Consider the following 144,179-nt stretch of genomic DNA (forward strand, 5'->3'; position numbering starts at 1 on the left):
GCCTGTGACCCTTTTCTTTTAATATACAGTCTTAATGATAAATTCGTATACTTGCTGACATATGTTTTAAATCAAAAACTCTTCATAGACTAAATTGGATATTTGCATGCTTTTAGTAATCTAGTACTTTGGAAAAGTTGCTTTCTTTCTGAAAAGGGACCTGACAACATTATCTCTTACATACTTTTAATATGAAAATACTTCATTATTTTGAATACAAATAATTGACAAGGTACACGTCCTTTGGGAACAACCTAGTTCAAGTGGCAAATCTGTTTTGTCAAACAATAGCCACCCTTCAGGAAAGAGCAAGCCATCTCTATGGTAATAGGACTAACAGTAGCCTATTGATCGAGTGGAAGAAGACATTATACAATGTCAGCTGGCTTGTTACAATTTCATTTGTCGTATGACCTGAACCTAGCCTTTAAAACCTTCCTTCTGTGAATATAAGCCCAAGAGCAGGACGCGGTTTTTGTGCAGCCATTACAGTGACGGCTTTTTTCCTGTCCCAGTGTACAGTAAATGTATTCCTTCACAGGTTGACTCCTTCACCAGAACTCATTCAGGAGACATTTCACTACTTTATTCATTTGCCGACCAAGTCATCATTCCATTTTGTTATTGAATATCGAAGGGTTTTGATCCAGGAGACAGCTGTATTCTTTCTTTCTCCCATCACTTAAGAGAACATTACTGTACATGTAGGATTAGTGCTGACTGGTGTGCAGGAAATTAATTCTTTTAACAGTTTTAGGTTTTTTTCAGGTAATTGTTCACATAGCATTCACTATATTTAGCTCTTGGGGTGGGTATAAAGACCTTCAGTACCTTTTAAACAAAGGTTGTATTTCAAAAGCAAATTTCTGTTTAAATATGTTGATGTAGAAAGCTCCATTTTTTCAGTAAACATGACTTAGATTGAAAGAACAATTTATTCGTTGTTTCCAATTACTTTGTAATTTTTGCTTTTCTTACATCTTTCTCTTGCTTTTAAAAGCCTTTAAGATGTCATTAACACTGCGTATTTTGTCAATCTTTCCTAACGGTTGGCAAGAGCTCTTTTATATTTGCATTGCCCTGATGTAGAAAGCATATGAGTAAAACAGCACATTGAAAGCTGTGTCACTGTAGTTTATTGAATTAAAAATAGTAAGATTGTGGCAGTTGTTTCTGCATGTATTTATTTATGTATTGTCCCCTTCAGGGGTATTTTAAAGCATGCACTATGTTAAGGGAGTTTAATCTAATATATTTCATTTATAGGAAATAGTATTCATTTTATTAATATGCACATCTGTGCATTTGACTGTGCTACAGTTAGTGATTTAGAGAAACTGGGATTTTCTCTTTTAAGGCCAATGAAGTAAATGATTTTTTAGTTTGCTAGTATAATATTTAAAATGTCATATTTGAAATTCACAAATCCTATTAATATAAAAATTTAAAAGTTATAGGTATGTAAATCACTAATAGGAACATCATTTAGCTTTCCTTAGTACTTGAATTTCAAAATTGTTTTCTAAGAAACCTCAAACTAGATCCTATATACTTAGTAAGGAAGGGGTACTGAAATCACTGTAATTAATATCAACATGCTTACATTGCATATGTTCTGGTAACACCGAAATAGAATGGAGTCTGTTGATAGTATCATATAAAAATTCTTTACTTGAGGGAAGATTTAAATTGCTTACGATCTCAGGTGAGGGCATGTCTTGTATCATGTATTTTGATAGTTACAGGGCAGGGAATATATTTTCAACAGGCTTGAGAGTCAGCATATCCTTTTCAAGCTAGTATGGACCAAATGGAACTATAGAAGAATTCATTGAACAATATTTGTTACACAGTCATATGAATCGAAAGTAAAATTCTTTTAGTTTTTTTTTCTTTTTTTTAATTAGTTTCTGCTTTATAACAAAGTGAATCTTTTAGTTTTTATAATCAAAATTCAGTGCTTATTTTAAAGAAAGTAAGACAAAGTTACTATTAAATAAACAGTTTTTCTAAAAGGCACTGTTTCAGGAAACTTGCATAAAAAAACTTTCTAACACCATTAACATTGTAAAGTAAGAAATCAGATCTCTTAATGTCAAGCAGTTTCCCTAGAATATATGAATATTAATTATAATTAAAGGTATCTTGAAACTATGCCTGCTTACTACAAAGAACTTACAGCCAATTTCAGTGATATTTAAATATCTCCTGGAAGACTGTTTTGTGCCAGTATTTTATTTATGCATATTTTATTTTTTATAAGTTGTGTATTCCTAAACATTATGCCGCTGCTAAAAATTAATTTTATTAAACTTTTGGAACAGGAACACTTGATTCTGAGCACTGTGTCTGCTATTCTTATAGCTTCAGCTAAGGTTCCATTCAATAAAAATCGAAAATTAAAATGCCATACCTTAGAGAACGTAGAATCTCCTGCTTAAGAGACATTTGGATTTTCCAGCTCAAAGAGTATTTTAGATTATTGCCATAGAGAATAATGTGAAGCTCTTCCTAATTTCAGAGGTAACTATGCATAAGTAACAAATAGTCACCAAGTTTTTGTAGTTGAAGAAGAATGGAAAGTACTGGAGTATTAATTTCTATTCAGGAGAATATCTGTCTTGATCCCTGGTTAATTGATCATATATTTCTCTCATACTTGTATTAAAATTGCATTGACTCAGACTGGCTAAGCATATTAAGAGCTTGGTTCATTTGCATTTTCTTATAAGTAGAGGGACATATTAGGCTCAAATAGCATTTCATTTTGAAGGGAAAAAAGCAGGGCAAAAACTCTTTTTTAAGACTGTAGAGTCTCTTCTGACAGCTAGTCAGAGTTAGAATTAGTTCAAGGAAATGTTAATAATGCATTGCCTGGCCTAATCCCTTTGATATCACCAGGTATCCTCCTGTTCATGGGTTAATTGCTTTAAAAGCGAAGGCAATATTCTGAGCGGTGGGCCGCTTCACCTTTTCACAGCTGTTACCATTGAGTGACAACTAAATCCCATGTGTAAGATGAGGAAGAGCTCAATCTCCAATTGGGAGAAAATTTATGTAAACCACAATCCCTTCAGAATGTGCGGAAGTCATAGACTTTCTTGATTTACTCTGCTTTTCCCAGAAAGCTCTATTGTTCACTTTCCTAAGTCCCATCAACCCTTTGTAGCAGAATATCACAGCGGCAGCAGATAGCTTGAAATATATAAATGCTATCATAGCTCTGATTAATAGCAGTGCTTATGAGTCAAGTCTGATAACAGTGCAGCTCTCCACTCAATTTCAGATACTGCTAATGGAATCTGTCTTCTCCAATTGTAATATGAGAAGGCCTAATTTGCCATGGAGCTTGGAGCTGTCACCAGTAGGGGATTGTGGGGTCAGATGGGAGCTGCCAGGTTTTTGCCCTGCAGCTTGTATCTCTCACTTTGAATAGAGCAGCCCCCTGCCTGCCAGTTAGCTGATAGGCCGCCGTGGGGTTTATGCCACTATATACAATAGGAAAGGGCTACATAGGCTGACTTTATAATTGTGAAGCTAGCTCATATTTCCACAGCTACTGTGCTGCATAATTTCTAATAAGTGGTTTTAACAAACGTCAGATTATGAAAAGTTTCCTCAATTACAGAAACTTATAAAACATTTAAATTGCTAAATCTGTTTCCTGCCGAGATTTTGCCACTGGAACTAGTCATCAGTCATTATGGCTATAATAATAAATGCATACATTTCTTAAAGTTACAAATAAAATTATAAGCCATAACTCATATAGATTTGCTGCTTTTCAAAGCCATAAAAAGTAGAGAACAGTCTTAATGAATTGAAATATTATGATATACTTCATAACTTTGCATAATAAGACTACTTTATATTAAATCTCTATTGTTTAGTAAGTTAGTGTTGCTGATGAAAGTAGTTTAATACCCTCATTCTGTTGATCTTAGTTATTTGGATCTTTTAAGTTTACTTCATATACCTTTGGTATATAACATTTTTAAAATTATGCAGCATTTTCTAAGTTTTCAGTTAAAAAGGACTTTGAGAATAATATGCTGGACTAAACTTTTAACCAATTTCAGTTTTGCTACCGAATACAAAATACACTGTCAGGATTGAGTAATAAGCTAATCTTGAGGCTGTGTGTGTGTGCTTTTTTCTTTTCTTTTTTAAATTAATTTATTTGTTTATTTTTGGCTGTGTTGGGTCTTTGTTGCTGTGCATGGGCTTTCTCTAGTTGAGGCGAGCGGGGGCTACTCTTCGTTGCGGTGCGCGGGCTTCTCACTGCGGTGGCTTCTCTTGTTGCAGAGCACGGGCTCTAGGCGCCCAGGCTTCAGTAGTTGTGGCTCGCGGGCTCTAGAGCACAGGCTCAGTAGTTGTGGTGCACGGGCTTAGTTGCTTCAGGGCCTGTGGGATCTTCCTGGATCAGGGCTCGAACCCGTGTCCCCTGCATTGCCAGGCGGATTCTTAACCACTCTGCCACCAGGGAAGCCTAAGGCCTTGTGTGTTTTTAAAAATTTCAAACAAAATTGATGAAAATCTGTAATTTGGGAGTTATTTTAAGCTAGACTGTACCTTAAGGTATTGCCTCCCATAGTGCAAGTCATTTGGCATACTATGGAAACTTGGTAAAATGTAAAGTAAATGATGGTGATTCCTATAAAGCTCAGTTCAGTGTTTTCCTTTTAGATATTTGGGTATAAGGTTGATGAGCTGTAATAAAGTGAATTGTTCTAAGCCTTGAATAGTTTCATCATTTATTGGTTAGTGAACAAATTTTAATTCTAATGGAAATTGTGTAATTACATTTTATTTATGGAAGCTGTTCATAATCTTGTTCCTTCCATTTCACTTGTGCCTTTTTCCTTTTCGAAGCCTTTTCCATTTTTTCCCCAAGTTTATTTAGTGGTTTTAAATCAGGAATAATACTTCGTATTTTTCCTTTCAGTGTACTGGTAGTTGATATTTACGTAGCTGAAAATTCAGGGTAGAACAGTTTTCTTCCTTTTGATAGAATCGCATGGAACAGGATAAACCTTTGTAGGATTTTACCTGGAGTGAAAGTAAATTTTTATAAAATATGGGAAAATGGGATTACTTGCAAATTTATTAAAGATGGAAATGTTTTACATTATTTTTTAGGTGCAGTGATGGTGGCTTCAGAGGTAGAACTTTAATATACCATGTCCTCAATTATTGATCTATGTTTATTAGGTCTAAACTTGAAAATGACAAGAAAAAATTTAGATTCTAGTTCTCTACAAATGCCCACTGACTATAATTTGCCCACCTGGAACATGTTAGATACTCAATACGTATTTGTTGAAAGGGTCTTGAGTGAACTGCCACTCAATGAGAAAGGTTCAGCTGAAACTGAAAACCTTTCTTGTCAGTAGCTTAGCTTCCCAGTTTGACCATCTCCAGGTACATTGAAGAGAGAAATATATGGGTGTTGATTTTGTGAATGGGAGCCAGAGATAACATTTGTATAATCTTCATGAACAAGACCCAGAAAGATAAGAACCTGGGAGGACAGGGGCAGTAGATTTGCCACTAATTGTACCCTGCTTTACCATATCTCTTCCCTGTAATCCACTGCATTTTTTTAAAGTCGTGAATATGAGTTGACACTAATAATAATTTATTTAACAGTAATGCTCAGATGCTGCATTGTGGCCTTCCTACTCGATTCTGCTTACTTCAAGTAGGAGTTTTCAGTGTTGAAGGAAAGTAGTGTACCCTCCATGTTGGGTTCTTTGCACACAAGTAACACTGAAGACAAATACATTCATGAATTTTATGAGGCACGTCAAATGTGTGTTCTGAAAGAATTTCAGGTTTCTGTTATTTGCCTTTTGATTGAGGGTTAGACAAACATGTGACTACACATGAAAATCAAATACTGTGTAGCGGAAAGAAAAATATACCTTATCATCAATAGCAAACCTGTGTCAATGGTGTAAATTGTAACCTCCTGATTTATCCATTGTGTCAACAGATGAATAGTATTCCATAAGTGAGAAAACTGCTGCACAATCAGTACCTTTCTTAGGAATCTCATGTAGGCCTTATAGAATTCTGAGCCTCACATTTGTTAGGATGCTCTTAAAAGCATCACATATTCCTTACCCTAGTGGAGAATTTCTGTCATTTGCATTTTCTGGGTGAAATTTTAAATACTTAACCACCTTTCCCATACTATCTGTCATACTCTTGGTATATCTTTTCTCAGTGACTGACCACTGTGATCTCCTGGAACGTGAACTACATGGTTTTAGTGTTAGCCCAAGTTAAAAATAATTAGGAAAATTAATTTTACTGCCAATATACTGCAAAATATATTTTCTATATAACATATTTGTAAGATATATTATTTATATAAAACATACTTCAATGACTTTTAGATTATTTATTTTGAATCATCCATATCATTACCTTACTCTGTTAGTGTGAAACCTTGAAAATTAAGCATGCCTCTCAAGTGTAAAAACTTGATTTTGATTGTTGGCATGTGGCTATCTTTTAAAATACAATGGTTGTTTTATTAAAATTTCACAGTAATGTTTGAAGTGTGTGTTCTTCATATAGCCTTGTAAGATGTTATCTTTCTGTAAGTCAGGTTAGATTCTAAGAATATTTATTTCACTTGAAGAAGTATCTCCCTTGATATCCTTCTGTGAGGCTTTATGAGCCTCTAGATTGGGAATAGAAAACAGTTTTTTCTCATATTATATATAATTTATCATGAGGTGTTCTTTAGTTCAAGTGGAAAACAGTTTAGATTATTTTGCAATTTATTAGTGAGTTCTGCTGAAAACAGTTCTCATTTTATTCACAACCTCACTTGAATTTCCCTTTTTTTTCCCTCCAGCTTCCTATTAGTGTGGTTGAAGTAGGTTCATCAATTTCAGTAGAAAAATGTACGTCTTTTAATTTTAATGAGCTAATTTTAAGATGTCACTTTAGCATATTAAGGGTAAATAAATTCAATAATTCCTTAGTTGCTTTTTAAAAAAATAATAATTACTTAAGCATATTTATTTAAAAGAATGAAATGAAAATTGAAAGTAGGCCTCCTTGACTGCTAAGTGAAAACACAATCGTGGTTTTGATTCAAAATAAATAATCTAAAAGTCATTGAAGTATGTTTTATATAAATAATATATCTTACAAATATGTTTTTTTCTTTGGGAAAAAAACCCTTCATACTTAGTCTACAGATAGATGACAATTGTTTTGTCTTATTTGGGAGGTACTTATATTTATACTCCATCTGTACATTTGACTTTATGGATGATACCAAACAGCTCGTTTGGTGGGCTCAGAATAACAATTTCATTTAAAACTCATGTTTAAATAACAATATCAGATTAGATATTCCTTCCATATATTTTTGAAAGAAATATTGCTTAGCCAGAAATTTGGACTACCAATTCATGTACCAGTATTTATGCATAGTGTTTCACTCTCCTTATATAATCTAACTCTGCCAAAAAATTACAAATATATGTTGTAGCCTTTTCAGGGGAAGAAAAATGTAGAGTGTGTGTTCTGGTTAGAATTATTGCCCAAGAGAGTTAGATTACAACTAACTTGTTTAATCACCCATTTTGGGGAACCCTTCATCGAGAAGGCTCATAATTGGTCCAACTCATAACAAAGGCCCCAGCAATCAAAACAGATGTTGGATTAATTAGAGGCTTTAAGAATTCAGTAGCCAACAAACACATGAAAGAATGCTCAACATCATTAATCATTAGAGAAATGCAGATCAAAACTACAATGAGATATCATCTCACACCGGTTAGAATGGCCATCATCAAAAAATCTACAAACAATAAATGCTGGAGAGGGTGTGTAGAAAAGGAAACCCTCTTGCGCTGTTGGTGGGAATGTAAATTGATACAGCTACTGTGGAGAACACTATGGAGGTTCCTTAAAAAACTAAAAACGGGCTTCCCTGGTGGCGCAGTGGTTGAGAGTCCGCCTGCCGATGCAGGGGACACGGGGTCGTGCCCCAGTCCGGGAGGATCCCACATGCCACGGAGCAGCTGGGCCCGTGAGCCATGGCCGCTGGGCCTGCGCATCCGGAGCCTGTGCTTCGCAACGGGAAAGGCCACAGCAGTGAGAGGCCAGCATATCGCAAAAAAAAAAAAAAGTAAAAAAACCCCCTAAAATCGGAACTACCATACGACCCAGCAATCCCATTACTGGACATATACCCTGAGAAAACCATAATTCAAAAAGAGTCATGTACCAAAATGTTCATTGCAGCTCTATTTACAATAGCCAGGACATGGAAGCAACCTAAGTGTCCATCAACAGATGAATGGATAAAGAAGATGTGGCACATATATACAATAGAATATTACTCAGCCATAAAAAGAAACGAAATTGAGTCATTTGTAGTGAGGTGGATGGACCTAGAGTCTGTCATACAAAGTGAAGTTAGTCAGAAAGAGAAAAACAAATACCGTATGCTAACAAATATATATGGAATCTAAAAAAAAAAAAAGGTCATGAAGAACCTAGGGGCAAGACGGGAATAAAGACACAGACCTACTAGAGAATGGACTTGATACGGGGAGGGGGAAGGGTAAGCTGGGACAAAGTGAGAGAATGGCATGGACATATATACACTACCAAACGTAAAATAGATAGCTAGTGGTAAGCAGCTGCATAACATAGGTAGATCAGCTCGGTGCTTTGTGACCACCTAGAGGTGTGGGATAGGGAGGGTGGGAGGGAGGGAGACGCAAGAGGGAAGAGATATGGGGACATATGTATATGTATAACTGATTCACTTTGTTATAAAGTAGAAACTAACACACCATTGTAAAGCAATTATGCTCTAATAAACACGTTTAAAAAAAAGGATTCAGTAGATTCATAGTATTCATAGAATTCATGCCATTTAAAAAAACTGATAAACAGATTTAAAACAGTGCTTGCTAAGTCATCTTTTCTTTTTAATTAATTTATTTATTACTTATTTGGCTGCATCGGGTCTTAGTTGCGGTATGCGGGATCTTTCATTGCAGCGTGCAGGCTCTTTGTTGTGGTGCACAGGCTTCAGAGCACGCAGCCTCAGTAGTTGTGGCACGTGGGCTCTCTAGTTGTGGCACATGGGCTCCAGAGCGCATGGGCTCAGTAGTTGCAGAGCATGCGCTTAGTTGCCCTGTTGCATGTGGGATCTTAGTTCCCTGACCAGGGATTGAACCTGTGTCCCCTGCATTGGAAGGTGGATTCTTAACCACTGGACCACCAGGGAAGTCCCGCTAAGTCATCTTATTTGCTTAAAAAGTTTAAGACCGGATTCACCTACAGACATATTTGTCAATGTGATTTTTGCAGCATCACTTAGATAAGTCTTCTGCACATTTAATGTCTTTTTCTATCTCAAATTTGCAGTGGCTTATTGATATGAAAGATTCATTGATATTTGGCTCAAAAAGACATAAAATGGAAACTTTGAGGTATTTCGTTTGAAATTTCACAAAAGTTTGAGAAACTGTAAGGGATCTTCTTTACACATCAGTGTGAAAGGCAATATGAGTAACTGTGAACCTTGTGTATTTTATTTTTCCCTTTGAAATATTTGTGTTACAGACAAGGAATAAATCAAGTAATATGAAAAAAACTTTAAAAGTAAATTATTATTTCTATACTGTTGCCAAAAGAATATTTAAGCACTTGAATTAAAGTACAGAATGATGAAATGATTATTCCCTAGTTTCTGAAAGATATATCCATATGGGCCTCACTTTATCTAAAAAAATCAACATAACAAAATCAAAATGAATCTTTTAGTTTTTTTCCCTTAATCGCATTTGTTACTAAAACATCACTTTTATAACAGTAAAGGACAGCAGTGATAAAGGACATGGTTCTTAAAAGAAACAAAATTTACTCCACTACCAAAACATCTTTTCTTTCAATTTTTTACAATTAAAAAAGAATAATTTCTAAGTAATGGCATAAGTTATTTTATAAAGCATTACTAGAGATGGTTGGACTTAGGTTGAGGTAATTAGAAACCATTGCTATTTGGATATTTGAAGAGCATTAAAAACTGAAGATAAAGTATATCTGAAATTAAATACATATATATAAACATTTAGTTTTAAAAAAATCATATAGCTTTTTCTAGGGATACACAAATACACATATGTAAAGTGCAATATACTTTTACCTTTTAAAAAGTGCTAATATGCTGATATGGCTATCTAGTGGTATCAGTAATCCAAAAATAATTCTCTTGGCTTTGTAATACTTTAGAGAGTTTTAAGTTCCTCACATCTGATTTCCTTACTATGTTTTGATTAGGTTACAGTTAAAATATTCTATTCCTCAGAAATACAGAAAAATCTACCTATTCAGTACCCATTTAATATGTTTAATTTAATGAGAACCTGGAGATGGAGCAACTACCCTAGTCTTGGTGAAAGTACTTTTGGGAAAACTTGGAAAGGTGATGCCCGTATTGAGTTGTAAACAATGAGTGGCAGTGGCCAAGTGAAGGCAGAACCATGTTCCAGATACAGGGAACCTCCTGTGCAGAGAAACCCAGAGGTGGAGGAGAAAGAGCCTGTGAGCACAGGGACTTAACAAGTCACTCAGTGTCGAAATGGGTTATGTCAGAAATGAAGCTACAGGTGGACTGAGACCAGATCACGAAAATCCTTGTCTGTTGTCATGGGGAGCTTGGAAGATGCTTGATAGTCCAAGAGGAATCCTTAAAGGGTTGGAGGCAAAAAAGTTCAAGATCAGATATGCTTGAGGTCTCTCACTCTGGTGGCGGTGGTGGGCCTAGCACTGGAAGCAGGCAGCACGCAAAGCTGCAGTATTGGTGTGCACCTGAGGTGTGGATTCAGATGAGCTGAACTAGGGCAGTGGGGATGTGGGTGGAGAGAAGAGCGTGAGTTTTTTAAATGTTGATGAAGCACAGTTGGCAGGATGCGATATGTTTGGCAGGGAGAAGGGGAGAGGAGCTCTGATGATGACTCCTAGGTCTCTTAACTTAGATAACGAAATGAGGAAGATACTGAAATTTACTAAGATAGAGGACACGGGAGCAGGAATTATTTCAGGGAGGAGGATGAGAAATCAGTTTTGTGTGTACGGACACTGAGGTTCTCTGGAATATCCAGAGTTGGCGTGGCTTTGTGGTGAGGGTGCAACAGTAAGTTGGGGATAAGGTAAGTTCAAAACTAAGGGAGAGGCATTTCTGGAGACATTTGGTTTCTTTAGTTTGTAGCTGGCAGGTGAAATCAAGATGGTGAATAGAGTCACCCAGGCAGAGCAGAGTGAGAACAATGTCCTGAGAAAGAAATCTTGGGAAACACTGGCTTTAAAGGAGTTAAATGCAAGAAGAGGAGCCATTTGGAGAAAACACATAAGGAAGATCCAGAGCCATAGAAGGAAAACCAGAGGATGTGAGGTCCAGATGTCAACTCAATGAGTGTGGCTGTGGGAGTGACCCAGTGCAGCAGAGGGGTCCCCAGAGCCTATCGTATTTGGCAGTTAGGTGGTCATTGGGGACCCCAGTGAGAACAATTTCAATAGAGAACTAGGGTGAGAACAGAGGGTGGAGGCTGCAGATGTGGACAGTGTGAAGCCAATCCTGAGCCTCGCCATGACCCTGAAACTTGCCTTCAGGAAAGCATCCTCGACATCAGCTTGCTCTTTAGTCATTTATCTCCATCTCAATAAGGTGAAATGAAGCATGTGCAGATAATGTGTATACCATGAACAATATAATGAGACTGCCAACCTACAGAGTCAGTGAATGAACTGGAGACCTCCGAAGTCCTCAGAGCCTCCTCATCTTCACCATTGCTGACATTTGACTGGTTAGCCAGTCACAGGCTCAGCTTGCTGTGTACTCACATGGGGTGTCATCTCCTTGTTAGCCTGCGTGTGATGTGGCACTGGGCCACACACCTGTCTTCCTACATTGGGCTCACCCTGCAGACTTATTAATGTATGATGGACTGCTTGTCTTTTGAGAGAAATGCTTAATTTTAATGAATATCCTATGATTTTGAGAACAGCTTTATTAAACTCTTCCCTCACAGGCTCCTTTCAACAGTAGAGTCCAGTCTTGCTTTACAGGCCTGTTCCATCCTTCAACAATTTGCCGTCCCCTTTCCCAGCCCACTTCCCACTCCCTGCCTGACTTGAGCTTTCAGCTCCCTCATTTCCTCGACACCCCTACACTTGTCTTCCATTTAATTGAGACCTAGATCCCTTTGCTCATCTTTTTGATCCCTCCATCAGCCCCCTGCTGGCTCTGCTTCCGTCCCCATCCAATGTAGACTCTGTGGTTCATACTTTAACACCTTTCCCTTTTGTCCTTCTGCTTACCTAGTAAAGCCCCTAACCCCAGCTCTGTCCAGCCTGCCCAGGCCCAGCTCAGGCTGCTGCAGACCTTTCCACAGCCATGCGGACTGAGGCTATACTGCCCCATATCCACAGCCCCTGCGGTCTCCAGCCTTAGCTGAGCGTTTATTATTACGTGTTATTTGCTACCTACAAGTCCTTGTTATGTAACCCTCCTCAGCTCGTGGAGTTTTCTCACAAAAGATGTTTCAAATTATCTCTACTTTTCTTAATCCATTAATTTGTACATGTTACATGGTCAGTAAATGTTGGTTGATTCTGAATCTTAGTATGAAGCAAACTTTTAAAGGCAGTGTGTTCAAACGTGTGTGTTTGAAGGGACATTCACAGTTTGATTTATAAAAGGCTGTTGGAATCAAAGAAATTCTCACAGGCTTAGCCTATATACATTATTTTATGGAAAACATAAATAGTAAAATGACGAGGCCTCCAAAATGTTTTAGTATATTCTCTTTATGGGTGCACACGTAACTTTCTGCTCTTAAGCATACTGCCGTCTCTTCTGTGTCCCACAAAGCTCTGACAACGTAAGCATTTATTTTCAGAATTTCCTCACACAGTTTTTCTTGAAGACTTAATAGAAATAATAAACAGGGAAGGCAGGTTGTTTTAGTCAGGATTCTTGGTTGCGAGCAATTGACTCTGGCTGTGTTTAGCAGAAAAGAAACATATTGAAAGGAAGTTGGGAAGAATGCTACAACTCAATAGTAAAAAGACAACACAATTTTTTAAATGGGCAGAAGATCTGAATAGACATTTCTCCAGGGAAGATGTACAGACGGCCAATAAGTGCTTGAAAAATTGCGCAACATCATTAGCCATTAGGGAAATGCAAATCAAAATCTCAATGCGACGGACTGCCCTGGTGGCACAGTGGTTAAGACTCTGTGCTCCCAATGCAGGGGGCCGGGGTTCGATCCCTAGTCAAGGAACTAGATCCCACATGCCTGCTGCAACTAAGAGGTCGCATGCCTCAACTAAGGAACTGGAGAGCTGCAACTAAGGAGCCTGGCTGCCATGACTAAGGAGCCTGCCTGCCGCAACTAAGACCCAGTGCAACCAAATAAATAAATGTTTTTTTTTTAATGCTTTTAAAAAACAATCTCGGGGAGATACCTCTTCACACCCACTAGGATGGCTAGAAGCAAAAAATCAGATAAAAGGTGTTCACTAGGTTGTAGAAAAATCAGAACCCTCATCCATTGCTAGTGGGAATGTAAAATTATGTAGTGACTTTGGAAAACAGTCTAGCAGTTCCTCAAATTATTAAATGGGTTGCCATAGGCTCCAGCAATTCCACTCCTAGTTACATACCCTAGAGAAATGAAAGCATATGTCCACACAAAAACTTGTACACAAATGTTTATAGGCACAGTATTCATAGTAGGCAAAAGGTGGAAACAATCCAAATGTCCATCAACAGAAGAATGAATAAGCAAAATGTGGTATATGTATACAGTGGAATATTAATTCAGCCATAAAAAGAAGTGAGATACTGATACTACAAGTTGGATGAACCTCGAACACATTGTGCTAAGTGAAAGAAGCCGGTCACAAAAGTCCACATATTCTGTGATTCCATTTATAAGAAAGCCCAGAAGAGGGAAATTCACAGACAGAAAGTAGATTAGTGGTTGCTTAAACCTGGCAGTGAGATTGCAGGTGGGGATAAGGGGGAGATAGTTAAAGGAGAGAGAGTTTCTTTCTGAGGTGATGAAAATGTTATAAAATTGACTGTAGTGATGGTTGCATCTATCTGTAAATATACTAAAAATCTTTAATTGTACACTTTAAATGGGTGAATGTACAGTATATGAATTATGTCTCAATAAAGCTTTTTATAAAAGGAAACATTCAAATCTAGCATTGGAAAAAAAAGAGAGAGAAGGAAGTTGCAGAGCTTGCAGAATTTCTGGGAGGGCTGGATTACCAGGCTCTGAGCCTAGGCAGGTATATGCTAGTGAAACCACCACTGCTGCCATCTCTGGGCCCCAGACACCCCAGCTTACACCACCAACACTGACCTGGATTCTGAGCACTGCCCTTCAAAGTGCTGCCATCGTTGTCTGTGAAAATGGTGCACAAATCCCACCAGCCATGTCTGATTCTGTCTCCATCCCTGCTTCTTGGCCTCACGATTTTCCAATTCAAAGAATGGAGCAGGTGATTCTGACAGACAGAGCCCAGGTCATATACCCATGCTCTAGCTGCAAGGGAGATTGGAAAAGTATCTCGTATTTTCAGTGTGTATAATAGGAGGGGCCGTGCCTCATAAACTCGCATCCCTCAAGCATAGGAGAGGATTTTAGATGTTAAGCAGCAAAACCAAAAGAAAAGAAAAGGTCCACTACCCTTTTGTCTTCAATTTATATTAGGACTACAACCCAAATTCCTACAGACTGAGTTGATTTCTAAGCAAGCTCATTTGATATGCTAAAAAGATCAAGATTATAGGTTTGATTTCCATTACTGGTTTTATGATCAGTTACCTTCTCTTCTATAACCTTACTCAGCAGTCTCACAAATTATTTCTCTGATACCAAGAAAAATCTAATGAAAGAGTATATGGATTATTTGTTGTAAAACCATCCTGACCTTGGCAGGGGGGTGGTGTGGGACAGAAATCAGGTGGGGAAAATTCAGATTATAAAGACCTTGCTGTTGTAGGATAAGTCTTCAATAAAATGCTAATGTACATAACTATCTGTAATAGTCTAAGGTGACTGGATAAATTTTATCACTGAAGTTGATAATTTTACCTTTACTCTTCAATTTCTAAAACCTTATGAAATATTTGAAAAGGCAGTTAACATAGTTCATAATTCCAATAATTAATGTCAACAATTCAAACACTAGGATGTCTTCCTGAGCATAATAATGTGTTAAAAATCATTGTAGATTAGTGAGTCATGAGTTTTCTTCCTGAGGATTTGTACATATCAGTTCTCTTTAATTAACTGTTTGGTGGTTTTAAACTTTAATGAATTGCCCTTTCAAAAAAGAAAAAACATGGTTAAAATCAATCTTGACAGGTGTTGTGTACAATTCAAGTTGGTAGTATGTTGTGTTGATAAAACATAGACATAAACACGATTCTAATAATGGACAAAACTTCTGTTCTTCACTCAAGGAGGTGCATAGTTAACCAAGTAAAAGTACAATGTATCATTAGTCTGGAATAAATTACTTGACATTAAAACTAAGATAACCATCTTTTACCCCATAATGTCATGGTCCTAAATAGCTAGACTAACAATTTCAATCCTGGTTCTGCCACTTAATTACCTACCATAGGGCTTGGAAAAATTACTTGGCCTCCCTGAGCCTCAGTTTCTTCATTTGAAAAAAGGAGACAAATCACATCTACTCATAGGCTTATTGTGCAAATTAAATGAATTAATATAAAGAAGGCACTTAGAGCAATACCTGAAACACAGTTAGCAAGAAACTCAATAAATGTTAGCAAATTATCTTGGAAATTTGCTGATCTTTTTTTGTGTGTGTGGTACGCGGGCCTCTCACTGTGGTGGCCTCTCCCGCTGTGGAGCACAGGCTCCGGATGCACAGGCTCAGCGGCCATGGCTCACGGGCCCAGCCGCTCCGCGGCATGTGGGATCCTCCCGGACCGGGGCACGAACCCGTGTCCCCTGCATCGGCAGGCGGACTCTCAACCACTGCGCCACCAGCCTGATTTGATTTTTTAACTTCTTATTTTGACGTAATTTCAGATTTATAAAAAAGTGGCAAGAAGAGCCCAACTCTGTCTACCCTTTACCCACGTTCCCCAGATGTTAGCATTTTACCACATTTGCTTTATCCTTGACTCAGTGGGTATGTATGTATTGTTTTGTTTTGTTTTTTAACCATTTAAGAATAAGCTGCAGTCATAGTATCCTTTTACCCTTAAATACTTCAAGATATGTTCCTTAAAAACATTTTCTTGTATATCCACAGTGGAGGTCTCAAGAAATTATCAGTGATACAACACTGTTACCTAACCTTCAGACTTGATTCAATTTTTCCAATTTTCTCAGATAGTGTGCTTATAGTACAAGAAAATCCTAGATCATGTCTTTTATTCTATTGTGTTATCCTCTTTAATCTGAAACGGTTCCTCATGATGTTTTTTTTGTTTTTTGTCAAGACCTTGTGTGTCCTTCAGTTTGAGTTTGTCTTTCCTCTTGCTTAAATTCAGGTAATGCATTTTTGGCAGGAATGCCATAGAAATGATGCTGTATTCTTTTTATTGCAATAGATAAGGAAGCATATGATGTTTGTTTGTCCCATTACTGGGCTGTTAACTTTGATCATGTGGTTAAGATTGTTTCTGTCCAGTTTGCCACTGGAAAGTTACCATTTCTCCCTTTGTAATTAATCTATTTACAGGATGATACCTTTAGACTATGTACATATTTATGTTACTGCAACCTCTTACCCACTATTTTGGTATCCACTGATTATTGTTATGACAGTTGCCAAATGGTGATTTTAATTCCATCATTTCTTCTACAGTTATTAGTTATTAGTTGACTTTCCATGGACTTTCTCTTCTCACCCAATTTTTGTATCACTATAGATTCATAGATTCTTATTTATTCATTGGGTTACAGTCTATTACTATAATTATCTTGATGATCAAGTTATCCCCAGTTTGGCCATGAGAACCCTGTAAGCTGGCTCCTATGTCCTTTTGTCATGTCTCTGTTTGAGCACTTCCTTTCTTTTTCTTTCTTTTTTTCTTCTTTTTTTTGCGGTATGCTGGCCTCTCACTGTTGTGGCCTCTCCCGTTGCGGAGCACAGGCTCCGGACGCGCAGGCTCAGCGGCCATGGCTCATGGGCCTAGCTGCTCCGTGGCGTGCGGGATCTTCCTGGACCAGGGCACGAACCCATGTCCCCTGCATCGGCAGGCGGGCTCTCAACCACTGCGCCACCAGGGAAGCCCGAGCACTTCATTTCTTTTAAATAGAGGAAGGAATCTTGTATCTTATGCTGACTGTCCAGAGTCATATTGAGAGCTGAAACTTAGTTCCTTTAAAATGTTACTAATACTTGAAGATTAATTCATTCTCTCATTTGCTAAGTTTCCTTTCTGTGCTTGGGGCTAGATGCTTCCAATCTAAGTGAAGTTTAGCTCCAGTTCATATTTCAAAAACAATGTCAAAATAATTGTTACAGACAATTAAATGCTATCGATATGCAGAGATGGGCTAGAGACCAGGGAATTTAAGAGAAAATTGAGAAAAGAGCAGAGTTTTAATAAAGGAGCAGCGAGGATATTCAGTTCAGCACTACGGCATGAGCAGAGGTGCAGAGCTAGGAATAGTCCTGTCTTATTAGGGAATTTTGAGGAGCTTGACTAGTTGGTGGGAGATCATGTTGGTAATTAGTGGCTAGGGGTGTCTGGTTTATTGGGAGCCTGGATTCCAGGCTAACTCATTTCTTATTTATCCTATAGGGATGAAGAGTATTCACAAAGAGTATGTTTCAGAAAGTTTAATCTGATGTTATATTGCAGACGGGTTGGAAAAACATAAGACAAGTTAGGAAACTATTAAAATAATTGAGTCTAAGGCAATAGGGAATCGAAAGGAATCTGGGAAGGAATTTGGAAGAAATAACTTTAGGGTACTGAATCAGGATAACTGGGAGAATGGGTTACTCTGCAAGAAATAGGAAACTGATGATTTTTATAAGAGAAAGAAAACAGAAAAATTGTAAAGAGAAACTCAAAGAAAAACAGGTTTGGTGATACTGAAATTCTTTAGCTTTTTTTTTTTCTATTAAGATTGATTAAAAGCCATGCAATTACTCCATAATTTTTATACAAAGCAATACATCTAAAAAGTAATGCCCTGGGACCATGTAATATCATAATTATTAGACACAGAGATGCTTGCTGAATAATGCTTGTAAGCAATAGATTTTCAGTAATAGCTTTAATTTTCATAGCTTTAGATTTATAGTGAAATAGGAAGTTGTTTTGGTTTGATATGCCACATTACCAGTCTCAAATCTTATCTCTGAATTGAGATCCAGTTTCCTTGATTGATTTGAAATGTGGGGCTCTTGTTGGCATTTGGGGGCGAGGAATTTGTTTCCAAGTGTAGCATTTGATTCTTCTGGGTTTCTAAAATTCACATTCCCATCCTTCTCTTTAAAAGATATATCATTTTTAACTTTGACTTTGTGTAAAGAAGAAATCATCAGAAACTAAGAATCTAGCTTACAAGATCTTAAAAGCACCAAATATTGTGACCAAGACATATTTTGCCAAATGTTGGGAGATAAATGTAGAAGTACCTGGATCCAAACATTCCACAATAAGTGAATGTTCCTGAACAGATATTCTGCCATTTCATTAATTTTTACAGTTAAACACATTTCAGTCTTTACCAGTCGTTATCATTCTTCTTCTTAGATATAGCAAGAAAAATGACACAGGTTTGTTATCTCTCTAGCTACTGTCTCTTCAGGCTTTCTGAACTGGCTTGAATCCTAAAGGTTACATCTGAGAACTAAACCTCATCCAATCCATAGGATACCAAGCAGGTTTGTTCATTTGTTTGTTAATAGGTTAATATATGGACTTCATAACTAAAATCTGTTGAAAGGAATTATTACATGAAGTAATGTATTAACCATCTAATGTGTTGGGATAGTGCTGGGCGACTGTCATAATTGCTGCTGCTACAGTTCACAAAAAGGAAAATAAAGTTGGTTCTTTTTGTTGGGAAAGAAGATTTCATGTTATCTGTATTTGCAGGCTTTCTGGCTCATATGCTGGAGGAATCCTTGCTGCGGGGGTGTTTTCATTTTCTCGTCTAACATGGCAGTGGTCCATTGCAGCAGAGGTTTTTAGCTTAAACAATCTGTTTGTGGGGCTGCTTATGGCTCTTACTGTACATTTTGAGGAGGCAACAACTGCACAAGAAAGATCAAAGGTAACCTATTTTGATCAAAGTGAAATCACTTTTTGTTTTAATTTTTAGACAGATGCTCTATTTCTTTTTAACTTTGGTTTAGATATTGTTTATCTATTCTGATTACTGTCAAGGTAATCTAGGCATGTTGAGAGAGAAAATATTCTCAATTCTTTTCCTATGAATGATGAGAGCCTCTATAAAACATAAAATTTTTTTTTTTCTTTCAGAGTTCAGAAGTTTTTTGAAGAATGAGGGTATTCTGAAATCCCTTTTGAGTCCTATGGGAAAGATAGACTTGTTGGTTAATCCACCATCGTGTGTGTGTGTGTGTGTGTGTGTGTGTGTGTGTGTGTGTGTGTGTGTGTGATCTTAAGATGCCAAGTCCTAGGTTGACTACCTTAAATTATTTACCATTATGCCACATTGACTTATTCTCTAATTGCAAAAAAGATCAAATTTGCATTTTTTTTTTAACTAAAAGGAGAGGATCAACTATAAAATGAAGTAGTCCCAAAGAGATTACAGTGACTTCTAAGGCCAACACTATCATCAAAATAATTTGAAATGTGGAGGAACCCTGTCTTCTAAGGGCTTACCATCTATACATTGAAGAGTGCCAGATCATCTTAGTATATGCGCAGCCTGTGTCATTAAAGATTATAGAAACAAAAGAATATAAAAGTTTATCTGTGGCTTCCATAAACAAACCTGTGGTGCTATTAGAGTTTATTTATTTATTTATTTATTTTTGTGGTATGTGGGCCTCTCACTGTTGTGGCCTCTCCCGTTGCGGAGCACAGGCTCCGGACGCGCAGGCTCAGCGGCCATGGCTCACGGGCCCATCTGTTCGGCGGCATGTGGGATCTTCCCGGACTGGGGCATGAACCCATGTCCTCTGCATTGGCAGGCGGACTCTCAACCACTGCGCCACCAGGGAAGCCCCTAGAGTTTATTTTTTACTTAAAATAAACTTTTTTCTGATTATGAAAATAACACATGTTCAAAAATAGCAGAAAGACCACCCATAGAGAACCAGGTTTCTAAATAAAAGTGTTATATTCAATTTATTTAATTCAGCAGGAGAAAAAGTAAAACAATTGTTGAACTTCAGTTCTAGATTTCACTTGAATGAGAATTACACAATATTCTGTTACTGTTAGGACATGTCATCATATAGGACTTTGTAAAACTTAGTTTGAAGACAGTAATTTAAGGTCACTCTGCAATGATTTGATGAGAATGAAAAATAATAAAAAATAATGGTGATAAATATTAGTGCATGTTAAAGCATGACTGTTTGCATCTAAGATGTTGATTTTAACCAGACTTATCGTACAAATGCTTAGCTTTAATATAAAGAATAGCTTTTTACTATTGTGCTGTTTTTGGTGAATTTTTAACTTGGATTTTTTTCTTTTATTTATTTTCAGATAGCTAAAATCGGTGCTTTCTGCTGTGGCCTTAGCTTATGTAATCAGCACACAGTAGTAGTCTATGTTTTGTGCATAATACCATGGATTCTCTTTCGACTTTTAAAAGAGAAGGTAAGTTTTTGGGGTTTTTTTTTTTTGCGGTACGCGGGCCTCTCACTGCTGTGGCCTCTCCCGTTGCGGAGCACAGGCTCTGGATGCTCAGGCTCAGCAGCCATGGCTCACGGGCCCAGCTGCTCTGCGGCATGTGGGATCTTCCCGGACCGGGGCACGAACCCGTGTCCCCTGCATTGGCAGGTGGACTCTCAACCACTGCGCCACCAGGGAAGCCCCGAAGGTAAGTTTTTGAGTAAAAATGAAAATTCATAATATTTTATTTATGCCCACTATGACATTTATGGAATCAGAAAACATGGGGCTTGCTTTATTTATTTATTTATTTCATATAAAGCTTGATAGGAATATCATTGAATCTATAGATGGCATTGGGTAGTTTGAACTTTTTTTTTTTTTTTTTTTTTTTTTTTTTTTTTTTTGCGGTACGCGGGCCTCTCACTGTTGTGGCCTCTCCCGTTGCGGAGCGCAGGCTCCGGACGCACAGGCTCAGCAGCCATGGCTCACGGGCCCAGCCACTCCGCGGCATGTGGGATCCTCCCAGACCGGGGCACGAACCCGTGTCCCCTGCATCGGCAGGCGGACTCCCAAACACTGCGCCACCAGGGAAGCCCTGAACATTTTAACAATATTAATTATTTTAATCCATGAACATGATATATCTTTTCATTTATTTGTGTCTTCTTCAATTTCTTCATCAATGTCTTATAGTTTTCAGTACACAGGTATTTCACCTCCTTGGTTAAATGTATTCCTAAGCATTTTATGTTTTTTGATGTTATTGTAAATGAGATAGTTTATTTTTTTCCAGACAGTTCATTGTTATTATATAGAAACACAACTAATTTTTGTGTGTTGATTTTGTATCCTGCAACTTTCCTGAATTTGTTTATTAGTTCTAACAAATTTTTGATGGAATCTTTAGGATTTTCTATATAAGATCATGTCATCTGCAAACAGAGACAATTTTATTTCTTCTTCTTTTTTTTTTTTTTTTTCTTTTGGCCCTTCTGAGCTGCATGTGGGATCTTAGTTCTCCCACCAGGGATCGAACCCCTGCCACCTGCAGTGGAAGTGTGGATTCCTAACCACTGGACTGCCAGGGAATTCCCACTTCTTCCTTTCTAATTTGGATTCCTTTTACTTCTTTTTCTTGCCTGATTACTCTGAGTAGGACTTCCAGTACTATGTTGAACATGAGTGGTGAGACTGGTGAGTGGGCACCCTTGTCTTGTTCCTGATCTTAGAGGAGAAGCTTTCAGTATGTCACCACTGAGTATGTTGTTAGCTGTGAGCTTGTCATATATGGCTTTTATTACGTTAATGTATGACCCACATCCATTAAATCAGAATTATTTTAGATTGGGATCAGCCACCGGCTCGGCTCTGCAGATGGGCAGAACTGCTGGCTGAGATCTCTGCTCTGGCACTGCTGCAAGCAGGAACGTGGTCTGCCAAGATGGGAGACTGGTTGCTGGAAGCCCTGCTCCCCTTCTCTGTCTCTATCTGATCCCCAGTGGTTGAGCCCTGAAGATCCCCCCAGTGGTCCCTGCGAGGTGAGAACTGAGTGAGCCTCCTGGGAAGCATCCTGCAATGCTGAGGGAGCTGGATATCCACCTTGGGCTCTCTTTTCCCACTGGAAAAACTGTAGTCCTAGGGGAGTCCTCTTGGTGCAGTGCTGTGCTGGCCTAGGGGAGGGGTGACATGGTCAGAGTGCCCCCTGACACTTCGAAAGTGGTCCTTCTCAGTCTCTGTGGTCCAGGAATATGCTTTAGCCTCAACCCCAGTTTCTGGGATTTTCACAGTGGGGCCATGTCTATGGATAGTTGCTGATGGTGTTTTGTGAGAAGAACTGAAGTTGGGAATGATTTATGTTGCCATCTTGATGGTGTCACTCTTAGCCAGTCTTCTGATACCACAGGAGGTGCATTTAGATATCAGAGAGGTACATTCTCTGGCATGAACTTAAAAAGCAAATCTTTTGTGTTAGTTCTTTGAAGGGAGAGCCGTATTCTTATATAAAACATGCAAGACTCATAGTTGATAAGTTAGGAGCCTGGTCTGAGAGCCTGTTTACTCTGTTCTTAGATCAGCTACTGATGAATGACGAAATTTGGGAAAGTATGACTCTTCAAAGGACCTTTTATTTTCATTATTTAAAGAGCAGAGGCTAGAAAATAAGATCTACCAGTGAAGTGACAGGGAGTTGGATCTCACTGGTCGGGTGATCTAAGGCAGAGCTGGAAGTCCTGAGTCAGTTGGCTGCAACCCTGACTGCTCACTTAAATTATCTGGGAAGCTTTAAGAAAGTAAGGAAGAGAGAGTGTGCATGTGTGTGTGGCTGTGTGTATCTGTGTGTGATCCCACCACCCTAAAATAATTCTGATTTAATTGATTTGGGGTAAGGCCCAGATATTAATATTTTTTAAAAGTTCCCCAGGTGATTCGAGTATACGTGCAGCTGGGACTCAGAACCTCTCTCCTGTACTCTCTGAAATAGTTCTCATGTGATTGTTTCCCTGTTTATTTCCCATACAAAAGGAAAATTCTGCAGCAACTGCATCTTGCCATTCTAAACTGAAGCTTATAATATGCAGAAACTACCAAAATCTAAACATTTACTTTCTTTAAAGGTACTTTTAAGAATAGCAAAGGCATATTTTTCAATTAGTTATTTCTTACAATTTTTTCGTCCCATCATTTTTATGAATCTCATTACCACTTTAGAAATGTCAAACAAAATTAGTACTATAATAAAAACACTCCATTTTCAATTAAGAATGTTTATGTGAAAATGCTGATGTAAGTCAACTGCTTTTCTACTTCTGGTGAATGCAAACTTTGGTACTCATATTCACTGTCACCTATGAATTTTCCTTTTCTGTAAAGGAAAAATGGGCAATTTCCAATCACAATATTTGTAAGAGACCCTTTTCCCAGTTACTAAAGCAACCACTATTTGAATCTTTCTAGTATACCAGAATTCTTCTGGACTTAATCTTTATAAAAATTTGGCAGTGTTGTCCTTTGTTTTAGAAATGTGAAGATGAGAAATATATTCTCCTTGAGGCAAGACTGTTGCATACAACAAGAAATTTCCTTCCTTCCTATGTAAATTGAGAAAAGAGAACATTTGGATGAACTGGGATGTTACTTAAAAGCTAGCTTCATTTGTGCCAAGTATTTCCATGAAATGTCCAAAACACTTGTAGAAAGAACATATTGTCAATGTACAATCATAATAAAGTATATAGTTGAAGTCTGCTCCTGATGATGGGAATGAAGTGAATCAGTATTAGAACAATATTTTGGGCATTTTCAAAAACGGCCAGACACCGTAATCACTTCCAAGTGGGTTATCTCAGCTGTGCAATGCTGCATGTCATGACATGGTTTTAAATGTAAAAGATGCAATAAACGTGATACTCATGAGTCTTTGCTGATATTATTTGCTTCACTCAGATTTCACCTGCCTTGCAAAGGAATTCAGACTGATGCAATTTTCTAGTAATCCACAGTAATCAGAAAGTTTAACATCGTATTCTGTGGTGACTTAATATAAATTGAGAGATCAACTCTGAGTAAACATATTTGATGTTTTCCTTGATGTGTTCTTGAAGTTCCAGGATGAATCTGACTAAAATAAACGTTATTATACATGTGACACCGTGTGCTCTGACGCAGGAACTCTCCCCAGGCTCTTTGTTGAAGTTGGGTCTGTACCTCTCTGCTGGTTTGCTGCCTTATATCTACCTTCCTATCTCATCCTACCTCCATCGAGCCCGTTGGACCTGGGGAGACCAGACAACATTGCTAGGATTTTTGACACATTTTCTCAGGGAAGAATATGGAACATTCAGTCTGGTAAATTTATATTTCAAGCCCTTTTAAGGAAATAAGTGGCAAAACTTCAGTGTTCTGCCTGGACCTTGAGTGGAAAAAAAAAAAATCAGTGTTTGTATCAATGACAGTACCTGGAATTTTCATTTGTTATTTGTATACAGACTCGCCCCTTGGAATGTAGCCTTTCACATATGTTAGAAAAAAAAAAATGAATCACTTAATCTGACATCATCCTGTTGTATATCCTGAATGTGTTTTTCAGGATAACAAGCAGTAAAAAGACTGCTGCCAGCAGTTGAAGCATTTCAGTCTTGTTAGCATTGGGTATCACTTTGGGCTCTTGGTCTGTGATTAAAAATATTTGGAAATGATTAAAGGGAAAAAAATCTCAAAAACTTTAATATACCTTAATGAGTATATTTGTTTCTTTTTTAAAACATGTTTGATGAACAGTGTTCATGTTAGTATTCATTGGGGGATCTAAATATGTAAATGCTTCATAAAATATGATCTCACTCAATGGAAACTGTATGTTCTAAAGAATTTCAAAAGGCCTTTCTTTCCCTAAGACATAAATTAGGGGAAAACACTAAATGTGGTTGTAGATAATGGCTATCTGAAAAGTGAAAGGATAAATAGATGGGTTTTTATTTTAAGAAAGACAGTTGTATCTGATTTTTCTTTCATGGTTTGCACTTTCTGTGTCTTAAGAAGGCAAATCTCAGAAGACTACAATATTATATGATACCATTTATACAAAATTCTAAACCATGCAAAAACTAAACAGTCTATTGCTGAAGGATACATAAGAAGTAGTACAACTATATAGTAAAACTGTATATATATATATATATATATACATATATATATATATATATATATATATATATATATATATATATATATATATATATATATACATACACACACAGTTACCACTGGGGGATAAGAAAGCCTCTTTGAGAGCTTTGTGAGATACCTTATGGTATTCGTGCAGTTCTGTTTCTTCAATGAGTGGTGAGTCTATAGATTTTTTTAAATTCTTTATTCCCTAAATATATATTATATATGTTTTTTGTATGTAGGAGGTATTTCATAATAAAGTCATTTAATAAAAGGATAATTATTATTTTTTGACTTAGAAAGTTTGATACTTTAAATTTATACTCTGGTTTACTTACATTGGTTATTCCATTGAAATATTGCTTGAGGGCCATTCCAGATTTGAAATGTGTATAATTCACACATAATTGTGAAATTACAGGCAGGCGATAATGAGCTTTAACCAAAGTGCCCAAAAAAAGAGCTTAAAGAGACTTTGTAATGAAAGTGTAAAATCTGTTAGTTCATTAATGTGTTAATCATTCCTGCTGGAAGAGTTTAACTGATTTTTAGCCAATTATTGTCTCTGAAATTATTCCTAAGGGATATCTGTGTTTAGTTTTCACTGACTTCTCCTAAAAAATCCAATAAGGCTCTGAAGTAAACACTTTGAATGAAGAGACAAGTTGCATTGTATATTTAAACATGTATCTTTTAAATCAGGGTAATTAAAACACAATAGTCTACCAAAGCTTCAGTTTAATGCTTATGCAAATAAACTTTTTTATGTTTAGGCCAAATCTGAAATAGGATCCAGTATGTCTGAAATATTGCTGTGAGTATGAAATATCTTAAACTATTTTTAAATGAATTCTTTATTAGTTCCTTTAAACGATTTTAGGGATTTCTGAGTTTATCTCTTTGTGAGCAGTACGTCAGAGATGTAGTTTTCACCTCTGTGGTTAACTGTTTTTGTGTATAATGACAAATATTCCAGCATTTCCTTCAATAAGATAAAGCTTAAAATGAGCAATAAATAAAACAGTAAATAAGACTATTAGAAGACTAAATAGAATATATAAAATGAAAATGTTTCAGCTTTCAGTTGTATACAAAATTACCCAACGTATTGTTGCTTTAGAAACAACTTTTTCTTCGTTTATATCTTCTTTCTTTTGGAGACATTTTAGAACATTGTATTTAGCACAATTTGAACAATTATTTTCTTGTTATTTTGGTTTGAGCTATATTCATTTAATTCTTCAAACATTAATTTATTTAATGTTTTTTAAGACTTCCTTTAACCTGTCCGTAAGCTCTATTTTTGACTTGCATATTTTTAAACATCCAGCCTTATTAGAACCAGCTTAAGCAAATATATTTTCATCTATATTATCTATTAATGAGTTCTTTGAAAAATGGGTTAATATTTGCTTTAAAACCTATACAAAGCTGGGATAAAGTGAGAGAGTAAGGCTGACATATATACACTACCAAATGTAAAATAGATAGCTAGTGGGAAGCAGCTGCATAGCACAGGGAGATCAGCTCGGTGCTTTGTGACCACCTAGAGGGGTGGGATAGGGAGAGTGGGAGGGAGACACAAGAGGGAGGGGACATGGGGATATATGTATACGTATAGTTGATTCACTTTGTCATACAACAGAAACTAACACAACATTGTAAAGCAATTATACTCCAATAAAGATGTTAAAAAAAAACTATACAGATTAAGGCAACTTGAAAAATATACATACCAGTTCTGTAATACTCTTACAATATTTTCAATATAAAATTAGGGATGAATAGGTTTCTCTAAAGTGATCTCCTAACTATTAATATGGAATTCACAGGACTACTTGAAAACTATTTTAAAAATATGGGGAAAATATTTCAAATCTATATGTGAGGTAGTTCACAGGTTCTCACAATTTCTGTCTTGTTCATTTGCTAGCTTGCTTGCTTCCTTCCATACTTCCTTCTTTTCTTTTTAAGTTACTTTCTTTTTACTCTAAGAAATGATACATAATTATTACAGAAAATTTAGCAAATACAGTTAAGCAAACCAAGAAATTAAAATTACTATAATTCCAACACGCAGAGATAACCATTGTTCTTAATCCATTAACATTTTTGTCTATATCCTTCCAATATTTTTAATATTTTTGCTTGTTTTTGAAAATGTAATCATAATGTATACTCTGTTTTGTTAGCCTGCTGTTTTTCATTTAATACTGTATCTTGAAAATATTTCCCTGCCACCAATTATTCTTATATAACCTTTTGAGGTTCTTACAATTGACTTTAAATATTTCTTTTTATGTCTGACAGAGACTTTTGTGGCTCCTTTTTCTTTTCTTTTGGGAAGAAGGTAGCAAGAAGCTCAAGTTCCCCTTTTAAAGATAAAGACAACTTTATCAGTGTCTCTGGGCTTCTCCTTCTGCTTTTCTCCATGCCAGGACTCCCTACCTGCTCTTTTCTACCTACCTTCCAAAGTTGTTATCACATTCAGGATCACTAGTATATTTTGTCTTAACAATCCCACATGAACTCCAGAGAAGCCTCAAGACTAGTCCTAGACCATACATCTAACTTTCATTAGTTGCACATAAAAGTCATTTATTGGGGAACTTAAAGGCCTCCTTTACATTGAAATAATAGCAGTTAGGTCATATACTAAGAAAAAAAGACTTGACAAGAGTGATGACCACTCACACCGACACTATTTGCTCAAACGAAATCATAATACGGTATGGGGGCATAATCCTAGCACTCTCTGAATGAGTGAGAGAATTTCTAGTATTTAATTGTTTCAGGTGGACAAGAGTATTGAGAAAGGCAACTCATAATTAACTTACTAGAAAATCCTTCAACATGATGGAACCTAATCATCTACTCTTTTCCAGTCAAGCAAATTACATTCTTTCTCCATGCATATCTTTAAATTGCAATCCTGTTGAATTGCATTCTGGAAATTATTGAATGTAACCCTAGGCAGTGACCATGTTTTAGAGCTTACATTTAAGCAACAGATCTCCAAGAATAAATTTTGAGACTGACTTCATTCCTTTTGAAGAATGGTTTGAAATGGGCCTCATGCTGGAATCAATTTTTCAAGTGTATTTGAAAATGAGTAAGGATATCTTCTCATAGTAGATAAGTTTCCATTAGTAAAATAGACATTGTGTGGTTTCCATAATTATGGCATCACATTTTCTCCAGTAAAATTGCCAGTAGGGAGAAGAAAGTTCTTTGAGATAGTATATAGTCATTTCTTTTTTAAAAATTGGAGACTGCTAGAGCTATTTGAGAACTCAGATAACACTTAGAAAATGCTTATTAGTTAATGAAAGAATTTAGATTAATTGTAGGGGAAAGATACATTTCTTAGAGATTGCTTAAACATTTTTTGAACCAAATAGTATAGAAAACAAGGAAGCCTTTTACGGAAGAAGATAACCTAGAAAAGGATGGTTAGAGATCACTTCTCTTTCTTTTTTTCTTCATGATTGGATCTCCAGAAAATTATTTGAATTGTTTTATTTTCAGTTTCACATGACTTCTTATCAAACTAATCTAGGATACAAATTGCTTTATAATATCAGTATAGTATACCAATATCAAAAATACCGAATAATTATTTGTTCTTATCTCAGGTCAAATTGTATAAGTTGTTAACCAAATGTTACAACTGGAAAATATCTTAGACTGTTTAACTCTTTCTTGTGGTACTTTTTTTCCCAAATTTAAAAGAATACAAAATAATTTTAAAATCTGACTCAAAGCCTTAAAATTATTCAGTGCATAATCAGATATAGTCTATAAAGAAAGCTTTATTTGGAACTAACAAATTTGTTTTTTTGCCAACAATAAATTAGATTGTCTTTTACAGTTCTCAGGTGACAAATATGAGGACCCAACTCTCACTCAACATTCAAGCCCTTGCAGTTTGGGCAAATATATGTTTAGTAAGAAAGTGAGTAAAGTAATTCCTTTTTCCATTATTTTTCCCATGTTCATTAATTGAATTAATATATTCAATGTCATTATAGAACATTGCCAGTAGTATTTTATATTCCAAATAAATGACTCTAACCAGTTCTATTAAGGCAAATATGTATTGCTTTTTTGCTAGGTATTTTTTCTAATTATAAATTAATGACTTTGAAACATTGAACAGTATATTATAATCTAACTAGGTGGGCCATCTGATATCTTAAACTTCTGGTTTGATCTCTTACTATCCCATAGCCAATTATTGTTGCTTTGCAAAAGAGGCAAACAATTATTTGAACTCCCCTGAAGAAAAAAGTAACCTCCAATGATAAAAGGAAACCTAAAAAAATATAGCACTATTAACCTCCATTAATTTCTTGTTCATTTACTTTCTAGCCTGTTGAATGTATTTTATGTAAATATATATTTGTATATACATTTATAGTTTTATTTCCTTAACATTATATTTTGAGCTTTTTCCCATACCATAAGAGATACTTAGAATCATTTAAATTTCTGTATAATATTCCATACTATAACCTAGGACAATTAATTTAAATGTTCTCCTATTTGAGGGTCTTAGATTGCTTCCACATTTTCCACTATTATAAGTAATACCAAAGCATTGTTGTGGATTAATTCTTATCCACATTTCTGGTTCCTGCTTAAAAATTTATGCCCACACGTCAAATTACTGGGTCAATGAATGTGAATATTTTCTTTAAGGCTCTTGATATATATTATCAAATTAACTTTTCTTGAACATTGTACTAACATATATTCTCATACAACTGCATTCTCACCAGCACTGAGATTTGTCATTTTAAAGTCTTTATTATTTTGATGAATGAAATTACTCTTTTGTTTTGCTATGTTTAATTACATCTTAAATTTAACAAGATTAGTAATTTATATTTCTTCTGCAGATTTTAACTTCATATCTTTTGCTGCATAGTTCCAAATTATGCTGTCGACAATATGTAGTGCAGTGTATGGTTTATTACTATGCTTTGGTTATCTATTCCAACTCATATTTTTAAACCTAAGATCTTTCTTTTTTCCTACTTAAAAATGGAAAGTTTTTTAGTTCCAAATATTGTTTTCATAGTTTAAAACTATGTAATATTACTATTGATATTCATGTCACATAAATAATTTGGGACATATTTTAATTTTTTTTATAGGGACAGACAGAACTCATCATTAGTATGGCTTTTTACTGGAATGTTTTGCCTTTATTCATTGTTCTTTGCTTGGAGGGCAAATTTAGATGTTTCAAAACCACTTTTCATGGGTGTGGTAAGTTTTACTTAGATATATCCTTTGACCAGAAAGTTAGTGAAGAATGTACAAATTTGTCTTTCATGAATCTTGTAGAAGAGCAAGTTATCTCAGAAATAGTTAAAATTGTATATACATTATTATAAATCAAAATTTAAATTACTGAACCAGTAAGGGTAATAAGCCTTCTTTTTTTTGGGGGGGAAGGGGGCGGGAAGCATTGTTTAGTTAACACAATAGTTAAATAGAAAAATAAATGTAAGGTAGATTTCAGTGAGTCATTTTGTATGTGTACTTGCAGATATAGGTATAACTGCATTTCTCCTGGGATTTTCTTTTAAAAATAGCAAAGAAATATGGGTTGTAATTAGGGGCTCTACCAACACATTCCCTTATTTCTTACCTCACCAGTCCAAGCCTGTGCAAAAGAGCAAGTATGTTTCTGTTTTTCCTTGACTACCATATCTGAGATTAGAGTATTTCTTCTCCTTACAGAAGAAACTATATAAATGTAGATAGCTCTTTTTTGAACAGCTGAAACAGTTTGTGTGTGTGTGTGTGTGTGTGTGTGTGTGTGTGTGTGTGTTCAAGAGGCCTGATGAATAATACCTTACTTGAGCACCTGAGTTCTGAATCAGTTGAGAACACGATAAACCAGTACATTGGGTGGGAGAATCACCTTTGTTACCCATAATGCTGAGATTGGAGAATGTGGTTAATATCTGTGGGGAAGGGAGTCTCCTCATCCTGCATCCCTGAATGGGCTAGTCACAGGCAGTGCTGCACAGGGCAGGCCTCTCCCCTCCCCAGCTCACCTCACCCCAGAGTCTGCCCCTGGACAAGTACTTCCTGTGGGCGGCTCACATCCAAGAGGAAAGAGGAGGGCTATGCAGGCCCAGTCCCAGCTCCCAAACTCCCCAGTCAGCCCAGTCCCTGCAATCCTTCAGGAAGAAATAAGTGAGGGTAGAGAGAAGCCAGGAGTGTTACACTAGTGGAGCTTCTCTACATGGAAGGAAATATCAGGAGTTAAACAAAAGCATTTCTCTACCTCTTCTGCTTTGCATGTTAGAATAAAGAGTTCAAGATGAAGTTTGTAGTATAGAAAAGAATGTGTGGATCCAAAAAGGGAGATCCACACGTCAAACAGGGAAGGAGGAATGCTTGAAAATTGAAAAGTAAAGTGACGTGGAGTTAGGTTGGAGAAGTCAGTTAAGAATACCTAAATGACACAGGCATAAGCAACTAGATACATGCAATATATTTTTAAAATATATAAATACCTGATTGATTGCATGAACCAGTCAACTGGACACACTGTTTGCATGCCTCTTTCACAGGTGGAACGATTCTGGATGCAGAGCAATGCAGTGGTGGCTGTCCTCGCTGGCATCGGTTTGGCTGCACTTGTTTCTGAGAGTAACCGAGTACTGAACACCAATGGGCTTCAGTGTCTGGAATGGCTTTCAGCAGCTCTTTTTGTAATTTACCAAATATATTCTAATTATAGGTAACACATGGTTATTTTTATGAAAAGTAGCATTCAAGCCAGAGGCATTTGGATATTTAGATTCTAGGGGTTTGTCTTATTTTTACCTTCCACTAGTTTTCAAAATGAGACAGCTTGGTCTGAATGCAGTGGTTCTTAAACTTTTGAACAAGAATCTCAGCATGAGTGATGTGTAGTTTCAGGCCATTGCAAACAAGGTTTTGGGTGGTACATGTAAACACTCTGTATATTTTCCACTAAGGAATCCTAGAGATACTTTGTAGAATCTGGAGTGTACGTAAAATTCCATGATCTAAAATACCACTTAATAGGGAGGGGATATGGGAACATATGTATATGTATAACTGATTAAATTTGTTAAATAAAAAAAATAAATAAAATACCACTTAGATGGAGACTAAAGACATTTGGGGTTTTTTTGTATGCCCTAAAATAATTCACTTTATGCTTCAAAGATTTCATCTTTTGAGTAATCCTTGGCCCTTATCTAGTACTCTGTGTAGTAGTGTATATTAAGTATTTTAAATAATCAAAGTTCTAGAAGTTTCTTAACCCTTATGCATTATTAGTATTATATATGTTTTTCAAAATCTGCTTAATAACCATTATAATGAAAACTTCAGTCTAACATAAAAGATGTAAAGTTTAGATGATAGTTCATTTATTTGCAGCAGTATTGAGTAAACATTACAGAAGTGGAAGAGTCCATTGGAGTTTAGTTACACTGAGATTTGATTGGTGCTTTAAAAGGTTACATTCCCGCTTTCAACGTAACTTGAAAAACGGATGTTCTTTATAATACTGAGGAAGAGCCGGTGTTAGGAAGGCTGTGTCACCAGGAGGCCTTGTGGGAAGGGGATGCAGGTCCCAGATACAACTCCAAGCTCAAAAAGGGTTTGCCGAGCCCATAGTGTGTTTCCCACCCTTTTTTTAAAAAAGAAAACCTTAACTATTTATTTGTTTGTTTGGCTGCACTGGGTCTTCGTTGCTGTGCACAGGCTTTCTCTAGTTATGGCGAGCGGGGGCTCCTCTTCGTTGCGGTGCGGGGGCTTCTCATTGCGGTGCCTTCTCTTGTTGAGGAGCACCGGCTCTAGGCATGCAGGGTCAGTAGCTGTGGCTCACGGGCTCTAGAGTGCGGGGTCAGTAGCTGTGGCTCGTGGGCTCTAGGTGCGCAGGCTTCAGTAGTTGTGGCATGTGGGCTCAGTAGTTGTGGCTCGTGGGCTCTAGAGCACAGGCTCTGTAGTTGTGGCACACGGGCTTAGTTGCTCTGCAGCACGTGGGATCTTCCCGGAGCAGGGCTCGAACCCGTGTCCCCTGCATTAGCAGGCAGATTCTTAACCACTGTGCCACCAGGGAAGTTCCACTCACCCTTTTTTATCCCAGTCTTCTCGTGGCTCAGGCCTTCAGGGCAATTCCAGTTCCACACCAGGGATGCCTGCACAGACTGGGTGGTTTGGTTTTGTTTTGGTTCTTTTTTTACCCCAGGTGAATGGAATAGACAGCAACCTTCCTGGGTGGCAAAATGTGAGGCATCGCCCTGCAATGTAGGGAATCACAGTAGAAAATGGTTGCATCAGTTACAAAGGCAAGGATAATATTTTGTTCCTGGAAGTATTCATTTGCTTTGTGATGCTAACCCAGTGAATCAACTTTAGGCTGTGTTTTTCAGTACCATTACATGTAATGGACCTGATAATAACAGGAAGGACATTGCTTCTTCTGTTTTTCGATGCTTTTCCTTTCTTGTATTCTTTTTCTTTTTTCATGGAAAGCTCTCAGAATTCATGCCAGTTTTTTCTTTGAAGTTAGGAAGTCCACTTCATCATTGAAAAGAGTTGTACTGCTGTTGTTGGCAATGGCAAATAATGCCTGGAGAGAAGTCAACATCTCAACAAATTATTCCTTCCCTTCTTTCTCATTGGTCTCATTCTCTAGTGATTTCTCAGTCTAGAAGGGAGAGAGGAACACAGGGAGTCTTTGGTCCAGGGAAGTGGTGGAAAGGATCAACCTCTATGTGCAAGAGAGTCAGACAAACGTGCAAATTTATGCCAGAAACTGGCAGATTTCCTTTTGCATTTCTGAAAATTCCTTTGAGCTAAATGGAATTAACATGAAATTACCTTAAACTCCAAGTGGAATCAGAAACCTTACTTCTTTTTAGTGAAATTGGATATGCTTTTAGGAAAAAAAGTACTTATTATTGACCACTAACTGATTCCCTTTTTTATGGAAATGATAATGAATTCCAGAAGTAAAGCAGTATGCTGATTTTTCTCAATTGCACAATTAGTTCCTTTTTTTTTTCCCAGTTAATAGTGTTCCCTTTTCAAATATATGCATCCTCTTAGAAGATATGTTAGAATATTTTAAAGCACTAAATGTAGATTGTGTGATGGGAAAGGAATGGAGCAGGAAATAAGCCCAGTCTTATTAAAACTAAAACAATGTGTTGCTATTTTAATATTTTGTAATCCTTTTATTTAGCATTTGTGACCAAAGGACCAACTATGTGATCGATAAGTTTGCAAAGAATCTTCTAGCCTCTATGCCTCATGATGCAATTATCTTACTCAGAGGAGATCTGCCAGGGAATTCTCTCCGTTACATGCATTATTGTGAGGGACTGAGGCCAGATATTTCATTAGTGGATCAGGAAGTAAGTATATGAAAGATACGCTTAGAATATAGTAGTAGCGATCATTTTAAAACATGTGTTTTTTAAAGAACTATTTTTTTTAAACATTGAGTGGGTACAGTTTCTATGATCACTTTTAGGTAAAATATATATCACATTCTTTTCTTTATTTTAACTAATATGAAAAGTCATGAGTTGCTTCTTTCCTTTTTAAACTGAATGTTCTTAGAATGAATGTGTTTCATATTAGATTCAAACAGCATCCTAGGTCTCTAGTTCACGTGACAGACCATGACAATGTTGTGTTGTAAATTTATTTTTAAATTGTTCTTTTACATCCAGCCAACTCAACCATTCAAATTAACACTTCCCAGTGATCCAGGGATTAAAATAAATAAGGCTGGCTATAAAATAAGTCATACTGCAGGTTGGTATACATTTCATGCAAAATAGAAATTATTAACCACGATTCTGCTATAGAATTTATTTGTAAATTTTGTTGATCTTATGACAAAAGTATTTTTGGAGAGGACTTGTGAAAATTTCAAGGTCTGTTAAAACAATCTTCTTGAACTGAAAAACATATGTAAACTATAGGATTTATTGTTTAAGCCATAAATAGTTAAAGGGAACAAATCTTTCTCTGGTGTTTTTAGAACAGTTCTCAGGAAAAGAGAAATCCTTAACCTTGAAAAAATACATTTAGTTTGAGCAAACTATTAGGCACAATACTTACTTAATAAATTTCATTCAATTAATGAAAAATTAAAATTTTTTGAGAACACTATAAACGGATTTGCAAATATAGGGAAATTTGAAAATTACACATATTTTTAGAAGGAGTTTGCATTTATATCATGTACACAAATGATTAATTTGATCTTCAGTCTAGCATCTGACCAAAGCTAGATCATTTGTTGAAAATATGGTATCTTACTATGATTTTAAATACTATTTGGGATGACAGCTACTATGATTGAGAAGCTTGGATTTCAAAGTTAATTAGACCCAAATTCAAGTCCTCATCCTCTCACTTCCTGGATGTGTGACTTCGGTCTATTGATTTTTCCTCTCAGAGCTTCTGTTTCCTTATCTATAAGTGGAAATGATCATTAGATAAGTAAGTTAGGATGCTTCTGAATGTAAGGAACAAAATCCCTGTCTAAGAGTAGCGTAAACTATGGAGTTTTTAATCTCACAAAACAAGTAGTCTGGAGAGAGGAGGTTTTAGGATTGATAATACAAGCAGTTCCATGATGACAGTGTTCTGGGGCAGCTTTTCTGCAGGTCTCTTGAACTGATGGATGCCTGGTTCCAAACATCACATGCAAAGTGCTTCTTCTGGGGTCTCTCTCTTTCTCTCTCTCTCTCTGTATTGGGAGTAACATGTACCCTAGATGCCCCCAGCAGACCTCTCCTTGAGCCCCACTAACCAGTATTGGGTCACATGACCACTCCTAAACTACTCACTAGCAAAGGAGAATGACTAGAACTACCTGATTAAAACCAGGATTGTGTTAGTTGGAAAGGATTGGCTGTTGAGTGGGCAATCAACAGTATCTGATATAATTTAATTATTCTCACATAATAAGGATATTATGAGAATTAAATTAGAAAGAGTAAGGCCATAGCACACAGTGGGTATTTAATTAATGTTACTATACCCAAGAACTGAAACTATTGGGTAATAAACTCTAATTCAATAAGTATTTTTTGAGTATTTACAATGTACACTTAGATTAAAATTAATTTGTCACTTCTAGTTAAATGACTTGTATAGACAAGTAAAACATAAGCATAATTGCTCAAACGATGATATCCAAACTTAATGAAGCTTTGAAGGTGTAAATAGGAGTCTTTTCTTTAAAAAAAAAAAAAGAAATCTGTACATATAAAAGTATAGAATGAAGTATATATTAAGTATAGAATTAAAAAAATTTTGATACTAATGATTTATTTTAATCAAAAGAATATGTAATTAATTTGGAGCTACTAATAAATTAAGATAATTTAGCCAAAGGGTTTTTAATTTTGAGGCCTAGGTTATCATATAATTGAGCTTCTCAAGGGCAGGGATTATATCTTCTTCATTATAGGTGAGCAATACTTGTTTTTTGAATGAATGAATGAAAGAACAGAGTAATGACACGTCTCTGTATTTTGCCTAGGTTTTCTAGTCTGGCCATCAGAAGGACATTTCAGGTCCAGCAAACATAGTTTGGGAAGTATTCTGTGCCAGGCAATGTGATAGGCGCAGAGGCAGTGAGACGAAAACAGCCCCTAAGGACATTTCAGGTCCAGCAAACATAGTTTGGGAAGTATTCTGTGCCAGGCAATGTGATAGGCGCAGAGGCAGTGAGACGAAAACAGCCCCTTTCATGTAGGAGCTTGCAGTCTAGTGAGGAATAGGCTAAGAGCTATAACTGAGGTAGGTACAAAGTGCTGTAGGAGCATGGGACCTGGGGGAGGCATCTGAGAGGCAGTGGTGTTTAAGCTGGTTCCGAAAGCTCCGTACACTCTCTAGGCATGAGAGCGGGAGGTCATTCTGGGTAGTCTGGCACATGCATGGAGGTAAGTGAAACTAGGTGCTGCTTTTATTGATGGCTGATAGTTATAATTTAAGGCATGAAACCTAAGGTCTAAGGCATTAGAAGAAGAGTCAGTGCCACATACCTCAGTTGCATTTGTATGTACTTTTCAATTATGTTTATATTTAATGAGTACCTCCACATTTTAGAACCTTTTCATTGTCCTTGATAAACTTGACTCTTTTTAAAGAAACATATTAAAAGCATGATATCATATTTTATCTTTCTGGCAGATGATGACTTATGAGTGGTATTTACCCAAGATGGCAAAGCATTTACCAGGCGTCAAATTTCCTGGGAACCGGTGGAATCCTGTGGAAGGAGTATTACCTAGTGGAATGGTCACATTTAATCTTTATCATTTTCTTGAAGTAAATAAACTGTAAGCACTCTTTTCATATAATAGCTTTTCTAAAATCTTAAGCTTTTCTAAAATTGTTTATGTAGCAGCTGTGCTTCATCCAAAAGACCAATTTTCTACACCTATTTCCCTGTCACCGGTGAGATTATCTCTGTAATTAAATTGAATATCTGTGCATAAATGAGGCCAGGCAGAAATAAATGTTATTGTTCTGGGTAAAAGAAAAATAAAGACAGATTAGCAAGAATAGCAAATAAGATCTTAGTACAATTCAGAGAAATTGGAGATGTGCCTGCCTACTTGAAATCATTGCAGGTAGATCGCAAGCAATTATAGTTTCCCCCTGATCAACACCATGGCCCCCTTTTAAGTTTAATGCAAATGTTTTCCAGGAATAATCACTATATAAAAATAGCTTAAGGATTTTTTTCTAAAGGATAAGGCATTTTTATAAATAAGAAAAACACCTACAGTTATGCTGGCTGAGATAACATGAGAATTGTGAATTCTATACTTGAGAACATAAAATTATTCATAGTTAAGGTCAAGAATAAATTACTCCTTCAGTGGTAGAGTGTTGAACATTTTTCCTGTCCATGAAATGCTTGGGATTGTCCAGAGCGTGAAGAAGAAAACTTATTTCATAATTTCTATTCTCTTATAAAGGAGACTTCAGAAATTCTTTGTAAAAGTTAAACTATCCCTTACCAAGAACCTAATGATGTGGTATTTTTGGTGTTCAGAGCCTGAAGTTTACTCTGGCTCATGAAGTAATATGAAGGTGATAGGTATAAATGTGCTGCGAGAATAATTGTTCTATTGTGGAATAAAATGTTAACAATTAACATCTCCAAATCAGCATTTTTTGGTGAATTTTATTTAATTCAACCTTATAAACATTAATTGAACCTACTATATACCAGTTTGTATTAGGCAATAAAGTGAGACAGTTCCAGATTTAAGTAAGACTACAATCTAGTTGTATCTATACACAGATACGAATACAATTGGCCATAATATGATGGCATAAGCTCTATACAAAGCCTTGTAAAGTGTGAGACACAGTAAATGTTCAATGTGTGTTTACTAAATAGATGATTTAATTCACAGTATAAGCCAAGTGTTCTGGGAGCACAGATGAGGAAGCAATTAATTCTGCCCAGGGGCATTCATGCAGTATTTATTTAATAAATATTGGGTATTCAAAAGGTCCCAAGACCTATACTAGCTGCAGATGCATGGATGTGATCCCTGCTGTTGCAGTCTTTCAGAGAGGTGTCAAGTGGTACCTTAAACATGAAACAGATAAGTTATAATATCAGCTGGCAAGCATGATAATAGTGGTATGGATAAAATGTTGGAGACTTAAAGGCTAAGTAAGAATTTGCCAAGTGGGTAGGAACAATTAGGATACAGAACACATCCATGACCCCAGAAACTCCCTTTCACTGTCCTGTGTCATCATACTGTCCCCGAAGCCCTAACCCTCACAACCACTGATCTATTCTCTGTTCCTATAGTTTTAACTTTTCCAGAATGTCATATAAATGGACTCATAAAGTATGTGACTTTTTGACATCAGCATATTTCACTTAGCATAATGCCTTGGAGATCCATACAAGTTATTGTTGTATATCAATAGTTTATTCCTTTTTGTTACTGAGTAGTATTCCATTGTATGGATGTACTACAGTTTATCCATCCACCTGTTGAAGGATATTTGGGTTGTTTCCAGTTTGGGGCATTTGTGAATAGAGCTGCTATAAACATTCATGTACATGTTTGTGTGTAAATATGTTTTCATACCTAGGAGTGGGATTACTGGATTGTTTGTTTTTTTTACTATTGAGTTGTGAGAGTTCTGTGTATATTCTAGATTCAAATCCTTTGTCAAATACGTGATTCATAAATATTTTCTCCCAGTCTTTTTGTTCTCTTCAAAGTGTCTTTTGCAGATAAAAGTTTCTTTATTTTGATGAAATCCAATTATCATTTTTTTCTTTTATGGATCATACTGTTTGATCTCATATCTAAGAACTCTTTGCCTAATACCAGGTCACAAAGATTCTCTCATGTTTTCTTCTAAGAGTTTTATAGTTTTATGTTTTACATTTCAGATCAATGGTCCCTTTTGAGTTAATTTTTGCAAGGGTGTTGCTTAGAACAAAGGTCTTTTTTTGCATATGAATATCATTTGTTGAAAACATTATTCTTTCTTCATTGAATTGCATTTGCACCTTTTTCTATATTTACAAAAAAATCCTTCTGGGTTTTTGGTTGGTTTTAATTTGATTAGTGTTTTCATGGTATTTCTCTTTTTATCCTTTTGCTTTTAACCACCTATGTCATGTTTAAAGTGGGTTTCTTGTAGACAGTACATATTTGGCTCTTGTTTTATTATACATCTGACAATGTCTATGTTTTCATTGTGTATTCAGATCATTTGCATTTAATGTAAATATTGATATGTTTTAGATGTACATCTATCATTTTGTTATTTGTTTTCTGTTTGTTTCTCTGTTTTTCATTCTACTGTTTCCCTTCCTGCTTTCTTTGGGATACTTTGATTTTTTCTAGTATTCCATGTTAAATTATTTTTACTATGTCTCTTGGTAAATTTTTCCAGTGGTTGCTCTTGGAATTACAGTATACAGACATACTTAACTTTTTATAGTCTACTTACTACTTCAAGTGAACTGTAGAAACCTTAGTGGCATATAAGTTCCTTTAACCTCCCCACTTTTGATTGAGTTGTCAAATATGTTAGACATGTGATAATTTTTGTTTTCAACCATCATACATATATTTTAAAATCTAAGAGAAAAGATAATCTAAAATATTTGTCCACATATTTACCAGATCTTTTGCTCTTCCTGCAATCCTGATATTCCAGGCTTCCCTCTTGTATCATTTCTCTTCATCTGAAATTAGTCCTTTAACATTTCTTTTAGAGCAAGACTGTTAGCAGTGAATTCTCTTAGTTTTCCTGTATCTGAAAATGTCTTTATTTCACCTTCATTTTTGAAGGATATTTCTGGATATGGAATTCTGGCTTGATAGTTCTTTTTTTTCCCCCACCACTTTAACAATGTTATTTTATATCCTTTTGACATGCATGGTTTCTGATGAGAAATCTGCAGTTATTCAAATCATTGTTTCTCTTGTGTGAAATGTGTTGTTTTTCTCTGGCTGCTTTCAAGATTTTTTATTTGTCTTTAGTTTTCAGCAGTCTGATTATGATGTATCTGGGCATGAATTTCTTTGAGTTTAACCTACTTGGGATTTACTGAGTGTCTCGAATCTGAAAGATTATGTCTTTCACAAAATTTGGAAGCTTCCTGATTTAAGTACTTTTTCTGCCCCAGCTTCTTTCTCTTCTCCTTCTGGGATTCTGATGACACCAGTGTTAGACCTTTTGATATTGTCCCACAGGTGCCTAAACTCTGTACATTTTTCTCAATATTTTTTCTCTTTGTTTAAATTGTATAATTTCTCTTGATCTGTCTTCAAGTTCACCCAGTGGAGGAGTAATAGGAATTTGCTCCCAACCTTTGGAACCACAGCTCCTCTGATTAGTGAGAAGTGTTCCCCTTCCTCAGAGCTATAGGGACCTGCCCAGCTGCCACTGCTGTAACTGTGCTGCTGCTGGCACAGTATTGCCTGGTGCCCAGGGAAGGAAAGAAGGGAAAACATCCTGGGGATTTCCTCTGCTCTCCCCAGTCCGTACAAGTTCCTTTTCCTGCCCTTTGGGCTAGGAAAAAGGGAGGGGGCCGGGCTTTTCTTGGAGTTCTTTCTGTCCTTACTTGGTATGTACTTTTGGGTTTCAGGCTTCCTTTGAGTCCAGGCCAGGTAATCCTGGAAGGGGAAAAGGGATAAACTCACTGCAGATTTGGTGGCACTTAGAATTCTGCTTTCTTCCTTCAATCTTCTTTCCACCATTTACTTTTCAGAGTCTTCAGATAGTTGTTCCAGGTCTTCTGTTCAGAAATTATAGTTGGGTGCAGTGAGAGAGACAGAATAGAATATGATGACTCCATCTTCCCTAGAATCAGAACTCTATTATGTTTTACTTTATGTCAGATATCTCATTTAATCTTAAACAGCTGTGAAAGATAGTTCATACCTATTTCACTGATGAGGAGACCAGACACAGGTAATTAAGTAATTTCCCCCAAATCATAGGGGTAATACATAGTGGAAAAAGTCCAGAATCTAAGCCAGAAGTTGTCTTGTTTCAAAGTTCATGAAGTTTTTACTTTCAAGTAATTGCTCCTAATATGCTCCTTTTTTTTTTCTACTTGGTAATAGCTGTTAAGGTATACACCAAAAATTGGAATAGAACCAGTCAATTATAATACTTTTGAGCCAAGCTTACTTAAACCACTTCTATTACGAATTTTTGCAGGATTTGAAGATGCTAATAGTCAAATCTAATTAATTTTATTCAGCAAATATTGTGTATTAGCTATGCATCATGCTATGTGGGATTTTGAATTAATTCAGAGATAGAGAGCCTATCCTCAGGATGCTTCTGGGCTTCTCAGAAAGATTTATAAATGAAGATAAGTTCAATAAAATAATGTTAAAAGAGATTAAAAATAAAATGCAATGGAAATTTGAGGAAGGAGAGATTAGTAGTAGTAGTACTACTACTACTACTATTTCCACCTATAAAATTTTAAAGGTATCAAATAATATGTATATTTACACATGAGACAGAACCACAGAAGCATTCCTTGTAACAGTGCTTATCCCCACGTGATTTCTTACAATGTCCCAAACAGGTAGTTTTATCATTTATGTCTGTGTGCTTCGCCTCAACCTCCCAAACAGCATTTTTTACACTAATATCAATGTAAATTTATTTATTTTTGGCTGCATTGGGTCTTTGTTGCTGTGCACGGGCTTTTCTCTAGTTGCGGCGAGCAGAGGCTACTCTTCGTTGTGGCGCACAGGCTTCTCATTGCGGTGGCTTCTCTTGTTGCAGAGCACGTGCTCTAGGTGCGTGGGCTTCAGTAGTTGTGGCATGCGAGCTCAGTAGTTATGGCTCACGGGCTCTAGAGTGCAGGCTCAGTAGTGGTGGCGCACGGGCTTAGTTGCTCCGTGGCATGTGGGATCTTCCTGGACTAAGGATCGAACCTGTGTTCCCTACATTGGCAGGTGGATTCCCAACCACTGCACCACCAGGGAAGTCCCTCAATGTAAATTTAAAACAATCTATTTGGGAGAGATTTAAATAAACCAGAGTGTTCACAAATGGTTTATTGGTAACCAAGGTTTAAAGAGTCAGAAATGACCCTTCATGAGCTATACTTTAACATTTAGAACTTTAAGTTAAAAATGCATATTTTTCTGTTTTCAATAGAAAAGAAACATTTGTTTGCATAGGAATTCATGAAGGCGACCCAACCTGGAAAAAGAACTATTCACTTTGGCCATGGGGTTCTTGTGACAAATTAGTTTCTTCGGAGATTGTATTCAACCCTGAGGAGTGGATTAAACTTACGAGAAACATCTATAACTGGACTGAAGACTATGGAAGGTATGGAGAGCAGTTATGTTTTTCGTCAGTGTATAGCCATTTTGTGTGCCTAAAAAACTTACTAAATTTTGAGATGCCTTTTAATTATTTGATGTATTTTGTGTTTTTTTATTAGTAGTTAATATCGTTATTTGCTGCCCACAGAGTATTGTAATAGAGAAAGAGAACATATATTTCTTGTCCTCAGGCTTGGAGATGGAGGAAGGGCGGTGGTGGTAGATTGGGCACCACAGTAGTTAAACATGTGCCACCGTCCACCTCCAGCTGTTGTAATGCTACACGGTCCACCATCCTGTAGCTTAGACCCTAAAAGTGGAAGAGATTTATTAACTGCAACAGAGCTTTAAAAGGCACTCACTCTGTTGCCCATGATAGTTTCCACCTGCATAAACTCATATTTTTTTTCCTTCAAGAATGGCAGATCACTTCTCTGTAGAGAAGACTGGGACTTGAGTAACTTTTTCTTCAGTTGTTTGTCATCAGCCTTGGTCTGTCGTTTTGGGCATGATTAGTCTTCCTGGAAGCATTTCTCCCTAGACTTGACTCTCTCTCATATGGAAGATGAGTCACCATCTGAAGATAGGTGTCTCCATTGCCTATTTTTTAAATTATGAATTATTCAAAGATTAGATAATTATTACTTATAATTTAAGAACAACAGTCAAGATCATATGAACAAATGGTGCCAAAGTTTTTTGAGTCAATATGAGCAAATAGACCACATTGCTGTGCACCAGTGAGAGCTGGATAAGTAGTTCTACATCAGAGTGCTCTGTGACGGGAATTCCCTGGCAGTCAAGTGGTTAGGACTCAGCGCTTTCACTGCCGTGGCCCAGGTTCAATCCCTGGTCGGAGAACTAGGATCCCACAAGCTGCACGGTGCGGCCAAAAAAAAGTACTCTGTGACCATTGTGAGGAAAAGTTAGAAAATCACCTGTTCTCCAAACAGCTGACAACAGTACAGGTACATGGCATCACTCATTATCTCCATTCTGTCAAAATAGATACATAATAAAAGAAACTTTAATTAAGTGAAAAAAAAATCAGCAAATGGTTCAGCCACTGTTTCTGGAGCAGCATCCTAGCTCCAGCAATGATTTATCCAAGCCGGGAGTCCCCTCTCTTTACAGCTCAGTGGCTCTTAGCTGTGTCCATAGAGTGACCCAGGCCTCACCCCTGCCCCATCGCCCACCTGACAGTTCTTAGGAACAGCTGGCTCCCCAAATGCCTCCAGCCTCTTCCCACTAATCTTTAGTTTGCCCCCGTGAGGCACCGGGGCTCATTATGCAGATTAAGAATACATTCACCAAAACCTCAAATTCCTAATGATCAAATTTTTCTAGGAGAATAAGTTTGTTATTTTGGTCTCTATCAGTACTTCAGGATGCAGCCTATTTTATTTGCCTTGTAAGATTATAAAACAAGAATTACATGTCCACAGCAGTAAAGGTAGTAGCAGAAACATGTTACTGTTTTCTTGTAACTGCAGGTTTGCTCCATCTTCCTGGGAATCTGTGGCCAATGAAGAGATGTGGCAAGCCAGGTAAATAATGTACACGTGTGTGTTTGCAGTCTGTTTGTAATGCAGCAGAAGAGCCTCTGGCGCTTTTCACCTGGGGAGTAGTGGTGCGTGGGGATCATAAAAATAATACTTATGAGCAATTATTTTGTTTGAGGCATTGTACTAATCATTACCCATGCATAATCTCATTTCATCCTCACAATAACCTGTGAAGAAGTTATTATTATCCCCGTTTTACAAAAGAACAAACTGGAGGTAGAGAGGTTACTTGTCCAAGGCCACATAGTTCTACCAATAGAGTCCAAAACTTACATCTGTCTGACTCTGGAACATTCCTAATTCCTATGCTCTCCTATCTCAACTAAACCAAAGTGAGTGTAATTGATTGAGGAGAAGTTGATAATTACAACCCTGTCTCCATGTGTAATGTGCTAGTTAATTATTTAAGCACTTATTGAAAACTTCCTAGAGACCAGGCACTGTGCTAGGCATGGAAGCTACACATATGAATATGACACAGTTCCTACTCTCAAGGAGCTCAGTCTAATGGAGCAGACAGACATGTTCAAAGAGATCTGACTATTCATGTGCTAGATACTGTACTTTCCTGTTGTTCCTGTGTGGAACAAATACTTCATGGTGATGCTCTTGACTCTCTGGGTTCCTGTCATTCTTTTAAAATATTCAAAACATCTAACACTAACAGACTTTGGCCTAAATATTAATGTAAAAGTCCTAAGTGATGCAGACAGGGGTACCAAGTATGAAGTGCTTCCTCCAGTAAAAATGTGTTGATGCCCACTCTGGGCCAGGGACTGTGCTTTGCACCAAGAATTGAGTTAGGGTGTAAAGGGCTTACATAACATTTAAAGAGGTTTTTTAAAAAATTGTCAAGAGGGACTTCCCTGGCGGTCCAGTGGTTGGGGCTTTGCCTTCCGGTGCGGGGGGTGCAGGTTCGATCCCTGGTTGGGGAGCTGGGATCCTGCATGCCTTGTGGCCAAAGGGCCAAAGCATAAAGCAGGGGTAACGTTGTGACAGATGCAATAAAGACTCTGAAAGTGGTCCACATCAAAAAAATCTTTAAAAAAAAATTGCTAAGAAATGGTTCTTGACAAAATAACAATTACAAAAAAAGATACAGTTTTTGCAGTAGTGTTTTTGAAAAAGTCAGCAAATTGCATATTTCAAGTTATCAGCCCAGTTATAGGAACAAATACTTGCTTTGAAGAACTAATCAAAGATACACCGAATGTCTCCACAATTCCTCACTGTGATTGAATGCGGGAAAGCTGGGGGAGAAATCACATAAAAGAAGAAAGCAGGTCATTATTCAGGCTATTGATTTAATTGGTGTGCTGAATACAATTTGGATGAGTTCATGTGGTCAAAGAGTCCAGCCATCTTTGAAGAACTGGTCACACATGGCATGAACTGTCGCGATGGGTACCTTCAGGGATATGCTGACAAACTCAGCAAGTCTCCACCTCCTAGCTGCTCTTGCATAATGAAATGTACATCTGGAGGGAAGATGATGTACAATAGGGATGATGAACATAAGCTTTTTTCTACGATTTGGCAGTAGGTGTGAATGCAGTGTCTTGGGATGGCGGGGGGAGGATTACTGTTGGTTCAGAGTAAACTTTTTTTTTTTTGTGGTACATGGGCCTCTCGCTGTTGTGGCCTCTCCCGTTGTGGAGCACAGGCTCCGGACGCGTGGGCTCAGCGGCCATGGCTCACAGGCCCAGCCGCTCCACGGCACGTGGGGTCCTCCCGGACCGGGGCACCCGTGTCCCCTGCATCGGCAGGCGGACTCTCTACCACTGCGCCACCAGGGAAGCCCCAGAGTAAACTATTAATATGAGAGAAGTGAAAAGAATACAGTAAATGGTTTTGCATGTTCCTTATCAATGGAAAAGCCTGGCAGATTTAGCTTTGAATGTAAAATTGACATGAACACCCTCCCACTCCCAGGATGAAAACACCGTTCTTCATCTTCAACCTGGCAGAAACCGCAAGTTTGCCTTCAAATGTGAAAGCTCAACTCTACACTCACGCATATAACGTATGTTGTACTTTTACATATATAAATTTATTTGGTGGGAGGGTGGTGGCTGTTGGGGATGGAGAAAGGGTGTATCACAGTAGAGTTTTTACTTTTTTGTTTCCAGCTTTATTTGGCATTATAAAGCAGTATAAATGGAAAAATAGTCATGTGTATCACAAATAATATCTAAAGTAAATGGCTGTGGTCCGCAAAATAATGAAAGAGGTTCATGTCTTAATCTTCAGAACCTATGAATATATGGCCTTACATGGCAAAGGGCACTTTGCAGATGTGATTAAGGATCTTGCGGTGGGGAGATTATCCTGGATTATCCGGGTGGGCCCAGCGTAATCACAAGGGTCCTTAGAAGAAGGAGGCAGGAAGGTCAGAGTCAGAGAAGGAGATGTGGCGTTGCAAGCAGAGGTCAGAGAGAAAGACTTAAAAGATTGCCACACATGTGGCCTGGAAGATGGAGGAAGGGGCCACAAGTTAGGGAGTGCAGGCAGCCTCTGGAAGCTGGAAAGGGCAAGGAAATAGATTCCCGAGCCTCCAGAAGGAACACAGCCCTGCTGATTTTACAAAAACCTTGATTTTTCTGACTTTTGACCCCTAGAAGTATTCGATAATACATTTATATTGTTTTAAGCCACTACATTTGTGGTGATTAGTTACAACAGCAATAGGAAACTAATATGATGGCTTTATTTAAAAAAAGAAACAAGTTCTGATGGGTTGCCCTCTATGCAAAATCATGACCCTGGCTACACTTGAAATGATCAGGCCGTGGCTGGTTGGGATTTCTTTTTTTTTTAAATTAATTAATTTATTTTTATTTATTTCTTTTTGGCTGCGTTGGGTCTTCGTTGCTGTGCACAGGCTTTCTCTAGTTGCGGCGAGCGGGGGCTACTCTTTGTTGCAGTGCACAGGCTTCTCATTGTGGTGGCTTCTCTTGTTGTGGAGCATGGGCTCTAAGGCGTGTAGGCTTCAGTAGCTGTGGCACTCGGGCTCAGTAGTTGTGGCTCGCGGGCTCTAGAGCGCAGGCTTAGTAATTGTGATACATGGCTTAGTTGCTCCGGGGCATGTGGGATCTTCCTGAACCAGGGCTTGAACCCGTGTCCCCTGCATTGGCAAGCGGATTCTTAACCACTGCACCACCAGGGAAGCCCTGGTTGGGATTTTATGAGAGAGATAAAGGGTCATGGAGAGTGGCTCTGTCTTCTGATGTGGCCCCAGGAAACCAAACAGCCTTCACATCCAGCCACACTGAGGCTCTTGCTTAGCTGGTCCTCTGTGATGGCAAGGGGAGTACAGAGCAGAGGCTTGCTTTGCTGTAGCACTATGTTAACAAGTCCCTGCTTTTCTGTGATTTATAGCACTGAGCTCTTCATCACCTTCAGAGATAGTCTTGGAGCCTGCTCTGTAGGAAATAGACATTCTGGCGAAGGCCAATAAGAACAGAGCCCAGGAGCTGTATGTCTAAGCAAGTGAGGAGGTATTTCTGCTGTCTCTGGGCTGCTGTAGATCTACTCAGCCAGGGCACTTGTTTGGTGCTGAGTCAAAATTGCATGGTGTCCAATTAGTATGACAGATTTTACTCCTCAATTTTGTGCTCATTGGTCCATTGTTTATTCATTTATTCATTCACTCACAGAGCATTTATGGAGCACCCAGTCTGTACCAAATACTGTGATGGAGACAATCAGGAATATTCCCTGCTGTCAAAGAGGCACAAGCTAGAGAGAGAGATGGAAGATGAGGTCCTCAGCTAATTCAGTTGTGAGAGTTAGGAGAGGTTTGCAGAGGTGCGGTGGGAGCAGAGAGCAGCATATGAGTACAGCCTTCTGGGGAGGGGGTGGTGAGGAAGGGAGGGAAGGCTTCTAGAGGAGATGTCACTGCAGTGTCATCTTGAAAGATCAGAAGGAACTGGCCAGGCAGATGTGGGGCAGGGTAGCGAGAAAGTGGGGGAGGGCGGACAGTCCATAAGGAGGGAACCACAGGGACAAAGGTGGAAACCTCCTAGGTGCCCACTCAAGGACAGCCAGGGACTAGTTATAGGAAGCGGCATGCTGGAGTTCTGTCTGGCAGTCAGGAGGTCCAGGTTCAAGGCCTGCTCCACCATTCACTGTCAACTGTGAGCCAGTTAACCTTTCCAGACCTCTATTTTTTCTTAAAAAAAAAAAAGTGGACTGTAAACTTTATAGATTCTCTCTCATATCCTGGTCATATCCGGTTCATCTCTAATACCCTGTATAATTCTGTGAAAAACTAGTAGTATTTAGTTGGGAGAAATCTGAGACTTACTAATATTTTATATTCTCATCAGTGATCTGTTCCATGGTCAGTTGTTAGGCCACCACTGAAGCTAATTCATGGATTTATTGTCCCTTTGGGCCTGTAAGCATTACTCTGTTCAGTGAACACAAGTCTGTAGCAGTCTATAGGTATCTCCTTCACATATGTCTCCAGATGTATAACAATATTTGCAAGAAAAATGAGGCCAAAAACTCCATGGGTCAACACAAATCAGCCCCTAGTACAGGTTTTTCAAGAACATTCTTGTTAGCTATAAAAGATATTTTTGTTATTATTTACATTATCCTGCTCAATAGCTTATACAGAACATTAAGTTCAGGTATAGTGGGAGAGCAAGAATGATCTTTGTTATCTTTAGGAAAACATCTGATACATTGAAGATTTCCCCCCAAGACAGAATACGTTCCCCTAACACTAATGTCACAGTGATACACGCCTAGAGGGGGAAATGTAATTCCACATGATGAGAAATGACTCTTAGCTTCTTAAGATACAGCACATGTGGCCTAATGGGCCATCCAGAATGAGTCGATGTTCTAGAAAAGGGTAGCGTAGTTGTTCTGATGTCTGAAGACTGAAGCAGGGAGGTCATGAGCGTGCCTCTTATTCTCTTGATCCATTGGGAAATGAAGTGCTAGCGTCTGTCTTGCACTCCAGAACCTTATCAGGATTTTGAAAACTTGGGAAAGAAAAGAACCTGAGCAGTTCCTGAGCGCCTACTTTGTTCCGGGCAGCCTGCCACGCATTTTACACATGTCCCTCATCAGAGGGAGGCTTGGGAAGAGGAGCAACGGATAGGGCAAAAAAACCCAAAAAACTATGAGGAAGGTGGAGAAGCTTTGAATATTTTACTAAGAAAATAAACGGGTAGGAGGCTGACTTAATGCTTTGATGTCTATGAAAGTGCAAGGTGACTCTCCTATTTTATGGAGTGAAGAGAACTAAGGGGAAAATAGCTTTAAAAGGCAGCGTGAGGACTGAGGGTTATTAAATATCAAAAGGACATATCAAATATGGATTGGGGACTTTTTCATGGGGATGTTGTTTTGAAATAGATTAGGTAGGCATTTGTCTGCTCTGGAGTAGGGGTTGGGGAAATAGATAATATAATTGGGTCCCTTTCAACTGGATGATGTAATGAGTATAGTTCTAATTCAGAAAGCCCTTGTCCCTGGAGAAAGCATCATTGCTTGTCCTGTGCTCTCATGGAGGCTACTGTTTAACTCAAGTGCCTGTGGATCTGACTCCAATTTGATAATCCCCAAGAAGCCTGTGAAATTCCCAAATAAGCAAGTATAATATTCTGTTTTGTAGATTTACATCTACTTTTTGGTTTATTTGTTAAATTTTGATGTTTTTCCTCTGGAAAACTCAATATTAAAGATTCTAACTCTATCCAATTAATACTATCTCTGATATTGAAAAACAAAATTCTGAATTCCTGTGGGCAAAGTTTTAACTATGAAAATTGTAATTTTAGGACACTGTGAAGATTTTCAATATCTCACTTTAAGGATGTCTCTTAAATTCTATTATGCCCAGTCTGTTTGATGCTGGATTTGTTTGATGTGCTTTATTGTTGCTATTGTTATTGCTGTTGTTTATAATATAGAGAGAAATTTATGTAAGAATGAGGGACAAAATTTAAATTTCTTTAAGTTCTTTTTCCATGCAGTTTTCTAAAGAAAGCTATTTTTTTCTCCAATAGCTAAATTTAGAGTTTCAGCCTTTCTGCCTGTTGAGTAAATAGCTTTCCATGAATTAGAACTAAATCCCTTTCTCAGAACGTCTTTCTGGAGGAAGAGCATTTTGTCCTGACACAGTGTGTCTTAGGTTCCCTCTGCAACATCCAAAAAACCCCAGAAGCAGTTTTAGATGAAGCACATTTGCCTACTGTTACTGTAATAATTATAGTAACATCCTTGCATTTTCTGCATGGCCTAGCAACAATTAGATTTTTACTGTAGGCTGCTTGGATGTTTTTTTCTTGTGTTAATTTCTCTGTGTTTTCAGGGTTTTTTTTGAAAAAAGTCAAGGGATAACAATGGAATACCAACATTTTTGCTGTCTTCCAGCTTTATAAGGAGATTGTCTATTTACGAAAGGAACATCCAGTGAACTGGCATAAGAACTATGCCATCGCCTGTGAACGGATGCTGCGCCTTCGGGAAAGAGGTGCAGACCCTGAACTCTTGTTATCTGAAACCATCAGACACTTCCGTCTCTACACTCAGAAGGCCCAGAATGATCCACAGCTGGCCGATATTTCAGTTGCTCTAAAACACCTAAGAAAAGAACTGCAAAGTCTGAGAAATATGCAAAATGGCTGAGACAGCAAACTGTGAAAAACCTGCTTGACGTTTGGCTTCCAAAATCTAAAAGTTTTTCATCCAAGAAAAGAAACAGCATAAAAAAATGGAAGCCTAAGTCATCTCCCAGATATAAGTACATGGTGCAGCCGTACTGTTTCGGAGCGGGGGGCGGTTAGAGACTGAGATGTGCTATTTATGCAAATTCTATTTAGCCCATGTTACTGAATTAGCATTTCAGCGAGAATATTTTGAAAAATCTTCCTACTTCCACAGTCTTTCACCAAATGAGTTGCTTGATTAGATTCTAGAAGAGAATGAACTGTTTTCATATACTTAAAATATTGACCATGGGGCTTCCCTGGTGGCGCAGTGGTTGAGAGTCCGCCTGCCGATGCAGGGGAAACGGGTTCGTGCCCCAGTCTGGGAGGATCCCACATGCCGCGGAGCGGCTGGGCCCGTGGGCCATGGCCGCTGAGCCTGTGCGTCCGGAGCCTGTGCTCCGCAATGGGAGAGGCCACAGCAGTGAGAGGCCCGCGTACCGCAAAAAAAAAAAAAAAAAAAAAAAAAAAAAAAAAATATTGACCATGAATCTTAAGGGCCCTGCTTATTGGGATTGGTATTGAAATTAAATTCTTAAAACATTAATACCATACCAAAGACATTCTTTGTTTCCGAGAAGTGAAATCTTTTTTTTTTTTACGAATGAATCTTGTTATGCTTCAAGTTAGAATACTGTTGTTTCGTTTTTTTTTTTTTTTTTGAGTAGCTGTGGTTGTTACATAATCTCACACTTCAAACTAAATACCAACCAAATGGTATTTTGAAAAGGTTGGGGTTTTATTGTCTTAGCTCATTCTCTGAAATCACTAAAAAATTAAGCTAATTGTTGTTTGCTTTTTTTTCAGTTGCTTAAACTGATTAGCAAGTAAAAAGGATTTTGTCTTTCCTTAATTAATTTTATATTCATGTTTTACTTCCATTTGGGCTCATAAATCTGGGTCCAATAATTAGTCCTGCTGCCAAAATGCCAAAAAAAAAAAAAGGGCAGGGACTTGGGGGGTGTGGGGAAGTGGTTCAATAAATTCATTTCTGTTACAAGCATCTTTTATACATATTACTAAAGAGAACATAGTAAGAAATGCAAATAATAGTTCTTTATTTTATTATGACAGTTAATTAATAGCAACCTGTTTTAATGAATAAAGTCACTCAGAGTCCTTCAGCACTTCCTAAGTAGAGGCCTGAATCTGTAGGGATTCTTTTCCCCCCAATTGTATAGCTCCTAGACTCCAAGAACTATATAGGCCCCTGTATAGAAATGCTCACTAATGAAGAGGGAGGGCTAGAAGCTTGTCTGCATTCAAAGATCACTGGTGAGTCATTCAGCAAGAAAAGGCCCCTTACCAGGAATAGTCACAGTTCCGTGGCATTGTACTAGCAAAAGGGTCTGATCAAAGGTCTCCTGTGGAGCTTGCATGGTTCCCTTTCATACTACGACCATAATTAAAACCACTAATTCTCTTTTAAAATGCTGCAGGATGCCATGTAGGCATCTGTCTGGAGTGTCCTTTGTGATGTCATAAGCTGTTAAGGACCAGTGCCGAGGGCTTTTGAGTGAAATGCCAGTCATGAAGGTGCTTCAAGACAAGGGTGCCTCTAAAAGCTTGACAGGGCCTTGACTGCACAATTCGAGCTGAATTTGCCCCTTGTCAGCTGCCAGTAAATAAATCTCAAAGGGGGAAAAGCTGAAGTTTCATTACCTGATCCATGGGGCTTTGTTGGTTTTGGCATCACACAGGGGAAGCTCTTGCCCCTCCATTCTCTGGATTTGAAGATGTCCATTGGAGCCTGCAGTGCCTGGACGGGGTTCAGAGCGGAACCTTTTGAAGAGTGTCAATAGTTGTAACAGTTCAGCTGTTAGGAAGACAAATAAATGGAGGAGCTCATTAATCCGCTTTTGGCTCTCAGTGCCTTTTGCCCTTTTATCACAGCCTTATTAGGCTCCTACTCATCTTGAACCAGAAAAAAATGAATTGAAGTTGTTGAGTACTAATTGGCAAAGACTTTTAATCATGGGCCAAGAACTTTCACTGACTTGAAAGTAACTTCTCCACAGGGAAGAGCCAAAAACCTGGTTTACCTTAAAACAAAAACCTGTTGGAGTGCGGTGTGGTGTAAAAATTTAAGGAAGCATTGATAAATTGTCTAAGTGGATCCATTTGAGAGAATTATATAAGATTATGATTTCCACTTTTCTTTAAAAAGAGTACAATAAAATTCATATATGCGTTCCCTGGAAATGCATTGTCTTTATTATTTCAGAAAAGAGATTGCATGCGTATGTGAGATGATCATATTGGTTTTGAACATCTTCATATTGTATATGGAATAATATGTAAATATTCACCTCAGCATCTATATACACATCTGGTGTTGGAGTAGTATTTCCTATTTATGGCCTTAAGAATGGAAAGTGAGGGCCTCTTTTTGAAAATATCTGCATTTTAAATGTGTCTATAATGTGGTACTACATACATGCCTGAATATGCTTTGCATATTGACTGTTGTCTGATGGTACGTAGATTATTCTGTATTTGTGCATCAGTGGCTTTGGACCACTCTCTGTTTGAGAAAGCAATGATATGATGGCCCACAGTAGACAGGATCCTAATCATTTAAATTTCCAAAAACCAGCAGTGAATGAAAAAAGAGCAAACTGAGCTGAGATTTTGGGATGTTGGGCTTCATTCCCAGATCAACTACTTTGAAGAGTTCTTTCCTTTCTACTGTGTGAGGTTAAACAAGTTGCTTTCTTTGTCTTTCTCTTACTTCTCCTTGGCTGGTACACAAACACCATAAAATCTGACAGAAGGGGTATCCTTTAGTCTAACCCCCGACATGGAAGAGGATGTGAAGGAGGTGACTTCTGCAGGTTTTGGCTGGCATTCTCCTAGCAGTGTCCCTGGAGTGCCGTGGGTTGGCAGGATGACAGGAACCCTGCAAGGCCAAGTTCTGCCTGGACTTTGGCCTGAGGAGCAAGTGGGAGCCAGCAAAACTGTCTGCCTCTCCACATGCTGTGGTGCCCTCCTGCCCAGCACCGAGGCTGGCACACACCAGAGTGGAGAGGGAGATTGTGGCTTCCATGTTCCCTAACAAACCTCCCCAGCCCTGTTCCCGCTGATGGAGGTATGCTTGCTTCTTGCTATTGACTTTCCTCTTCTCTTTGTTTTTTCAAAGGATCCTTTTTTTTTTTTTAATGCTTTTCTCTGACTCAAAATGCAGCCAAAATAGAAGTGAATCAATGACTAGTGTCCTATTTTGAAGTCTTCTAATAGAAATTGTGAAATGTTATTTCTGCCTATATTCGTAGTCCTTTCTAATGACAGAACCATGATGTTTAGCCTTTATTATACTTAAATAAAGCCATTTTGAGTGTTAGGATTATTGTATGATACCCTGCTGATTTCTTTAAGTCATCAGATTAGGATATGAAGAGTAGATTTTTAATTTATATTTTGAAAGTTAAACAGTGTGAGTCCTTTTTCATAGTTCCTACCAATATCCCTCAGAATTTAGAAATGTTAATACTTTTAATATTCAGGACAAAAAGTTAACACCAAAGATTTTTTTTTAAAGTGGATCCTATTACAGCAAATCCTTTTACTCTGTTTTAACTCTGGTATATTTTGTAAAAGCACCAATGTAGAGTATTACTTAAAATTCTGTTCTTCTAACTGGCTCCAAGTCCTACGGTTCAGTAAAGAAAAAACTCAAACAGTAAGAGATTCACACTGCTTTGTTCATCCTCATATTTTGCTGTGAATGCAAACCCATTCTAAGGCTTATACTCACAAACAAATAAGTAATGTTTCCAGGGATTCTGGAAACATCTAAAGGCCAAGATCTTGGCACAGCATTACAGAGCAAACAGGGAGCTAAAGCTTTAGCCGCGATCATATTCAATGAAGACGTCATTGTCAGTACCCTCTAAAGGTCTGTTTGATTTGGATCAGCGTGGACGGTATAAAACAAGCCTCAGGAATAGCACGATATGCTTACCTGGATATCGGAAGGTAAACTAGTAGGAATATATCTTGAGGAAGGGATTTTTCTGAAAAAAAAATCTGATTGCTCTTCAACAATGTAACATATATTTGTATATCCTGGAAAGATTAGCTTATGTCATATCGCAAAAAGAAAAAGATGGGAGAGACAGGTAGAGGTTACAAAACTGTAAACATAGAGCCTGAAATTATTGCCCTGTAAATAGAGTTATCTGGATCTTTTCCACCGATCCCAAGTGTTATTGGTGAGGGTTAATTTTCAATAGCACAGATATTGTGATGATTTTAAAAAGTTGATAAGTTTGAGAAAGTTTCAAGATATAGATCGAATACAAAGGCAAATAATTGGACCATGTTCCCATCCACGTGATCCAACTTCACAGAGCACCTAAGTAGTTGCAAGTCTTTTTGTACATAATTGCCACTAGATGAGGTTAATGTTAAATAAATGTCTAATAAAAGATAAATAGAAATAAGCCCAATTGAAGTTTTAACCCATTCAGAATGTTAATTGTTTAGAATCTGTTATAGATCTGTACAGGTAGTATGGGGGGGTAACATAGGTGAATTATAATTTTTATATTGGTAAATTCATTATATATTATAAACTAATAAATGAAGATTACATCCTGTTTTTTAAAATATGCAAACAAACCATAACCGTCTTCTATTTTAGAAATGTTATCTGGGGACTTCCCTGGTGGTCCAGTGGTTAAGAATCTGCCTTCCAATGCACGGGATGCAGGTTTGATCCCTGGTCGGGGAACTAAGATCCCACATGCCACAGGGCAACTAAGCCCTTAAGCCTCAACTACTGAGCACATGAGCCACAGCTAGAGAGAAGCCCATGTGCCACAACTAGAGAAAAGCCCGCGCACCACAACGAGAGAGAAACCCGTGCCACAATGAAGAGCCCACACGCCGCAACGAAGATCCCACGTACTTAGCTGCATTGCAACTAAGACCCAACGCAGCCAAAAATAAAAAGTAAATAAATAAATATTTAAAAAAAAAAAGAAATGCTCTCTGAGGAGTTATTTTATAATATAACCTTTTAAAGAAAATCTTTGGAGATTTCTCTCATATAAATAAGATATTCCCTAATGGTTGAACCATTGGAAATACCCTTAATACCTGTGGTTGTCACTTATATGCAAAAGTATGTGTGATTAAAGCCACAAAGGGAACAATGCTTGTGAAGTCAGACCCAATTTTCTCTTCCTTGGATTATAGTGTGATGGAACCTAAATGAATCACTTATTACCGCACATCCTTGAGTACCATCTGAGACACAAGAAATCCCTGTAATACCTGGCATGCCAAGACTTCTCAAAAACTGCCACAGAGGATTTGAGGACAGGGTAAAAGATGCAAGGACTAGAATCTTGTTACAGTATCTCCCCCCAAAATGGGTTTTGAAAGTGGAAGGAAAACATATAATTGTTTTATTTATTAAAAAAAAATTTTTTTTGCCTGCACCATGCAGTTTGTGGGACTTTAGCTCCCTGACCAGGGATCAAACCTGGGGCCCCTGCAGTGGAAGCACGGATATCCTAACCACTGGACCACCAGAAAATTCCCTAAAATTGTTTTATTATTAACAGTGATTTTAAAAGTTAATATTTAAAAAAATGAAGGGCTCTTTTAAAATACTCTAGCAAAAGCCACAGAAGCTTTAAAAGGGGTTGTTTATAAATAGAAGATGATTCATTTATCAAAACTCTAGGTTCCTTTGCTTGAAGACTTCAAAGCCAATCTACCAGGTGAGAGGAAGTTTCAAAAATAGATTTGCTTATAGAAGAATGAAAAACCAAAGTTCAATTATGCAGAGTTTAAAATGGGTAAGTTCACTGAGAGTACTTGTACTTAGTGGTTGTTTCTATTTAGTGTGTCATAATTTTTCACTAAAATTAGAGCATATTCCTTCAATGTGTGGACTGGTATCCACACAGTTTTTATATTTCTCTTTCAGCGATCAGAGTGTTAACCATTAACCTGTGCAGTAACCTGCATTCATCTGGAGGCAGCTCCCCAACGTGCAGGACTGTGCCTAGTTACAGTGATAGTAAGGCTGGGTCGTAACATCAATTAAGTGGAAATTGACCAGCTTTTTCATAATGAAATAGAATAAAAAATACAATGCATCAGAGGTAACAAGGGTAGCTACTGTTTCACGAAATTTTGTTTCATTTCACATATATGTGTGTGTGGTTTATGTACAGCACATATATCATACTATGAAAGATATATATAGATAGATACAACGTTTACATATAAATCTATAAATGTATGTGAACAAGGTCATAATATAAAATGTACTTCTTACTGTGGATCACAGTAAAGAATAAATGTGAAAGCCGCTGGCCTAGGAGAATTTATCCAAATTTATTGAAAATGCCAAAAAGGTTGTCTAAGGGATCATCTAGTATAACTAGCACAACTAATCTAGTTAGGGACTAGAAACAAGGTTCTTAGCTCAATCTGGTATACTTTCCCCTCTTCCATCACAGTTAAATGAAACCAGTTACATTCTACTATCAACTCTGTGTCACATTGACCCAAATTATGCAGTCATGTTAAAATTATGATAGGGGGATTCCCTGGTGGCTCAGTGGTTGAGAATCCGCCTGCCAATGCAAGGGGCACAGGTTCGAGCCCTGGTCCGGGAGGATCCCATATGCTGCGGAGCAACTAAGCCCGTGCACCACAACTACTAAGCCTGCGCTCTAGAGCCATGAGCCACAACTACTGAGCACACATGCCACAACTACTGAAGCCCACAAACCTAGAGCCTGTGCTCTGCAACAAAGACAAGCCACTGCAATGAGAAGCCCGCTCACTGCAACAAAGAGTAGCCCCTGCTTGCTGCAACTAGAGAAAGCCCGCGCACAGCAGTGAAGACCCAACACAGCCAAAAATAAATAAACAAATACATAAATAAATTTATTAAAAAAATTATGATAAACTTTTCTAGCTGTAAAAGGTGTGTGAAATCAAGAACTATGTCATAGGAAATTGTTTAAAAGCCATACACTGAACTTCTTCTTTCTTGCCCTCCTCCAAACCTCTGGAATATAATTTCTTTTTTTCCTTCCTTTCTACACAGGGCCAGTTGTATCCCTGGCTTTTGATAGAGAATTTTCCTACCCATTCTGGACTTAGGAATATATATCCAAATTAAAGGTTTTAGTGTGATAAGAAAAAGTCACTTTGAAATCCAGGAACTTATTAGCATAAATTACATTCCAGCTGAATCAGCTACTGAAAGCTCCATTTGAAAAATGTCGCTCTAGTTTATATACTCCTTCCCCCTCCTATGCAGGGTTCAGAACATAATAGTATTTCTATGTTTTGCAGAAGGAAATATGTCCCAGCTCCACTGGAATGTTCATTGAGTTGGGAATTAGACTTTTCCTCCAGAAACCAAAACCACCTAGAGCCAGTGTTCATGATTGTTCTGTTTGGTTCAGCCACTCTATTAAAATTTTTTGACAGTGTCCAGAAGGTCAGAGGCCTCTGTGAAGAACTAAATATCTGTTTTCCTAATTATGAGCCTTACCAATTCAGTGTTTAGATGATAATGATTTCTTCCAAATTTGGCTCTGAAGTCATAAGTATGATTTGTAAAAATGTATAACAACAATAATAACAATTATTGTTATAACAACTAATTCCATTTAATATCCATTGAATGGCTTCATTCCTGCATTTACTGGCAGAGCTGGAAGTAGTTTGGCTTTCATCTTTGGGAGGCAAATAAATTTAGTGTCATTCATGCGACAAAGACTCCTTCTGATGTGACCACACAAGCCATGCTGCATGCGTTTATCTGACAATACTTTTCTCCTTTCACATGTCCCCTCGTGAACAATTAAATAGTTGATCTACAGAGCCTAAACCTGTTGAATGCTATGAGCTAATTTGTACAAGATAAATGTGGGAGCCTGTGCAAGAATCAAACAAAACTAGAACTTTATTTTAAATCAATTCCATAAGATTTCTTAATAATTGTGCTTATAATTGTCATGTGAAACATGTGACCTGCTTGAAATTTTGTAAGATAGATCTTTTATCTTTTTTATTATAGTGCTGCTGGATTAAAGAAATATTTTAACAAACACCTTCATCTCAGCTGAAAGCTCCCCCAGCAGTGTGCAGTCTCCTGCAGGAACTCACTGTCACCTCCCATGGAGAGGTGACACCTCTCTAGATCTTGTTGCCTGCGTGAAGTAGTACACACACACACACACACACACACACAGAGGGACATGTGCCTGGCGGGGTCATTGTGTCCCTGAAACAGCAGAATCCTAGTCCTTCCCAAGCATGCACGTGCGTGCGCGTGTGCACACACACACACACACACAGAGGGACATGTGCCTGGCGGGGTCATTGTGTCCCTGAAACAGCAGAATCCTAGTCCTTCCCAAGCATGCACGTGCGTGCGCGTGTGCACACACACACACACACACGAGTAAAATCCATTCCACGCAACTCCATTACCATCACTGTCTTCCCTTCTTTACTGGCTTCCCCAAGCCATGGTCCACTAGGCAGGGAGCTCCAACATTACTACTATTTGCCTCTTTCCAAACTGAGATTTTGCCATCTACACATTTGATCTGATTCCACTTTCCCCCAAAGAGTGTAGATTCCGTTGTAGATTCCCAGGACCTCTCAAAGAACAGCCTCCTCCCAACACAGCTTCGCCAGGCACTTTGAGGACAGATATGGGTCGGAAAGCTTGGAGCCCTGAACTCACAGCCACCACTGGGCTTCCAAAACCATGCTGGGGGCGGGGCCACAGACTTGCAATAAGGAATGAGTGGAGTGCCCGTCAGTGTGTTTTGTAAATGAGTATCTCATCCACTCAATTTTTTAAAACTCATTTTAAAAAAATCATTTAATCATAAACACTTTTTGAGCTCTACAGTGTTCCAGGCCCCGGGTACTAGGTTTTCAGAGGGGGAGGGGACCAGACAGACTAGGGCCTGTTCCCTAGGGAACTTCCAATCTAGAGAAGGAGAAAACCAAAATGCAAGCATTTAAAATCTACCCGAGGGGCTTCCCTGGGGGCACAGTGGTTGAGAGTCTGCCTGCCGATGCAGGGGACACGGGTTCGTGCCCCGGTCCGGGATGATCCCACATGCCGCGGAGCGGCTGGGCCCGTGAGCCATGGCCGCTGAGCCTGCGCGTCCGGAGCCTGTGCTCCGCAACGGGAGAGGCCACAACAGTGAGAGGCCTGTGTACCGCAAAACAATAAAAAATAAAATAAAATAAAATAAAATCTACCTGAGGATCCTTTTGTACCACCACCACATTTAACCCCACTGAGGAAATCAAACCTGCTGTCTCATTGTTACAAACGCTGATTGAGAACTGTTTACCACCACTGCCTCAACACAAATTAACACGGTTCCCACCCACGGAGACGTCCTCATCTCACCCCTAGGTCACAGAGAGCCCTGCTGAATCCACAAATGGCTGCACTGGATCACAAAGCAGTTCCTTTCCCCACACTTCCATCTTGGTCCTCCTCTCCCCACACCTCTTCTCCCCTCAGCATCCATAATACTCTGCTTTGCTTGGCTACACCTTGTCCTTCTGCGGATCTCAACGGCACCGGATTAAGAAAATACTAGTGCTACCTGCCTACAGAGAAGAAACCTTCTCACTTCTCCATTGCCACCATGGTAACGGAGAAGGGAAGAGACAGGTAAGAAAAGCATGCTGAGTGCTCTCAGGCTCAGTGCCTGACTCTCTGGGACCCACCACTCAGGTTCTAAGAGGTGCAATGGCTCCCTCAGGCCCTCAGCACATGCTGTTGCTTCACTCCGTTGCTGGAAGAGAACAGGCCCCTCTTCCACAAAGCAATGAGAAGGAATCAGCACTTCGGTAACATTCTTGCCAAAAATGTATAACCTCAATGTGGTCAGAAGAAAATAGCACCCAAACCCAAATTAAGGGACACTCTGCAAAATACCTGACCAGTACTCTTCAAAAGTGTCAAAGCTGTGAAGGACAAGGAAAGACAAAGAGTGTGACACAGATTGAAGGGGACTGAGGAGTTGTGACAACTAAATGCAATAAGGGATCCCGGATTAGATTCTAGAACGGAAGAAATATTAGTGGAAACACTAGTGAATCCGAATCCAAGTCTGCCGTGTAGTTAATAGTTAATAATGTTGCACTAATGTCAGTTTCTTGGTTTTGATCATTGTACTGTAGTCACGTAAGCTATTAAATTAGGTGAAATCAGGGGAAGGGTATACAGGAACTCTCTGAGTTATTTTTGCAACTTTTCTATAATTCTAAGATGATTTCCAAATAAAGCGGTTTAAATAATTTTTTTTAAGGCAAAGCACTTCTTTTCTCTCTTAGTCCTTGTCGTTCTTTATTGAAAGCTTTAAGCCTCAAGATGAGCAATAGCTAGCACAGTGGTCTTTATTACTTGGGTGCACCAATGATCAAAGAGACAAGATCCTTAAGGCCAAAGGCCACAGCCCTGCCATTCAGGTAGGTGGTCCTCACTGGCCCTGGGCCTGAGTCCCCTCCTAGTGGCTCTCCAGTGGGACCTGGGTGAGGACTGGGCATCTCCAGGGAGCCTGAGGCTCTGTTGCAGCATCTTGGGGGAGGCTCAGGAGAGGTCTGTGGGATTAACTTCCCCGAAAAGCCACTGGACCCACACCCAGTTTGAAGACAGCAGGATCTCTCGCCTTGGATTATTCCTGTGGTCTGGGTTTCTCTTTTCAGGCAGTCCTTCTCCAGGAGAAGAGGGAGTGAAGGCAAAGCACCCTTAATTCCCTAATTCTTTCCAAAGATGATTCAGGTTTTTGCAGCTTCATTAGCATTTGCAGATAGAAATACATTTTAAGTGGTATTATGCTAAGTAATTATTCTTACAGGATGTGAAATTAAACACATTTTACTCAGCATGAAATTATTCCTGCCACGTACAGAGTTTGGTGACAGCTTGAGAGTTGGGACAGTGGGTTGCACGAGGGGAGAAGTAATCTATGTATTAAAAAAAAAAAAGGCCAACCCAAAATATTCCACCAAAGGTAAGTCCTCGTAGCAAAATAATTTTGGCTGGATGGAATATTAAACCTGCTACTATAAATTTCACGCCTTGCATTCTTAAAGCAGATGCAGAGGGATGATGCCAAAAATTAATTGGAAATAATGCGACTTGTCTTGTGTACTCTATCCAGTAGAGGGCATAGCAGATAAGCATTGTGTGTGTTGGTGACTTAGCGACTGATAAGGCTTGTTTGTAATTGCTTCTGTAAAGATATGTAGCAGCATGCTTGGTTGCTTATTTACATTTAGGAATGTGGTTCAGAATAGGAGGTTTAGATTTATAACTTTGTTTTTGTCTGTCAGCACATGGGAGACTTTGGGTCGTTGTGAGCATTATATTTACCAATGCGTAATGTTAAATTGCTGGATTTAATTGTTACAGTACAGTGAATTATTCTATTATTTCTTACTTTTTTATCCTAAGGAAAATTCAAACTTTCCAGGCTTTAGGGCAGGATAAAATGGCTCTGAGCATGTCAATGTCTCAAGAGCACATTATTTTCTTATTGGATTGTATTAACTTTACAGATGGAAATTTGAAGGAGAATTAGAAGGCTTAGAGATGGGAAATTTGGAGAAGAAAAGAATAATGTCTTAAGATTTCTGGAGGGGTTAACTGGTAAGTCATTTTGAAAGCTGCTGATGCTAATTCTCATAGCAAGAGACATAGCAGACTCTAAAATTATCAGGAACGAGGCACAGAACTGCTAAGAAAGAAGAGAATCTTGTGTCACACTCAGAATTGCCAGAGGATTATTCAGGTTTTCTGTCTCTGTCTCAGTCTCTGTCTCTGTCCCTCCCTCCCTCCTGCTTTCTCAATACCTGCTATAACTGGCACAGATTTTTCTTCTGTAAACTCCTAATAGGGCAACTTTCCATGATCTAGGCAGAGGGTGTTTGGCAGTTCCACTTAGTTTAAAAAACAAACACAGCCTCCCGCCTCAGATGCACGTATTTGGACCTGAAAGGACAGCAACATGACATATATAAACAAACATTCATCCATAAGCACTCTAATTTGCAGCTGAAGGGAAAGCTGTGGGAATAAACCACAACATAATAAAACCTAGCAGACAATAACGTTAAAAGGAAAACGGCACAGGCCCGCCTCCTGCTAGGGAACCGGCTATTTCCTGAGGATCAAGCGGCTGGGAGGCGGCAAGCACAGGTGTCCTGTCCACGCTGTGGGATCGGATCTCGGCCAGGCACCAGCCGGCTGGGCTCGAGTCCTGGCCGTCACCGCCTCCGCCACCACCACGGACGCCCCTTCCTCCACCTTTACCCCCAGAGCTCTTCCCCACCATTTCGGAGGCTTCCACGCAATCCCCAGGTCAGAAGTGCCCCTTTGGGAAAACAAGCTGGGGAAGAAACTCACCACAGTGCTGGCTTCTGAGCCGGGGACGAGGAGCGTGGGCTCCAGGGTGGCAGGAGACTTGCTGTGTGCCCGTTTTTCGCTTTGAATTTTGTACCGTGAGCAAGTATTGCCTAATCTTAAAAGTGTAGAGAAACGGAACCTGAACCTAAGAGAGATGAAGAGTGACTTGCCCGTTCTTGGACCTGCTCTTGTTCTTGGACCTGCTCTTGTTTACTCTCTCCTTGCCACATTGTCTTTCTCCCCTTGTGCTTTTCATAAAGGAACAATGAGTCTTTCTCCTGGGGACAGACTCTACTGCAGATCTTGTTATTTCTCCTTGGAAACTTTAATTTGTTGTTTATATTATAGCACTCTATTTCTTTACAAATGGACTCTTCCCTTGTGTGTGTGTGTGTGTGTCTGTGATGAGTGACAAGAGGTGGTGAAGGACCCCTGTAGGAGGGGAGGGAAGGAACCAGAGAGATGACAGGGAGAGAATGGGGAAGGGCCGCTCATCGTTGGAAAAGTTGTGGCAGGAGAATTCGACCTGAAAGCTTCTAAATTTAGGGTTGAGTTTTAGGATAAATTCAAGTTAAGGTGAAAGTTAGGGCCTCCAGGGCTCTGCCTCCCATCCATCACTCAAAACACTATTGGCACAGAAAGCTATATATGCACCCAAAATGGCAAGAGCCTCAATTTGGTTCCTACACAGCTGCAGCTGCCAATAAAAAGCCTGAATCTTGGGCTTCCCTTGTGGCGCAGTGGTTGAGAGTCCACCTGCCGATGCAGGGGACATGGGTTCGTGCCCCGGTCCGGGAAGATCCCACATGCCGCAGAGTGGCTAGGCCCGTGAGCCACGGCTGCTGAGCCTGTGTGTCTGGAGCCTGTGCTCCGCAAATGGGGGAGGCCACAACAGTGAGAGGCCCGCGTACAGCAAAAAACAAAACAAAAACAAAAAACAAACAAACCAAAAAAAGCCTGAATCTTGCCTCTCTTCTTAGATAGCTGCTTCTCTTGCCTTAACATCTTCCTAAGCAGAAGCTATATTTAATATTGCAAATAACTACTCCCGTGGTTTATCGGTCAGGGTCCCCCTTGCAAAGTCCGGAATCCATTCCAGCTAGTGTCAGCAGAAACGGCCTTAGTGCATGGCATTAAATGGCTCACAAATTAGCAGAGACAGGCTCTAGGTTGGTCCTTTCCAGGATGAGCTCAACACTGCTCTGCAGAGCTGGGTCACCAGCAGAACTGTGGCTTCCACCACCAGGAAGCTCTCTGTCAAAGCAGGAAGCTACTCCAGAACCACAACACCCCTGCCGCCCTCGGGAAGCCACCATGGTCAGGAAGCCCCTGTATCTGCTACAGCCTGAACCACCCGAGTGGACACTAGAACCCACACCAGGAAACAGCTGACCTGCCATAGCTTTCAACACACAGAGCCAGTGATCAGACACAGCGAAACTAAATGTGCATGACCACACCTCCAGCAAAAAGAACAGAAGCAAGGGCTGTGTCTCACTCCTGCCTTCCGAACGGACCTCACTTCCAGAACCCCAGCTGCAAGGTTGGTGTCTGAGAAATACAGTTTTCATTTCCCAGCCTCTGCAGTATGGAAGGCATTCTAGAAGGCGGTTGGAATAAATGTCAAACATCAGTACACTGTGTCTGCTACACTTCAAAGAGTTACAGTGCTGAAAACATGGTTTTTTGGAAAAAGCTTATTTACAAACTGTACACAAAATAGTTTCTTTTAAACCAAAAATAAATGTGCATTCTGAAATGGACAAATTCGTAAAGCGGGATTGTCCCAACAAGAATTTATTGGTATTGAGGTCAACACACAAAGAAGCCGGGGATGGGAATTCTTTCATTTCCTCTATCCTAGTAATAGAGGAATCAGCAAAGGCCAATATACTGTAACTGTTTATGTGATATCTGGAGCATGGTAAACAGTACATTATTAGAAGATGGAGCAGAAGGGCAAATAGCAGCTGATTTCACCTAGTAATGGCACAGGAACTGGTGTGGACTCCCCTGTTGTGAAGGCTAGAACTGAGAAAGGCAACTATTACATCATCAGTGGAACGGGTTAAAGATGTAAAGTGGTCACGGTGGGAATTGGGTCTGCATACAGGAGTAGTGGAATCAACATGCCTCTAGCAAGATCAGAGGGCCTGCTGATAGGAGAGAAATACATGTTGTATTTCCTTTCCATTGTCACTTGAGAAGCCATCTGAGGACAACTTGGGCATGAGTGGGAGTATCTCCTTGGGCCACTGCTGGAAGGCAGAGCAGGAAGTACCACTCAAGAGTCGGAACTAGGACAAAGTTGTTTTTGCTGCAGGAAAAAAGCAGCTTAAAAAAAGAATTTCTGAGAACTCAAAATCCAATGACCCAAGAGACTACAATACACACACTGTCCCAAGACTTTCAGAAGCTGGAAGACCACTTATAAAGAAAAGCATAACCTATAACCAAATACAGAGGCCACAGATTGTGGAAGGAGGTGGATAGAGCAAAAAGACACAGCAGAGATTATCCTGTGGGGAACCCTTACAAAGCCTCGCGCAATTTATGATGGAAAGTCAGGAGTCCAACTGAGAACCAGAGCGTGAAACAGGTAGCTGAGTTGTGATGGCCATGCAGAGTGCCGTTCCCTGATGTCACAGCATAAAGTTCAATCGCATCATGCCTTGAGGGGAAGCAGAGTCAACTGCTCTAAAGCTTTGAGTTACTGACGACCTTCAGCATAGACATTAACTTGTCTTAGTCTTTTCAGTTATTTACTTTTTTAATAGATTTTTTAACAAGTATCTACTATGTGTAAGGTAATATGAAAACCATAGGTATGGTACTTTAGGGGGGTTATTGCTTTATGAGGGCCAAATAGAAATGAAAAAGCAATTACATTGTAATGTGGTAACTGCTAAAAAAAAAAAAAAGGAGAGCACAGAGGGTTATGCAGGAAACCCACCCAAACTCGGAGTGGGCGAATGGCGGAGAAAGCTGCCTGGGGAGGAGACACTGAGAGGGGAGGAGGAGAGTCAGCCAGGCAGACAGCGGAGGGGGCTAGAGCAGGAGGAGAAAGTATTTCAGGAAGAAGGAATAGTGAGTAAGAAGCCTCAAAGTGGAGAGAGAGTGTAGCACATTCAAGAATTTATAGTAATTCTGGATGTTTGAAGTGTGGAATCTGAAGTAGTAGTGGCGAGATATGAGGCTGTGAAGCGAGCATGGACCAGCCCATAAAGGACCTGAAGACTCACGTGAAAGAGCTTGGGTTGTATGTTAGGGTGATGGGGAACTATTGGCAGAGTTCTATGCTGGAGTGTGATGCCATGTGAATTTAGGATGATCAGAGCGACAGCAGTGTAGAGAATAGCCTGGAGTAGGGGCAAGGTTGAGAAAGAGAAACCCATCAGATGTGGCTGCAGTCACATAGAGGTGATAAGGTGGCCTGAGCTGGGGCGACAGTGAAAGGCAGAAAAATGGGCATATTCTAGAGAACCACAAACCTGGAAAGGGCTCTTAACTCTGCCTAGCAATCCCGGTAAGCTTGATCTCTCTCTCTCCAAGACAACTATCACAAGTTTCTTCTCTCCTCTAAACTCCAGCTCCTTTCCTCTTAGCTATCTCCCATTTAATTGAAAAAATAGAAGCCATTAGAAAGGATTTCTCTTTTCCTCGCCATCACACCTACCTGCTCCTGTGCCCATCTTCCCCTTCTCCGCTTTTGAACCCTTCTCCTGTCACAAGCCAACCCGGTCCCAGCCGTGACATCCTATCATGGCCACCTTCTCAAGGACTCTGGTCCTTCGGACTTCTTATCTTCCACATCATGGGCACCTCATTCCTTCCCTCTCCCTCTCTTTCCTCCACGATCTGGCTTTGCCTCTCTCTCCGTGGGTCTGTTCTACTCCTTACGCCTACACTTCAGCCACACTACCTCCAAACACTCCAAGCTCCTTCCTACCTGAAGGGCCTGTGTAAAAGCTCCACCTACTTGGAAAGGATCTTGCCACTTGTACTGGGTTGAATCATGTCTCCCCCAAAATTCATGTCCACCCAGAATTTCAGGATGTGAACTTATTTGGAAATAGGACCTTCGTAGATACAATTAATTAAGATTAAGTCATACTGGGTAAAAGTGGGCCTTAAATCCAATGATGGGTATTCTTATAAGACGAGGAGAGGACATATAAAGATATAGACACAGAGGGAAGGGGACCATGTGAAGATGGAGGCAGACGTTGGAGTGGTGTGTCTACAAGCCAAGGACTGTGGGTAACCATAGCAACCAGGAAGGGGCGACAAAAAATCCTTCCCTAGAGCCTTTGGAGGGAGCATGGCCCTGCTGATACCTTTGGTTTCTGACCTCTAGCCTCGAGAACTGCGAGAGATAAAACTCTGTTGTTTGCAGCCTCCCAATTTGTGGTCCTTCGCTATGGTGCCATTCTCACATGACCCATCCCTTCTAAGCCCTGTGCCTTCCCTAGGGGGTTCTTCCCTGGCCACCTTATCTAAGATTTTCTCTCATATTTTTCTTCTTTGCTGAAACAAGTTCATTTTCTTTATAGTCCTTATCATGAGAGGATGTCATATGTGTATTGGCTTATTTTTGTCTATATTATCTATTTCCCACACTAAACTCTAAGCTCCAAGAGGGCAGGGATCACATCTGATTGTTTACCTCTCTAGTACTGGCCTAAAACCTGGTAAGTATTCAGTAGGTATTTGGTAAATGAGTGAAATCATAAATAAAGGAAGGAAGGAATGAGGTACTTAGAAGTTGGAGTGGACAGGATTCATGACTGGTTAGATGGAAAGGAAGGGGCTGGAGTGGTCAGGGATTCCAGGTATCCCACTCAAGTCCTTGGTGGATTCAGCTGCCTTTCACTGAACTGCCGAGCATGGGAGGAAGAGCAAGTTTGGGGAAAGGTACTGAGTTCGGTTTTGGAGTTTTGAGTCTGAGGTGTCTGTGGGTCATTCAGAAGTAGAGGTCAACTAACTGGTATCCCTGTTTCTGCCTTCCCACCTCCCCCAGCCTGTCTGTAACACAGCAGGCCAGGGGAGCCTTTAAAAACATGAACAGATGACATCCCTGCTCTGCTTACCACCTTCCAGTGGCTCTCACTATTTATTTTACTGGTTTATTCATTCTCCGACTTCTCTGACTCTAGCAAGATATTTGTTCCATGAGGGCAGGGCTTTCTGTCTCTTTTGTTCACTACATGTATCCAGTACCTACAACAATGTCTGGCAGGTAGGAGGTACCCAATAAAATGTTGGATAAAGCAATAAGATTCCATTAGGACTCTGGGTTATGGGTCTGGCACTCAAGGAGTGAATTCTGGGCTGAAGATGAGTATTGGAAGCTGTTGACAGATGATAGATTAGATAGGCAGATAGATAGATAGGTAGGTAGAGAAAGCTCCTGGAGTGGATGTGATCTCCCATGGGCAGGACATAAAGTGGAAGAGAAAGTGGGTTAGGACCAAGCCCCAAGAAACATGAGCCTTTAAGAGAAGGGCAGAGAAAGTGGTATCCTCAAAGGAGACTAGGAGGCAACAGCCGGTGTGGTATCAAACAACCAAGGCTAGAGAGCACTCCATAGAGGGAGTGATCCACAGTCAAGCACGACTGAGAGGAAGCAGACCAAGAATGGCAGCTTCATGAGATGGTAGAGGTGACCATCCAGTTCCAGTGTGGAGGAATGAGTTGGAGGGAGGATATGCAGACAGGAAGCTTAGCAGCTGGTATGGACAAATCTCCAAGAAATCACACTGAGGAGAGACTGGATGATTACTGGGGTCAATATGCAGGTTTTCATTTAATGATTGGAGAGAGTAGAGCCAGCTTCAATGCTGATGAGAAGGAATAAGCAAAAAGAACAGTTTGTGGACATAGCTGAGAGCCTGAAGTGCCTGTTCTACAGCAGTGAGAATGGGCTGCAGAACAGGTAAAGAAAAGGGACAAGTGCTTCTGTGGAGGAGGGGTCAAAGAAAGGTGGGGCAGTAGCTTACAATGGCAAGAATTTGCTTCTCGCTCACAGTCTGTAATTAGATTGGAGACTGGCCGATCTAAGTTGGAGCTGGCCCTTGGCTCCAGGCTGTTCAAAGAATCTCTCATTTTCTGGGACCAGCAGAGCATGTTCTTATTGCAATGGCAGAAGCCAGTGGAGAAAACCCAACCATACAAGCAATCTCTAGCCTGTGCTGACATTCCATATGCTATCATCCCATCAGTGAAAGAAAGTCACTTGGCCAAGCTCAAAATCAAGAGTTGGGGAAAGTATACTTTGCCAGCTTGAGAACATGGCAAGGCTGTGAATGTGTAATTCTATTATGGGGGTGGGGGCAGGTGAAGAATTGAGGATGATATTATCATTTTCATTTATTTTTATTTTTATTTTCTATATTTTGGCCACACAGCTTGCAGGATCTTAGTTCCCCAACCAGGGATTGAACCCACAGCCTCAGCAGTGAAAGCACAGAGTCCTAACCACTGGACCACCAGGGAATTCCCGACATTATCATTTTAATGACTATCACCTCATCTAGGCTGTATGTGGTACAATTGCTGTAGCTCCCAACCAGCCTCCCCACTTCTGATTAATCCTTTAAGGCATCAGATTCATCCTTCTCACACGCCATTATCATGGTGTCACTCCTCTTTCCAAACCCTGCCTATAAGATAAAGTCCAAAGTCCTTGGCCAGGTATCCAAAGCCTCCCAACCCAACTTGTGCAGTGTATTCCCTTCACTCTCCAAGATGGACGCTCCCCTTGGGCCAGCTTAATACTACTCACCCTCCCCCAAACACTTCCTTTCTTAACCACTTCACCACTTATCTAAAGTTTCCTTATCCAAGGTCTAGCTTCCATGAATTCATCCCAAACTCCTCCAGCCCCTCTTCTGAACTCCTGTAAGTAAATGTCAACTGATTTTTTACTACCCTTTTAAAAAGTAATTATATAGGAACTTAAATATAGTGACTTAAATTATAACTACGTTTTATTTACATATTTGCTAAACAAATATTTGCTCTTTTCAGCCTCCATTTGTCAACCAACTAATATTGTGATTGGCCTCCTACCAGGAGCTGAATGCTTATTGGAAACCTAGCAGAGCCCTGCCCCTCAGGAGTCTCCAGTGGAGTACAAAAACAGGGCAACGGGTACTTGCAATGCAATAAATGCTACCCTGCGGGGGGGAACATGGAAAGCCCATAGGAGGGCACTATCCCAATGGTGGTGGTCAGGGGCCGATGGTCAGGGGCTGACTAAGTCTAAGAGAGGGTAAGGTGGTCCAGGCTGAGAGGATGGCGCGGGTAAAGGCACGGAGGCTTGAAGGAAGGCAGTGTGTTTAGGGAATAAGGTCTGTGTGATTCCTAAGTAGGAGCGAGGGCTGCAGTAACAGGGAGACAGCGTGGAACAGTGGGTTGAGGCCATCTGCTGAAGGATTTTGTGTGCCACCCGCAGGAATTTGAACTTTATCGGGGAGTGGGGACGAGATGAGGCCAGAGAAACATATGGGGTGGATGGGTCTCCCCTTTATGTTTCTTCTCAGGGTTACGCATGGCAGTATTTGCCCTCCAAACGGCAGCCAAGGGCTGAACATACAGCGAGAGCCCCGTGCCATCCTAGAGCCTGCTTCCCCTCTTAGCACGTCTCAGCCCTAAACTGAAAGGGGGATCTTTGAGATGATTTAGCAGTTTCCCATTGCCAGACAGTCCCCGGATCCTCTGTCCTACCCACCTCCCAGGATAATGAGCAGTGGGTCCCCATTCTGGGGTAGGGCTGCAACAACACCTGCACAGCCCTCTTCACTCCTGCCCATGGCAGCCAGGGAGTGGACTGTCCTTTTAGGACCTGTTAACATAGGCTTGATCTTCAATTTGTTCTTCAATTTATCCCTAATTTAGAGGCAGGGAAAAGTATTTCATCTCCCTCCATCTTTTCAAAGTGTTTTCAAGCACCATCCATAGGAGCCTCGGCTGCTTGGCAGAGAGATCCCTTTGGAACCTTCGGCGCCCTCCGAGGCTGGAGGAAGTCCCCATCACAGGGTCACCTCTCAACATGGCTCTGTGTGTTCTGGAGTTTGATAAATACCAGGAAAGATAAATTTGATAAATACCAGCATCACAACACTGTTTCCTTTGTTAACTCATTCGTATGCTGTCACCCTTCCTCTCATCGTTCCATGCAGGTGTACACGGTTCATTCACAATGTTGTCCCACTGCCCCCAGGCCCTTCGTGCCCTGGCCCTGTGTTTGGTAAGGTGGATATTGCCTTCCTCCCTCTCATCTGCCGGAGACAGCAGCAGGACCTCCCCAGCATGCACAGTTCCATGGTCCCCACTTAGGAATGCCCCACTCAATACTGCTTTCTGTCTATAGCCCCTTTCTTTGCCTTCAGAGATTGGCAGAAAGCTTCCCACATAGCTCTCTACCTACACATTCAGAATGACATGTGTAATTTTATTGTTTCTAGAGGAGGTCAGTGAATCACACTGAGCCTTCGAACATTCCTCACTAAGTCTTTTGCCCAACACACCTTTACATCTTACCGCCATAACCTGTTTGCTTTCTTGAGATGACCGCGCATCTCCCTGGTTATGAGGATGGAGTGGGGCCTGCAGGCTCCAGCCTCCAGTTTGCATCTCTAGGCACGTCTTCCAGGAGCGCTAGCCCTGGGTGAGGAGCTGGCATGTGGTCAAGAGTGTGAGCTCTGAGCCCAGGGGACTTGTGATGCCACCCTCCCTTCTCATTTACCAGCTATGGGGGTCTCTGTCTGAGTTGAAGCCACCAGCAGGTGGTAGGAATTCTGTTCTTCCAAAGCCCTAAGTTTGAATACCAACTCTACCATCTTCTGGTTGAACAACCTTACCCAAATTCCTGAACTTCCCTGAGCCTCTTTTGCTACCCTGTAGAATGGGCACACTACTTACATGGAACTATACATTGGAAATACACATGGGAGTTAATACTACAATATCCATTTCATCCCTGTACCATTAGGTAGTGGCAACGTTACCATCTGGAGAAACAGGGAAGCTACCAGAAGCCATCCTGTAACTACAAGGAGAGTTCTGACTCTGTGGACTACAATCAGCAAGACTGAATGAACCCAAAGTCTTTAGTAAAATATTTATAATGGTTGTTTGAATTGTTGTCTCTCCAACAGACTGTAGGCTTCTCTAAGATAGGGACTTTGATAGGTCTGGCACATAGGTAGTATCAGTCCTCAAACTTCATTCTTCTTGAATATTGTGTTGACTCTTCCTGGTCTTTTGCCTTTCTATATAAAGCTTCTAATCAGCTTGTTAATATTCACTTGCTGGGATTTTGATAGGAATTAAATTAAATCAATATAGATCAAGTTGGGAAGAACTGCCTTCTTAACAATATTGAGTCTTCCTAGCCACGAGCACTGAATACCTCTCAATTTACTTAGATCTTCTGTGATTTCTTTCATCAGAGTTTTTTGTTTTCCTCATATAGATCTTGCACACGTTTGTTAAACGTATACCTAAATATTTCATTTTTATGTGCTAACGCAAAGATTGTTAATGTTATGTTGTAGGCAACAGGAAGTCAAAGAAGTGGCTAAACAGAGGAGTAATAATGTGCATTAATTTTTAAGGAGATTGTTCTACTAACAGTGTGAAAGGTGGATTATATTTAAGTAAAATTAGAGGTAAGAAGACCAGTCAGGAGAATTGTTTTTCAATGTGTACAAGTGGAAGCAAAGACCTAAGAGAAGTAAGTAAAGGCAGAAGGTATAGGAAATGTTAAATCTGACTCAAGAAATAAGGCAAATAATAAGGATGCTCTTTCTCTGAGAAAGCCAAGCAGACAGATGTTGCAACAGCCTTGACGACTATTCACCTACACCAGTCTTCCCAGGGAAGTGGTATTTAAAGACCAAAAATGGCAGTGTTAGCTGTCTACTCCAGCATCCATTAATCCCCTGCCCTTTTTCCTGCCTAACACAATCCCAATTTTGCTCAGGAATCCTCCTTCCCCACCTGGCCAAGAACTACAGGGTTGGCCTGCTTGGTCTATGGGTGCCCCTATCCCCCTTGCCAGGACTGAATCAGAAATGGGCAAGTGGGCCAATTCTGGCCAGTGGTACAAAAAGGGCTGTCTGCTAAATGGGGTGGGGACAGCAGCAATAAAAAATTTTCCTCCATCCTAAGTGAAAGCTGCAGGAAGAAATGGTCTCCTGCCTTGCTCTGGAGGTTGTCCTGAATTTGTGACTCCTAGAGCTACTGTATCCAACTTGCTATCAGCCTGAGGATGGAGCCAACAGTGAAGGTGGGGTAGCACAGGGAAAGCACTGTTGAGCTGCTGAATCAATGAAACCACATTTCTTTATTGGTTAAGCCAGTATAAATTGGGATTTCTGAGACTTGCACCTGAAAGCATCCTCTGTTACACCTGACCTTATTCAGCAGCTAAGCTAAAGAAAGCTCACCTGCTACCCACCCACCCCTCCGAGGATGCTAAGTTCTTTTCTAGTGTCAGGTTAGATCATACCCCTAGAGTAAGGACTTTGCCTGCCTGTTTATGCTCTACTCTCCACATCTAGAACCTGACACTTAGTAGAAACTTAATAAACATCTAATATATCAGTGAATGAATGAAACACTGAAGAGCTAAAATTTGAATCACATTTGTTTGGCTACTCCCCACCCCACATTCTGTTTCCTCCCATTAAAGCTTACCATTACTGGGCTTCCCTGGTGGCGCAGTGGTTGAGAGTCTGCCTGCTGATGCAGGGGACACGGGTTCATGCTCCGGTCCGGGAAGATCCGACATGCCGCGGGGCGGCTGGGCCCGTGAGCCATGGCCTCTGAGCCTGCGCGTCCGGAGCCTGTGCTCTGCAACGGGAGAGGCCACAACAGTGAGAGGCCCGCGTACCACAAAAAACAAACAAACAAAAACTTACCATTATTGAGTTGTGAATGTTGTATGCCTTTGACAAGTGACAAAGATTATAGCAAGAAATAGCTATATCAAAATAGCCTCTGCGTTCGCTATATGAAAAGACAGTCAAACACACTTGTATGATGTTTTCAGAGTTCCTATACAAAGTCTTCTACAAGAAAATTAATGCCAGAAAAAAGCATACCTCTCTTGGAAAATTGTTCTACTTCCTTCCAGTAGGTTGTATGGATGATCTAATTGAATGTCCTTTTTCACCCTGGCTGCCAGGAAGCTCAGAGCCTAATCTGATGCTAAATCACAGTAACTCTATTACACCTCACAGTCAATGCTTGCTTCTTCTTCCTTTCCATGGCTTTGCTTTTCTAATTTTAGTTGAATGACCTTATTGTGTTTGCCTTTATTGTAAGTTGCTTCAAATCCTTTTCAGAAAGAGGTGTGCATTAAAAAAAAAAAATTAACAACTCAATTCTAAAAAGCCATGCAGAGCCTGAGTTGGCACCACTTGCTCTTTGTAATAGCCTGGAAGGGCCCCCAAAGTAGCCTGGTGCTTTATCTTTACAAACACATGTCAGCCAGAGCAGCGGTGCTCACCGGAGATCTCCCGAGACAAGGGCAAAAATCACCCGTCATTTTCTACTGAATGGGTGTCTGGAGGACCATTCAGTCTCCTAGTGGCTGGATTTGGTGGGGCGGATTAATGTGGAGAGCCCTTGGAAAAATCAGCATCGCCCCTGCCTAAACCAGCTATTGTTCCAGAGGTGAGTGTTCTGTCTAGTTTTGGAGATAGAATCTCTTTCCTGCCTGGCCCCCAGCCCCGCTGGCTTTGTATGCAGAGTCCCGTGTCCTTCCCCTTCCCCGTGCACCCCCTCCCCCGACTCTGGACCTCAGGTCTCTCTAGCCAGCCCTCTGTGCCAACTGGCAGAGGGTGCTCTTGTATAGCAGATCTGAATCCCTCCCCACCAATGAGCTCCCGATGCCTTCCCGCTCCAGCCAGGCTGTCTCCACCAGCTGGAGGCCCTGGAACCCTCACGTGGGGCAAATTGCTGTTTTTCTTTCCAAAGACTGGCCTAGGCCATGCCCCCAAACACTGCTAAGCTGGCCTCATTCCCCTTCAAGCTTGTGTGCCCCTCTCTGCGCTCCAATTTCCCCACAGGTGGAACAGAATGAAGCTAAATATGGGAGGACATAGTTTGATTTGTGATATCTATGTTGAGTCAGAGAGAGAGAGAGAGAGAGAGAGAGAGAGAGCCCTCTCTGAGCTCTGCAATAATAGATTTTGTGATTTAATTGGAAATTTAGTAAATCTGCTAAAACATTTAGTGGTTTAAATTTTTCCTGTTCTGCAAAGAAACAAAGGCTTCTGGTTTACCCTGTGTCTTTCAACAACTTTAATTTCATTTGTAGATTACGGATGGAAGTAGCATTTCCACTCGATTGCATACTGGGCATTAAGGAGACAAAAACCTTCATTGTTTGCAGCCCTCGGAATTTTTTTTCAGACATTAAGCTGTAGGTGGCATTCTTTATACCTGACATCAGAGCACTTTTGTCAGGCGTTTAGTTGACAGGATTTACTGCAAGCCCATCCTAGGTGTGTGAAGCCGAGAAAACAAGAAAATATTTCGTTCGGGTGGGCAGACAGAGGAGTGCACAGGCCCATCAGCCTGACTGGGTAACCGCTGCTTTTCAAACTGTGTAATTAAAGATCTTTAGAGTTCTTTGAAGGGAATTAATTAGTAGAGAAAGGCTGTTTTGTTTACAGTCTTTATCATCAACATAATCAAAAGCTAGCCTTGATATTGGTGGCAAATTGGACTGAATTCTCCCGAAGCGAAAAATGCTTCCTGCAGAGCTGTTCTTGTTTTTGGAGGTTTGTTCCATCTGTGTGTTAGCTTGCCATTGGGTGGAGGGGAGAGGCCGGTGGAGAAATAGAGCACTGAGTCTGGGGCGTGATTTCCAAGACACCCGTGGCTCATGTAGAGGCCCCATCACCAATCCCCACGTGTGGATGGTGTGTTGGGAGGTTGCAGTTAGTGTTTAGGTTCACCTGTTTGGATGCTTTGTCCGTGGGTAGCTGTGTTTTCAGGTCTGGGAAGCCCTAAAGAAATCATCTGGTAATGTGTCACAGTGGATCTCACTGTACTGGCCTGGTGGCATCAGTGCTTCGTAATCAACGCTGACATCTGGATCTGACTTAGACCTACTGAAGAAGCTCCTGGGATACGAATCAGGAATCTGTGTTATTAACTCACTACCCAGGTGCTTCTGATATGCAGCCAGGTCTGAAATGTCGAACTACTGACTCATGCCCATGTCCTTTTGGTGAAAGGACATGGGCATGAGGTGGGGAGAAGAGCAGGGGTACCAGGGAGATTACCTTGAGATTAGCAAAGAAGGCTGGTCACAGGGTATTATGACCATAGTCTCTGAGTATAGACTAAAGCTGCTGGGAGGCAGGTCACTCTTCGCAAAGTGCAAGCAAACCCTTACCGTGAAGGATTCTCCTATAAACCTAGCCTGAACAATAGGGGTTGTTCTCCAAACCAAGAGAGGCTGGGGGCAGCTTCGGCCCCATTGCTCCCCTTCCCCCAAGAATCCCATTTCATGGTGCCAGGAAATGTTCTAAAGGACCAGCATCTTAGGGGAGGGAGCTGAGCTGGTCATATGTTTATCTGAGTGAGAAGCAGGTCTCAGTAGAATCTAGGTTTTTTTTTTTTTTTTGCGGTACGCGGGCCTCTCACTGTTGTGGCCTCTCCCGTTGTGGAGCACAGGCTCCGGACGCGCAGGCTCCGGACGCGCAGGCTCAGCAGCCATGGCTCACGGGTCCAGCCGCTCCGCGGCATGTGGGATCTTCCCGGACCGGGGCACGAACCCATGTCCCCTGCATCGGCAGGCGGACTCTCAACCACTGTGCCACCAGGGAAGCCCAGAATCTAGGTTTTATAGGCCCGATTTCATCTGATTACCTTATGATCATATTCCAGATCCTATCTTGTCTTGGTCATTCCAAGAGCTCAAAGACTTCCTCGGTTGCCCAAATTGTCTTTACCTGGCCACCTCTGTAATCCATACCCACCAGTCCTATCCCTTTACTTTAGTTTCATTTTCAATGAAAAGTTTCTATTGTAGAAATAATACAAGTGTGTTGTTAAGAATTTTCTTAAGAGAGGTGTTCAAAGCGGGGAGGGAAAGCTCTCCCCGCAATCTCACACTTCAGAGAGAATCCCTGTCAAAGGTGTCAATAACCTTATTTTCCAGATGTGGACACGAGGGTCCAGAGAGGTGAAGTCAGTGATTCTGTGGCAAAGCAGGAAGGAACAGGGGCCCCTGACCTCTCCGCCCAATGCTCTTTCCACCTATTCCTCTTTGAAGGAGGCCTCTTCCAGCACCCCAAGCTGTCAGAAACTTTTCAATGCTATTGACAAGGAGATGACTTACTCATTTCTCATGAATCAGTAAAGGTGATCAACACACTTCTCTGGAATCCTGAAGCCACACCTCAAAACCGATTCTTCGGGATTACAGGAAACATATCCCGTGGCTGATTTCTCTTCCACCCCTCTGGCCTTTATACCCATTACCTTCTCATCACAAGGCTTCACTTTTCTGAACCAGGTTCCCGGAGGTTACAGATTCTCAACTAGGAAAGCAGAACTGAGCATGCTTCACCCCTGTTGGCCAGCTGGGGCCCAAAGGCAGAGCACCTGCAGCCATGCTGAAAGATGCCCTGGGGAAAGGAAAGAGGAGAAGGCAGGTGGAGTTAGTCTCCTAGCAGAGCCCACTATGCTTTTCTAAGAGTTCTCCAAAGGGATTTTTCACTTCTTCCCAACACTCATGGGGACTCAAGCCTCCCCAGGGTTGTCATATCTTTATACCACACACAATCTGGTGAAGGGGTCGTGAGTGGAGAATTAAATATTCTTGATTCCCAAATCCTGGGGGACATCCAGGCGCAGTTTGGTTACAGTGAGAGTCTTTCAACAGCACTAGAAAAGTGGAGGTTTATGCTTCAGGATGTGTTTTATTTTGTTTAACAGACCCAGTGAACAGTCACGCTCAGCCCGGTCCTCGGTACTTGCAGAGTCATAATACAACCATAATAAGTTTCATTACTTACATTAACTCACGTATTAAGAATCAAGCATGTGCCAGGCACTAGGCTAGCTGCTTCACATAAATTATCTCATTTAATCAATTCAAGCAGAGGGAGTTATTATCACTTCATTTATAGATGAAGAAATTGAGACTCAGAAAAGGTACCCAAGGTCACACAGCCAGCTGACAAGAGTGAAGTTTCCAGTCCAGGTTGATTTCCTTGCAAAGCCGGGTAGTTTATGAATATAAATGCAGGCCTGGTGTCAGATCTCAGCCTATACCTCCCACACCCTGAGACAAAGCTCATGGGGGAAGGCAAGGTTGGCTAAAGTGAGGACTGGTTTCCCACCCTGCACCCTGAGTGGATGCTGAGCCATGTCCACCTGTCGTGTTGGGGGCCACCATGTTACCTGAAAACATGACAACTGCAGACTCAGCTGAGGCTAGGAATTGGTTATTCTGCCTTGTTGATTTATTTATTTTACATTTAATCCCCTTTTTCCCTGGAAAAATAATCTCCACCTCTTTTGAAGCCCTTTACCAATAGTTCTGTTAACTGCAGTTATGTATGCTGAGCACAGCAATTGATAAAGAAATAAAGGCTTCTGTCAGATCTCAGGGTGGAGGGAAGCCAAGGGGGCACTAATCAGCGAGGGAGACCTGGCCAGCTCGGAAGTAATTTTCAGGCTAGTCAAGAGCCCAGAGTGGTGGGGGTTTTTTCCTTTCCTTTTTATTTCTTCTTCTTTTACCATTTTAAATCCCAGCAGAGTCAGGTTCTTGGTGCACCCCTCTGAGAAACTTCTTGCTTTTTCAGCTTAGTCTGAATCTCCCCTGTATTGGCCATGCCATTATTGAAAGAGACCTCGGTTTTAATTCTCCTCTCTTCTGTGGGCCTCTCCTTCTTTCCCTCCTCCCCAAATGTTTTAGCATCTGTTAATCCCAGTTGGAAACCTTAGCAGATAAAAGTCGTGTTCTGTGTAGATTGCTTCCAGAACAAATACGGGGTGGTAGATAATTTAGCATTTGGTTTCAAGAGGGCTTAGCGTAGGGGCTGCAGAGGACACCACCTCTTCCTCATAAGACATCCAGTAAAAGCAAAAGCAAAGTTAATTCCCAAGCTCAGATGGAATGCATGTAGATCAGGTTCACTTCCAGGACGGCCGCTGCCTGCGTTTAGGTGATATTAGAAGCCACCATGACAGGAAAGTAAGTTCCATGCGTAGCGGCTTAGTGAACACTCTGAGAACTAGTTTTTAGTGAAGCTATCAGGTTGAAAAATACCAAGTCACAAAGTTTTAATGAAACTAAATGTGGATCAACGTATCATAAAGAGCATCCAGGACGACTTAAAAGATCCACGGGTGGAAATTAGAATGGATCTTCAGGATTTATTTGGCAAAGCCCGTCTATTTTGACCTTTTTTCCATTTCATATTAAGGCTACTCAAAGTGTGTTTTGTTTGGCTAAGGCTGGAGGAGTTCAGCAGCTACTGGGGCTGTTACACTGATGCCGCCACTGAAGTTTAGCGGCATTAATTGACTGATAAGGGCCCGGGCATCAAACAGCAGAGAGAAAGGCCATCGGAGATTTTCTTGCTTTATTTCTCTCTGCACTTCATTTACATCTTAAGCCATATTGGTGATCCAGATTTGAATAAAGCCACAGCTTAAGCAGTGATTAGATCTCAATAGCTTGGATTTTCTATGAAATTGCAGCATTTTTACTAGATGTATTTAGAAATACTGGTGAAAACTGACACCTTGGGTAACTTTATCATTTAAAATGGAGCTACGGGTGGATAAAAAAAAGCCCAGCTAAGATGTGGGTATTAGTCGCCAGGCCTTTGACTCAAGCAGTGTCAGAGGTTAGAGTTAGACAAAAGCCAAGCTCAGCACGACTTGGGCAGGAAAGAATGCAGATAAGTCAACCCACCACCTTCCCCATCAGCCCACTTGCCCCCCAAATGTTAATCGAAGCAGTGATCCCATAACCTGAAGAAAAATAAGGAAGCCGAAAGGAATATATAATGCAACAAGGAGCTTTTTATATTCTGAGATTTTTTTTTTTTTAATCACGAAGCAATATTTTTAACTCTGAGGTTAACTTGCTAATCCTTAAGCTGGTGATATGACAGTGTCAAATGTGATGGGATTTTTGTGATTCTCATTATTGTTATGTATTGTTCTTTCCCTGGTATTCCATATTAATATTTATAAATGCCCTTTTTATAGAACCAAGAGGACCAAAACCCATTATTAAATTTTTAAAATGGACAAACCTCGCATCCAATATAGTTGATTACAATTTAGAACAAAAAGGATTTTGGTAGTAATCCACTTCTTGTTTCTCATTGTTGTTGATTTGTGTAGACAGCAGAGCTCCTGACGTTATTTTTTTTTTTAACTACTGTTTGCACAAAGTAACATCCAAATGACAGAGAATAACAGAATATCGATTGTGCTCCACAAGAAGGAGGTGAAACGCTCCGTGAGCAGGTAAGAGGGCATAATGGAGAAAAGGTGTGCATTTAAAATGCTAAGTCACCCACCAAGAGCAAGGGCAAAATGAAAGAATCGATTAAAATTTTTAAAAGAGGGGTTGTTCATTCAGTTGTTTTCAAGTGCCTCATTTTACTTGACGAGTGGCCTCTGCAGGGTTCGGTAGGCATCCACGTGTGTGAAAGAGGAACTCTTGTAATAAAGAGAGGCAAATCAATCATGCCATGGCCTAACCACAGACAACAGTCAAAACTCACAACTAATCTACCCAGTCCCTTCTCCTTTTAGCACCACGGGATGATGCAATCAAACATCCTTTGGAGTCAGAAAGAAGAAAAAGTCTCCACCCAGCTCAGGGTAGACTATGTTGCCAGCACTAGGCAGCCAAGAATAGTCTTCAGCCCCAGAGAGGAATATTCATGGAAGGAAGATATTTCATGGCCGACTGGCCCCACCACTCCCTCTGCATTTAAAAGGACCTAAATAACTCAGCATAATTAGCCGGAGTGTGTAGGGCTAATTGGTTGTGCTTTGGGAGAGGGGTGGGGGGTGGTGGCTAGGTGGCCTGGTTTTGTAGAAGAACAATCAAGAAAGAGAAAAGGTAGCCTCTCTGCTCATGAGGCTGAGAATCCGAAGCAATTATGACAAATTACTAGAAACGTCTCAACTCTTCTTAGCCTTTTGGAGAGAAGGTGTTTTCATGGGGGATATTTTTATTCTTGTATATAAAAATCATTTTTTCCCAATTCAATGTCCAAAGCCTGGGCTTCAGAATCAGACCTAAGTGTGAGTCCTGGATCTTCCCCTTCGAGCTGTGTGATCTTGGGCAAGTTACTCTGTCAAGCTTTCTTGATTATAAAATTGGGAAATGGGGAAGGATAAATTAGGAGTCTGGGATTAGCAGTTACAAACTACTATATATAAAATAGATAAACAACAAGGACCTACTGTATAGCACAGGGAACTAGATTCAATATCCTGTGATAAACTATGTATAATGGAAAAGAATATGAAAAAGAATATATATATGTATAACTGAATCACTTTGCTGTATACCAGAAACTAACACAACATTGTAAATTAACTATACTTCAATTTAAAAAAAATGGGGAAATGGACACCTACTTCATGCTGTTGTGGTGAGGATTAAACAAGAAGATGCATGTTATATGGGGCCTGGCACAGAGTGCAAGCATGCAAGAAACGGCAGCCCTAATTAATAAATCTATGACTGGAGATTTGAAACTCTGTTTCTTGTGGATGATTTTCTCTCTTTTATCCTCTTCTGGTTTAGGAATTACAACCCATGCATATGGATCTCTGTAGGTTTGCACATGCGAAAAATAAAACACGTGGGATATTGTGGAGGCCCAGGCTGCTTGAAGAATTCCAGGCTATATTTGGCCTTCTGGGATAAAACACTTGGGCATTTATTTTTACTTGCAGTTTTTTATTTTTTAATTTTTTTTATTGGAATATAGTTGATTTACAATGTTGTGTTAGTTTCTGCTGTACAGCAAAGTGAATCAGTTATACATATACATATATCCATCCACTTTTTTTAGATTCTATTCCCATATAGGTCATTACAGAGTATTGAGAAGAGTCCCTGTGCTATATAATTTATTTATTTTGGGCTCTGTTGGGTCTTCGTTGCTGCTCGGGGGCTTTCTGTAGTTGAGGCGAGTGGGGGCTACTCTTCGTTGTGGTGCATGGGCTTCTCATTGCCGTGGCTTCTCTTGTTGCAGAGCACGGGGTCTAGGCGCGCGGGCTTCAGTAGTTGTGGCACGCGGGCTCAGTAGTTGTGGCTCGCGGGCTCTAGAGCACAGGCTCAGTAGTTGTGGCGCACGGGCTGAGTTGCTCCGTGGCATGTGGGATCTTCCCAGACCAGGGCTTGAACCCGTGTCCCCTGCATTGGCAGGTGGATTCTTAACCACTGTGCCACCAGGGAAGCCCGGGCATTTATTCTTAAACACAACTATGGTATTTTCCAACAACAATAAGGAAAGAAGAGTCAGAACTAATGCCTAGTGGTTCTGACAGTTATTGTATTATAGCGCAGGGTTCCAGCCACAGAGCTGGCTTGTTAGCTCCCAGCTGAGGAATATTGTATGTTCAAAGCAGCAATAGTGTAACTCAATTCCAATGAAACCCAAGTTTGATGAAGCAATGAGAAGGCTATTCATTACGACCAATCTTTGTAGAAACTGGCCTTGCCTTCTGGGGAAACATGTCTTATGTTTCAAGTATGTGCAATGGCCTGGGTTTGCAATGTGGCATTAGTTCAAAAAATATGCTGAGGATGCAAGCTTCTCAGACCTCTCGAAGACTTGTCAGCCTACCTCTTCTTGAAGTCCCTGAGTCCTGAGTAAAGTGGCAGAGATTTGCTTTGGGTGCTTTTCTCTTCCTTTTCACAAGAGACCCCAGGCTTCTCTCTATGCTCTCCTCAGGCAGTTGGTGACCTGAGTTGGCCTCCTGGGTCTTCCCTCTCCATCATCAAACTGTTCTCCTCCCACTGACTTATCAAAATTTACTGCCCTCTACTCTGTTTCCTCAGGACCCTGAATGAGCAACCTGGCACTCTTGATAAATGCTTGATCATAGTTGAATACATGTATTCAGTGACTGACACTAACCTAAAGTAATAATGACTTATTTCTCCTCAGATAACATTTCCTTTTTGCCAGACAGCTTTTGTGCCCTTTCTCATATAGACTAAGGGCACCTTTTTGCTCCAGTGGTTACTGTGGCACACCTGCACCCAGCTGCTGCCCAACAGTCCCTTTCCTCAGCTGTGCCTCCTTTCTCCTGCTTTCTGCCCAGGTCTCCTCTCCCTCCCTGCCTGTGGGGACCAGCTTGGCCACTCTAATATAACCACGCACAGATCTGGAGTGTGAGGGCGCTGGCACTCCCCAGAGCACATTTTGACCAATGGAGAAAAGAGCCAGTGGGTACAACTCCCCTCTCCCCCGTCCTCTACATGGTTCTTCCGAAACTCCCCCGGGGGGCTGATCTCATTTACCCACAGTGATAACCAGCCCCCTAATGCAACCCTGGATTGACTTTCCCCCACTCCAGATTCCTAAGTTCACATCTCAAAATAAACAACCTGCACATAAGCCCTTATCTCAGACTCTCCTTTTTGGGAGAACACAAGGTAAGACATCCCTTCTAACAGAGGACTTCTCAAGAAGGCTCGCTCCCTTAACCTAAGACAATACAACTCCATAGTGGAATTTCTGTTCTGTGGGATATATGTTTGGGTAGTGCTCTTCCCTGGAACCCCCAGAGCTACCAAGGCATATTCTCCCATAGCTTTTGTCATGTTAGATTATCACGACCTGTTTGTTTACCTCCCCAGTATACCGAATTTAGGGACAGTGTCTCTTCTTTCTGTATCCATGTGCCTAGCTGAGTGACTGGCATGCGGTAGATACTTAATAAACATATGTTTGATGGATGGATGAATGAATGAATGAATGAATGAGTGAATGCAAGAGAACCACAGCTGTCCCATATCACATATGGTAGCTAACTATTTACATAAACCCTATCTACATCCTCCCACACACAAATATAGTACAATATAAAAATAATAGAACAGAATTAAGTTAAATTTTAGGGGAAGAAAAAAGAAATATAAACTCTCATGGATAATCCCTCCCACACACAAAGAACACCTTTGTCATTGCACATACCCCTTCAGTGGTGTCCCTCCCTTGTCACTTCTTGCTCTTGCTACTGACAAGCCAGTCCCATTTTGGTCCCTTTCTTCTGCCTTCCTGGGTGATCCTTTAGGTATAATTTGGATCTGCATAGATTTACCTTCAGAGATTCCTTGAGGGGATTTATAAGAGAGTCTTCTATCAAGAATATCAGGTCTTTCCCCTGTGCTCCTGCAGGAACTCTCTGTCTACAGGCCCTTGTGGAGCATTCTGGAAGAGTTTTCCAACTCCAGTTTGATGAATTCCAGATTGTCAGTAGTTCACATGATGACACAGTCCTCATCGGGGACTTCCTATATGATCCAGCTATCCAAGCCAGATGTTTTTTACATCAGGATTCATTTGCACACCACAATAGAATATTTGATGGCCCATACCATGCTTTTTGACCCTGCAGAGCTATCTCTATTAAATTAAAACTCAATTAAATCTCTAGCAATCACACTCAATCCTGGATATCAGTAAGAAGCTGGTGGGCAACTTTTGGAAGCTCTTTTTTCCTATAATACCAAACAGAGGACACTATAAAACGGTTCTTCATGTCATCTCAGTTTCTCAAAATGGGCCTTGGACTCCTCTCTAACAGCATCTGTCACTTTTTTTAAAACTTATTTTAGTCCTCTCGCCCATCCAATGACCAGCTGCATAAAAATTCCCCAGAGAATTGTAAAACCATGCACAAACAGGCAAAAGTAAGTAAATAAATACAAATAGAAGCAGCTCAAGTCTGGAGATTCAGCTAGAGGAGCTGTAGTATGTGGCTTGGGAATCTGCATTTTTAAAAAGGCTCTCAAGTAATCGGGATGTGCTGCCAGGTCTCACATCACAGCTGTCTGTCAACAGGTAAAGAGCTCCCTATTGACAGTTTTTTTCTTCACTTGGTTAGTTTATTTAACAAATCATGGTTCTCTTTACCATATTAGGGCAACAAAGTAATGTTTATTGAGCTAAATAGAATGATAAATCCAGTTGGCAGTCACTTTATTGTGTCCAAGTTTAGTTCTTTTGTTTCTTAACGCTCTTCTGATGAGCTGGATGAGGATGTCTCCAAAGGAAGCACAGACGTTTCTTTCTGATTTGACTCTTTATAGAATAAATTGTAATGTAATTGAGCCCACCTTTAATATAGCTTTCTCTCATTAGAAGCAGAAGTGTTCGAAAGTGTTCATTGCTTGCCCCTTACAGTAGAAAAGTGGATGATAGAAACCTTGCTTCCAACTTTGTACCTTAGTTTCTTCATCTGTAAAGTAGAGATAGCAATAGCATCTATTGCAAAGGGTTGTTAAAAATTAAGCAAAACAGAACAGAGAACCTAGAAACAGACTCACACAAATATACCCAACTGAATTTTGACAAAGGTTAAAAAGAAATTCAATACAGGAAAATAGTCTTTTCAAGGTTGCTGGTGCTAGAGGAATTGGATGTCCATAGGAAATGAGGGGGAAGAAAGACTTCAGTGTCACATCTTATATAAAAATGAACTCAAAATGGATCACGGTCTTAAACGTAAAATGGAAACTATAAAACTTTTAGAAACAAACATAGGATAAAATCTAGGGCTAGGCAAGGAGTTCTTATACTTGACACCAAAAGCATGATCCATAAAAGGAAAAATTAATCAATTGGACTGCATCAAAATTTAAAAGTCTGCTCTGCAAAAGACCCTGCTAAGATGATGAAAAAAAACAAGCTACAGAGTGGAAGAAAATATTGCAAATCATATATCCAATAAAGGACCAGTATCTAGAACATGTAAAACTCAAAAACGCAAACCTCAACAGTAAAGAAGAATAAAATAAAACCGAAAATGAACAACAATCCAATAGAAAATGGGCAAAAGACATGAAGAGATACTTTAGCAAAGATGATATACAAATAAATGAGCACATGAAAAAACGTTCAACAGCATTGGGGAAATGCAAAAAAAAAACTACAATGACATATCAGTACACATCTATAAGAAAGACTAAAATAAAAATAGTGAGGGACTTCCCTGGTGGTCCAGTGGTAAAGAATCTGCCTTCCAATGCAGGGGACACAGGTTCGATCCCTGGTCAGGGAACTAAGATCCCACATGCCACAGGGAAACTAAGCCTGGGCGCCACAACTACTGAGCCTGCACGCCTCAACTAGAGAGCCCACACGCCCTGGAGCCCGTGTGCCACAAGTAGAGAAAGAAAAACCCGCACACCACAACTAGAGAGAAGCCCGCATGCTGCAGCAAAGAGACCGCGCCACAACGAAATATCCCGCATGGCGCAACGAAGATCCCGTGTGCCACAACTAAGTCCTGACACAGTCAAAAATAAAAATAAATAAGTAAGTAAATAAATAAATAAATAATATAAAAATAAATAAAAATAGTGACAACACCAAATGCTGGTAAGGATGTGGAAAAACTGGATTGCTCATGTATTGCTGGTAGGAATGTAAAAGAGCTTGGCAATTGCCTAAGAAACTAAACACATAACTATCATACAACCCAATAATTGCAACCCTGGGTATTTTCCCCAGAGAAATGAAGACACACAAACTTATACACAAATGTTCATAATAACTTTCTTCATATTAGCTCCAAACTGGAAACAACCCAGATTGTCCTTCAAGAGGTGAATGGTTAAACAAACTTGGAGCATCGTACCATGGAATACAACTCAGCAATAAAGAGGAATGAACTTCTGATTCATGAGACAACCCAGATGAATCTCTAGACAACTATGCTGAGTGGGGGAATAAAAACCACAAAAGAGTGCATGCTGTATAATTCCATTATGTAATAATCTTGAAATAACAAATTTATAGAAACAGAAATCCGATTAGTGGCTGTCAAGCGTTAAGGAGGGATGGGGGTGAGAGTGAAGTAGGTGTGAATAAAAGGACAACATGAGGGATCCTGGGGTGATGGAAATATTGTATATCTCGACTGTGTCCATGTCAATATCCTGGTTCTGACATTGTTCTGTAGTTCTGCAAGACATCACCACTGGAAAAGACCCTCTTCTTATTTCCCACAGTTGCGTGTGCATCTACAGCTACCCCAAACTAAAAAGTTTAAAATCATTAAATGAGTTAATATCCACGACAGACACCTGGTAAGCCTAGTAATACATTTTAGCTATTATTGATTGAAGTTTCCTGCAATCACTTAATACAACTTCTGTTTTGTGCCCCCTGTCCCTTCTGAAATACCATGAGGCAACGTGGCACAGCAGTAAGGCAGTGCTAGCTGGGAGTCAAACTCAAGTTATAATCATAACTCTGACACTTATGACTCAGCTGTGTGACATTGAGCAAGATAAAATCTTTCTTGAGCCTTATGTTCTTCATCTGTAAAATGGGGATAATAATTCCCCTCTGTCCTCATCACAGGGCTTTTGGGTTTGTTTGTTTGATTGTTTAAGAATCAAATAGATGATGTACGGGGGGGTAAAAAAAAAGGCTTTGAAAACTGTTAAGTGCTATAGAAATGCTACATATTCAACATACATTTATTAAATACCTCTTACTCTTCTACTACTGCTATTACTAATAAATATGACCATTTACTCGCTTGAAACCCTTGTTGGAATTTGGCATGCAAATTTCCAGTGTTGCTCATTTGCATTGGAAAAAGGGAAAGAGGTGGGAGGCCTTTTGAAGCCATTTGAAAATTGAGCTCTCACGGGGGATGAATTCTTATCACTGGGCTCAAGGTATAATTGACTTTCTACACAATGGCTCACAGGTGCTACATTTAACACCCTGAGTAGTAGGAGGATGGAAATGTATCCCAAGGTGCAGCTTTCACTTAAAATATCTACATGGTCAGCCTCTTCACTCTGGGGAAAGTTGAGAAGCCTGGGGGACTGGGGTACCCCACCTTTCCACCACTTATCTAAATGTGCTGATGGAGGCACCTGCTCCTTACTTCTCATCCCACTGGGAGAACTGGGCTTTGGGTTTCTTGTTTTCAGTGGCCAGCTGCCAAAAGCACTTCTTTTCAGACCTGGACCACAAGGTTAGAGAAGAACACAGGGCAAGCCCACCATGAAATAGATATTAATATTATAACAGCTCTTTCAGAATTCACTGTTGCTATGTCAACAAAGCAGCTGGGGAAATTGGGTCTTTGGGAAATTGGGAAATTAGGTTGGCTTTGGCAACATGGCAAATGCTTCCTTCTCTCAGAACGATTGCTCTGTGACACCAGCCAACCTTTTTCTACCTACCCTTTCTCCTTCTTATTTATAGGAAAATTGAGCAGCAAAACAATGGCCCTTAAGGTTTGGGATTAGGGCATGTCTGCATCATGCAAGAAGCACTAGAAACAAAATTATACCCCTCCCTGCCTTTTCACAGGTTTGTATCAGTTTCTCACTCCCAGTCTGGACTCCAGTGGACTGAAAATGGATTCTGTAACCAGCTCTGCAACTTTAAACGAATTGCTGACTTCATCTCAGTCTCAATTACTACCTCTTGTGAAATTAAGGTATATTTGCAGGATCAGCTACATAATTTACGGGGCCCAATACAAGATGAAAATGCAGGGCCCCTTATTCAAAAATTAAGAATTTCAAGATGAAATTCTAAAGAGCCTAAAACCAAGAAAGAGCCTAAAACCAAGATCAGTGCCTTCCTAAGCATGGGGACCTGTGTAGTTATGAGTCTAGATTTACAAATGAGAGAAGCCAAGTCATACTCATTCTAAAGGTAAAGATAATTTAGTGGATGTTTACCATGGTATCGTGGAACCAAGGGAGAGCTGAACAACTAAGGGGCCCAAGGGACACCTCTAGAGCTCTGTTCTCTCATCTCTGCTCTCCTCAGAGTAACGGCTCCATCCTACCTGGATGATAAAGCGGAGCCCAGACAGCTCATGAGTTTTCCTTCTCACAGTTTCAGCCGCCAGGATGTGCTCTTGGTCTAAATGCGGAATCTTGGTTAGGGCCACTCTGGCTCACCTTAGGTCAGGTGCCCACACTAGATCAATCAACCCTGGGTGGAGGGCCCAGGTGAATTTCAGAATACTGGTGGAAGCCCAACAGATAATCCCACAGCTTCCCTACAAATTGTCAGAACAGAGATAACAGATTTTATCTCAACACTACTGGTGATCTGTTGGTAGCAGCTGCCTACAGGGAGGTGTAGATGCCTGGGGCTACACGGGACTGTCACCAGGGCAGGCCATCTTGCACGTCTGCCAAGAAAAGTGATGGCCCAGGTGACTGCATTTGCCATCCCTGGACTAGATTCTGTGAGCTCCAAGTTTTCTTACAGCCCTAACATTCTATGAGTATTTCCTCTTGTGCTCATGCTCATCCCCAATTCAACTTTTAGGAAGGCTTCACATGTAGGGACAATTTATTTCATTCAACAGATGTTGGTGAAATGTGATTAAATCTTTTAAAAATAAATGGATGTATTTGAAATACACAAGAGAAATGCTCAGGCTTAAGCAATTCTGAAGTGAATCCTTTGGTAAAGCAGACTCTTATTTAAATTGAAATGAATATCTTAGCTCCTTAGCTAAGATAGAGAGACTGAGGGTCCGACTTGGAAAGACAACCACTGAGGGAGAACGTGATGGTAGCTTGTAGAAAAATGTACCAATAGGTCTCAATCTATCCCACTCCCACCTAAGCAACAAGGGAGGATTCTCCTTCATCTGTACATCCTTGGGAGGCTTGCCTCCTTCAAGGATGCCTAAGTGTTTATTCTAGCATAAGTCCACTTCAAGAGCATTTTTTCTTTTGGGGGATGGGGTGGGGCAAATACCAGTGACAGGGCTTTAGACCTGCACTGTCCAATACAGCAGCTGCTAGCCACTAGCACTTGAGAGGTGGATTGAATTGAAACAGGCTATATGTGTAAAATACACACTGGGTTTTGAAGATTCCATATAAAAAAAGAATGTAAAATATCTCAATAATTTTATTGATTGATTACAGGCATACCTTGGAGTTTGGTTCCAGACCACGCAATAAAGCAAATATGGCTATAAAGCAAATCACATGAATTTTTTGGGTTTCCCAGGGTATATAAAAATTATGTTTATACTGTAGTGTAGTCTATGAAGTGTGCAATTGCATTATATCTTTAAAAACAATGTACATAACTTAATTAAAAATAGTTTACTGCTAAAAAATGCTAACCATCATCTGAGCCTTCAGTGAGTCTTAGTAGTAACATCAAAGATCACTGATCACAGATTACCATAATAAATATAGTTTAAAAGTTTGAAATACTGCGAGAATTACCAAATGGGACACAGAGACACGAAGTGAGCCAGTGGTGTTAAAAATGGCACCAATAGACTTTCTCAACGCCGGGTTGCCACAAACCTTCAATTTGTAAAAAATACAATTATCTGCAAAGCACAAGAAAGTTAGACGTGCCTGTATATGTTGAAATAATTTCTTCATGTATTGCGTCAAGTAAAATATATTAATTTCACTTGTTTCTTTTTTACTTTTTAATGTAGCTCCTAGAAAACAAAGTAAATCATGTGGCTTGCATTATATTTCTATTAGACAGAGCTTCTCTAGACTCCATTGTCCTGTGGTGTCCTGGGTCTGGCCATGATATCTCATTGATTCAAGCTTTGCCAAAGCAGAAGATAAGAGTAGGTCAATTAAGGGAGAATAGATAAAGGGCAGAGGTAAAATAAGGGGAGAAGTGAAGTTTTTTTTCCACTTCAGGGCTATGCTGACAACAGGGTCTGAAAGAAACCTATAGAATTGTAAAGGTGGAAGCTGCAGCTTGACATCTGTGCTATAATATCACCCATACAGTTAATCTACCCTGTCGTGGAGGATTCGAGTCAACTGCAAATACTTAAGACACCTCCCATCAGGAGCTGGACACACACACACACACACACACACACACACACACACACCTGTGAGTCTGAGCAGGCTCTATGACTGCTCCAGCCCTGGGTCCAGCCTTTAGGAGGACTGGAAGTCTCTGCTGCCTTCCTCTCGTGCCCTGAGCCATTATGGAAAAAGTTCCATTCCCTCTCTGGGGAGTGGAGACCACATGGAGGAGAGGAAACCAGTTGAGCCTAGCCTGCCCACTGTCTACACTGAGATGACAGGACATGCATAAGGGAAGCCATCTTGGATCCTCCTGACCAGACCAGCTCCCAGCTGATACCACCAAGCACCCCCGTTGACACCACATGGAACAAAAGAATTGCCCAGCAGAACCCTGCCCAAATTCCTGACCCAAGGGTCTATAATAAAAATAAAATTGGTTGAAGATACTAAGATTTGAGTAGTTTATGATGCAGCATTAGTCAATTGAAAAGGAAACAGTAGAGAGTAAGGAATGTGAAGGCCAATTTATACAGCCTTGAATTCAAGGCTAAGGAGTTAGATTTTATTACAGAGGCAGTAGAGAGCTACTCAATGTTTTGAACAGGGAGTAATTTAATCAGAGGTGTGCTTTAGAAACATTACTTAACAGCTTTGTGAAAAATGGATTGGAGAAAGGAGAGATTAGGAGTGAGAAGGCCAATTAGAGCATGGAAAACCCAACATCTCCGATGAAAGTAAATTGCCAGAATCCAGGGTAGTGACACTTCCTGTGTTTCTCAACTGGGATGACATTGAGCCTGGGGGATATTTGGGAAAGTCTAGATCTGTTTCTGATTGTCACAGTGACTGGAGGGCATTACTGGCATTTGGTGTTCAGGGATCAAGAATGCTAAATGATCTGCAATGCATAGGACAGTCCCACAAAATGAAGAAGTATTCTACCCACCACGCCCTGCTGAATAATACTAGTAGATAGAAGACTCTACATGGGGTAGAGTCAATAGAACTCAGCAAGTGATTGAATGAAGGTGGAGCAAAGGGCGAGACAGGAGTCAATGACCATGCTGGGGTTCTAGATTTGATGACTGGTATCATAAAGAGTTGGAAATTCAGGAAGAAGAACAGGCTTGGGTGGAAGCTATAGAGTTTGAGGTGCTTATAAGGCCTCCAGATGGAGGTATCTCACCAGCAGTAGGATGGAAGTCAGGACACACTCAGAAAAGAGGCCATGGGGTGGAGGTGTTGTAAAGCCCACTCTCCCGTTTATGCTTTCCACCACTCTTCAGGGTCTGCATACCCCCTGCTTTAGGGCTTCTATAAGGCTCATGGCTCCCTGCTCTAGCAGAGCCCCCCCCATCTGGCCTGGGGACAGCCATCAGCATTTAGAGACCATCTAGCCTGAGAAAGGTGATTTGGGGCAGGGAGGATGCTGGGCCAAAGAGCAGCAACCTTGGTCTGCAACAAACTTTTCTCTTCACCCACCATGCAGACGCAGCCAAGCAGCTGACCTGTAAAACAGCAGTGTTGAACCACTGGATGTGCCATGAAGATTGTGCAAATCTAAACTGGACTGGGGACCACGGCTCCAGGGAAGGACCCTCATTATGAGGGTCCTCCTGCATGAGGGGGAAGGGTTCTCACAGAACCATGGGGGGTTCTCTAAGATGACAAGCCAGTGCTCCCCCAAAGGAAGAAAAGGGGGTTTCCATAGACACTCAGGTTCAGATGATGGACAACATAAGCTTCCCTCTCTCCTCCTTGATTCTGTTCTAACCTAAGGCCTGTCTTCTGCTCATCTTGCATCTGCTCTTTTCTTCAGGACTGGCAAGACGCAGCTCTCCCTGTTCCACTAGATGCCCACATCAGACCTGAGCCTGCCCATTGCTTCAGTACCCTCTCCTCCCTCTCCCTCCAGGCAGGTGCCATAAGACTTGTTCCCTGTGTGAGAAATAAAAGCAGAATGTGGCAATGGACCATCCGTTGTCAATTCTGAGGTGCATTATATAGCAAGGAGATTTGGGGACCCAGAGCAGCTAAGTGACACCTTTGCTCCCCGGGGGCGGTATTTGAAAGTGACGTCACCCCCAATACCCAATTAAAATTCACACCCTTTAACCTCCACAATCATCTGAGATACATATCATTCAGTTTGATTCTGGTAAGATGCCTCGATATTCTAAATTATTTATCAGCCTGGCACAGCAAATAAACATTTGTGAAATTCATTTCAAAAGATGTTAACACTGGTGAAACCCACGTGCCCCCAGAGGGATTATATAAATTTCCATGTCAAATATTTGAGGCAAAGTACTCGTAGAGAAACAGTGTTTTTTTGTGTTTTGATGCCTTTCATTTCCATAAACTAGATTACTTTCTGAAATTACTTTCACACAGAGAACAGCTTCTATTGAATTCCAGTCAGTGAACTCCTCCGAGTGTGAGGTGAATAAAATATCTCGGGGCTGTGGGGCTTCCTTGATGCATATGCACCCGTGTTGTGTAAGGAGGGCAAACCGAGTTGAGATGTTATCTTTAGAAAGCTCATGTACTCAGATCTGCTGTCTAACAGTAATTGCTAAACAACCAATTCACTTAGAGCCTAACAAGGAAGCTCTGGGGCTTTCTCTTCCCCACCATCTCTCCCACCTGGCTAACAATGACTCCAGCTCTGTTGTTAACTGGAGATTTGCTGGCAGGCAGCTGCCTGCTACAGCAAGGTTCTTCAACAGTCAAGTTTTATCTGCTTCTTGCAAACACTGATTCTGCCCAAAAAATTCGCACAAAAAAATTTGATCCGAGCAAACATTGTCCTATTGTCCTAGTTCTGTCAAGCCCATAAAATTAAAACAGACTTAGTTTTCTTAAAGGGAAGAAAAAAGAGAAAAAGTAGTTGAAGGCCCAAGTACAAGAAGGCTGCTGGGTTAAATGTTGCTTGAAACAAACAGGTGTTTCCTATAGGTATGGGTTCTGAGCTGCCGCATGATGACAATGTGGTGATTCCTATCTGGGTGGGGACAAAGGGGACAATCTCTCCTTAGATAAAGCCACTAGAAGGTCTTATCTTCCAGGGTTGGGAGGGGGAGTTCCCGGATCTGGGGTAGACATTGCTTAGCAAATCTAACCTTGACCAACTTTAAAATGACCAGCTGATTAGCATGTGAGGATAGCTGGAACAAGGGTGTGGCCCTGAAAACATCAGCAGCCCTGGCGCTCTCACAAGAGAGCAAGGGAACGCAAAACAGTGTTGCCTAGAACAGGCAAGGCTTGTTTTTTGTTTTGCTTTTTTCCAGAAAGCAGCGGTGAAGAGAGCAGCTTCCAGCTTGACTCCTCAGGGTGAGGAGGAAGCCAGTGGAGGGCGTAATCCAAGGAACCAGCTGATCTGATTTGCTTTTTTAACAAGATCACTCGGGCTGCTGAGTTAAGAGTAGACCAAAGGAAGAAAGAGTAGAAGGCTGTTGGAATAGCCAAAGCAAGACATGATGATGCCTCAGACCAGAGTGGTAGCAGAGGAAATGGTGGGAAAAGATTCTGGATTTATTTGGAGGGGAACCAATGCTTTCAGGGTGTTAGAATAAAGGAAGAGTAAAAGATGACCCCAAATTTGTTGTCCTGAGCAGCTGGGAAAATGAAGTTGCCATTTACTCAGATGGAGAAGGCTGCAGATGGAAAGCAGGATTTGGGCATACAGTTGTCATCTTAAGATGTTTATTAGACTTCCCAGTGGAAAAGTCAGAGAGACAGAGAGGGTGATCTACACGGAATATAAATTTGAGTTATCTATTTATCTATTTATAGATGCATTTAAAAGCCTTGAAACCGGATGAGATCACCAAAGAGGTGAATGTAAAGGCAAGAAAAAGTGCTGGGACATTTCAACCTTAGGCAAATTTGTAGCCTATCAAAATGTAATACAAATGCATAACCAGCTAACTTTGTATAGAAAAAATTAACCATGTGGTCACTTAATGGACCCTGGAGGATTGAACCACAGGATGTGTATTATAAAGGAGACAAGGCAAGGTCACAAGGAAATGGTGACATCTAAGGGGCTGGAAGAGACAGTGGTGATATCTACGGTCGTCTTCAGAGCAGAATCGCCCAGGACGTAGAGGATGTAGCAAGGGTCACAGTGCAGGTGAGGAAGATTGGGTGTGCTGGGAGTGTTGAAAGAGAACATAAAGAGACAAATAGGCTGATGCCCAAGGAACAAGCCTCCTTTGGAAGTTTTGCTTGGTCTCCTTGTTCCTCCTCTCTCTCTGTTTCACTGCCCTCACTCCCAGCGTTCCATGCAGTGCAGGTGCCCATTTGTGTGCCCACACGCACCCCTGCACGTTCTCTTCTCGTCCAGGAAAGAGACTGGCAACACAATGCACTCTGCTGGAGACACGCCTGACGCTGAATGAACAGGTGCTCAAGAGCCACCCCCTGCTTTCATTCTCCATCCCCTCCCCCTGCTTCACGTTTCTTCATCTCCTCGCCACTGCCCAACATCACATCATGTGTCTGTTTACTGCCTTCTCAACCATCGGGTTAGAGACCCCATGAGGAAGAGACTTTGTTTTGTCACCACCGTATCCTTAGTGCCAGGAACTGTGCCTAGCACATAGTAGGTGCTCAAGGAAGTTCTGTATTGATTAAATGGATGATGTGCTGAAAGGCAGTGAGGGTCAGCAATGCCAGTACCTCCTAGTTACTTGACTTCATACAAGTTTCATCATCCCTCCTAGCCTCAGTGTTTTGAACTATAATATGGAAATCTTGGGACTTCCCTGGTGGCACAGTGGTTAAGAATCCGCCTGCCAATGCAGGCGACACGGGTTCAATTCCTGGTCCAGGAAGATCCCACATGCCATGGAGCAACTAAGCCCATATGCCACAACTACTGAGCCTGCGCCCTAGGGCCCACGTGCCACAACTACTGAAGCCCGTGTGTCTAGAGCCCGCACTCCACAACAAAAGACGCCACTGCAATGAGAAGCCCATGCACCACAATGAAGAGTAGCCCCTGCTCGCCGCAGCTAAAGAAAGCCTGCACGCAGCAATGAAGACCCAACGCAGCCAAAAATAAATAAAAGATTAAAAATAAATGGAAATCTTACCTATCTGTGGGTTGTGAGAATTAAAATTAAATGGAATTATTTTTGTAAAGCATCTGGTCTATAATAGGTACACAAGAAAAGTTTTCTCCCTACATGCCCTCCACTTTGGTCCTAAGAGAGTCAAGGCAGAGAGTTCCAACACTGATCTTAGTGATGGGAACTAGCTTCTGGCACGTGGGTTCTCTCTAGCATCATAGCTTCCTATGAAGGAAAAAGTTTTAAGTGTCAGAGAATGAACTTTCACGGTAAGAACTGCATTCCAAAAAGAGTTTAATAATGTAAAACAACATGATTAACAAGGTTTCTCAGAAAAGAACCATATAACATTTTCTAAATGAGAACTTGGCACAAATTAGCCATTTGGTAATATCTGATGAATGAGTAAATAGACAGTGAGATCAATTTAAATTTAACTTAAAAGTAAAGACTTTATTAAATCTCACGCTAGATTATTAAATCTCATGCTAGATTATCAATAAATTTCATTTTAATGAAAGTAACCCACACTGCATTTTTGTTGTGGCCTCTCCCGTTGCGGAGCACAGGCTCCGGACGCGCAGGCTCAGCGGCCATGGCTCACGGGCCCAGCCGCTCCGCGGCATGTGGGATCTTCCCGGACCGGGGCACGAACCCTCGTCCCCTGCATCGGCAGGCGGACTCTCAACCACTGCACCTTCAGGGAAGCCCCCACACTGCATTTTTAAGAGCTCTCATTTTGTCAGTGGGCTTTCCTTTGATCAAATGGTAAAGTGCAAAATTTACACTTCTGCATTGAAAAAAATTATATTTGAGTCTAATTTCTTTAATTTTCCCAGCAAAAATGCTAACTTCTTAGTAATTATGTGTGGGATTTAAGCACTTCAAACATCCCTCATCCTCCCTTGTCCTTTTTTTGTACATCCTATACTGTTCAGAAGGTGTTTCTCTCTACTTGCAAGATTCTCACTAGTGCCCAGGGAAATTCTGGGCACAGAAAAAAATAAAAGGAATTGATGCCAGGAGGAAGGCTGTGATGTTTGCCCCCAGACTGTTTCACTCTAGTGGAGTCAGCTAAGGACCTGAGAGGGACACAATTACAGACATTATGGTCACTTGGCCCTTGCCATTCTTAAGGGAAAACAAGGCTGTCTGAGCTTTTTCCCATGACCTTGTGAGTGGCCACTTGGCTAATCTTGGTGGCCAGGGATGTTGACCTTATCTGGGTTATCAGTTTTTTTTATTATTTTTTTTTTTTTTTTTTTTGCGGTACGCGGGCCTCTCACTGTCGTGGCCTCTCCCGTTGCGGAGCACAGGCTCCGGATGCGCAGGCTCAGCGGCCATGGCTCACGGGCCCAGCCGCTCCGCGGCATATGGGATCCTCCCAGACCGGGGCACGAACCCGTATCCCCTGCATCGGCAGGCGGACTCTCAACCACTGCGCCACCAGGGAGGCCCTGGGTTATCAGTTTTTAACAGGATTGTTTTTCTCATTTCTGGGGTAACATGGATGTTTCCAGTTGCTCTGTATCAATCTATGACCACCTATTAGAAAAGAGATCGACTGTATAGAGCAAATGAACGGTATTTTTCCAGTTATGCTAATGTGGGCAGCTGGGGAAACCTTAGACCCCTCTGTTCTGATTTTTGTGGTCACAGAGAAGGCTTTTGGGACTCAGCAGCAAAGGTAGCCTCCATATCCTGGGTGATAAATGTAAATAAAATCAGATCAGAACAAGTTAACAGTTAGTACTTTACTGACTCAAAATATGTCACAAGACATCTAGGGATTTAGTTGACAGGAAGTGCACAAGCCTCCTCTCAAAAGTAGATCTCCAGTCATGGCTCAGTTTCCAAACACTTGTAGTTCATTAAAGATGGATAAAGATGGCAAACATGAGGCCCAGCTCAGAGACCAAGGATAAGGAGACAGACCTGGCCGCTGCACCTGGATTGGAGCAGGCCTCCACTGACCACTTTCTCCCTGGGTGGGTTATGCCTTGCAGTACCAGCCCAATACTGCTCAGTCACATTCCCTGCAGCCAGGTCAGCTCTGGAAGGACCCTCTCCCCTCAGTTCCTGCCTCTGTCCCCTGTCCCCAGGGCCTCACCATATCCACATCCATCTTCACCTCTGCCCTCTCTCTATGCTTCCTTACCTCCCTCCCTCACCTTCTTCACCACGCGCCATCCTTAGTCTCAGGCTTGGAACCCGGGATACTCCCGAGGCTTTTTTCTTGGGAGCGGAAGTATGAGAGATGTCTTAGAAAAATATTTGAGACTCGGTGTCTTAATCAGGCTCCTTGAAAAAATCGTTAGGCAGGGCTTCCCTGGTGGCGCAGTGGTTGAGAGTCCGCCTGCCGATGCAGGGGACGCGGGTTCGAACCCCGGTCCGGGAAGATCCCACATGCCGCGGAGTGGCTGGGCCCGTGAGCCATGGCCGCTGAGCCTGCGCGTCCGGAGCCTGTGCAATCATTAGGCAAATGTGAAGAGGGGCAAGAGGGCCCCCAATCCCATCCTGAAGGCCTTAGCTCTCGCCTGTGTCCCCACTACCCACAGACAGAAACCCGGCCGGCAGTAGGGCTCTCGGCTCCCAAGAACCCCTGGTTAGTGAGGCTGCCATCAAGGGGCTGCCTGCTACTTCCGGTATTCAAGATAAGCCCTCTCTCTTCTCCAGGGCCTCCCAGGCAGGCGCGACATGGAGAGAACCATAGGATGGCATCTGTCCCCACTTGCCTTGGGGAGCAATTCCCCCCCCACCCCCCATGGGGGTTAAACACACACCCCTCAGGAACATAACGGCTGTCCCTTCCCAGGTAGCACATGGCTGTCCTTTCCACACAGTGTCACATTTGGAAGCTTTGTTTATGTTTTACAGGTAATTAATTCATTGTGAAAACAAACACCTACAGAAAGCAAACTTTTCTCAGGGATGCAAATAACCGTGGATGTTCTATGTATTAGAAAGACGACCGAACACTGCTGGTCTCATGAATGGCTTTATTACATGTGTGAACCATCAGAAATTTAGCCTCACTCCCAATCAACATGAGCGATTTGTAATCACAAACTTTGTGACAGAAAGACAAATGAGGAAATCTCAGGACCAAATTAGGCATAATTAGTATCCATACAGGAAACTCTCCAGTAACCTGGCAATTTGCAGCCAGGGGAGGACACAAGCGGCATTGTCTTAACAACAAGTTCATCAAACATGTAATTAGCCACCGGCCACCAGCCACCTTTGCAAACTGAATCTGAGCTGCTGCCAGTCACAGACTGGCCTGCGGATGCCTCTTAACAGAAGCCTAGGTGGATATGCAAATATAGTGTGTGCCAGTAGGGGCAAACAGCCATGCCTGTCTGACTTTTTATTTGAGGGACTCACAGTATTTTTCCTTACTTTAATGAACTTGGATTTCAGGGGTTAGTTTCACTCAAGTTACTTTCTGAAGCAAGAAGCTCAGAGCATCGCTTTTTGTTAGAGTTTAGTGTCAGCAATGAAGAGAGTTGGCCTGTAGAGGATGGCCTTGATTCAGACAATCAGATTTTCCATCGGAAGGAGGTGATTTCAAACATTTCTAATAAGGAGAAATAATCGGAACTCCGGTACTCCTAGCCCCCTACATCCAGTACACTGAGAAAGGCCTCAGGATCCCACCTTCCCATTCCAGCATTGCAGAAAGAATTAACTGAAAAATATTGTCTCTGCAAATAAAAAATAATAGTACATCCAATTAAGCATGACCAATAAAGATTAAAGTCTGTGACTTTTCTTTCTGGACATATCTGTCAATTCACTCTAGGACCAATATAGACTATTTCTCTCAGGAGGTAAGATTACAAAGGAAGAAAAATGTTCTCAGAGCTCAGTTGGTAATTAATCTTTGCATATGACTTCCTCATAGTTCCCATTAATTATCAATATTCAATCATGCATTAAAAATGGATTTTTCTTTGACAGAATTTAGCTGTTTATAAGACTTACTATATCAAACTTACTTCTAACATAATCACAGAGCTTGGCCTTGTAAACCTTCATTACATTTTTACAAATCCTTTAGTGGAAGGTTACATACAAACACATTAATAATAGCCAATTCAGCAGGATCAATGTACAAAAATGTATCAAAAGCGAACATGAGCATGTCAATCAACTGTAATGTGTGGACTTTATTTGTATTCTGATTCAAACAAACTGAATTTTTAAAAAAATTATGACATTTTGAGATTGGAAATTGAACACTGGATATTTTTAAGAAATGCTTGTTTTTAGGGGTGATAACCATATTATGGTTATGTTTAAATATTTATGGATAAGATAATATGATATCTGAGGGTTGCTTGAAAATAATATGGGAAGAAGTGAGTACAGTTAAAATAATATTGACTATTAGTTGATAAATGCACATGGGAGATTTTAATGTCTCCTCAGCCAGATATTATAGTTAAAAAAAAAAAGTAAAGCACATGAAGTCAACACAGGGTTGTCTCTCTGAAGATCATTTGTCAGGTAGCAATCACTTAATAAAAAAGAAAGCCAGTTCTTTTTAATAATAAAAACTCTAAGTCAGAGGCATCAACCCAAAGACCTGCTGATTGAATCTGGTTTGCTGTTATGGTTTGCTTGGCTTGCATAGTGTTTTATCACAATTTTGTATTTTTTACTAACATAATAAAATCAGGATCTTTTGCCAGATTCCTGGCTTCTCTTGAAAAGTCACAAGCCTTGGCAACCCCAGGTCCACGTTCCTACTTAGCAGTACTCAGCTGGAGCTAAGTAGAGGCTGCCCCCTTTGGATGGGGCGGGATTACTAGATTGCCAGTCCCTACCAGGCCCACTTAACTCACTGACATTATGGATGTATCTGGGCTTTGGACGCTCACTCTTAGAACAACCCTCCAGGGTTATTCAGGAACCCATTGCCTGAAGGCAAAGGACTTTAAATCAGCTTTTTAGCAATTACAACCAGCCACCCACATTTTCAAACAGAGTCCCTTTTCTCAAAAAGGGCACTATTCTCTCAGAGGCTGGAGGAGACCTTGAAGACCACCTAGCCCAGGGGTTCTCAACCTTGGCTGCAAAACTAGAATCACCCAAGGGAATTTTAAAAATTCCAAAGGGCAATCTTCAATAGAGCCCTTTAAATCAGACTCTCTAGGGAATTCCCTGGTGGTCCAGTGGTTAGGATTCAGCGCTTTCACTGCCCTGGGCCTGGGGTTCAATCCCTGGTGGGGGAATTAAGATCCCACAAGCCTCGCAGCTAGGCCAAAAATAAAAATAAAAATCAGACTCTCTAGGGGTAATATATAAATTCATTGGGCCCTCGCTCTAACCTAGCAGTCCGCCTTCCACAGCAGGCTTACCAGGCCCACACTGTCCAGGCATTCTTGGCTGTTCCTGATCGCCTAACTATGCCCCAGATTTCTCATGCCCTTATGCAGCCTTCATGCCCTTATGCAGCATCCTTACGCAACCTTCAAAAACGTCCTCTGCCTGATGAAATCCTTTCAAGTCTTCAAATGCCACCTCCTACCAATGCCTTCCCTGATTTCCTTCCCCAAGGGAGATATTTTTCCCTCTTCTGACCCCCCCCCACAGCATGGAACTGATAGCTTTCATATAATGTTTACTCTATTCTACCTGTGCTACAGCTATTTTATATACTTGCTTTGCTATACCTACTAGATTTTAATCCCCTGGAGGCCAGGGGGTGTGTCTTCATTATTTTATCCCCACAGCATGTCTGGAAACAAGTATTCCAAGATGTCAGTGAAATGATTTGAGTTGCATTAGATGACTGGGAGCTCATTAGTTTCACAATCTTAAGTAATACCCATGTATTTTTAAAGTTTGTTTTGTGTTTTGTTTTGTTGGTTTACTAAGAGGGGGAGTGGGAGCTAGGTATTTTTATTTTAGAGATAGGCCTATTAGAGTAACAAGAGTATTCTGCCTAAAGCCATTTGGAGTTGATGGCAGAAAAGGAGCCAGACGTCCAGCTTGCTGGCTCTCACATCAACCTTTCTTTTTCTCCCTGCCCTGCTTGGATGGGGTTATTCCAGTCAAGGGGCCAGAAACATTCCTAGACACATTCTATGCTCAGCAGGTATGGGACTCTCTGTTCTTATTACTACCAGGCAAGACTGAGGGCTCTAAAAGGAATGCTGGGACTTCCCTGGCGGTCCAGTGGTTAAGACTTCAAGCTTCCACTGCAGAGGGCACAGGTTTGATCCCTGGTTTCCTGATGGGGGAACTAAGATACCGCACACGGAGTGGTGTGGCCTAAATTAATTAATTAATTAATTAATTAATAGATGTTAAAAAGGAATGCCAGTACCCTTCCCCCACCCCTGCCCCAGCCAATCAATGAGAGCACTCAGCAGAGCTGGCACCTAGTAGGTCCTCAACAAATCGTAGTTGTTGATGTATGATTGTTACTAAAGTATCTGGCCAAATCCAAGTGCAGAATGAGAAGCATGTGTGTTGAGTGCCCCAAAGCCCTCAGTCACTGGTCCTCATGGAAAGCTCAGGGCAGTAGTGCTTATTATTTTTTAAATCATGGAGCCTTTTCAGAACTGAAGAAAGCTATGGACTCCCTCCTCAAAAAGGTGTACATACATACAAGTTCTGTATACCAGTTCAGGGACTCAGTGGCCTGGCTGAAGCTCACCATTCTTAACGCCTTAAGAAACTCTGCCCCACACTGGCGTGACCCTGTGTGCTTAGGTCTGAGAGATCGTGCAAAATGCCAGCACTGTGGGGGTATATGGTCGTACGCACACTTACTGGCTATGTGGCCTTGGACAAGTGACATATCCTCTCTGCTTCTCATGGTTTTTAGAAGTAAAATGGGGATTTTTACCCCATTTACCCACAGGATTTTTGAGGCACTTAAAAATGAGATATTGGGCTTCCCGGTGGCGCAGTGGTTGAGAGTCCGGCTGCCGATGCAGGGGACACGGGTTCGTGCCCCGGTCTGGGAGGATCCCACGTGCCGCGGAGTGGCTGGGCCCGTGAGCCATGGCCGCTGGGCCTGCGCGTCCGGAGCCTGTGCTCCGCGACGGGAGAGGCCACGGCAGTGAGAGGCCCACGTACTGCAAAAAAAAAAAAAAAAAAAAAAAAAAAAAAGAGATACTGTTAGGTGGGGGTTTTTTTTGTTTTTTTTTTTTAATGCCTGGCACATTGTAGATGCTCAGAAAAGGTTATTTCCATCTCCCCAAGCAGAAGGGACTAGAACTCTAGCTCACTGATTACTAGTCCAAGAGAATGTGAACAGTCAACATGTTTGACCTGTCAGAAGTCTAATCAAATAAAAGGACTTGTACCACAACCTGAAGGTCAAACCCTCAGGGTTTGTCAGCCTGGGGTGGAATGATCTGCTTTCAGAGGCCGACTTCTCTTTTTACTGCACACAGAGAGATGATTTGGCACATTTGAATTGCAATTGAATGTAAACAGAGCTCTTGTGACTCACTGGAGAATATAGCTGGGTGCCTGGTGGACGTGCGAATCCCATTTTTACATTACTCTGTGGTCCTGTTCTCCAATATCACACTCCAAACAAGGAAATTAAATTAAGCATTGCTTAAAATGCCTCAGACAATAATATAAATTTGTATTAAATGAATTTAGTGTCAATTTCTTGTTTGGAGTGGAAGGTGGGAAAACACTGGAGTAGTGGGAAGAGTAAATAGCTAACTCGATTAATCCTACTGAAGGAGAGGATGGAGCCACACGAGCGACTTTTGTGTGTGTTTGGTTAATATTTTACCGAAAATTGCTATTAGCTCTAACTGATCCGAATCAAAATCCACTGTGTAATATTAGCCAACAACTTAATAGCTGAAGTATGGGATGCAAGGCTTGGCATGATACCATGCTATTCGGGGAAGTAGAAAGAACAACAGAAAAATGAAGGGAGGTTGGGGTGGAGGTGCTGGAGTTTGAGATTTAAAATCCAGTGAAGGGAAAATTCAAACCAAGTCGGGAGAGGGGATGATTGGCGGAGAGGAAGTTCGGGGCAGGAGGAGGCTGGAGGCCAGTACCAAGGCCTGTTCTACTGGAAATCTGCTGTTTGTAATTCACAAAGGACTAGGACAGTGTCTGGAGTTGGGGGATAGAGATCTCAAAGTGAAACCCCAACCCTACCCTCAAGAGCCACAATTACAGTAGCTCTCATCTTCCCTAGGATCCAGCAAAGCTGGAGAGACAAGGGGGAGAATCCCCATGCCGGCCCCTGAGCCTGCGGGGTAATTGTCGTTGGGGCATCCCTAACCTGGAGAGGGAGGGTTGTTTTCCATTTCCTTTTGTAGGGACATGGTGGGGGAAGGCCGAGAGTAGGGGTCCAGTGGAGGACGTCCCTTCAAGCCCTTGCCTTATAGCTTGCGTCATCTTGTCTACTCTTGGGTATCGGGCAGTGAGGCAGAGTTGCTGGGGGACAGGGGGAGATGCTCTGAAGGGCCCAGTGAGGCCCAGAGCCTGGGAATCTCCCCTTCTTGAGTCAGTACAGCCAGGAAAACATGGATGGTGCTTCTTTCTTCTCTGTTGTCCCATCCTAAGGTACATAGGCTTCAGGATCTGGCAGTTTGCAGTTAGAATCCTGAATTTGCCACTTACTTGCTGAGAGTAGAAATTTATGTGAAGAACATTTTGGAGAATTGAACGTTTAACACTTTACTTTCTGGAGCCAGGAAGTGAAAAGTCCATCTTTACTGTTATTATTACTTCCAGAGATTCTCAAATTCCCACCCAAGAAATGAGAGCCTAGACCAAAGGAACTGACCACAATTCAGATTATATCTCACATCTTCCAAAAAAGGATTTCAGCTGACTTACAAGATGAAAAATCATATCAAACAGGACAATTAAAGATAGAAACAGAACAGAGACCATCTGGGGAAGGAGGGAAGCAGACCTTCCCGGAACTCTCTAAGAGGAGTTAATTAGTGTTGCTGAAGGTTGATTTTGGCTTTCAGTCTCTAGGTAACTAAGGCAAAGAGGAAAGTATGTTGGGTTACATGGTGCCCTTCCTCACCAAGCACACTCGTGCGCCCGCATACACACATACACGCACACACGCACATGCACGCACACACGCACATGCACACTTGACTAAAGAAAAATTCTTTTCCGGGAAATAATTTCCAGGAGAAATTTATGATGTGGTTTCTTGAGTACGGTATGTTGGATAACAGAATAATGCTTTCTGTTTAATGGCTTTAAATATACAAAGAGGACTCTTCCACTCACCTCTATACACTGTGTGGTCAGAAAGGTCATAGCTAAATTATGGCTCTGTGGGAAGGGAGCAGCAGCTGAGATAATGTAGTACTAAGTATTTTGCTTTCTCCTGATTTTACTTAATAAAGGGAGAGATCTTGGAGGATCTAGAAAAATGGTTAATGAACATGTCCTTTTGCTATCCTGTTAAAATTCTCTGGCTGGTATTGAATCACTGTCAATTCATGACAGAAATCTCCAATAAGTGCAAATCATGATGATATTTGAGGGTAGTAGTTGATCTGAGAGCCATGTACTTTAGCCATCAGATATGAGGGCATTAAAGAAACATACCACTGACCCAGCTATGCCTTACTTACTTAGCTGAATATATCAAAGATGTTAGCACATCAATATGAGTAAAGAAAAAAATAGGAAGCAAAAGAGAAAACACAAGCATAATATTTCAGCTCAACAAATACCACCTATCATGAAACAGTAGCCATCCCTTATAAAACTAAAGGGTGAAGCATCAAAATAGAACTAATCAACTAACTTAATAGTGGCCATTAAGATAACATATAAATCAGTAAAAGTTGTTCATGGAGTTATTCTAGTTAATCATTACCATGATTTTGACATATAAGCATGAATTCTAGTCTTCTAGACAAATTTGGGAGTCTCTAAACAGTCTTGCTGAAAAATCATTTTTATTCATCCATCTAACAAATAGTTATTAGTGTCCACCATGTGCCAGGCACTGTTTTAGGTCCTTGGGATACATCAGTGAAGAAAACAAAGATTCCCGCCCTGGAGTCGCTTACACTCTCAAAGGAGCGACAGATAGTGACAGTATACTTGACAAATAAGTAAAATATGTAATACATTAGAGGTGATAAATGTTGTGGGGAAGAAAAAGCAAGGACAAGAGGAGTCGGGGGCACAAGGGATAGCAGACAGGGCAGAATAGTTATAAACAGAATGGTCAAGGTAAACCTCCTTGAGAAGGTAACATCTTCTTGCAAAGACTTGCCTAAGGAGATGAGAAAGGTTGAGCATGGCTATCAGATGAATTTGGTTTTCATAATGTATCTGAACTCAAATTCAACATGTCTAGGGACTTCCCTGGTGGTGCAGTGGTTAAACTGCGAGCTCCCAATGCCGGGGGCCTGGGTTGGATCCCTGGTCAGAGAACTAGATCCCACATGCATGCCGCAACTAAGAGTTTGCATGCCACAACTAAGGAGCCCGCCTGCCACAAATAAGACCCAGTGCCACCAAGTTAAATAAATAAATAAAATAGTTTAAAAAAAAAATTCAACATGTCTAAATCTGACCCCCCAGTTTTCTGGCCCACCTCTTTCAGCAAGCACTCTACCGCTATTTCCATCTCACTGAATGGCCTCACCATTCATCTGTGGAGCCAGCAAGAGGGCACTCCAGGATAGTGATCAAGAGTAAGGGCTTGGACCCCAAATGCCTGGCCCAACTCCCAGCCCTGACATTTACTGGCTTACACCTCTGTTTTCTTATATATAAACTGGGGACAATACATCTACCACATAGGCTTGCTGTGTGCATTAAATGAATTATGACCTGTAAAGCACTTAGAATAGTGCCAGGAACATAAAAGTGTTCAATAAAAAATGGTTCTTCCCAACTCCCTATAAAATCACCAAATCGTTTTCCATTTTACCTCTAAATAGCCACCAAATATACCCAATTCTTTCCTTTCAACAACGCTGTCTTGGTCCAAGCTACCATCATCTCCCCCTGGCTTAAAATCCTTCAATAGTTTCTGCTGCTCTTTGGATGAACACAAACTCTGACATGGTCAACAAGGCCCTGCCTGGTCCTGCTGACCGCTGCCACCTCATTTCACATGGCTCCCCTGGTACCCTCTGACCTTCCATTCCTCACAGCCAGCTTCTCCCTCCTACCACAGAGCCTTTGCTGCCAATGCTCCCCATCGCTCTTTACCTGGGTAAGGGCTACTCATCCTTCAGGTCTCAGCTAAAGCATCCCTTTCTCCAGGAAGCTTTCCCTGACCTCCTCGACTGAGTCAACCCCATTCTATATAGACCATCCTCAAACTGTGCCCTTCTCTTAGCCCTTGCCCAGAGCTGTTTACATGTTTCTCTCCCCACTGGCCCGCCCCATGTCACAGGCATCCTGAGCACCATGCTTGCCTCTTTCCACTGCTATATGCATAGTGCTGGGAACACTGCGCTGGTATAGATGATCCATAAACACTCACTGAATAAATAATAGAGCCCCAAAATAACTATATGCCACCAAGGATGTTTGGATTGTCCCCCGAGGGAATAGTCTTCAACTAGGCACCTTGAAGGTATCCAGATTAGCAAATGATAACAATCTTTGCTTCTGAGGAACTTGAGTCTAGCTAGGGAAAAACAGTTGAACACTGGCAAACAACATATTGAGGGGACAAATAAGGGCTGTACAAAGAATAATTCAGGGGTCAGGAGTTGCAAAATCATTGTAGTAATAATATTAAATAAGACTTTATGGGGGAAGGGGGTTTTGAGACAGGTTTTAAAGGAAGTATGGTTGAAAGGAGAGAGGGGGCACATTCTTATTTATATTTTTATTCAGGATTATTATTAAGTATAAGTCAGTCTGGGGCACCATCTCTGGAGTCATGTTGCAGGATTTAAACCTGGCTTAGCCACTTACCAGCTGTGTGATGCTGGACAAGTTACTTACCCTCTCTGTGCCTCAATTTCTTCATCCATAAAATGAGGAGAATAAACAGAACCTACCTCAAAGGGATATTGTGAAGATTAAACCAGTCATATGTGGAAAGTGCTTGGAATTGTACCTGGCATGTAGTAACACTACATATGTACCTGATGCCATTTTTGTGGCTGTTGTTATATTACTATTATTGGTAGGAGGAATGGCCAGGATGGTGGCAAAGAAGTGCTAATTAAATGTTGCCCATGGACTTCGTAGCGTCTTGCCAAGGATAACAGGTTTTTACTGGGAAGATCATGAGCCGAGGAGAACAGAGAGCTCAATCTGTTATTTGGTCAGCATTGATTTCAACCTGCCCAGTGCCTGGCACCAGTGGGTCCTTAAGTATTCGTGGAATGAATTTTTTTTTTACCTTTTATGATAACATACAATATTCTCAGCACTGAATTAAATACTTTCATGCATGATTATACTTAAGCCTCACAATAAACTAAGTACTATTACCATCTTTGCTTTTCAGATGAGACGTCGGAAAGTTAACTTACCAAAGGGCACACAGGCGGTAAGTGGCAGATCTAAATTTGAATACCAATGGCCTAATTCCAAAGCTCTTTCCCAGAACTCTAGAAAGAAAGAATAAATGAGTGAAAGATCAACCAGTTAATAAAAGATTGGAGTGTTATCAACAGCAAGAATCAGAAATAACCAAGGTGGGGGGAATACAAAGTATTACCTTGGTTTAAAAAAAAAGCGTTCTTCAAGGGCAAGATAAGGAAGACAAAGAACTTAGAAGCAAATATGGGAATACAGACACTAAGTGATAATGGCCTGGAAGTGAGATAAAATAAGGCCTGCTGCCTCTGCTGGGAAGACCACACCTGGGTTTCTCAAGTGCTCCTTTGCATGAGGGGGTGGAGCACTGCAACACCTCTCGCTGTAAAAATCATTGTTTTAATTTTGGGAGATTGTTTTGAGAATCTGATGAAAACCATGATCCTTCTTTTAAGAAACACACATATGCGTGCACGCATGCACGAGTGTTAACTTTTCTAGGGGATCTCAGGTCTTCTGAAGCCTATCATGGGCCCAGGATAGGAATGCTCCTGGTCTAAATTCAATCTTCTGAAACCTTGCAGTGGCCATCAAGCTCACCAGTTAATATCCAAGGGACATAATGCCAAGAGGAGCCCTCCTGCCAATGCACAAGTCGCTGAAAGCCAGACGCCACTGCAGTGAGACAAGGCCCCCGAGTCTCCGGGGGAAAGGAGGAAGCCTCCCCTTCTATAGTCCTGGCTTGAAAATCACATTTTCTTCAGGGGCATTAGAACATGTTGTCCTTAAGTCCCAGGTTTTCATAAGGTAAAGAGAATTGAGTGTAAAGCCCTGAAGATCTGGAAACAAAAAGGGAAGTTCCCTTAGGGACAGCGTTCTTTGGTGGCAAGATGGTGATTTTTGTGATTTTGCAAGGCTGGTGATTAATTTGGCATTTTAAAAAGAACATCATTTAATGATCTTTAAAGCCAGCACCAAGGGAAGTGACTGAGTTCACTCAGGTTACTGGTGAAATCTTCAAAACAATTACAATCATAGGCAAATTTTAAAACAACTCCAGAAAATAGGAACACATAGAACTGCCCAATATTCAATTTTAAAAAAATCTATGCAGAGGAAAATTAGTGAAAAATTCTGGTTGAAAAAATTATAATCCATATTCTACAGTCTCTGCTGCAAGGAACTGCCCACACTAAATATTTCACACACTTAACTATTGCTTTGCTTAACTTATATGAAAGAAGAGAGATACTTAACCTAAAAAATTAAGTTTAAGTCATAATGTTTCCAAACATGCATTTACCTGATGCTGAATATCATATTTCTTATAACCAGCTGCTCAAAGTCTTCTGGGGCTCTTACTGAAAAGACAAAATAAGTCATCAATAATTACAGATAAAACATTCGCTTTTAAAATTCAATATAGTATCCCTTCCTCTAGGTCTGAAAAGAAGTATATTTTGATAGAGAAAGCAGAAAGGCTGCAACTAAAGAGTTTCTCTTTTACAGTAGAATTTAATTTTATTTTCAACAACCAAAAGAACCTTTGGGTTTTGCTGCCTCCCCGGCTTTTTTTTTTTTTTTAACTTTCTGGTGGAACATTCCAGTTGGATGGTGGGAAATGGGAAATGTAAGCCATTAAGTGACCATGTGTTTTACATGACCCTGAGAACTTGACTGGCTGTTTTTCCACTGAAATGACTGGTTAGTCCACCCTGTCAAAATGCTGAAGTGCTGTTGGTGCAGTGTGAATCTGATAGCTCTGTTTAGAAGAGGAATGTTCTCTGAAACTCCCTCTCCAGTGAGTACTAACTACCCAGCTCTCTCTTTCCTCACAGTCATGCTCTAGACATCTTTATATGGTTGAGTTTGGATAGCTGGAGCGAGGTTGCCTCCTAACTTTCCCAGGATTCCTGGTATCTCCTATCAGCCAGTTTCGAAAGTGGAAGAAGAAAGAATTCCTGGGAAATTCTAAGGTAGAAGGCGAATTGAAAAGACTGATGCTACTCTCTCACTTCGTCCCAGCTTACACTACCAAATGTAAATTCGATAGCTAGTGGGAAGCAACACAGGGAGATCAGCTCAGTGCTTTGTGACCACCCAGAGGGGTGGGATAGGGAGGGTGGGAGGAAGACGCAAGAGGAAGGGGATATGCGGATATATGTATACATATATCTTTGTTATACAGCAGAAACTAACATGCCATTGTAAAGCAATTATACTCCAATAAAGATGTTAAAAAAAAAGAAAAACAAAGAAAAAGAAAAGACTGATGCCCTGGGGCAACCCTGCTGCTTCAAACCATGCGTCCCCCAGTGTGAGGCACAGGCAGAGGGTGTGCAGAGAGCAGCCCCAGAACTTCATGCTCCTCTGAGTGGTTGACAATTCCTAAAATAAATGTTTTGTTCTTTCTGGCAAACAATTGCTTCTATTGGACACCTACTCCCAGGTGAGTTTCTGGCCCCTGGTCCCTGGATGATAACCCTTAAAAACTCAGCCTCAAAAAATGTGATCCCTGGGAGACCAGTGTCCAGGAATCTGGCTAGCAACAGGAATACCATTTCAAAAAGCCCTAGGCAGAGAGGGGACCGCTTATCTCGACCCACTTCAGTGAAAATTGTCATGCTTTATATTGCCATGAAATAACAATCAGAAGCTGGGGGAAGGCATGCAATTTCCCCTGCCCAGTTGTCCCAAATGGCAGCCCTGCAGAAACCAATTATGCTAATAATATTTTCATACTAAAAAGGAAACATGCGATTGCTGGTTATTTTGTTTTGAACGGATGTCATTTTTTCCATTGGGGAAAATTTTAATGCAATTTTGTTGTTTCCCTTCCCTCCAAAAATGGATCTCAAATGGCAATAAGCCCCAGTGACAAGAATCTTCTAGCACATTTTGAGGACTAAAGTGTAGGTAACAGTTTTTGCCCCAAGCTGCTTTCAGCCTCTAGCAGGCTGGCTTCAGTGCTGGGAATTCAGCTGCCACCTTATCCTGCTCTGGCCTCACCCAGCTCCTTGGCTTTCGTCAGTCTGTACCCAAACTTGCAAAGCAAATGCTGGTCTTCGTGGCTCAGTGCTGCGCCCCACACATGAACTTCCTGTGATATCGTCCCAACTCAGGCTGGTCCTGGCTCATGCCTCACCAGGGAGGAAGCTTTCTCCCCTGTCCAGGCCACACCACTGTCAGATCAAAACACACCCCCCAAGCCCAACACAAAACAATCTCGGCACTCTCTCCACTTTGAGCCCACTCCCACCCCTGCAGGAGTGACGCCATCGAAAGCCCTTCCTTCTTCAGAGTGATTTCCAGTAACCTCCAGAGCCATTTTTCTAATTAAATAAACCTCATCTTGTCTAGCTTCCTGGTCAGCATTTTGAACCCCCTACAGATGGGTCTGAAGGATTAACAGCAAATCCTCCTCGACCTAGCTCTGGCAGATGGGCGGCATGTGTCTGATAAATACTCGGACCAGGCTTGCTTCCTCCTGTTTCTCACAGATAGACAGAACACCCAGCAAATTAATTTTAAAATGGTGCCCCTCGCAACCCTTAGCATGGCAAAGGAGGCCAAACACAAATGATATGAATTTCATATGTGGAACACATTATCACCTCCCAATAACTGAGAAAAATATCAACCTGTTGGGTAAACAGGACCTCAGGGGAAGGCTGGGTCAGCCAGCTTGCCCTCAGCCTGGAGGGTAGACCACTGGACACACTCACACACTCCAGGACTCACCCCCTTGTCACACGTTCATTTGCACATAGCCGGCTCCTGCTGTGAAAATGCCTTTCTGCTTCTGCATTTACTTTGTGGGAATCCAGGTGCCTTTGGAACTGATGTAGCTATTAGGCAGAATTATATAGATAAGCCAGAAGATGGAACGGGTGGGGTTTTCATGTTTTAAAAAAGAGGCAAGCAGTGGACATAAAGGGAGACAAAAACATCTTCCCCGATTATCAGAGATTTTTACATTTAAAGTTTGACAACTATATCAGTCTTTTCCAATTTGGAAAGTCAAAGCAACCATCAGCTCTGGGAGACTTCACTTGAGAGATGTTCTTCACTCGTGACCACATTCTTCCAACTATATCCCATTTTGAAAGCCACGTGGAGTAGCTGACAGAGCTCAGCCCTGACAACCAGAGGTGTGTGCCCTCTCTCGCCCACAGGCCGTATGACCTTGGGCCTCTGACCTCATTTGTAAAATTCAAGGAATGCTATTTTAATTCCTCCACACTGCCCAAAAACCCCAATCTGGATCAAATATCTTGCAAGATCCTTCAGTTTTAGGGGCTGTGATTTACACCACTACTAAATGGACAAGGCAGGTAGGTGAGGTATTATTAGTTCCGTTATATAAAAATAAGGAAACACATTCCTCTTGAGAGCACATAGTAAATGGTTGAATAAAAGGGTGAAGGATGGAAAGAATAAAACTCAGCCAACAGGGACACACAGTTACTTTCTCGAAGAGACAGGTGTGGAATCCAGGTTTCTAGACTGTGTATCATTCCTCTATAGAGACAATGTACTTTATAGATAGAACTCCTTGAATTCCCCCCAGATGACACAGGAGGAAGACTATTGATAACTATTTCATGGTTGGAGAAAACTGGCCCACAGAAACTGAGGTGACTAACCAGAGGTAATACAGGAATTCCGAGGACAATTCAGACCAAGAATCCAGGTTTCCTGGTTCTTGCTTATGTGTCACCATACTCTGTGACATTATTAGCTTTGTGTTTCTTCATAGCTAGGGAGACCAGATGTCCACTTTTGCATAGGACAGTCCTATTTTATACCTGTTGTCTTAGAGTAATTATTAAAAAAACTCCCCTTCTCACACTCAAAAAGGAAGGGATTTGGAAAACAAAAATTACATGGTAAATCATCACCTGACATATTTTTTGTTTGTTGTTTATCTCACCCACTAGAATGTCGGCTCTGTGACAGATGAGACCTGTGTGTTTTGTTCAGTGCTATATTGTTAGCATCCTTAACTGGTGCTGACACATAGTAGAAGTTAATAAATATTTATGGAATTAATTAATATATTTTAAACACGTGAGATTTACGACCTCAGAATGGTATTAAGGGGCTAACACGATGAAACGGGTTTCAGTTTTAGCTCTCCTCTTTGTATCTGTGTGTCCCTTGGGCAAGTCTCCTAATCTCCCTGAGCTTCGGGGTCCTCCTGGATAGAATGGAACCAACAGTAATACCAGCTCTCCCTATGAGGGGTAGGAGCACATGTGCTAATATATATTAACATATATGGAAATGCCTTAGACACTCTAGTATGCCTTCCAAGTTGCTATCTGATTTCACTTCAACAACTACAGAGCAGTGCCTTTGTTAGAAATTAAAGGGCAGTATGGATGAAAAGGGAGGTGGAAAAGCTCAGACTTTTTTTTTTAAGGGCTGGGCACTTTGTATCTCTTCAGCACCTGTGCTAAAAAGCCCAGTAACCTCCTGGGCTTTGCAAAGAGCTGTGACTAGCAGGCAAGCTTTTCCTGATTCCTTTTTCAGGAAGGAGGAAGCAGGGCCTGCTGCTCCTACATTTACTGTTCCCAGGCCCCGCTGGCTCCCTACCTCTGCCTCTCCAGGCGTCACCAAGCAGCTCCGAGCCCGGCCGCTTGGAGCAGCTCCGTAGGTCCTGCTCTCAACGGGCCGTCGCACACACTTAGAGCCAAGCCACTGCAGGTCCCGGGCTTTCTGCTGTCTCCCAGGGAGTTCCCAGAGCAATTAACCAAACAGAGGCCTAATTAGGAGCAATTGGGATTTACTGCCGACTTTAAAGTGATCCTGAGACCCTTTTGAAGGAAAGTGAGGTCTTTTCCCAGGATCCTCCAGGCAGGAATTTGTCAAAGATTTGTCTAAGGGTGGCAGCCTGGCAGCTAATCCTCAAGCCTCTCCCGATGGAACCTCTGCTCTTTGAAGGGCTTTCCTCCAATCTAGAAAAATCTAAGTAGCAAGGCAAGGAAACATAATTTTGACAACTTGAGGCCTCACCTTTTGCAAATTACTTTCTCTGCTGTTGATTTGTATAGTTCCTTCAGTGAACGATGAGTTTTACTTTTGATTTTTTTCTTTTTTTAAGACCTGACAATTCAGACTATGTTAGTATTCCTATGTCATTCCCTCGATAATCCTTCACAGAGTGTGCAATTAGTCATCCTATGTGCCTTGCATCACGAGAGACACCAAGAAGAGGAAAATCACTGTAAATTGTCATCTCTGGCACAACATCACTCATAGGAAGAGAAATGCAAGGTGAAACTATACTGAGATACCTGTTTTCACCTATCAGATTAGCGCAGATCAAAAGTGCATGGTGCTGTGTTGGTGAGACAGTGGGGAAATGGGCACTGCCGTAGACTGCTGGGGGCATTTAAATTAGTGCAGCCTCTTTGGAAAGCAGTTTGGGGCTATCAAGTTTACAAATGCACTTACACTTTGACCCAGCAATCCCACTTCTAGGAATTTTTCCTACAGACATATTAGTTTGTATATGGAATCATTTCAGTATATCATAGGAAAGAGGTTACATGAATTATTAGTGCAGCCATAAAAAGTGAGAAAGCTTTTTATGTACCTATATGAAGTGATCTGCCAAAATATATTGCTAAGTTAGAAAAAAAGGGGGGGGAGAACAGTGTATGCAGTATGCTACCTCATTTCTTAAATGGGGGTGATAGATTGCACAAAGACATACAAGTAAGTTTGAATATACATAAAATGTCCCTGGAGTGATAAACAAACAACATGAAGTGTTTGACTTTGGTGAAAGGCATTGGGTAGCTGGGGAACAAGTGTAGAAGGGATACTTCTCTACATGCCTTTTTGATAACTTTTGAGTTCTGCATTCTGTGCAATTAGATTAAAACAAAGAAACAAACAAAAAATAAAGTGGTTTAAGTGGTTATTTTGTACATGCTAAATGCTTTCACTCTAGGCACCAAGATTTGGTTGGTCTACTTGCTGTAATGCACCATATTCACAATTTTTAGTTTTACTGCAAAGAGATACCGTATTGCACTTCTGAAGTCGTTTCAGATATAGGATTGACAAGGAGTTTAAAACTGGTGAAATGATGCCTCTCAATACAGCAACGTTCTAATTTCTTAATTCTTTTTTTTTTTTTTTTTTTTTTTTTTGTCGTACGCGGGCCTCTCACTGTCGCGGCCTCTCCCGTTGCGGAGCACAGGCTCCGGACGCGCAGGCTCAGCGGCCATGGCTCACGGGCCCAGCCGCTCCGCAGCATGTGGGATCTTCCCGGACCGGGGCACGAACCCGCGTCCCCTGCATCGGCAGGTGGACTCTCAACCACTGCGCCACCAGGGAAGCCCTAATTTCTTAATTCTTTAAGAAAATTAAAAATAAGATGGACATAGAGATGAATTTAAGGTGCCTGGAATCAGACATACATCTCTTAACATTTGATCTAATAGATGATAACCAAATACCAAAAGATAGTAAAGTATAAATAGAGTTTACTTTCACATCTCTCTCCCCTTTGAAACCATTTCATGAATCACCCTCTTCATCCTCTATGTGATTTTTATGAATTTCGTTTATATTTTATTAGGTAGCCCCATAGTACATGTTTATATTGAACACTATTTCTCATGGCCTTAGAATGAAGAAGGCTAGGTTCAGATCCCAGGGCCACATTCACTAGTCTATGTTACCTCGAGCAAATTACTTAATCTCTCCAAACCCTGATTCCTCATCTGAAGGATGGAATAGTCCTAACACATTGAAGCATTGTGCATATGAAGTGAGATCATTCACACTGAATGCTTGGTGCAGTGCCTGGTATATAGTGAGCTCTCCATAAATGGTGGCTACCGTCTTTGTCATCATTTAAGCTCCTTGCTTTGTCTCCTTAACTTAATTATAAGTGACAACAAGGCTGCCTCTTTTTTAACCAGTTCTTTGCCCGTGGCATTTGTGCTCAGTGAATGGAGATTTTAGAGATGAGGACTCAAAAGATCCCCATCCTAGGTGGGGTAGATCCTAGTTTAGATCTAGCTCTTGTACAGATATTAGCCCCAGGTTACAAAAGGTGTACTGAGATCCCCAAGAAAGGTTTAAATAACCTGAATTCTTACTTCTTTCTTTAAAGCATAGTTCTTCTGTTCTTAGAAAAGTACTAAGGTTGAGTATATTTATTCTTTCTCATTGTGTTCACATCCACCCATTACATTTCTCGTTCCACCTTGTATTAGATTCTCCCCCTTTTCATGCATACTTCTAAGACATGAAGAAGAAGTACCCTTATCATTTTTTTCCACTTTATTGTATCCTCACTATTTTATGAAATGAGATCAGATGATCAGAGTTGCTGAGGAGCAGGGGGTGCTGTGTGGGATCCCAGACCTCCCCTACAGCAGTGAGAACAGGGTTTCCTATCTACGGTCTTGGAAGCGAACAACTTCTGAGAGGCCTTCTGAATTGATGCCCTACTGGGGTCACAGGTGGAAGTTAGGATGTTCTAGCCCTTGAGAAGCCCAGGATGAAAAATGTCTGCAAGGCCACCACAGTAGATGTTAACTGGTAACTATTGCTACTGTTATGATCATCGTCATTATTATACTACCTTATTGTACTTTACTGATAAAGTCCAATAAGTCATATTTTGCTTAATTTATATCGTTACTCTTTCCCATATTTAGTGCAGACAAGCTGAAAAAAGGGACCAAAAAAAAAAAACCACTTCAGCTCCTACAAATGGTATCCAAAGCCATATAGGACTATCTTTCCCCATCTTTCTACCCTCATGTTTATTTTCAGGGGAAAGGGGCTCTTCTTCTAAAAGAACCTTCATGATTGGGCCTCTGCTAACCTCTGCAGCATCATCTATCCTCGCTCTGCCACACTCCAACTACACTGACCACTTCAATTCCCCTAAAGCATCATGAGAATTCATACAGCTTTTGTCATTAAACATGGTGGCTCTGGAATAGATGATGTGGACTTGAATCCTAGATCTTCCAATTACTGGCTCAACGACTGTGGGCAAGTTTCTTAAACTTTCTATCGCTCAATTCTCCATTTAAAAAATGAGAATGCTATGCTTCATAGAGTTATTGTGAGGGGGGAAATATATGTATATATAGTGCTTAGAAGAGTGCCATACAGAGTAAGCATTCAGTACATGTTAGCTACCATTGTTATGTAAACTCCAGGATTTTGCCCTTGCTGTTCCCTATACCTAGAGCATTCACTTTCCATACATGCCCTTTTGCCTTTCCCTCACCCTTTAGATCTTGGCTTAAAAGTCAACTTCTTCCAGGAAGTCTTCTCTGAACACCCCCCCTTAGCCCCAGCCAAGACTAGGTACCCTTCCTTTGGTGCTTCCCTAGCCCCTTGCCAATCCCCATGTAGAGCATGCTACACATGTACAAGTGTCTGTTTCCTTGTCTGGCATCCTGCAATGTTATAGGTTTCAAGAGGATAGGTATTTAGTCAGTTTATCACTGCATCCCCAGCACCTAGTCAACTGCTTGGCACCCAGTATTTCAGCAATATTTTCATAAGACTGAATGCGTAAGAACCTTCTCCTTTGAGGCAGTGCTCATAGATTTTTTTCTTTAATATTTATTTATATATTTGGCTGTGCCGGGTCTTAGTTGCGGCATACGGGATCTTCCTTGCCACTGGGGGATCTTCGTTGCGGTATGCTGGATCTTTAGTTGCAGCATGTGGGATCTAGTTCCCTGACCAGGGATCTAACCCAGGACCCCTGCATTGGGAGCTCGGAGTTTTAGCCACTGGGTCCAGTGGAAGGGAAGTCCCACTCACAGATGTTTCTGAAGAGAGTTTCCTATTGGACTGCCTCTTGACATTAAAAAATGGTAAGCCAATCAGAGATGGACAGCTACAATAGACCTTGACATGGATTTTATCCCTTGAAAAAAAAGTGAATGTAGATTATACAGATAAACCACTATAAAAATACCCTAGGTAGTAAGTACTTAGTCCTCTGGGTATTTTGGATCCTGCCAGTTATTTTGACAGATATTAGCTAATTCCCATCCACAGAGGTGAATAAATACATTCATGGAGGTGAAAGGGGGTGGGGACATTAGAACCTGATCCTCTGGGTTTCTGCAGGGCTAACTTGCTATCATGACCTTCCCTTCTTCCTTGACTGTAGTCCAGCCCTGGCTCCTATCAGGAAGCGCATGACCTCAGGAAGGGGCTTGGCACGAGCACCCGATGGATCTAGCCAGGGCTTTCCTCACTGTGGTAAGGACTCAAGCTCCCAGGCTTCATATTTTATTTACTTATTTTTTAAAAATTTGATTAACTTATTTATTTATTTTTGGCTGTGTTGGGTCTTCGTTTCTATGCGAGGGCTTTCTCTAGTTGCGGCGAGCGGGGCCACTCTTCATCGCGGTGCGCGGGCCTCTCACTGTCGCGGCCTCTTGTTGCGGAGCACAAGCTCCAGACGCACAGGCTCAGTAGTGTGGCTCACGGGCCTAGTTGCTCCGCGGCATGTGGGACCTTCCCAGACCAGGGCTCGAACCAGTGTCCCCTGCACTGGCAGGCAGATTCTCAACCACTGCGCCACCAGGGAAGCCCTAGGCTTCATATTTTAAAAGAAGTGACAAACTGCTAATAACATAACAATATAGTTTTGCATACTTGAACTTAAAAATATGTCTTTAAAGGCCTAATATTTGTGTGTGTGTGTGTGTTTAAGAAGGTGAATTTCTAGGCAAATAGTCAGATACCTTCTTTACCTCACTTTTCTCACCTATGTTTAATTTATCTTGCTTAACTCCATGTATTTTTGTAAACTGCCCTAGATTATTTCTAGAAGTGGTGAAATGTAAAGGAGCAGATTCAATAAAAACCCTATCATCGTTGAAACTTCCACCATCCTTCTCTCTTGCTAGGTACTTAAAGTAAGATACTGATGTTTTTGGTCAACGGGATTGACTAGTTGGTGCTGCTGGCTTGGTCGAGCTCCGGCTAGGACATCTGAACCCATGGGGAGCTGGTTATGGATTGTAGGAAGGCTCCATCTGAATAGTAAGTATTCTCCACAAGCCCTGTTTCATGGCACACTCAAAGACCCTGACTCCAAGGTGAGTACACAAAGCTTATTGTTTTCTTTGGGGACCTTTTGCCACATTTCCCTCTCACTGTGCTTTGAAAATTAACCACCAGAGTCTGGTCATTATGGCTTCATTAACTATTCCTTGTAATTGCACCAGTCATAATTAATTCATTTGTTATTCACATGGGTGACATACGGACACTTTAATAGTTTTTCCTCAGGGAATTCCACATATTAAATGATATTGATGGTGCTTTTAGAAAAGATTTAAAGGGGAACCACAATATGATCCATTTGTGTAAGTAGCAACGAGTTATTTTATTATAAAAATGAAGTTAATTGTTTTAATCCCTCAATCTTTCAGATGAAAGCCAGAAGGTGTATAAACTAGTCCTTCCTCCCTCCACCAGACATTTCTAATCTATAATTCAGAATGCCAAAATAAAGTCATTTTTATAAAAATAGATGGTGCATTTACACAAATGCATGCCAGAGTATTTAAGCAAATAATACTTGAATTAATTTCAGGTTAAAACCTTTCCTTTAAGCCTTTCTCATTTTATTTTTCCAGAAACCATCTGTATTTTAACATCTTACTGCACAGCTGCATTCCTCATGTTTAATTTATGCTGGAGATCTTTTGTGACAAGACCAACTTATTTTTGAAATGAAATCAATTCATTTTAGGTAAAACATTGGTGACCCAAATATTACACACTTTCAAATGATGCATAATCCCTTCCCTACCCCCTGGGCTATACACACACAAACACACACACTCACACATACACCCTCACCCCCTTTTTTAAAGCAAGGCTGAATGAAAATTCCACACTGCTGAATATTTAACCAAATACTTTAATCATTGGTTATCTGGTAGAAACATCAAGCCTATGCTGACAGACACACAATTAAGTGGTAGAACTAAGGCAATTATCTATATAATTCAGGTTAAAAACTAAACTCAACAACCAGTTTTGCCTGAAATACCCCAATCATGGAAAGGAAAAAATAAAGAAGTGTCCCTTCAGTTTGCATTATCCCCATAATTGCCTTAATTCCCATTTGACTCAGTGTGAGTGGAATCACAGACACATAGAATTTGTCTCTTGGAGATTATCTAGTCCAACCCCCTTATTTTTCAGATGAGAAAATTGAGACCCACAGAGGTCAAGTGCCCTGCCCAGGTCATTAGTCAGTGGTGGCAGAGTCCAATCATGAACTCACACTTCCCAGTTCCCAGCTCAGCATTCTTGCAACAGATACTGTCTTGCCCTGACTCCATTGCTTTTGAAATCAAGGAAATGATGCCAGCATATAGCCAGCACGATAAACTTTAAATGAAGACAGCATAATGCTACCCAAGATCAGGAACTCAAATCAAATGCAACAATTCACCTCAGCTGAGTATCAAATAATTTTCTCTGCATATGTTCGGCTAACATTAAAATGACCAGCTTTTAATAGTACACATGAGCATGACATCCAGTAAGTTACATAATTTGGAAGTGGGAAAGGGCTAGAGAGGCCCCATTTAAAAAAATAAAAAGTACACATGAGTTTTTACAAAATAAATGAAAAAACATTTTCACATCCCTAATAGGTACCCAATGAAAAACCTACAAAAAACTTTAAGACCTACAGGAAAACTCAGGCCCAAGATGTTGTATGAGCTTCACATCTGCCTCGGTGTCAAAGCACACAAGCTGGGTTATCAGTTTGATGACCTTCAAGTAAAGCAAATCCATTACATCAGACCATTAGGAAAGAGTCCACACTAAGGTTCCAAGTTCTCTCCAGAAGAGCTCCCAGCCTGTAGTGAGGTGCTGGTTTGCAGTCTCCCAGGGCATTGCATTTGACATACATACATCCTTTGTTTTTGAAACAAGAAAGTCTGTATAATTTTACCAAAAGGCGGCTTTCAATTTTAAAGACAGCCCAGAAGCCCAGCTGCTTAGTTCACCTGCCTTTTCTGCCTTGAAGCCCAGCACACGGTTTTTTGTTGGTTTTCTGCATTTTTCTAGCAGGACTTCTCTGATTTTCAGTCATAGGGTCCATCTGCAGGGGGGTTGTTAGTATAAACCACCCAGGGAAGGTTGTGCTTGTTCTGCATTCTACTGGCTAGAACAGAGGCCCCAGACTAAGATCAAAATTATTATGTGGAGATTAAACTGTAGAATTTAATTATGTGTTCTGTTACTCCTGGTACATTTATTAATTTAGCAGTACAAACTGACTGGAGCTAAACAAGCAGGACTGATTAATTTGCAAAGACATCTAGGTAACAGATTGTGATCAAAGTGGAGACCTGATCCTGTTAGATTGAAATGTGTTGTTTTGTGCTGCAGGAAGGACATGGAGCAGCATGGTTTATCTTTATCAATGCTTTCCTCTGAAGGAGGGGAACAAGCTTGCAGATACTAATCAGGGCTGAGGCCCTGCCACTCAATAATTACCCACTGTCTCATCATAATCCTGGAACTAAGCCCCTGCCCAATCCATCTGGGACCCTTTTCCATCTATTGCACAGCTCAAGAATATGTGTGTAAGCTATTACCTCTGGTCGTGCTATCTGTCCCCTGAGTATAGATTCATGGTAGTGACCAATTAGGTTGCCGTGTTCTCTTTTCCCTTTGCTTTCAAAGCATCCTGTACTTCTCAGCACCGTAATGAAGCACAGATTCATCAGGGTGCAGAAATTCTCTCACCTGAAAAAGCTGCCTCGTCATGGTCACTGATAAACATCATACAATGCTGAATTTCATGAGATGCTTTGAAAAGAGGAGTGGTAAGACCAATCACTCTGTATCTTAAGGTTTCCTTAAGCCACTCTCAACCTGCCACTGCCTTCTGCCAGGAACAAAAAATACAGTGAGGAAAATATTTCTCAATCCAGAAATCAAACGGCTGGGAAGTGAGGAGGGTAAATGTGGAGATAATTGAATCCTGGATCCCTGAATGAAGGACCCAGTACCGTGCCATGATCAAGAGCTAGGAGTCCTGAAGTCCAGGAGACTTGGGCTGAAACTCTGGGTCTGTTCTTTACCAGCCGGCCACTTAACCTCTCGGAGATTCCACTTTCCCCCCAATAAAATAGCACCTACCTCACAGGGTGGCTTTGGGAGTTAACTGCATGTACAACTTTACAAGTAATCAAACCTCAATGAATGTTAGCTATTCCCACCATTTTCTGAATCCCCATTACATTTATAGCAAGAACCAAAATGCCTAGCTGTGCCGACCATTTTCTGCCAATGTTTTTGAGTACAGATCTTCCTTGACTTACAATGGGGCTACATCCCGATAAACCCAATAAATGTTAAGTCAAAAATGCATTTAATACACCTAACCTACCTAGCTTAGCCTTGCCCACTTTAAACGTGCTCAGAACACTTACATTAGCCTACAGTTGGGCAAAATCGTCTAACAAAAGCCTATTTTATAATAAAGTGTCGACTATCTCGAGTAGTTTATTGAATAATGTACTGAAAGTGAAAAACAGAACGGTTGTTTGAATCCAGAAAGGTTGTAAGTGTATCGGTTGTTTTCCCTTGTGATCGTGTGACTGACTGGGGGCTGCCACTGCCCAGCATCATGAGAGAAGTTTGGACCACATTTTACTAGGCCGGGAAAAGATCAAAGTTCAAAATTTGAACTACAATTTCTGCTGAACATGTATCACTTTCACACCATCGTAATGTCAAAAAACTGTAAATCAAACCATCGTAAGTCGGGGATCATCTGTATACACATTTTGTCCTACCAAATAAATTGTACATTCCTGAAGAGTAAACTCCGTATCTTTCCCTTTTGTATATCCCACAAGTGACAGTTAATAATTGCTTGCTGATTCTTTTACTTAAACTTAAGAACTCTTCATAAAAGTCTTCATAAACAATTTTGAAGGTGGGAGGGACAAGTAGTCAGTTATAATTTTCAAATAAAGCAATAGAGGCAGCAGTCATGTTAAGCAAGTTGCTGTTATTAGTGACAGAAATCTGTAAGGCACAATCAAGTCAAGGCTAGTCAAAGAATTCGCAGAGCAACTGCATGATGCCCACTGCATGCTCTTGGTCAGGGCAAAGCCCGTTTGAAGAGCAGGGGCTGTTTTCAGAGTACTCTCCGTCAGGGCAAAGCCCCAGTGCCTAATTAGCATGGACCCCATTTCAGATCTTTGCTGATCCTGACGATGTTTTAATTAGTTAAGTCTACAACTTGCCTCTTCTTGTTCTCCTCTGGCAGTCAGAGAGGAAAATATGCTAAAATGTGAATGTTTCACATTTAGACTTCCAAAACACCCCTTCCCTGAGGCTTCTAGAAGATATACCCTGAAGAGGGACCACCCTTTGGAATTTATACCAGCAGCTCTGACAGCTGTTTTGTATTTATTTCCACGGTTGGGCCATTTCAATTTGGGGCTCCTATTCATTATATAAGCAAATATTTGTTAAGGGATCAGGCACAGGATGAGGTATGTTCGTCAGGATTGTAATTAAGGTGGTGTGTATACCAGAGTTGGAAGAACACAGGGTGAGTTAGATCCTCAGCTCACTGTGGCTGTGTTACTTTGAAAGCCATATCAACCTCTCTGGGCCATATCTGGTGCATGTTATATGTCATCCTTCTCCTGTCCTAAAGCATAGATAAGTAAGAAAATTTGGATAAAACACTTTAAGATTCTAATACATGGGCTTTTGGCAAAGTGTTTGCCTGCCACCTACCCTAATACTCTTTTATTTTCCAGAGTGAATTAAAAATTTAAGGAATTTTAAAAAGTGCTTTGGTTCAGAAGCTTTTAATTATTTCTAATACACTCATCAATATTTCAGCTCTTTCAAAATGCTTGTAGATATTATACCTACAGTACTTTGCAGATGACATAATTATTTTTCTGAATGGTTATGTGGCTTTGCCAGTTGACCCTGCCTGGGTTAGCAGGCCAGCCTCTGAAGCGTGGCACTCACTTCTTACTTCCCCTCTGAGCATCCTTATATCCCCTAGGACTACCAATGAACATTTAAAATCCTTGCAAAATGACAGTGCATAACATATGCAAATTTGCAATATAGGCTTGTTGTTTATAAGACTCCCTCGGACTTCCCTCGTGGTGCAGTGGTTAAGAATCCGTCTGCCAACACAGGGGACACGGGTTCGAGCCCTGAGCCGGGAAGATCCCACATGCCGCAGAGCAACTAAGCCCGCGTGCCACAACTACTGAAGCCCATGTGCCTAGAGGCTGTGCTCCGCAACAAGAGAAGCCACTGCAATGAGAAGCCTGTGCACCACAATGAAGAGTAGCCCCTGCTCGCAGCAACTAGAGAAAGCCCGCACACAGCAACAAAGGCCCAAGGCAGTCAAAATAAGTAAATCAAGTTATTAAAAAAAAAAGAAGAAGACTCCCTCATTCCATTCAATGCCTTACATCTTGGGATCTGTACAAATTCATTAGTTTAGACTCCTCTGGATCCCAGGTAGTGTGTGTCTAAGTTTTTAAGGTAGGTAAACTGAGTCTGTGAAGTTACAAGGTTTCGCATGTGGCCAGTCCTCTTACCTATGAGTAACTCAGAATCACTGAACCATGTCCAGACCCCTGCCCTAGAGAACGTCAGCTGCCGTTTCCCTACCTTGTTTCGCCTTTCTGCAGCTGGTGACACTGAAGACTTCTCTCTCCTTCAAACACGACTTTCGTTTCTGTAATATGACTTTCGCTAGTTCTTTCTCCTCCTGGCCCTCTGACTGAGGATACTCCTTAATCCTCTACTTGTGTCTTTCTAAATTTAAATCCTTTAGAACTTATTTATTCTTATTTTCTTCATATCATCCTACACAAAAATTGGAAACTTACATACTTCTCCAGTCCTGAACACTCACCCAGTTTCTGATTCTAGATTAACAGCTCTTCCCAGATGGCTGTACCTGGAAAAAGCCTCATCTCCTTAGATTCAACATATCCTCAGATAAGTCCATTAATACCCCCCTCACACACACACACGCCCCAGGAAAGCATTTCCACTTCCAAACAACAGTATTTTACTTCCAGCAGTGGCTCTGCACAATTTGACACTACCCTGTTCTCTACTTGCTTACTTTGTGTATCTGTTTTGCCTTCTGACTCAACTGCAATATCTTGGAGGGAGGAGGTTCCGTGAAGCAGGAGGCCCCTGGAGAGCCCCTAATAAGTGCCAAATGCAAAAAGGTTGAAGTCACCAATTGAGAAAATCCTCATAAATACACCTGAGCTTTTGGCCTGTATAAAATCAGCATGATGTTTTCTCCTGGGAGAGGTTCACAGCATATAATTTTTAGTTCCTATTCTTCCCCAATGCTCAAGTTACTCCAGGAAGCAATTTGGTGTGAGAGAAAGGCACATGTCCAGCTGAACACATGGAAACAAAAAGGCTCTAAAATATCTTCCATGAGAAAACTTGGTTCCATCTTGACTGAATATTCTGGTGACATAGGTAGGCCTCAGAAACTTCCCACAAACAATAAGCACCCCAATTTCAAAAAAGAGATGCACAGTGATGTCTCTGAGTTTCCAGTACAAGTGAAAAATGTGACTCTCAGCTGCGCTTTTTTCATTGTTAAGTTCCTTTTCGCTGGGCAGAAATGTCCAGCGAAAGATGAAAAGAAAAACTGAACTCCTTGGAAGGGCTGAGCATACTTGGAGAGGGTAAGTCCCTGAAGCATCATTCTTGACTCAGATTTTGGTAATGCCCGTGATCATCTCAAGAATTTCTAAAAGTTGTTTTAATTTACTTTAATTAAAAACTCCCTAAAACTCCAAGTGACAGAATGATATTGTGTCTTCACAAACCTTTGTAATCATGTCTCTGAGTCAGCAAGTTTGGTATAAGAGGGATCAGGACCGAATATTAAATAATAACCCAATTAGAAGGTTTCCTTTCTTGTTTTTTTCTCCCCCAGTTCATGGACCACTTAAGTAGTGCAAATGCTCCAGAGTAGACCACTGGCCCCACAGAACCTCCCCGCCCCCAGAGTTAATAAAAAGACTAGTAGTGCCCTTGAAGTAATGCAGTTGCGCCATTTCAGACTCATACTGCGTATCATATGGTCAGGTCTATAAAAATCACAACTTTGGGATTCTACCACCAGCTCTTGGGGTGCACTGCTTGCGCATCACCCTGATACTATCCTACCCATTTTCCCAGGCATTGCCCTGCTCTGAAGAAACTTGCTATTCATCTGACATCTTCACCTTTAAGAAGGTACCTATTCACATCCAATCTTCTCCCCATCTCTCAGCAACAAAAGAGCAAGTGTCGGTCACTGGCACCTCCTTTTGGAAAGCCTCCAACCTAATGTATAGACATTGTCATCTTTCTATCCATCTATCCATGCAGTCATATAGTGAGTTCTGTTGACTGATCTAATCTATCAGCCCTCAAGCAGTGTGAAGTCAATCATTTTGAAAAATACTTGTCCTATTGAGATGTTGCCTGGCTAAATGTTCTTTAGGGACAGACTTCAAAAGGCTTTTTAATCCTATACAGTGTCACAGCCTCAGTCTATGTAAACTGAAGTTATAACCTCTGAACTTTAGGGGCAAAACATCCTGTAGACTTAGCATACCATGAAATGGCCACTGGATGGGAGTTGAGAGGTGTTTGATTTTAATCACTGAGCTTTGTGATTGAAGGATATTCTAAATGGTTTATGATTATTTTTATCAGCCCACTTGAGTTAATGTTGAATTTTCTATTTGATGGGACCTGCCAATTTCCCATCTGTTGGATTTGAGTAATTTACAAAATGCCCAAGATGAATTGTAATCCCTTTACTATCATAATCAATGTATAGTGCATATGGTGCGCCTTGGCGCACAGACGATGGCTGGGGGTTTAGGCTAATAATTATCTTCCTATACTTCCCAATTGCCTGATGCTTCCCTTTATGGTTTCAGATTATGCTCCTCAACTTTGCTGTGATACAGAATGTGCTTATTAGTGGGGATTTACTCAAGTCTGAGGCATTTGTTAGACTTTCAGATTCTGATCCAATAGCTGCCTTTGGCTTTTTGTTTCCCTCACATTGATGCTCTCTCATTGCCTTTGATAAGGATTGAAAGCCTCTAACCTCTCTCAAAAAGCGTGATGAGAAATATTAATCACACCAAAGTTGAGTTCCTTGATAACACTGCAGAGTCTGAGAAGGGAGCTTGCATAAGACTGAGAAAGGAAATATGTGGATTTGTCCCTTTGAGGAGTGAAATGAAAATCCTGAAATTTACAGTAGCTGATGTAAGAATGGGCTCTATAATCTAAAAACGTCTGCCTTTACAAACAGGAGCTGTTTATGTGACACTTTCCCAAGTCAAAATTCATTGGTTCATTGTCCTTCGAGGTATTCATGGACTCACATAAATTTCTCAACAACGAATCAGTAAGATAAGCATCCTATTGATTCTGACAAAATTAAAACCAAGCCCTCCCTCCCCAAATGGCTAACTGGTGACAATGCGTTAGGAATGAGCAGACTAGTGAGCCTTGCTGAGAAATATTTCTCTTCCGACAGATAATGTGGGTGGCCTTCTTCTGTGGCTTGAGCATAGAGAAAAGGGTGACCACATTACATCTAAGTGACAAAAAAAAACCCAAAGGCAGAAAAATCAGGATGCTTAATGACTTTCCTAAAACTGTCCCACATTGCTACCTGAACCGGAGAGAGCAGTGTCCTTTAGTCCAGTGGCTTGACTCAGCATTGAGACTCTCCATCGGGTGGGCCCTCCCACAAATGAAGCCGACCTCACAAATTAACAGGCTCTGGGGGAACAGCATTATTTTATTTTATTTTATTTTATTTATTTATTTTTTAGCGGTACGCAGGCCTCTCACTGTTGTGGCCTCTCCTGTTGCGGAGCACAGGCTCGGGACGCGCAGGCTCAGCGGCCATGGCTCACTGGCCCAGCCTCTCCATGGCATGTGGAATCTTCCCAGACTGGGGCACGAACTTGTGTCCCCTGCATCAGCAGGTGGACTCTCAACCACTGCGCCACCAGGGAAGCCCAGCATTATTTTAATTGCTCCTAAATATCATCAAAATCCAGGGACCTGTGTAGGGAGGGCTGTCACTTCTATGGTAGGAAAGGCAGAATGGAAGACAATCCTAGCCCTCAATATTCCCACCATCTGTTTGGTGGCACCTGGTATTCCTTTTACACTGGCTCATGCCCTTTATTCCACACTAGAGACCCAGACTGTACTCGTTTAGAGTATTACTTGCCCCTGTAACAAGTAGGCACCAAATCTCCTTCTTTTTCTAGAGACACTCCAGGCATGTGTTAGGTCAGAGACAGAGCTATTCTACGTGGCCATTCAGGGACCCAGGCTGACAGAGGTTCTATCATCTTTACACATGACTTCCAAAGTTAACTTGATCATTGTCCATCCCAATCAGCCAGAATGGGGTAGAAGCAAGGAGGAGCATGGAGGACCATGTCATTCACATGGTCTAGACCTCAGTCACATTGTCACACATAACTGCAAGGAAATCTAGGAAATGTAGACTAGCTGGGTACCCCGAAAGAAGATGAAACAAATATTTAGTGAACAGCGGGCAGTCTCCACCCCACGGCTTATAAGGCAGAGATCCCTGGGAAAAGTAAACATTGGTTATTAATGTTAGTGACTGGCATCAAGTTTTGTTAGGAAGGAAAGTGCAAGGGGACTGGAAAATACTAGGAGGAAGGTAAAGAGCAATATCACGGATGGTGGTGAGGGTGAGGGACAAGGCTATATACCTGATCGTCCATCGTGTTCTTTAAGATGACCTTCTAGCAGGATGAGTCACCCTGAGACTTTCACATGGTCTGAAAGTGGCTGGCAGGGGAGAGGCCAAAATCCGTGGCCAGGGAACTATGAACCTCAGCCACAGACATTGAGAAGATCGCAAAATTGACTTCCTTGCACAGTTGGCTCTGAAAGGACAGATGAATGTGATCAATTTCAGTTCATGGTGCTATGCAAAGCCAGAGTCAGAAATAGCAACTAGAAAAATCCAGATGTTTTTACTCCCAAGCATTCATCCCACAAGCTAAAGAAGCCATTGCCCTTTAATCAAAGATGGCATCAGAAGGTTCTGGGTATGGCCGATCAGATTAACAAGTCAACACTTATGTATTTTCTTTGCAACAAACACAGACTGACCTGAAGTTGGGCCCAAAATACTTGATAACTTTTGGCCAAAAAATCCAGTTCACTGCTTAAGGTGGCCTCTTAGAAGGTGCAATCTCCCATTCACCTAATATAAGCTCAAAAGTTTGATTTATAGTTCAGTGTGCCCTTACATTTTTTTTCTTTTGTTGATCTGATTTTTGGCTACTTGATTTTAGGTAACTGTGCAGCACTTTCCTGATGGTTTTATTACCCAGTCTTTCCATGTGTCAACCCCATGATCAGGGTGAGACAGAAAGCAGCATTTCAATGCTGGTAAACCACAATCCATAAAATAGGTGAAGATTCACCATTGCCATGCTACATGCTGGCTTTCAAAACTACCCAACTTACTTTTAGGGGCTTGTTTTAGGGTCTGATTCACCATAGAATCAGTGACATCAAGCCACAAGTACTCAGATAACAGATCTCCTTTGAGTAGTCGGATGCAATGGAAAAAGCATGGGATTTGGAGTCAGGCTGCTCTGTTTGCCCCTTGCCAGTTCTGTCAATTTGGGCAAATTATTTAGCCTCTCTGAGTCTCAATTATCCATTCTGCAAGATGGCAAATATATATGCTAAACATTTTATATATCTTGTTTAACCCTTACAACTATTCCTTGAGTTAAACATTATTCCCACACCCTCTATTTTATAGATGAGAAAACTGAGGCTTTTAGATGAACTGGCCAAGGACCTAGAACTAGTAAGAGGTAGAACCGTGATTTGAACCCAGAGCTTTCTCATCCAAGGTTCATACTCTTAATTATTACGTTAACCTGCTAAGATAAAATGAGACAATGTAGGTAAATTAGAGTACTTGGCCTGCAGAAGGTACTTAGAAAATGTTAGTTTCTTTTTTTCTTCTGTTTTGTTTTTAACGTCCTAAGTTACAGCCTTCCTTCCTGTGCTCAGATAATTCATAGTGCACTTTTTTGTTGGCTTACTTTCATTCACGTTCACTCACTCAGTAAATGCTTACTGAGTGTCTACTATGTGTCCTGCCCTAGGCCAGACACTGGGTATTTAGTCACAAATACAAAAGACAAGATCCCTTATCCTCGATACACGTGTAGCAATGCCAGCTGCATCCTCCAGGAGTCTCTGAATGCAGAGACTGAGCCACACTGCACTTCTTTAAGATGGATTAATACCACAGCATTTGCAACTATAATATTATGTTACCTTGGACACCAGGCAATTAGCCAGTAATTAAATCTCCCTTGGTCTGAATACACCTGCAACCAAACTGTCTGCTAAAGTTCTGTTACACTCATTAATTAGCATGAGTTGAATGATAGGATAATCAGAAAGGAAATACTTCCTCTTGGAGACTAGGAGTAAATGACTAAAAAGTGAAATGTCCTTTTAACACTTTTTGCTTGGGTTTATATTAATGTAGAGTGTAAGGATGAGCCAGCCTACTGTTCATCAATATTAACGTCTCTGGCAATGAATGTGCCTAAGGAGAATTGACTTATGCCTGTATGTATCTCCATCCATTCGACATCACAAAAACTTTGAAAATAACTGTTGCTTAGTCACTATCTGAATGCTTCCAACAGTAACAAGTAACCACCTCTCAGAGCTAATAGTGAAGACATGAACACCTGATTAAGTATAGGAGTATTCATTCTTACTCAAGAAGCCACAATTTTATTTTTATGACCACCTACTACAAAGGCACTGGAAAAGATAGAGCACCCTCATCTAGTTTCTCTCCTGTCCATTATATTACCTGTTTCGATAGAGTCTGCCTAGATTAGCTGATACATCAGGAAAAATTAGCTTTTTAACTATAAAGTATTGTTTTAATAATAGAGAAAAATATTCAGTAGATCTTTAGAGATTATGTTTCCCCCTTTTAAATCCTTTGACTCTTGGATTAGCAGATTGCTTTAAAAACTTTGGTGAGAAGTATCACATTATCCTTGTGTTATCCCCCACTAAGGAGTCTCCAAACATCTCTCAACTGGGGACAAAAAGCCACCATCTGAGCTGCATGGCTGGTTCGCTGTACGTGCAGTGCTGTACCTGCCACTGTTGAGTCAGTGGTCCTTATCTCCCACCCAGGGCCCAGGCAGGCTCCAGCCTTGCAGCCCTCAAGAAGGGCCATGAATCAGGGCTGCTGCAGTAACAGTGAGTTTGAAACAGACTCCAGACAAAGTAAGATGTCCCAGAGCCCACTCTGGGTTTTAAAATCTCTATTATTCAAGACATTTGCCGGCCCTTAAACAAAGCTCAATGGACAAACTTCAATGTTCCAAGCTCTAAAGGAATTTAGCTTAATGCTAATGCAGAAAAAATTCCCCAGCCACTCATGTAACTTTATTAGACAAAGTGGAGCATGCCCGCTCTTAAAGAAGAAGAAAAAAAGACATTATTTTCTTTTTCAGAGATTGTGCTACCCTAGAAAGGGAATGCATTTGAAGTAGGAAATGTAGACGTTTCAGGCAAATGTGTACTTTGTCTTCAAATGAACAGCTTTCAAAATGATCTTGGTTAAGCTCCCTTTTATTTTTATCTTTTATTCCCCTACAATGCCAGCTGAGGTTACCCATCTCCCAACAGCTACCAAATGGACTAGTAATTGTAAGGCTCGGTGATTTAATTAGACTCATTCTAAACACTCACATTTTTATCAATTAGTTAATGGGCTAAAGAAGAGTCTCTTTGTTGGAGCCAGGTCATTTGGAAGCTAGAGGCTTCTTGAGGGCAAGAAGCTGAAGAACTGCAGCGTTAATATCTGTAATTAACCTCACAAGTCCTAGGTTGTTCAATTAGGAATGACCTCCCTTCCCTTCCATATGCCTTTCGTCAGATGGGGCTTGAATGTAAAATAATCACCGAAGAAAAATGAACCAAAAAAGAATGCTTTGAAAAAAATTAGACCAGGATGAAAAAGTTCCCTGTCTTCAAGTGCTTCTTAGTTATTTATTCAGCTAAGGTCGTTAATTGGTGGCTTCCCCTAAAAATAATAATTCTGGGTTTTTCAAATCAGCAATGCTCCTGATAATAGATATGGAGGAATCTTTTAAAATAAGGTTTTGTCTTAACACACAGGCCAATTCTAAAACAGAAATGATGTTCTGTGCTTCTGAAAAAGTTCAATCATTGATTACTCTATGTAAATTATTGCCTTCAACTTTCTTGGCTTGGAGGATTCTATTTACTGTTTCTGTATGAAAGAAACCTTCCATCTATGCCTATAGTTATAATAATAAATAAATACTAGATGCATTAAATCAAGGAGTATTTCGATTCTTCACAAGCTAATCAACTTCTACTCTTGCAAGAAGTCTATAGGAAATTCATAAACTGTACACACTTATTCTCACTTGCTGATCACTGATAAATGTGAGGCGGCCTTACACATAAATAAAGACTAGTACTGACAAAAAAAATCTGTAAGAAAGGGATAAAACAATTTACAAATTAAAATATACAAAAGACCACCCTGAATGATCTACCAGGAAAAACTGACACCCTCAAAGAATGTACACTTATTTTTCATTTCTAACTAAATCTATAAATCACTATGGTTCAGCAATGTCAGTATTTTGAATTTAAAGGAAAAGTATATATTCACTTTGAAGCCAAACACATCAAAATAGTAGCAGTTACAAAGATAACTTCTTCATTTTCTGCTTGGTTAGAAACCATTCATTCATAGACCAGAAAATTAAGGACTGAATTTGAAGAACCATGCAAAACAGAGAGGAAAGGACACTTGTTCTGAGGATTTTAACAAGAAAGGGGCATGGACTATCATTTGAGAAAATCTGATTCTATCAGGCATTCATCACAAATTTTGAGTCCTATCTATTGCCCCCAGTCACCAAAATTAAAGAAACCAAAACAGCTGGTAAAAAGTAGCAACTCCCTGCTCCTACTGTAATTGAATGCATCTACCAGCCGCTCTGACCAGTAGCAGTTTACGTTTATTGTTATGGTCAACAATTACATTGTACATGCTCAGTAAATACTCTGCTCTGCTAAGCTTCATAAATGTGCCCTTTGTTTCCTTCATCATTAGGCAGACAGTTCATTCTGTACAATGTCCAACTTCCAGACAGGTGGAATAAGGAGGTGGCATCTGTCTAAATATTGAATGCCACGCTTCCCCCATCTGCCATAGTAACAGTGCTGGGGCTGCTTGGCTTCAGTTATCCTCTTCTGCATACAACCAGTCAGCCATATGCCCTATATAGTGCACGTGCCACCAGAGCGACAGGGCCTGTTTTGCAGCCTCTGAGCTGGTAACCAAACAAGTGAGGAAAAGATGAGAGGTGAAGGTTGGAGGTCAGGCACGTGCAGGAATCAGCAGGTGATGGTCAATACATCTACTGAGAGCAGCTCAAAGAACCAATCAAAAAGGCCTTCAAAAGTCAATGGCCAGCATAGAGCACACTGCCAATCAAATTTTACAGGGCATACCTTCCAGGCTAGGCAAATAAGAAGATTTAGAGCACATGGCAGTTCATCGTTTATAATCCTGTCTTAGCCCAGCATGGCTTAGTGATAGTTCAGTGACAGATGATGAGCACATGACAGCTGCAGGATCTTATACAAACGCATACAGTAAAATTAAAATTAAATTAGTGACACACGTGTACACATTGGTTGTGCAACAGTTACACAATCTGTTCGGGACCCCTCACAGAATCTGCTGCTGTGCCCTCAATTCAGGGTGCCTTTCAAAAGGCACCCAGGAATTGGTCCTAGCCAGGAAGGGCTCGTCCCTTGGGCAAAGGTGTAATTCAAAAAGCCCCTAAGGCAAATGAAGGTGCTGAGGTTCTCACACATGCTATGGCAAAGTTTAATGATGTTTCCAATTGGCCTAATTAAAACTGACTGAGGGTTTTGAGTATTTGAAGGAGGGAAAAAAGGGCCAACACAACAGTAGGAAGTAAGTGTATTGGGCCTGGAGTAAATCAAACTGTCTATGCTCCTTCATTTCGATCTGTAATCTGCTGATTTTATTACTGACAAATGATATATGTTTTTGTAAAAATGTGAAAGCCTACACTTGAAGATCCTAATTTGAGTGTAACTTCTATTGCTTTAAATGTCTGTGTCCTCTGCCATAAATTACAAATGTTCTTACATTCGTCTGAATATTTATTTAGGTAATTTACCATGATAGAGAAATTTCTCAAATTATGTTTCCCTATGAAACCTTACAAAGGTGTTATATATTTTTGGAAATTTAAGTTTATGTTTAAAAATTTTTTTACTCTCTTTTCTTGACCTAACCCATTACAAAAGGATTTCTGATGATTATGTTTCACATATACATTTGCTTCAAATAAAAACCAACAGTTTTGGCTCTTGAGCTGCTTGTCACATCTTTGTATGATATCGTTATCTTCTGAGAATACTGGTCCTACATTCATGTCTTGCTAAATTCACAATTTGCAGAGTCTTGGGAAAAAAAATGTTAGTACAGACAAAAATCATACTTACCGATTTTTAAATAGTTTTATAGTAGTCTAGAATAAAGTTAACTTTCTTCTCAAGAAATCAACTTAAATATAATACAAATGTTTCTTCCAAATGTCCAGGTCTATTCATACCTCATGAAATCTAACCAAGAGTTATATCTCTACAGTTCTCATTATTATCTTATGATAATTTACTCTGTGTACAATTACTTTTAAATCATTCTATATTTTAACATATAAAATAATTTATGAAGTTTAAGTTAAAGAGGTTCTTTAAAAGACTATTTTAAATTATTAGAACATTATACCAAAATTAATTATTTATAAGTAATTATTGTTAATCCTCACAGCACCTCTTTGAACACTACAGCTGACTAATGCAACAAAACACTAACAGAGGTAAGTAATTTGATCAAAGTCATGTGCAAAAAAATCATCAGTGGAGTTAACATTCAAACAAAGAACTTCTTACTTTGCCTTTTAGAATATTACTATAGACCCAAAACTTCCACGCCTAATTTTAAATTCCTATCCCTCCTTTTGGGTCTGATCCTGTGCTTTAAATCACCTGTGTCTCCCACATTACTAAACATGAAGGAAACCTCAGAATCAGTGAAAATGTGTTTATGAATAAAGGCCAAAATGTGTTTAAAATGAGTACAGAAGCCTGACTTCTGGATGTTTTGGGAATCACGTCTAAAAACTTGCAAGAACTGCATTTTCCTAAGAATGAATCTTACCTATCAATACTGATGGCGTTTTGAATATAAGATTTATTGAAGAATTTCAAATTCTCCTGAGGTAGTAATAAAATTACCTCCTGTTTCCAACTGAAGAATCTTTGAACATTTCCTCTTTGATTTCTGTATGACATGAAATTTCCCTTGAGGTCAGGTTCTACTGAGTATACACACAAATTATTATGTGCCTCAATTAAAGAGATTTCCTAGAGCCATTCTTAAAATGACAACAACAAACAAGCAAACAAACAAAACCTTTCATAAGCAACTGTTTTATTGTTTAGTTGTTACTGCTATTTAACCAAAGTTTCTGCTGAATCCCAGTTCTCTGTCCTATCCCCAGAAAAGCAATCAAACAGGTTTCCATATTGGTCATATATCCTATGTGGTGATATTGCACAGAATAAGTACAGAAAACACAAATTCTATGACATTCTACATTTTTGTAAGGCAGCAGAGGCCCTTGTTCGAAAGAAAGTGAAAAGCAAAAAAGCAAATGACAATTTTGAATCTGTATCGCTAAGGCTTTATTTAGTATATCCAAAAAACAGGCTGAAAACCTGACACCTCCAGGACCAAGTATTCAAATTAGATTCCTGGTTCTCCAAATCACACATGTGGTCTGCATACCTGTGAGCACAAAAACCATGGGGATCACAGTCCCACCTGTGCAAGGTTTTGGGCTCTCCAGACAGACAGCGATAAAGATGTGCACAAGATAAAGGAAAGGATGCTTTTCTGCCAAAGGCTGGAGGGAGTGGAAAATAAACACTGATAGAAACATATGTATGCCCTATTAAAAAAAAAAATTACACACATACATTTTTGATAAATAGGGTCACAGGGAAAGAGCATTCAGAAGTGTAGTCAGGTTGTGATAAAAGTGGTCCAGTGGGATGAAATGCCCTATCTAGAATGGGAACCGATAATGGTCACTGCAGGTGGTCTCAAGTTTATTGAAAACTGACACAAATCATAAAAACACCAAATAAATCAAAAAAAATCATTAGGTTGATTATTGGGTTGATGAAGTAGCTGCGCCTGCCACAATTGTGTCCTCTGAAGGGGGTTCTGTGTTTGAGTTCCTCTGCAGCCCACCCATGAGGATGAAGCTTAAAACTTTGCTGGGTGAGCAGCTGTCGGGGGAGAAGGCAGGGTAGAGGATGAACTCCCTAAGTCACTAAATAAACCTTTAAAAAAAAGCCTTCCTCATTATGAATTAATATTTCCAGCCCTTGTTCTTCATTAGAAATAAAAGAGTTGTACTCAGGAGCCAAATCTGAAATGATGAAAATCCTTAGAGGAAAAGAAGGAAGAAAGATTTAGCAGTTCACCCTTTTATTACTGTTATGATGACTCTTTATTACTTAGCACTTACATGGCACTTTATTCTTTCCAAGTGCTTTACAATCCTTAATTACTTAATCTTGAAATATATTTAGAAAGGCACTTGAATTTATTTGACACAGCTATTCAAAACCTATTTTGCCCCATTTTCAGCCCCGACTGGTGGAGGTACAGTATCTTCCCACTGGGAAGTAAGGTGCCAGAAGGGTGGCTGACAGAAAGGAACTCCTGAAGAAAAATGGAGGGGAGGAAGGAGAGAAGAAACCAGCCTATGTTAAAATAACAATAATCAGCAATGATGACTACTCTCCCCTTCTCTTTGGCATTCTTTGCCAATCCAGCATCTTTCAAAATTTTTAATAATCAGTAATTTATAAAATGCAATAAATATATATTACGCATACCATACAAACAACAGATTTTTCTGGCTGAATTATGTTTCTTGTTATGCAAATAGGTAATCCTGAACCAATTAAAAAACAAAGACATGTTGTAATGTAGTAATGGAAGTTTCTGGATGCCAGCTCTTAGGCACAGGGTCCTTAAAGACAGAGAAGAAAAAGAAAAAGAAAAAGAAACACAGAGAACAATATCATCATTCTATCAGCAGTTAACTTGAGTCTACTTGTGCATGATCAAAGACTACAAATATAGTTTAAGCAGCATGAAATAATCGCTGCGTTTACAATATGAAATGATTTTTAAAAGCAAAACCGACAACAATCCTGGTGCCACTATGTTCAGTGACTAAAGACTAATTTTGTGATGCACAGCCAAGCTGAGGTGGGGGAAATTAGGGTTAAGAGGCTAACCTCCCTCCCAGGTTCCCTTTGAAGATTTCTATATTCTGGGGGTGAGGGTAATGAAAATATTTTACCTCCCCTATTGCAATTAGGTCAGTGGGCCAAAGAAAAATGCTGCTCACACACACCAATGCAACTGCAATCCCAAAAGAGGCAAAAAGGACAGGATTCAGCAATATTCCCTGCACGAGAAAGGCCAGCCCAATGGCAGTGAACAAGGCTTCCTCTCCTAGCTATTGCATTTTGACAAGGGAATGAGACTAAAAGAAGCAAGTCCTCTTCCTGATTCTTAAGCTTCTTACACCTGACAAGTGTCCACACAAACAAGGAGCATGAAGAAACCACAGCAAACCATGCCCAAAGCTTGGAGATGATGGTCAGTACTCATAAAGAGGAAAAAAATGGTCCTTGCATCTAGATTGCCTGACCGTCCTCAGTAAGAAAAGAAAGCTGTAAAGATCTACCCATCTGGCTGCTTTGTGGTGGCTGTGTTTCTATTTTCATTTCTGACACTGATGAGGCAAAGGAGTGGCGTATAGAAATTTAGAGCCCAGAAACTTAATAAAACGGCTCTGAACGTGGCAGCATTTATGAAAAAGATTAATTACTAGGAGTAAAGAGGCCTGATGCCAGGAATTTATAGGATTGATACAAATACGATGCCCTGCTGGGCTGCTAGGCCCATAAAATGCAACCCTAATCTTCAGGCCTATTGTTGTTTTTGCAGAAACAACAGGCTTCAGCCAGTGACAACAAAAGGGTATATAATAGAATTTCAGTAGGGGGAAAAATCACTAGAGCCATGGAAAATAAACACCTTTAGAGAATCTGTTTATGAACACCTAGCCCAGCCTTCCCTTAAAGCACCAATGTCTACAGAGTGAAGGTGCCATTGTTGTGTTTATCTCAGAAACCAGCTGAAGGAAAGGAGAGGACCAATTAGTAAAAATAGGACCGCCAACTGCCTAGCCAATAGTTCCTATTGGCAGTGGACAGATAGTTTGTTCTTTAATTGGAAAATAATCCAGATGCCTTCTTAAGTAAGAGGATTGTTCTTGCAAACGCACAGGAAGACTTTTGCCTACAATCACTACTTTAGTTCCTCATAAACATTTTTAAAGTACCCCTCCCATTTAAGGTTCTCCTATGCATCTTGCCCATCTCTTATAATTGATGTGTCTGACATTCAGAAACACTTTGCAAAACCACAAATTAGTCATGGCAGGAAAAAGAAAAGAAGCTCAACTCGGCAATTGGATTACACTAACCAATCGGACCAGTGTCTGCCTTTGTTTGTACTCGCCACATTGATGGTAAGGAGAAAGACAACTTTCATAACCAGTAATCTGAGGTTTGCACTACATTCATGTTTAAAATCATACACATTTTCTGGGAAGAGAAAACACTGTGTTTTTCCATGTTTGTGTGTTCATAACATCTTTGAAAAGTGTGAAGGGGCATGTGTAAAAACACCCACTCTAAGTGCAACCTGTGTTTACATATAAATTATCTTGCCGTTCTCATCATGCAAAGGGTTCATTTATAACATATGGTGTCTGTTTCACATGCTAAAAGTGGCTTTTTAATTTGAAGTCAGCCACAATCAGTGGTCCTAAATCCTCACTGTCTCTGGGATTAATTATGGGCACTAGACAGCAACAGCAATCCTCTCTTCCTGATAAGCTGCATGGAGAAGTTGGCAAGAGGAGAAAATAGGCCTTTCAAGGTTAGAGAGTAACCAGAGCTGACATACACGGGTCTTTCGTGACACCCATTTGAAACTGGAATATTAATGATAAAACAGCCTCCATTCTTAGGGCAGTTTAGTAAAACATCATGCATTCAAGAAATGCCATTTCTAAATGCTTTCTACTTCCTCCTCTCAGTAGAACAACTGAAAGAGCCACACACCTCTGCCTCTGCAATTGTTAAACAAATAAACAAAACAACAGCCTAGGCAGACTAATGGACCAAGCAGGAGCTGTGGTTCCATCAGGCAGTGGCTTCCCAGCTTCACAAAGCGGAACTTCCAGGACACAGGCTGCACGTGGGCGGGACACTCTGCCTCACTGCGGATAAAGAGAATCACAGTTTCTGTCCACAGACAACAGAGCAGCCACAGTGAAACTAACCACGTACCTACCTGTGCTCCCTGCAATATGCAACCTAAAGTGGAGTTCCTGGTCACAATCGCTCATGCAAACTTGCTCACATAATAAGATGCTTGAACCACCGCATTGTTTCAGCAATGTATTCTTCTACTTGTTCATCACCTGCTTCTAAAGACTGCAGAAGGGGTCAAATGATTTCTTGAGGTCCTTTCCAGTCCTATTTTTCAAAATCTAATGATGCTTTACTGAAGCAGGCAGATTGTGTCTTGGGTAACTTGTTCGTGGAGTCACTTGAGAATTTCTGGGACACCCATGACACACTGGGCATCTCACTGGGGCTGAGAGTACAATGATGTGCAAAAACAGTCGGGTTCCTGCCTTCAGAGGGAGGGGTGCAAAAGAGTAAGGAGGCCAGATCATTTCTGGGACTGGAGAAAGCTTCCTTGACGAAGTGTCATTTGGGCTGAAATCTTAAGGAAGAGTAGGAATTAGCTGGCGGAAGCCAAGGAGGAAAAGTGGAAGGCACACATGGGCAAAGGTCCTGAGGTGGGTGAGGTCAGTTCCTTGTAAGGAACTAAGAGAAGGAAGGTGATTGGAAGGGTGGGAGTGAGGGGGTCCCTGTTGCTAGAGGAAATGACAGAGGCAGGCAGGGGTCCAACTCTAGGGCGGTCTTGTATAATCATAGAGACCCAGAGGCTTTTTTCCCCCTAAATCTTTCAATTGCATTGTGAACAAATAAGAGTATAGGATCTCACTTCAGAAACTCTCAAAGATCTAACTACCCCAAAATACTCACAGATAATGTAGAACTAGGGTTTAGAATCTGAGCTGTTCACACATCCAACTCCGGTTTTGCAATTTACACCACACTTTAAAGGCTTAACCATCTAAGAAATTTAAAGTTGTAACCAAAGTGTTCTCCTCGTGTGCAGGTCAGTCTCTGAGTTAGGGACTTCACTAACATGAAGATGAATAAACCCTTTTTATAACTGGCTTATACTCAAAAGTAGTTTAGTCTTTTACGGATAAAATGCTGATGCTATCATAGTTCAGAATTTGTTTTCCCATTAAACTACCCAAGAGATTTTTTTTATTAAGTTAAATACCAGCACTGAGATACTATTCTACTAAAAACAGCTAATTCCTAAAAAAAAAAACCCAAATCAGCCAAACTTGTGAGATTGAATCCTTTTGCCAATGTGGACAAAAGGATTGAACTAGTTGTAGATACACAATTATGTAAGGAATCGTTTTGTGTGTCATTGGAAGGTGGACGCTATGAAAGGCAATGCGAGGGAGCACCATAGACAGGATGTGCTGACTACTATACTTGACTCAAACATCACTAAAGAAAACATCTGTGTTTTTCTTAGCCTAATTAACTATGGACATCACTGATGTACAAGACGGTATTCAGCAGGAAATTTTGCCATTTCTCAAAATAGCCTCCCACGTATTGACTCTTCACACTTCATTGATTCTTTGAGGCCTTTCCTGAGCTCTTCCAGTTCTTTCTGAGGTCTGGGATCTTGTCTCCCATTGTTGACTCTATCTTAGGAATGGATAGATATTCAGGATGTTAAATGAATTACCTTCTTACCCTATATTCTCTCTTCTTTTACTCAGTCCCCAGCCCCCTTTTTAAAACATTTTTTTTTCTTGTGGCAAATACTGCTTTCGCATAAAGGCAGTATTCTTGTCTTTGTCTATGGAGTAGGGACCCCTCTCCCTTTCTGTCCTCTCTTCAGCACTGGCACCAGGAACAGCAAATCAGTCCTCTGGGCTTTGTCTTGTTTTCTCAAGTTCATCAATAATTCTTAGCACACTTTCCCCAAGAGCAGTGCATAATTTTTAGAAACAGAAACTCAAACGTCAGGAGCATCGTCCCCCTTCAGTTGCTAAAGAGCACCTATCACAATAAAACCCACTCAGTATATCCAGAAGCCATAGGTGCAGCCTGTTAATTACACAGCTCCACAGCAACCCTCCAGTCTGTGGGCTTCTTGGCCATTTCACTTTTCATTAGTTTTCAGCACAAAAAGAACAAGAATAACCAGAGGTTTGGAATTCCCATAAAATAGCCTTGGTTCCTCCTCTGTGTATTCAGAATCTCATAATTTGGGAAATGGAAAGGGCTTTATGGATCACTTGGTCCATCCCAGACATGAGGAAACTGAGGCTTAGGAAACTCCATGCAACTCCCAAGGACACGGTGTGACATGAAGGCAGCAAGGAGATTACAGCCAGACTGCTGATTCCGGGTCCAGTGCCTTCTACTTCATTAGAGCTACTTTCTTCTGGAACAGGATGCAGAAGTGTGACGTTCTAGTCCCATGTTAACTTCTTCCTGATACTGTAGTTTTAGGGGAGTCACCAAACTTTTCTAAAGCCCAGGATGATAACCTGCCTTATATCTCACAGAGTTATGATACAGGAAATTACTTTAAAACGTATAAAGAGCTTTTTTTTTTTAGGGCATTAGAAAATATATTTGAAATTTATAGTGAAAGACATTTGGTTCCTGACAAGATGGCAACAAATTCAGGATACTGGCATCCAGCATTAAACCGCAAACCCTGGAGTTGCCACTAAACTGAGAGGGGGACTGATGAATCTAGAACCTAAAAACCCTAGATCAGCACAGGGAATAGAGGGAAGGGGAAGCAGGCATGGTCAGGTGTCCCAGATATGCAACCGGCTTAGAGGGGAGCCCCTTCCCGCTGTGCAC

At 40.7% G+C, this 144,179-nt stretch overlaps 1 protein-coding gene across 1 annotated transcript; it reads left to right on the forward strand.

Moving 5' to 3' along the window:
• Positions 1–19,286: 19,286 nt before the first annotated feature.
• On the forward strand, positions 19,287–51,976 carry TMEM260 (transmembrane protein 260; the record flags this gene model as incomplete). The annotated part of the gene is made up of 13 exons (XM_079699911.1): positions 19,287–19,340; positions 20,753–20,866; positions 24,551–24,730; positions 26,326–26,366; positions 29,424–29,507; positions 30,712–30,826; positions 32,146–32,315; positions 34,800–34,971; positions 37,772–37,920; positions 43,265–43,441; positions 44,931–44,984; positions 46,935–47,025; positions 51,396–51,976. 13 exons carry the CDS (start codon positions 19,287–19,289, stop codon positions 51,648–51,650), a joined length of 1,656 nt encoding a protein of 551 aa, XP_079556037.1. The 3' UTR covers positions 51,651–51,976.
• Positions 51,977–144,179: the final 92,203 nt, after the last annotated feature.

Source organism: Hyperoodon ampullatus, assembly GCF_949752795.1.
Source record: "Hyperoodon ampullatus genome assembly, chromosome: 3".
Classification (NCBI taxonomy): domain Eukaryota; kingdom Metazoa; phylum Chordata; class Mammalia; order Artiodactyla; family Ziphiidae; genus Hyperoodon; species Hyperoodon ampullatus.